The 144,179-nt window shown below is 34.2% G+C and overlaps 11 protein-coding genes and 5 pseudogenes across 16 annotated transcripts; 11 read left to right on the top strand and 5 right to left on the bottom strand.

The window, feature by feature from the left end:
- Positions 1-6,678: 6,678 nt before the first annotated feature.
- Positions 6,679-8,919, bottom strand: LOC143590117 (uncharacterized). Its single transcript, XM_077070699.1, has 7 exons — positions 8,788-8,919; positions 7,684-7,751; positions 7,516-7,592; positions 7,324-7,423; positions 7,155-7,256; positions 6,952-7,051; positions 6,679-6,855 (listed from the first exon to the last, which is right to left on the bottom strand). Exons 1-7 carry the CDS (start codon positions 8,869-8,871, stop codon positions 6,679-6,681), a joined length of 708 nt encoding a protein of 235 aa, XP_076926814.1. The 5' UTR covers positions 8,872-8,919.
- A 2,088-nt stretch (positions 8,920-11,007) lies between these two features.
- On the top strand, positions 11,008-14,148 carry LOC143590116 (deoxyhypusine hydroxylase-like). 2 transcript variants are annotated; one of them, XM_077070698.1, is made up of 8 exons: positions 11,008-11,285; positions 12,562-12,695; positions 12,778-12,998; positions 13,072-13,117; positions 13,187-13,210; positions 13,301-13,427; positions 13,725-13,843; positions 13,931-14,148. In XM_077070698.1, exons 1-8 carry the CDS (start codon positions 11,126-11,128, stop codon positions 13,970-13,972), a joined length of 873 nt encoding a protein of 290 aa, XP_076926813.1. In that variant the 5' UTR covers positions 11,008-11,125; the 3' UTR covers positions 13,973-14,148. The 2 variants fall into 2 exon arrangements, with proteins under 2 accessions (XP_076926813.1, XP_076926812.1); XM_077070697.1 differs by having other exon boundaries at positions 13,072-13,210.
- A 3,412-nt stretch (positions 14,149-17,560) lies between these two features.
- LOC143590114 (cytochrome b561 domain-containing protein At2g30890-like) lies at positions 17,561-18,879 on the bottom strand. Its single transcript, XM_077070696.1, has 3 exons — positions 18,838-18,879; positions 18,445-18,593; positions 17,561-17,937 (listed from the first exon to the last, which is right to left on the bottom strand). Exons 1-3 carry the CDS (start codon positions 18,862-18,864, stop codon positions 17,628-17,630), a joined length of 486 nt encoding a protein of 161 aa, XP_076926811.1. The 5' UTR covers positions 18,865-18,879; the 3' UTR covers positions 17,561-17,627.
- A 1,441-nt stretch (positions 18,880-20,320) lies between these two features.
- Positions 20,321-22,315, top strand: LOC143590113 (poly [ADP-ribose] polymerase 1-like). The gene is made up of 3 exons (XM_077070695.1): positions 20,321-20,483; positions 20,584-20,757; positions 21,661-22,315. Exons 1-3 carry the CDS (start codon positions 20,430-20,432, stop codon positions 21,706-21,708), a joined length of 276 nt encoding a protein of 91 aa, XP_076926810.1. The 5' UTR covers positions 20,321-20,429; the 3' UTR covers positions 21,709-22,315.
- Positions 22,316-45,452: 23,137 nt separating this feature from the next.
- On the top strand, positions 45,453-46,877 carry LOC143590120 (LOB domain-containing protein 16 pseudogene; annotated as a pseudogene). The gene is made up of 2 exons (XR_013145409.1): positions 45,453-45,764; positions 46,472-46,877. The product of XR_013145409.1 is annotated as an LOB domain-containing protein 16 pseudogene (transcript).
- Positions 46,878-54,459: 7,582 nt separating this feature from the next.
- Positions 54,460-56,187, bottom strand: LOC143590112 (LOB domain-containing protein CRL1-like). The gene is made up of 2 exons (XM_077070694.1): positions 55,549-56,187; positions 54,460-55,434 (listed from the first exon to the last, which is right to left on the bottom strand). Exons 1-2 carry the CDS (start codon positions 55,825-55,827, stop codon positions 55,051-55,053), a joined length of 663 nt encoding a protein of 220 aa, XP_076926809.1. The 5' UTR covers positions 55,828-56,187; the 3' UTR covers positions 54,460-55,050.
- Positions 56,188-91,216: 35,029 nt separating this feature from the next.
- LOC143590111 (uncharacterized) lies at positions 91,217-93,144 on the top strand. Its single transcript, XM_077070693.1, has 2 exons — positions 91,217-91,341; positions 92,813-93,144. The coding sequence occupies exon 2, from the start codon at positions 92,821-92,823 to the stop codon at positions 92,995-92,997; it is 177 nt and encodes a 58-aa protein (XP_076926808.1). The 5' UTR covers positions 91,217-91,341; positions 92,813-92,820; the 3' UTR covers positions 92,998-93,144.
- Positions 93,145-93,862: 718 nt separating this feature from the next.
- On the top strand, positions 93,863-96,513 carry LOC143590103 (1-aminocyclopropane-1-carboxylate oxidase homolog 12-like). The gene is made up of 3 exons (XM_077070689.1): positions 93,863-94,484; positions 94,910-95,231; positions 96,120-96,513. The coding sequence occupies exons 1-3, from the start codon at positions 93,985-93,987 to the stop codon at positions 96,372-96,374; spliced, it is 1,077 nt and encodes a 358-aa protein (XP_076926804.1). The 5' UTR covers positions 93,863-93,984; the 3' UTR covers positions 96,375-96,513.
- A 1,498-nt stretch (positions 96,514-98,011) lies between these two features.
- LOC143590119 (CDT1-like protein a, chloroplastic) lies at positions 98,012-105,449 on the bottom strand. The gene is made up of 7 exons (XM_077070702.1): positions 105,130-105,449; positions 101,207-101,326; positions 100,770-100,995; positions 99,118-99,648; positions 98,454-98,655; positions 98,272-98,362; positions 98,012-98,186 (listed from the first exon to the last, which is right to left on the bottom strand). The coding sequence occupies exons 1-7, from the start codon at positions 105,447-105,449 to the stop codon at positions 98,129-98,131; spliced, it is 1,548 nt and encodes a 515-aa protein (XP_076926817.1). The 3' UTR covers positions 98,012-98,128.
- Positions 105,450-106,563: 1,114 nt separating this feature from the next.
- Positions 106,564-112,444, top strand: LOC143590101 (autophagy-related protein 9-like). The gene is made up of 10 exons (XM_077070687.1): positions 106,564-106,823; positions 107,639-108,285; positions 109,034-109,354; positions 109,849-110,071; positions 110,155-110,334; positions 110,426-110,632; positions 110,722-110,799; positions 111,011-111,081; positions 111,210-111,320; positions 111,475-112,444. Exons 2-10 carry the CDS (start codon positions 107,714-107,716, stop codon positions 112,262-112,264), a joined length of 2,553 nt encoding a protein of 850 aa, XP_076926802.1. The 5' UTR covers positions 106,564-106,823; positions 107,639-107,713; the 3' UTR covers positions 112,265-112,444.
- A 1,036-nt stretch (positions 112,445-113,480) lies between these two features.
- On the top strand, positions 113,481-116,908 carry LOC143590102 (protein KINESIN LIGHT CHAIN-RELATED 2-like). The gene is made up of 2 exons (XM_077070688.1): positions 113,481-115,241; positions 116,500-116,908. Exons 1-2 carry the CDS (start codon positions 113,587-113,589, stop codon positions 116,702-116,704), a joined length of 1,860 nt encoding a protein of 619 aa, XP_076926803.1. The 5' UTR covers positions 113,481-113,586; the 3' UTR covers positions 116,705-116,908.
- A 1,459-nt stretch (positions 116,909-118,367) lies between these two features.
- On the bottom strand, positions 118,368-119,606 carry LOC143590105 (RING-H2 finger protein ATL16 pseudogene; annotated as a pseudogene).
- A 5,033-nt stretch (positions 119,607-124,639) lies between these two features.
- On the top strand, positions 124,640-126,287 carry LOC143590106 (hyoscyamine 6-dioxygenase-like; annotated as a pseudogene). The gene is made up of 4 exons (XR_013145406.1): positions 124,640-124,977; positions 125,044-125,304; positions 125,512-125,830; positions 125,920-126,287. The product of XR_013145406.1 is annotated as a hyoscyamine 6-dioxygenase-like (transcript).
- A 1,632-nt stretch (positions 126,288-127,919) lies between these two features.
- Positions 127,920-129,864, top strand: LOC143590107 (hyoscyamine 6-dioxygenase-like; annotated as a pseudogene). Its single transcript, XR_013145407.1, has 4 exons — positions 127,920-128,303; positions 128,392-128,643; positions 128,837-129,155; positions 129,241-129,864. The product of XR_013145407.1 is annotated as a hyoscyamine 6-dioxygenase-like (transcript).
- Positions 129,865-130,573: 709 nt separating this feature from the next.
- LOC143590109 (hyoscyamine 6-dioxygenase-like) lies at positions 130,574-132,448 on the top strand. Its single transcript, XM_077070692.1, has 4 exons — positions 130,574-131,056; positions 131,144-131,394; positions 131,791-132,109; positions 132,197-132,448. The coding sequence occupies exons 1-4, from the start codon at positions 130,862-130,864 to the stop codon at positions 132,446-132,448; spliced, it is 1,017 nt and encodes a 338-aa protein (XP_076926807.1). The 5' UTR covers positions 130,574-130,861.
- An 8,751-nt stretch (positions 132,449-141,199) lies between these two features.
- On the top strand, positions 141,200-142,850 carry LOC143590110 (hyoscyamine 6-dioxygenase-like; annotated as a pseudogene). Its single transcript, XR_013145408.1, has 4 exons — positions 141,200-141,496; positions 141,582-141,834; positions 142,090-142,415; positions 142,498-142,850. The product of XR_013145408.1 is annotated as a hyoscyamine 6-dioxygenase-like (transcript).
- The last annotated feature ends 1,329 nt before the right edge of the window (positions 142,851-144,179 follow it).

The raw sequence follows: 144,179 nt of genomic DNA, 5'->3' as shown, positions 1-144,179 counted from the left end.
AACTGATAAACTCGGCTACAATCTTAAGCAGTTCTTGTTGGTCTGTTGATGAAGATGACGATACTGACTTCTTCCTTTTTTGTTGAGGCGTTGGCGGCTCTAGCTCTGGCTCTGGCTCTGGCTCTTCGTCGTGGACGCCTTCATCCTCATCGTCGAGCTTGATGGGGAAATCGGCTTCTGAAGATTTCGTGAATGTGTTGGAATCCGATGTCTTAGTTCTTTTTACTGGCTGGTGAGTAACCTGGGTAGGCGTAACGGGAACGCTTGAAACGGCAATCCATGTCGGGCTATTTTTAACAATGTCCCACGTCGTCTCGTGAAAAAAGCCTTTGGGTGCGTGAAGCCTCTTATAATCTATATTCGTCGCATTCAATATATCTGACTTTTTATTGACCCGTTTGCCGGTTCGTCACCTTGTCGTTGTAGATATCGTTGAACCTGGTGATCTTCAAGTTCATCTCCTTCCATTTTGAATTAAGCTGATGGACATTCCGTTCAGTACTCCCCGATTGTGCTTCGAAATGTGCAAGAACCCGTTTCCAAAATGAGTTAGCAGGTTCCGAGTCCTTTGTAATGTCGATCCAAGCCGTGGCTAACGCCTCTTCTTCTTTGGTGGTCCATATTTTTGGCTTCATCCTTGTTTTAAACTAAAAAGATCAAGTTTCCAACAGATCATTATGAGTTGGGTTATAACAGGTCAAATAGTTAAACCTATAGAGCTTGGCTAAAATGAACACTAAGGTCAAATGAGTCGAAATTTGCCTAAAGTGTATTTCAAACGTATAATCGTATATAACCTCATATGATATGATATTTAACACAGCAATTGTGATATGACAAAAGTGTTTGTGGGTCAAGTAACCCACTAAACCCGTTTGACCCGTTATTTTGACAGCACTAGTGCTAAGTTCTATAGTGAGAGTCTAGGGGTGCAAACAAGCTGAGCCGCTTGTGAGTTACTCGAGCTCGGATCGATAAAAAGCTCGAGACAAGGCGATCTTTTCCAAGCTCGAGCCTAGCCCGAGCATCAAATAAAGTTTGTTTAGTTATCAAGCCCGAGCATCAGATAAAGCTTGTTTAGTTATCAAGCCCGAGCATCAGATAAAGCTTGTTTAGTTATCAAGCCCGAGCATCAAATAAAGCTCGTTTGATTATGAAGCCCGAGCATCAAATAAAGCTCGTTTAGTTATGAAGCCCAAGCATCAAATAAAGCTCGTTTAGTTATCATGCCCGAACTCGAGCCTTGTCGGAAAACTCGTTTAGGTTCGTTAAGCCTTAACGAGCCTTGTGTATTTTCAAGTTTTACCTCTTTAAGACTTCTAATTGTTATTTACACACTGCAATGTCGAGTTTGAGCCGAGGTTTGGCTCGTTTAAGGTACTACACTAGCTCGAGCCAAGCTTAGGCTCGTTTAAGGTTTTTCTCAAAATATTTACAAATAATTTAAAACATATATAAATTAACTAACAAATAATAAATGAGCTGAGCCCAAGCTTGGAAAAAACAACTCACGAGAAGAACTCGAGCTCTCATAAGTCAGAAAAAGTCAAGCCTTGGCTCATTTAAGGTACTACGCTACCTCGAGCCAAGCTTAGGACCATAAGGTTTTTCTCAAAATATATATGAATAACTTAAAACATATAAAAGTTAACTAATAAGTAACAGATAGTAAACAAGCCAGACCCGAGCTTAAGAAAACAACTCTCGAGCCGAGCTTTAAAACATATGCAATACGCTTACTCTCTTAATTTTATCGGGAGTTCCAGAAACAAGACCTCCTGATGAATCCATATCATCATTCCCCTACCAAAAAACAATAATTGAAAAACTCAAAACAAAATCATACAATGCAATGCAATACAAGTGCGTGCAGGATAACGCGTACCGTTCGTTCCAACGTACGGTTACACCTTCCACTTCTTCTTTGATATCATCAGTCAACTCCTGCAAATGAAACCATAATTTTGGGGATTTTATATAAAATAAATAAATAATTAATAATAATGAGATAATAAAATTAATGAAAGTTGTTAACTGTTGTTTTGAGGATATGAAGTCTATCTTGCAGCAGGCCATCATGAGAGGAACAAGGCTTCAGAATAACAGGCTCAAACCCTAACAATTCAATCAACATAATAATAATAATAATAATAATAATAACCTAAATTAAGTACAATAGAATACAATAGAGTGGAATTGAACAAATGAATTGAATTGAATTGAAAAGAAATGAATGCTTACGTGGATCCATGGAAGATCAATCAATCAATCAGACGGATTCAATTGAATTGAATTTAGGGTTTCAAGACGGAACCGATTTTGAAGTCGAAAGTAATAAGTTGTGTGTCTGTCTCATGCTTACGTGGCATGTGATTGGAAGCTTAGAAAAGGTAATCAACTTATCCATTTTGATGGTTATAAGTTAATAGAAAAAATAGCCTATGAGAGTTTACGGGTTCGAGTCTTGTTTGTAACAAAATGTCATGCGTGAGTTAGGGTTTTATCATAGTGGAGCGGACCGGGTTACTAGCATTGTATGTATTTGTGGACGTGGATGTACCAGGGTGGTCGAGCTTTGTTGGTCGTTCGAAAAAAACAAATTAGGACGCGATATATTTATTTGGCGCAATAGATTATATCACTTTGGTACAATGAATTAGATCTCATTGGTGCAACATATCCAAAAAGTTGTTTTCTTTATGCGGGAGGTTTTGGTTTACTGGAATGCAGAAGCTGACAGCAGGGTGTTAACACTTGACAAAATGTTTGTTATTGATTGACATTATTGGAAGTTAAATAGCTATTTTTGTGATTTCAAAAGGTCGAGTATACTTTCGTTGACCATGTGTGTCAAAATGGATATTGTGGTGATTTTTATGTATATTAATTTAGGGTTAGTGATTTGCACAATAAATGTTTTACCATAAAGGTTTACATGACTTTGCTTTAGTCTAAGGTTGTTAATTATTTTAGATCGGATTAATTACATGTCAAACTTGATGAATCGAACTATATATTTATTCGTATAAAAATATTAATCATACCTAGATACGATCTCTGGCCCCATATGGGCACTATTACCTCGGTAATTCTCTCCCTTTCTCTGTATTCTCTCTTCCATTCCCTCACATATCTTTTTCGTTCACGTCTCGAATGTAGAGATGTTCAACGAAACCGGCTCCTGGAACCGAACCGGTGGACCCGAACCGGTTCCTACCCGTTTTTTGTAGGAACCGGACCCTATCTGATTCAACCCGATGATCCGTGACCGGTTCTTGCATTTCTGAGTGGGGGCGGGTAGGAACCGGAACCGAACCGGAACCGGTTCTGGAACCGAACCATCCGGAACCGGTTCCTAACCGGTTCTAGCCGTTGGATCGAATATAGCCGTTGGAAATCGTTTTTTTGGCCGTTTTTTGACCGTTGGGGTCAAAAATAGCCGTTTTTTGGCTCCCCCAAGCACCCTACTACTAGTATAAATAGGTATTTGGTGTCATGGGTTCATCACAACACTCAAAACGCAAACCCGAACGCAAAAAAATACAAAAAAAACGCTATTACAACGTTTTGAGTTCTCTAATCTCTTGTTTTCTCTTCTTCTATATTCATATTTGTTGTTATGGCTGCCTCACAATCATCGGTTGGTCAAGGTTCCAACGCCGAACCAAGTTTCGTTCGTATTGTACCTCATAATCGTAATCAAGAGATTTGGTGCAATTGGGATTTGGTTGAATTGAGTGACCATTCATTGAAGGCTCGGTGCAAGTTTTGTGGAATTTATTTAAACCCACTTTCGAACTCAAATTTGAAGAAACACATCGAAAAACCGTATTGCAAGGCGTTGAAAAAGAACGTCGATTCGCAACAAACGCAAATGGATAGTGAAGGCGGAATATTTACATACCAAATTGATCGAGTTCAAGATCGTATGGCGAAGTTTGTGATTCAAGAAGTTTTGCCGTTTAGCCACTTCGACAACCCTCGCTTAACCGCCATGATTCGAGATACGCTTCAACCACAATACACTCACGTAAGTCGTCATACTCTTAAACGTTATTGTTTAAAATTGTGGAAGAAGGCCAAAGAGGTACTAATTGCATATTTTGAAAATATAAATACGGGAATAAACTTAACTAGTGATGTTTGGTCGGCTCCACATGATCTACCCGAATCTTATCTTTGTGTCACCGCTCATTGGGTAGACCCGTCATCGTGGGAAATGATGAAACGCACCATTGCTTTCGAACTCTTTGAGTATCCACATACGGGAGATAATTTGTTTGAAATTTTAGATTATGTTATAAAAACTTATAAACTAGAAAATAAAATATTTTCAATGGCATTTGATAACGCGTCGAATAATACATCGGCGGTTGATAAATTAAAATTAAAATATACGCCGATTTGCAATGGTGTATTTTTTCACTCAAGGTGTGTTGCACATATCATTAATTTAATCGTGCAAGACGGACTTGCTTCGGATGAGGTTACATCGGTTATAAACGATTTTAGACTAATGATACATGAAGTTTTTAAGAAAAGTAAAAAAAAGACAAATGGAATATAGAAAATTTTGTAAAGATACGGGAAGAAAAGCTTTGGGAGCTAATTGGGATGTACCTCATCGATGGAATTCCACTTGCATAATGTTTCAAAGTGCCTTGAAACAAAGAGAAACTTTACAAATGTTTCATTCTAGTCTTGCCGAGAATGATTTGGCAATCCCCTTTTCAAATGAGAAATGGGAAATTATCAATGACTTATCGACTTTTCTTTAAGTTTTTAAAACATCAACTACGAAACTATCGGGAAAGTATTATCCGACAAGTCCCTTGGTTCTTTCGGAGTTATTTTTAATCGTTAACAATCTTAAAGAATTTGAAAATAAAAGTCCAATGTTTTCAAACATCATATTACCAATGAAGTTTAAATTAAAAAAATACTTTCTTGAATTGCCACCGGTTTTTACTTGCGCCGCCGCTTTAAACCCAATGTTAAATGTTACGGGGGTTGAATGTGTGATAGACGAAATTTTTTCAGCCTTAGATATGCATGAAGTTGACCCAAACTTTTCAACAGAGGCAAAAAATGATTTTAACTTGAATTTTAAATTTATGTATGACTTTTATTTAAATAAATATGGGTCAAACATACACATGCCTATGCCGGGGGGGCTTCATCAAGTTCAAGTGCTGCTAGAGTACGAGATCCCATGATTAGCCTTATGAACACCGTTCGCAACGTAACGGCTAAAAAACAAAGGGGTAACACCCCTTCAGGCGAACTAGGAAGGTATAGTGCAAATGATTACTCTACCGGTTTATCCGAAGAGGAATATGACACTTTTGATGTTTTGGCTTGGTGGAAGGTAAAGGAAACCGAGTTTCCGATTCTTGCCACCATGGCCCGTGATTTACTAACTGTCCAAGCTTCTACGGTAGCTTCGGAATCCGCTTTTTCTCTTAGTGGCAGGGTAATATCGGTGAGAAGAACAGGACTATATTCGGAGTCGGTGGAGATGTGCATTTGCTTAAAGGATCACTTGGACTCAATCGATCGTATTCAACACGTAACCACTATCGAAGATGAAACACCACTTGATGTTCGAGTGCACGACGAACAAGAAGACATTTCTACAAGTAATTCCGAGGAAGAAGTCGCAACTGATGAATGTTCCCACTGATGAGTATTCCTCATCAGTGGCAACCTTCAGTAGTTGTTATCAGTGGCAGCTTTCCCACTGATTCAACTGATGACTGTTCCCACTGATGAGTATTCCTCATCAGTGGCAGCTTTCCCACTGATGAGTATTCCTCATCAGTGGCAGTCTTCAGTAGTTGTGATCAGTGGCAATCTTCAGTAGTTGTCATCAGTGGCAACCTTCAGTAGTTATCATCAGTGGCAACCTTCAGTAGTTGTCAACTTGTCATCAGTGGCAACCTTCAGTAGTTGTCTTCAGTGGCAACCTTCAGTAGTTGTTTTCAGTGGCAAACATCTTCAGTAGTTGTCTTTTCTTCATCAGTTAATTGTTTATTTTTATGTTAATTGTTTTTTTTATTTTTCATGTTATACAAATACGAATCGTAGTTTAGAATCCAAATCGCAAACGAAAAACGAAAAAAAAAAAATATTTTTACACTGTAACCGGTTGGAACCGGTTACGGTACAGGAACCGGGTTAGGAACCGGTAAGAACCGGTTAGATAGGTTAGGGGTCCGAGGGTGGGAGAACCGGTTCGGTTCCCTAACCGGTTCGAGCCTGGAACCGGTTTAAAAGGGGGTTTTGAATATAGGAACCGGTTAGGAACCGGTTCCGGTTCCTAGTCCCAAACCGTTTTGAACATGCCTACTCGAATGCATTCTCTCTTCCATTCCATCACATTACTTCCACTCACGTCATGAATTTTAACAACCCCCCCCCCCCCCCCCCCACCCACAGACTATCTTCCCTCTCACCTCCACATAGATGCCACTTGGGATTCAAATTAGAAAAAAAAAACTCCGTGTAAGATTAAACATCATCCGTTTATTAAACATGTTAGACAGAAGAGGACTATTTTATTATTTTTATAACAAGATTAAACATCACTCAAACATGAGGACATTCAATAACTTATCTACTATTACAAGGAGCTTAGATCCAAAACTGGTTATATATATAACAAGATATGTACATGCTTCAAGTGGCTTTAATTAGAAGAACCACCATGACAAAGATGCATAACATTACAAACATCACAAGCCATGTGAAGCATGAGGTTTTGAAACTAGCTGAATACATAGTCGTAGCTTGCGTATTGGCTCGCCCTGTGCTTGCTAAACTATGCTCAACTGCTTTTTCAGTTGAATCAAGAATCTGCACTCGAATTGCACATGAGTTTTAATGCCAAAATTTGGAAATTTATATAAACAAAAGATTTGAAACTCGACTATGACTTATATAAAGACTCACTCTTTCGGTGTTTTGTATTGATTTGTTCATCTTTAAACTGTTTTCTTTCAGTTGTCGGGCCAAAATCACCATTTCATCCGTCAAATCTTCTTGAAGTTTCCTGTTTCAACATGTTTGACCCATTAAAGATTAAATAAAACTAATTGACCTGTTCTTATGTCAATGGGTCGAATCTAACACCTACTTTTGGGCCTTTTGAGTACCTGTGCTTTGTTATAAGTGTTTGTGCTGCAGCATCCAATTTAACAGGAGACGTTGAATCAGATGATTCAGAAGAATCTTGGCCTCTAAACGATGACGAGGGTCTGTAAAACGAATACGAACAAAGATAAGATCAAATTTAAAACCTAAAATCAGTATAGTTATACTTACACAAGTCTTCTTCTTAAACCAGGGGAAGTTATACTTTCTTCTTCTTTTTTATTATTAATATTTTCATTGGCAGACGTATAAACTCTGAGCTCACGGAATGCTAAAACCTCCGGCTGCTAAAAATGTATAGATAAATATGATTTTGTAGCATGTGAATTCTATTTAAATACTATATATGTATCATAAACAAACGTACCTCAGGGGTAGCTAGTATTGCTGCAATTGCTTCAATTTTCAGCGAGTAATCATTCACCAAAGCTTTTGAAACTCTGTGGACACAATAAGAAGATTATAATAGCAATGCACTGGCACATATAATAAGCATGCACATGGAAGAGGGGAAAAGTAAAGAAATCGAGCCTCGGTAATCCATCTGGAGTTCGCTCTAACTCGATTTGTTCCAGCTGTTCTCTTAAGGTAGCAACATACTGCAAATCAACGTATGTATTAGCTCCATATATCACAATGTTTGATGCCATTAATGGTGTCAACTAGGGTGAGCAATAACCAAACTGTTAACCGACACCAAAATAACCAAAAATCGGTTACCTGTTTTCTTTATGTGCCAATCGACTTTAACCGAACCGAGCCATTCATATTTTCATATATTTCTAGCTTTTAATCTTTTATACCTCCATTTCATGTATTTATACCTGCTCCATTATTTATATTTATACCTCCGTTTCATGTATTTCTAAGCAAAAATTTTAGCCCAAATTTGGTTTTGGTTAGTAACCTAAATTAACTGAACACTAACCGAATAAACCAAACCAATTGACCGAAAACCGGCTAGTTAATGAAAAATAGATTAACTGGTGACTTTGGTTTCAGTTTAGGCTAACAACCGAACGGAACCTAGCACACCCCTAGCGGTAGGGGTGTGCAAGAAACCGAAAAAAACCGAAACAAAAACCGACGGTTTGGTTTTATGTTTTTGTAAAAACCAAACTAATGGTTTGGTTTTGGTTTTGCATGTAATAAAAACCGAACCAAACCGAATTCCTAAATTTTTGTTTTTATATATTTTATATTAAATAATTAAGATTTAATAAATAAGTAACTCAAATATTTTTGGTAAAATGTACAATAGTCTATTATTTTACAATAAACAAACCATATTTATACCTAAATTCATTATTTTTTGCCAACTTTATTTTCCACCTAAATTTTTCAAGATCAAATGTCAAAAACCAAAACGAAAACCGGAAAACCGAAATCGAATGGTTTCAAATACTACAAAAACCGAAGTTTTGGTTTTCGGTTCGGTTTTAACCAAAAAACGCACCGAACCGCACCACGCACACCCTACCTAGCGGTAACAGGATTAGCTAATTAGCAATTGTGTTTCAAAGTCGAAAACTTTAACCTTGGTTACTGAAACATTTTATCAAACAGTTGGTGGGCACAATTCTGAGCAAACTTTTTTTTAATAGATTCAAATAAGCAATGAATTTGAAAACATACATGCAAAAGTTTGTGTTTATTTTGTTGGTGTGGTGCAGCTGCCAGCAATCTTTTGAAATTGATTTCGGTTTTAGTCAATCCCATCTTCAAAGAAAGCCTACAAGATTCATTGAATGATTACAAATTATGCATGGAATGATAAAAAGCAAATTGTTTATGATTAATATATGAGTTATTGAATAAAGGGTGTAATAAAAAATGGATCTTGATTGATGTACCTTTAGGGTTTGGATGATCGTGTGTAGTGTTGTTTGATTGTTGGTCCAACGGTTACTACTCGTATTGCCATCGGTTTCGGATTTGCTCCGATGACTTAACTAACCGGAGTACGCATATTTTATTATTACGAGCAACGTTATGTTAAGAGGCAATATTTGTATCATAGTTTGAAATATTATTTGTACTTTTTTATATGAGGAGAAGGGGTTTTCTCGTAATCGCTATTCAGCGTGAGAATCGGTATGTGTATATGGATATAAGTAATTATATTACCCTTCGCGAGAGGTTAGAGAGTATTCTTTTTCTCCGGGTTGGAATCATTTACCGTTTGGAGGTAATAAGGTATTTATAGTCGGAGGGGAGGAGAAAGAATGTATGGCCGTCTGCCATGTCGGGCAATCCACTAATCAGAACGCTTGTACGTGCGTTAGGGAAGTTGGTGGGTAATATGGCCGACCGATGTTGACGTTTTATACTATGTAGTACTATTGATTGTGTGTTGTCAATTCCACATTGGCTGGATATCCTTTACCATGATGATACCTCCATTTTGCACCATGCTTATGAAAATCTTTGGTGCGCTCTTTCCCGAGATGTCAGGGAATGTTTAACGTCTGGTTATATAGTATCTAGTGCCATGGTATCTAACATTGGCTGTTTGGCTGGCGAAGGCATTAGACTTCGTAATCATATGCTGGTCATTACCCTACAGTTTTAAAAGAAGTGTTTTGCATTGTGAAAACTTCCTTTTACTTTGCATAAATGCATATAAGAATATATACATAAGAACTAACGCCCAGTTTTTGAGTTTTTTTAAATGAGGGAAAGGAAAGGAAAACTAATGATAGTTAAAAAATGGGTGTTCTTGAGTTTTTTTTATGATATAAAGGAAAGGCATAGGAGGAGTTAGGAGAGATTTAATTAATGTATTTTCCCAATAAGTTATCCTCCCAAAAATGGGATGATTACTAAGGATAACTATTTTTTAACATAGTTATCCTTTACTTTTCTCTAATTTCCTTCAAACTCAAGAACACACATAATTAAAAAAAAATTCATTCCCTTCTCTTCCATTTCTTATTATTCCCTCTCATTTTCTTTTCTTTCCTTGGTTAAAAAGCTCAAGAACAAGACGTAAGTGAGCTCGACGCTTGGCCCTGATGTGGCTGACTCGTGCATTGACTTTGCCTTTTTTGTAATCGATTGGTTTGATTATAAAATAGGTGGTTAATTTGGTTTTTGAAAAATATGGTTTGATTAGGTTAACACTCTATTTTATATTTTGAGTGTTTAAATCTTGGATCGAATAATAAATATATTAATTGACATTTAACTTATAAAGGAGGATACGATATAAAACATGTCACTTATAGAATTTAACTAATATTTTTTGACATAAATATATTATTTATAAAAAAACCATTTATAAATGTCGGTTTTAATGTTTTAGTTTAGGATGAACAGTTTCTGTCAGGTACCAAAGCCGTATCAAACAAATACATACCAATATTCGTTTTTCATGTTTTGGGTTCTGGTTCCATTTGAATTTCGGTATGTTCAGCAACACCCAACCGACAAAATCGATACAATATTAGTATAGCTTCACTCACTTTTGGTATATTTTTCAGTACTTCATAGCATCAATCTCATCTCTAGTTTAAGCTACTTATACACGTATAAACATAATCCAACCGAAAATTACGTAGTAAAAATTTGAAGTTAAAAAAACGTTTACTTTTTTACATTCATGACTTTAAAATTTTGAAGTTGTCCTTTTGAATGTGGTGTAGACCGTGTAGCTGTACCGAGCATGAGTTCTTCAATGGTGACTCAGGTTCGCTCCCATAGAAAAACTTTGGGAGGGCATCAGTGGCTTAATGAAGGAATGTCGGAATTTTTGTGATCTTCGGTTCGATCCCGAGGGCGTCTGATTTTACTACTAGTGTGCCTTCGAGCGGGTAAGTCTCTACGAAAGTAAAAGGACCAAATATGCAAATACTCAATAGCTGCAATTGTAAGCTAAACAGATATTATCCATCGTTAGGGTTTTGGTACTCCGATCGGACCACTTGAACCTCCATTTCCGAATCAAATCATACCTTTTAACGTGTTATCAACAATGGCGATTGACGGAAACTCGTTCGAAGTAACTCCAGAGACCGAGCAGTTTCTATGCGAGCGGTTACTGGATCAATCGCAGCCGATTTCGGAGCGGTTTAGAGTATTATTCTCTCTCCGTAATCTCCGAGGTCCTGCGCCTCGCAATGCTCTCATTCACGGTTTGTTGTTTTCTATCTCTATGTAATTGTTTATGTGGTTCTGTTGTTGTTATATACTTATATGATAAATGGTTGATTTGTAGATGATTGTGAAGTGTGAGTGGTTATGATTTATGAACTGAATTAGTTTTATGCTAATTTAAATTAATAATTTGTTGAATTGGACTTATATTAAGTAGAAATAAGTAGTATTAATGTGTTTTTAAGTGTTGTGAAAATCGGTCTAGGTGACCGAGTGCTCGATAGGATGCCGAGGCGAGTTTGTTTAGTTTGGCCGACATTACTTGGAATCGGTCAAACTTAGAACTAGTCGGTCACTGATTTTCGTTGTTTTTTTGCGGCGATACCTTGGAAGCAGTGTTGTAAAAATCGCGATTAGGCGCTGATTGTTTGGAAATCGGAGGGCTACCGATTCGAATTCACCTAATCGGCCCCTAAAATTGGTGAAATTTTGGTCAAAATCTTTGAAGTAAGAAAATTGTACTTATTTTGAAAAACTATGTACAAAACTGTTGTGTGTATGTGTGTGTGTGTGTGTATAATTTGAGAGTTCCAATCTGATTAATTGCTAGTTGGTACCCCACCACCAGACTAGCGCCTAGCAAGTTCTACAACACTGTTTGGAAGAATGAATATCAATTTTTGAAATGCTTTAGTATTTGAACATGTATCCTTTTGATTTATATTGATATTCACGTATTTTGTTATAAATTTATTAAAGTTATGATATTTGACATATATATAATTTTCTGAAAATTACTTTCTTTATAACTTATCATGCTTGAGTACACCCCGAGTACTTCACGCCTAGGCAAAGTACTCGCAACTCCCCAGTTGATGAATACTTGAATATCTCTTACACAACTCATTTTTTGAAGTTTTTTTTATCAGCAATTAGGGCATATTTTGCTTGTAGGAAGATGACTGCTTGAATATCTCACACAACTGATTTTGCCTACTATGTTTAACGGAAGGCAATCAAATTTTGTAACAAATTAGTTTTAGCATGATAGCATCACAAAGCCTTGCAATGTTGCATTCCTGTTGAAATTTCACTACTGTTGTTGCAAAAGCCTAGATATGGAAGCAAGTTGCCTCTTTTTTGTTAGTCAGCTCATTTTGTATGTCATTTACCGTTTTGTTGACCTGGGACTGTACATTGATGATGTTAAATGTGATGCTATGAGTCTGAATGTGATTGTATGTTCATCTGTAGTAGTGTGTTTCTTTCATGGTATACTCGGTTTTATGAGATGTGTAATTTTAATTCTTGCAGCAACAAAAGATCCTTCAAATCTGTTGGCACATGAGGCTGCTTTTGCTTTAGGTCAAATGCAAGACGCTGATGCTATTCCTGCTTTGAAACTTGTTCTTAATGATCTTTCTTTGCATCCTATCGTGCGTCACGAGGTTGGCTTCTTTTCTATATTTTCTGCATGTTCTTTCATGTTTCAAAATTCATGTTTTGCTTGTATTGCATACGCATGTTCAGGCTGCAGAAGCACTTGGTGCCATTGGTTTAGAGAGTAATATTCTTCTTCTGAAGGACAGTTTGGATTCAGATCCAGCACAAGAGGTTCGGGAGACATGTGAGTTGGCACTTTCTAGAATCCAGGAGCTGAAAAATAATCAGTCATCCACAATAAAAGCATCACCATTTTTGTCAGTTGATCCAGCTGCACCTGCTTCTTGCTCTTCTGTAAATGAACTAAGGTTCGTCATCTTTTTGTTTCCAAATACCTTAAATATCTTTCACCAAGTGTTAAATCGGTTTAATTTAATACAGGGAAATCATTTTAAATGAAGAAAAAGGCATGTATGAGAGATACGCAGCTCTATTTGGACTCAGAAATCATGGGGGTGACGAAGCAGTTGCTGCCATTATAGAATCATTAACCGCAAAAAGTGCTTTATTACGACACGAGGTCTGCAGCATTGTTGTTGTTTTTGTTTACTTTTGTAACCTTGTATTCGTGCTTGCATATCTAACTTTTTTTTTGTTTTATGTATTTAAGGTTGCATATGTTTTGGGGCAGTTGCAAAACAAATCAGCTTCTGATGCACTTTCTAGAGTGCTTAAAGATGTAAACGAGCATCCGATGGTTAGACATGAAGCTGCAGAGGCTTTGGGTTCCATTGCAGGTTGTTGCTATTATTATTATTATTAATTTGTCATTTATGCTATATTTTAGTTTTTTAAAATAACTTGTAATATTTAATGCTTGATATAAATTTAAATTTACAAACCTGTCTGGTTTATTTTTGTTTACATGTACATAATTTTTGTAGAAAACCAAGTTGTATCTAACTGTAACTCAGTAAGCATTTTTTTTACACTACGAGTTCAGTATATACTTTATTTGCATACAACTTAGTTTTAAATTATGCAGATAACAAAACTGTATATACGTAGTAATACTTGAAAAATCATTTTTGTAGATGAGCACTGTATATCTCTACTTGAGGAATTTTCCATAGATCCCGAACCGATTGTTTCACAGAGCTGTGAAGTTGCTCTAAGCATGCTGGATTTTGAACGATCCGGCAAGTCATTTGAGGTAATTTGAAGATTAAATTTTGCTCATTTTATGCGAAAATCGTATCGTTTCAAGAGTGGTCGGTTTAACCTGTGTTGTTTTCTGCAGTACCTTTTCATGCAGGCGCCTCAATTACAGGAGGCCGCATGACGGTTTCACTTTTTGTGTTTTTCTGCCCTTGGATACTAGATGGCATACATTTTCATGGAATTTTGAAGGATGTATTTGACAGTTAACTTGTGACAGATGTATCATGTTATGAATGTGTTAGTTTACAGTTATAAAACACAATTTGAATTATATTATGATGACTTAGTCTATTACTTTTCTATATGTTCCCACTTCTATATAAATGATAAATTTTATATTAAACTTTATTCATACAAATGAAAGGTTTTAACTTTTTATACAACAAAAATTATTATTTTTGTATAAGATATGTAACTTTTGTATACATATGATTAAATTTTTTAAAAATTAAATAAATTTAAAGACAAGAAATTAATAACTATTTATTATTGACAGTTGCCACATTGTAATAAGAAATAACATATTAAAGAGAGATTTGTATTGGGCATGACTAAAAGGAAAACAAAAGGATACTAGTGAAAGAGATTAGTTATGATAGAAATTTGACTGAACATAAATTTTGACGGTTCAGTCAGTTTCTAAATTTATGTAAATAAAGTCAATTGGGTAAGGAGCTCCCTTCACCCTGGTCCGGAAAGATACATGATTCATGCTACATTAGCATGCACACTAACCATAGTTGCACATTACTATAAAATAATTATAAATTTGTAATGAGTATAGTTTTCTAAATGTTTAATGCTTAATTCTGAAAACTTACACATACCTCAATTCACTTGGAAAAATATTTCCTAAAACAATCTTAAGTGTGCTAAATATTTACCCAAGACTAGCAACTTCATCCATGATTGTTTCTGCAACGTACGTTATCAGGCTAAACATAATTTGCATCCACGTGTCGAAAGCCCGTAGCAATCAAAAGAACAACTTAACATACAAGACTCCGGCTTTTAGGGGCAGGAATGATATAAAACATAGCGCAAACAACACATGGATGATTCATTGATTCGTGACGTTGAAAAATTAAACACGTTATCGAATTTATGGGTTTGGATTTAAGATTAGGTTCCATTTGTAAGATGCTTCATATTGAGATATGGAAGTTATGAACAATTATCAAAGAGGCAACACGAAATCACAAAGTTATATGAAATGATATGGTTTTAGATGCCTTTTGTTGAATTAGATGCTTTTATTCTTCATCCAATTGGAGTTGACTCTATCCTTATGTGTTATCTAGGAGCCACTAGGTAGTTTAAGGATCTTTGGTACTGACTTGTATCGATTAAGGTCCCACCTGTCTGATTTCCGCGTATATAAATAAGGGTTAGATTTTCGTTGAATTAAAACAATCTTGAGTTACACAAGATAAGGCCAACATGTACTTGAAGAAGTCATTAAGATCGTTTTTTGCCTTCTCTTCCTCAAAGACTTCCGACTTTTGAATGATAAAAGTAAGACGTCTTTGAGAAGGGAAGACAGATAACCGTCTTGATCTATGTGTTTGAAGCTAACAGTAGTCAAGATGAATCACAAATCTGTGCGTATTTTCTTTACGTTTTAACTATATCTATTTTGTGTGTATATATATAAAGGATAGGATTACAAATTTGTACCCATATACCGCACACCACCTGGCTCAACTCCTTCCTTTAGGTTAATTGCCGTTTTTTATTAAGAGTAATAAGAGTAAACTGCGATTTACGTCCCTATGGTTTGTCTAAATCTGTGGCTTAGTCCAGTAGTTTCAAATTTGTGATTTTCATTCATGTGGTTTCATTTCACTCGTAATTAAACTGACCCCGCTAATCCCGTTAAGTTTGGTCGTTTAAACCCATCAGCGTGCTCCTCGCGCGAGGGGCAGTTGTGTTCCTTTTCTTCCCATACAAACCTCAGCCCTAATTTGCAAGCCCTCTCACGTGAGGGGCCTAGGTGTATTAGAGAAACAAAAAAGGACAAAATTGCCCCTTACATGAAGGGCACGCTAATGGGTTTAACGCCCAAACTTAATGGGGTTAGTGAGGTTGGGTTTAATTGCAAGTAAAATGAAACACAGAGATGAAAATCGCAAATTTGAAACTATTGGACTAAAACCGCATATTTGGACTAACCACAAGGACGAAAACCGCAGTTCACTTTTTTATTCAACTACGAGTAACTGTCTCTTTGAGCCCCTGTGTTTTGGTCAAATCAACTAGTTGAATCCAAACCCGCAATCTTTAATCCTCAAAGAATCTTATATTTGACTATTGTTAGAAACATAGTAGACCATACTTTTCACTAACTTTGTCGATAACAATTATATGCATTCATGAAAAATACAATTAATGGTTTATTAGTTTGTGTTTCCATTGATGAGAGCTTCACAACTAGCTAATACGCGTCCAAAATGGAGCCAAAGTGAATGCGATATCAGTGGGCGTTTAAAATTGACTTTGAAACAAGAAAACAAACCGAGTGAAAAGTTATCCCAGTATAGGCGGTATCATATGTATCTTATACAGTTTTAATTTTCTTTTAAACAAACGTAGGGGTGGCAAATGTAACCCATTGGGTTGAATGAGTTGCATTAAAATGTATATAATGGGTCAGAATGGGTCAAACTAAAAAAAGAATATGACTGAAACGGGTCAAAACGTGTTGACATTTCTTGGAAGGGTGTTTTTTTTAATTGAACAAGAATATTGAGGAAACTTTTTAGTATTTTTACTTTTTTAGTTTTTGATTTATATTTCGAGTTATGATTTTTTAATTGTTTTTTTAATGGGTTTTTGAAATGGGTCAAAATGGGTTGAGATTTCAAAAACCCCTCATTAAAAAATTCAAAAAAAAATAATTAAAAAATTATAACTTGAAATATAAATCAAAAACTAAAAAAGTAAAATACGAAAAAGTTTCCTCCTTTTTTCTCGTTTCATATAAAAAAACTCGAGAAATGTCAACCCGTTTTGACCCGTTTCAATCAAATTCTTTTTTTAGTTTGACCCATTATATACATTTTAATACAACACATTCAACCCATGTGTCACATTTGCCACCCCTATACAAACAGTATCGTATTCTTTTCAACAACATAGATATGATATTGTAAGGTTAATTATATTGGATTTTGGTAGTCAAAAAAACACATTTTGGCATTTTTTTTGGTATTAAGATGTTGGGTCATCATAAATTATTAAACCATGGATACTTGAGATGTTGAGTACTTGGCTTAAAATTAATAATCTCTAAACTGCATGAGGCAACATGATGGTTTCACTTCATTCTACTTTTCTGCCACTGCATACTTAATGGCTTATGCTAGCTGTTGTGGGCTTAGCCTGATCATTGCATATGTTTTCAGTTTTTTAAACCGCATATATCCGACTGCCTATGCTGCCCGCGTTGCATCATGAACATATAACTTTATAAAAGTCGGTTTCTCGTGAATATGATAACTTGTTAGCCTGTAAGACCCTACTAGATTTCTTCAACTTTTGTTAATTTTTAATCAGATCTTTTGTAACAAATATTTAAATGAAAAAGCAGGGCCGGCCCGTGGGCCAGAGAAATAAAGATAGGGCTTTAGGCCCACACTTAGTTAAGGCCTTCAAATTAAAAATTAAGAAAAAAAAACATTATATAAAACAGTTTTGTAACATGCCATATATGAATGATTCCACATGAATACTAAGCACATTGTATTTTCTATTAAATCACTAACCGAAGATTTTAATTAACACGAGTCTTTATTTTGTTTGGCTAAAACATTTCGAGTATCCGTCGGTTGTATTGTAGTTGTAGGTGGATCACTACCGCGAATCATACCTTGCTTTTGTATATACTCCCACTTATCTTGAAATAGATATAGAAATCCAATGCACACGATTTCCGCTGTGAAAAAAATAACCCAAGGTGTAATATTTTTTGATGATCTCTTTTGGTATGCGTGTAACCCGGTGTACACGTTGATGATCCCGAGTAGAGAAACCGTTGTTCCTAGCAGCCAGTGTGTGAAAAACCATGTGCTTCGAGTCTTAACGCCTCTGTAACAAGTAGAGGCGTTAGTTTTGGCCCGTTTACTTACGTATGGGTCATTTTAAGTTATGTTTTATCTTTAGCATGTCAAACGGGTCAGAAGGGTCGAAAACCATTTAATGTGTGTTCAAATGCACAACGCCAGCCCGTTTTGTTTTTGATAGTAATATATTTTTGTTGATGCTCTATTTTGGTTATTATAACCTTTTTTGATCCGTTATGGCAGCCTGACCAAGCCCAGTTTGACCCATACTAAAAAGTACACATTTTGACCAAAACGCGTTTGGCCCGGTACTCAGCACATTTGACCCATTACCTAACTCAACCTGTTGGCCCATTACCCAACCTAGCCCATTTGGCCCGTTACCCAACCCAGCCCATTTGGCCCGTTACCCAACCCAGCCCATTTGGCCCGTTACCCAACCCAACTCATTTGGCCCGTTACCCAACTCAAGCAATTTGACCCACCTTTTTCGGCATTTCAAGAAATATTTATACGCGTAAACACGTATTACCTGGATGGTCGTAAAAGCCCGCTAAGCGCCTGCAACAATACAAGCCCATAAAGGGCTACTCCTAATCTCCTATGCATATTATTAAAAGTATTGCTGAAATTCTTTACAGAAAGTACTGCTCCTGCTGTTACAAGAATCACCGACATAATCTGCAATAAATATAAAAAATAAATAATATGAATTAAAAATTTTTTATTTTTTATTTCTCATTATTTTATGTATTACCTTAAAATACAAGAAATTTAGAGCCAAAAACATATTAAAAAACCAATATTAAACAATCATTACAAGCAACACTAATTGCTCAATAAACAAAGTAACAAACTTTATTTATTACTAAAGTAAAAAAAAGTAGGATTATCATGTAATTAGTTAAATGATTAAAAAATGAACCTGAGTAACAGCATGTATAAAGAACATGATTCTAAGCCTTCTTCCTTGCACTAAAAAGTTTTCTCCGTTTTTCTCGTTCCATAAAAATAAATAAATAAATAAAAATTAAAAAATCGAGAAATGTCAACCCGTTTTGACCCGTTTCAATCATTTTCTTTTTTTAGTTTGACCCATTCTGACCCATTATATACATTTTAATACAACTCATGAGTCACATTTGCCACCAGTGATTACAACCCAAGTGAGTAGAATCACTTTGCTGGAAGGGTTCCACGACATTGAAAAGAGACCGGGTGTAAAAAGCGAGTCAAAGGTGATTTAGTGCCTTAGCAATATACATCCAAACTCTGTTGGTAGCAATGCTTCTCGCATTTGCTCCTTGACGCCCGTGCGTTTGCATTGGCGAAGAACTAGTGGGAAAAACGTGCCATGTTATTTTGGAATGAAGAAGGGGTGATTTGATAATGTTAATGAATGGGAAATAACTTATTAAGCATGATTATAGATGATATGTTGGAATGATGATCCGGTCTTTCTGAATAAAGTAATTTACGAGGTTGTGAATACTTAAAAAACATATTTAGGACAGTTTTAAACCGTTTGACGCGTATTCTTTTTAGCTACAATTTTTTAAATTTCACCTCTGTGTAACACATTTTCTGATAGGTTCTCGGTTGACAAACTTTGTTGGTATCTTAAGCCAAGGACTGCGAATAGCCCCTCCTGAAGCTCCTGCAACAGGATATATGGCTCTCTCTCTCTCTCTCTCAATACACACACGCGCGCGCACGCGCGTGCACACACACACATTAGGATTATGTGAGAACCATTTTTTAAATGAGAACTTTGAAAACCACTTTAGACCACAAAAAAAACTCTTTTTTAAAAAAATAAAAAAAAAATTATGAAACAAAAAAATACGCGAAAATAAAAAAAGTAAAAAAACCAAATTTTTTTCATCCCGGTTTCATAAAAAAACAATTTAAAATAAAAAGATCGGTTTAGCAAAATTATACACATATGTATAATACTTATTTTTTTTAATTTTATACATGGTATTCTTTATACATATATGTACAATTAAGATAAATGATAATGTACATGTGTACATTATGTAAATCGAGATTAAATACAAATATACATATGTGTATAATTAAGTTTTATTTTTTTTATTTTTTTATTTTTATAAAACCGGAATGAAAAATAAAAAATTTTGGTTTTTTTTACTTTTTTAAAATTTTCGTTTTTTTTTCGTTTTATAAATTTTTTTAAGAGGTTTTTTTGTGCCTTAAATGGTTCTTAAAGTTTTCAATTTCAAAAGATTCTCTTAGGATCCTCACCGTATATATACAGTAGATTTATATATCTAAAAGTGTAGAAGCCACCAGGACGCCACATGTCGAAGGAAATTATGGGAGAAATAAAAACGTGTTGACACATAAACTTTTAAACGGATGGTTATAATAATAATAATAATAATAGTAACAATAATTGTTTTTGATGTGTAGTTTGGCAAAGGAATTTATTTCGCTGACTTAGTGAGTAAAAGTGGTCAATATTGCTTTACCGACAAGAAAAACCCGGTGGGTTTAATGTTACTAAGCGAAGTCGCGTTAGGGGATATGTACGAACTAAAGAAAGCCAAGGTAATTTTTACAGTCTTTCTTCTATAAAAACTGTTATTCTTACATGCAATATTTTTTCACGGTCATGACATTTTCTTTCTTTATTATTATTATTATTTAGTATATCGACAAACCTCCAAAAGGAAAGCACTCGACTAAAGGCCTTGGCAAGAACATACCTAACGCCTCCGAACACCTTAACTGGAAAGATGATGTCATCGTGCAACCCGTGCCCTCGAATGTTAAGACGACTGAGTTGATGTATAATGAATACATCGTCTACAACACCGATCAAGTAAGTTCTTAAATATAAAACATACCAATATATTTTCTGCCATATCTAGGGGTGGCAAATGTGACCCATGGGTTGTATTAAAATGTATATAATGGGTCAGAGTGGGTCAAACTAAAAAAGAAAATGATTGAAACGGGTCAAAACGGGTTGACATTTCTTTAGTTTTTTTTTATGGAGCGAGAAAACGGAGAACTTTTTAGTACTTTTACTTTTTCAGTTTTTGATTTATATTTCAAGTTATAATTTTTTAATTAGTTTTTTTGAATTTTTTAATGAGGGTTGTATTAAAATGTATATAATGGGTCAGAGTGGGTCAAACTAAAAAAGAAAATGATTGAAACGGGTCAAAACGGGTTGACATTTCTTTAGGGTTTTTTTTATGGAGCGAGAAAACGGAGAACTTTTTAGTACTTTTACTTTTTTAGTTTTTGATTTATATATTAAGTTATAATTTTTTGATTAGTTTTTTTGAATTTTTTAATGAGGGTTTTTGAAATCTCAAGCCATTTTGACCCATTTCAAAAACCCCTCATTAAAAAACTCAAAAAAATAATTAAAAAATCATAACTCGAAATCATCATCATCATCATCATCATCGTACTCAGTATATCCCACCAATAGCAAAGCTATGGTAGGGTCTGAGGAGGGTAAGATGTAGACAGCCTTACCTCTACCCTATAAGGATAGAGAGGCTGCTTATAAATCAAAAACTAAAAAGGTAAAAATACTAAAAAGTTTCCTCCTTTTTCTCGTTCCATTAAAAAAAAACCTTCTAAGAAATGTCAACCCATTTTGACCTATTATATACATTTTAATACAACCCATTCAACCCAATGGGTCACATTTGTCAGCCCATATGTAATAATATTTATTTAAAAATTATAATAATATTTTTGTTAACAGGTGAAGCTGCAGTTCTTGTTGAAGGTGAGGTTTCATCACAAGAGGTAAAATACATAAGAAGTGTGTACAAATATGGTTAATGTTTTTTTTTTTTTTGGAATTTAATTGCTTAATGATCTCTTTTTGGGGTTTGTTTGGAGATCTAAAAGCAAAACTTTTTAGTATTGTAGCTGCAAATACTTTTGAAAACCGGTGACTCGTAAGGGGCATATTTCTATGTTTAAATTTTAAGAAAACGGGCCAGTTTTGCGGGCTGGGCTGGGAAACGGGCTGGGGTTGAAACGGGCCATTTAACATAAAAACATATATTATATCGACCCATCTATGTTTGTCGAGTTTGTTTCGTGAGTTTTAGTATTGTTTAAAGTATTGTTATCGCGGTATGGATGAGTGTCGGTTTTGAATGGCGGTTTCAAGGTGACGAATACTAGACAAAATCCGCGCGGTTTCGGTGTAAATGAATCCATGTTTTCTTAAAATAATTATGTTGGTCTTTCTGCATGATAGTCAACAGTATAGGTTGGAAAATCATGGGGATTTTAACATGACATCATGGTATATGTATTGTTGGGTGTAAATCTTGGTATATGTTTTCTTATTTGGAAAGAAATCATTTAAACTAATTTTTTAACGAAATTTTGTTTTATTGAAGTTTTGGTGCATTTTAAAAAATAAAGTTGGTTGCGAATTATATTAAAATAACATAGTATAACTAGTCAGTGGTTAAGTTATCGTCTCCTAAATCTTTGAAGGGTCAAGACCTCAAGACATGATAGATCGTAAAGAATAACACAACGTTGTGTAAATATAACACAATGCTGATTGATATAACACGATGTAAAAAAAAAGACAATGACGAAAATAGCCCAAAAAGAAAAACACATTAATAAATAAAAAGACATAATGATCTAAACAAAATTCTAAAATCTACAAGTTAGAAATCAAAAACGAAAACTTAAAATCCAACATCGTAGAGTTTTACGAGATGGTTATAATGCCCACTAGTTTGAGTTAGAGGTGCACGAAATACCCGGTTCCGGACCCGACCCGGAACCGGTTCCTACTCGTACCCGACCCGAGGGTAGGACCAAGTATAGGATTTCTTCCCGAAGCCGTATCTAGAACCAGAACCGACCTGGAAGCGGTGGAACTAGAACCGGATAAACCTGGTCAAAATCCGACCCGACCCTACCCTCGAGAAAAACCCAGTGAAACCGGTCAAAACCCGGTCAAATACCTGGAAACGGTTCCTACCCGGACCCGGTATTAACTTTTGTTGACCATACCTGGAACCGGTTCCTAAAATACCCGGTTTATGCACCTATAGTTTGAGTTCAATCAAAGTCCATCTCGTCTGATGCCTTTCTCGCGACTTTCTTATTTTAGAAGACTATGTCTTTGAACCAAACTATGACAATTTTTTTATAGAAGTATAGAACGGCGACTCTCTTGTATTTAAGCTACTACACTCTCAACATTTGAAGAGCCCCGATGCCCCGCTTCAGAGTTTGTCTCCGGCATTCCCCCGAGAAATTATACCGCCAGCTACTACTTGACAGTCGTTGTGCTGCCACAACAGCAATCAGCAGAACTCTCCGGCTACTACTATGAAATCCGGTGGGCTTCAAATCCGAACTAACAACCTTGTATAAGACCTAGCTCAAATCATTCATTGTCATATTCACCCAAAAGGACACAGGTGAGGATCGAACTGGATCTCCACCGAAAAAACCATGTCTTCCTACCACTAGACAATAAGTGGGGGATAAACTAAACTATGACAAATCCATATCTTAAATATGTAACATAATTTTTTTTACTAAAATATAGAAAGTTAATAGCGGTGAAAATAATAACATATAAGAACGTGATAAAAGCTTGCTGGACGGTGACATGGATATATATATTTTATTTCATATTGCTGTTTAACGTCAAGCTTTACAAAAGCAAATTTTTTTCCCTCTTACTTGAGTTGGTGACTTTCATAGTGGTTGAATAATCAGCCACAGCTCTCGGAGAGAGCCACAACCGCCCCACTAGGGCCAAGACTGTGATGTCTTAACCGGGCCCACGCTTGGCATCTGAGTTTGGCTAGGCGTTCCACGAGAAAATTTCGAGCCCCCTGCCGCTTGACAGGAGTTGTCCGCCCACAAGAGCAAGCTCTCTGGAAAGGGACACTCTAATAGAAAACTCATGTCGCCATCAAGATTCGAACTTGAGAGGCCAACCGACATCAAGCTCTTACCCATCATTTGACTAGCCACTTGAGCTAGCCCAAGTGGTTTTCCCTTTTTAGCTAAAATCATATTTAAGAATCTTATAAACACTAAAACACATACTTATTTGTTCAAGTATTAACAATAACATCTATAACTATATAAACTTAGTTACAATAGTTATATAAAAACTTCCATTCTATACGTATACAATAAACCGAAATCAAACTAAATTTGTTTGCTCATTGGACCTGAAACCAAATATTAATTTAATTGATTGGTTGGTTGTTGACTTGAAGGTTTTAAACGGCGGAAAATATAGCAAGTCAACAACCAACTAAGTATAATTTTGTATGAATACTTCAGATCAAAACCGAACTAAATTTATGATTTCGTTTATCATATGCAAACCGTACGATGAACCAAGGTCATATATATTGGTAATTTTGGATTAAATGAATGAACGTGAAGAGAACTTTATCGGTTAAGATGAATGAACATGAGCAAACGCTTGTTTCCACATAGATAAATAGTTAAGTAAGTGTAATTAGTAATCCTTTAGGCCTTCTAAATTCATATTTCACTGACATGCTTACGTTTATAATATACATCTAGCCGTTAATATTAACTCGTGTTCATTTGTATTTGTTTCTAGGAACACCATTTATTAAACAAACATCATAAAACAATAAAAAATTCTTGATTAATCTCTATATGTATATTTTTCGTATATCTGTTAGATTTAATTAAAATCAATTAACAAGTATAATAACTTAAAAATACGTGTCTGTATCAGGTGTTGCAAAAATCCTGATTATGCATCAATTAATTTCCGATTAATCGTCAGTCCCTACTTCACTGATTAATTTTGGGCTAGTCGGCCAATTAATCGGTCAATGATCAAATCTGGCCAAAATCATGATTAATCTGACTCAATCGGCTTTTTCTGATGAGCATCTGGCCAAAATTGGCGGTTTCCGGCGAGATTTCGGCCAAAATCAGCGGTTTTCGACGAGATTCCAGCAAAGATCAAGCGGCTTCTAGCGAGATTCTAGTCAATTCCCGACCAAAATGTGCGTGAGTATATATAAAACTGAAAATTACATATAAAAATGTGTGCATGTATATATAAACTGAAAATTATACATTAAAGTCCGATCTGATTAATCCTGATTGTTGCTAGTCTCCACCTCACCGTCCGACTAGCGACTAGCGATTTTTACAGCACTGGACTATATCTGTAATTTTTATAAGTCAGAAAACATAAATTTGTTGTTACAATAACTTGTAATCATATAACTCTTTTACAACAAAACAGAAGACAAAAGTGTAACAAGCTCCATCGACAATCCATTTTGGATTTCTTTAGTAAAAACATATAAACTGTGAACTCAAAAATAGTACATATACAAATTCTTTTGTTTTGTGAAAGTTAATAAAAGTTTTCAAAGTCAAAACAAATGACTTGACCATAATACATGTGTTGTTGATGAAGTGATCCTTAATATAGGGAAATACCAAACCAAATCTAAAAATGAGTCAAATTTGTAAGTTAGTATTAATTATTAATTAATAATGTCATAATCACCTGATAATCTAAGGACACGTCAGCAAATGACAAGAAGACAAGTGACAGCAGTTCCCAGGTGCGGCGGCGTTCGGCGGAAAAGTATTTCTTTAAAACCCCTTTCAAATTAATATATTTACACATGGACCCTATACTTTTTGCCTTGCTAATCGCTCATATAAGTTGACTTTAATAGTATTATTACTAAACTAATAATAAACTAATTATTTAACTCAATTATTAAATACTAATATGCTTTATGATATCTTAATGTGTATTATTATTATTTTATTATTTAACGAGTGATTGGTTGTAAGATGGTTTTCGAACGAACTACACTACTCCTAAATTACATTATTTTTCAAAACTAATTTATTAAGACTCGATTAAAGATAACATTCAAAAAAACCAAGAAAGTGTGGAATTCATTGTGTAGCTTTGTTGTTTTGGTTTTCGGAATTGACTCGGATTCATTAAAGATAAAACGTCACACAATGTAAAAAAAAACAAGAGACAAGAAAGTGTGGAATTTTTAGGGTAGTTTTTCGACTTATAACTAAATGTCTTATTCAACTTGTAACCTCACCCATTTTGTCTTTTGATTCCTTCATATTTTGTACATTTTTTTAAGAAGAGAAGATCAAGATTAAAGAGATTGAAATATAAGAGTTGTTTTATAGCTAGAAAACTTATCTTTTCTTGTGTTGTATTTATGAGTTTTTTGTTAGTGTGTTCTAGTGACTTATTTGTGAGGGGTTCACCACTTGTGGAAGTGGATGTGATTTGAGAGAAAGATGATAACTACCTCTTGAAGTTGGTGAAACGGAGAATATGATCACTACCTTATATTAGAAAACCTTTGTACAAGGTGATCATTATCTTTGAACTAGTGAAGCACTTGGTTTATTGAGGATCTCTTCCATTTAGGAGAAACTTTAGTGGAGCAACTCCCGAATGGAGAATCACAGGAATGTTGTATACACTATGTCAGATCTGGGCTATAGTCACATTTTTTCAAAAACCGTCTTGTCACACTTTTGAAAAAATCTGTGGCTAATCTTAGTTTCAGCCACACATTTGAGCATTCGTGTGACGAAACAGCCCAGTTACGAGGCCTTTGGTCACACTTTCTTAATGAACGTGACCATAAACACATCTTTTAGACACACACTTCAATTTCGTGTGACAATAAAAGCCCGTTACGATACCTTTGGTCATGTTTTCAAAAAGAACGTGACCATAAACTCACATTTTAGCCACACTTCAATAAAATAACGTGACAGTTGCTAGCCACACTGAACAAAAGAGTGACCAAATATTACCAACTGCCATGGTATTGATTGATTTTTTATTCATGTGACCAAAAACATAGGTAACATATCCACACTGGATGTGTGTGGCCAGTTGTTACCAACCGTCATTGTAGTTTTTTTATTTTTGTGACTGAATGGTTTTGGATTTGGTCACTTACATGAGTTACTAGGTGTGACCATATAGTAGTTTATTATGGTCATGGTTAAACTTCTTTTGTGTGACTAATGACCTCTAAAAATTTGGGCGGTGGTTTTTCCCTCCGTCGATCACTCTGTCCCTCCTAAAAACCTCAGATATTTTCCTTTTGCCTACCAAAACTCCCTGACCATTACAAACCCTAGTTCTACCATCTCATCCTCACACCATTCAACCCTCCGATTAACCACTGCAACCTCCAAATAGCCACCACCAGTAAACATAGCCCCCACCACCATTGTCTTATACCTCGCCACCACAGCCAAACACCACCGTCGAGCACCACTTTCTTCACTCCAAACCACAACCATCTCCGGTGCCGCTTAATTCCGACGACCACCGCTTACCACCATTGCTTCTGTCACCATATTTCTTGTAAGTCGGGATTTTAGGTAATACTTGTTAGTTTTTGTGATTTAGGCATAATACATGTAATTTAGGAGATTTTAGGTATAATACATGTTAATTTAGGAGATTTTAGGTATAATCATACTAATTTGGGGATTTTAGGTATAATATATGTTAATGTTGGGGATTTTAGGTATATTATATGTTGATTTTGAGGATTTTAGGTATAATATATGTTAATTTTGGGGATTTTAGGTATAATTCATGTTAATTTTGTGTTTGTTTATGTGTGCATATGCACTTTCTGGCGAGACTTGTTGCAATTGACCAGATTTGACATTGATGCTGCTGACCCGTGGGTTCGACATCAGTGGTATGCCAGTTCTTTCTAGTTTATTTATTTTATTTCATGTATTCAGATTTAGGGTTTTATGATGATTTAAGATATATGTTAATTGTGTTTAATTTTATATAGTGTAATTAAGTTTGTAGATACTTAAGTTGTTATTTTAGTTTTCAGTTTAATATCTTAACTGTAATAACCACGTACAGTCTTGTAAACTTAACGTGTTCAGAAACTTAAAAGTTATTGACCAGCTCTCATATATGGAAATGAGGCAAAAGACTGCAGAGTGTTGGATCTGATTCATATGGGGTCAAACAGGTTACAAACTTATCTTTTATGTGTTTGTTTTATTTTTAACAAACAGTTATCTTTAGCTAGTTACAAAGTGTCTATATTGTTACTGATTTAGTGTCTTCAGTTAATTAAATTTAAATGTTTGAAGAGTTAACCAGGAACGAGTTTGAGCCATGGGCAAGGGAGAAGAAAATCCAAAAGAAGCTGCATACATATTTCCCAGTTGACCTGGTAAGTTGCAAATTGTAGTCTTTATATTTAACCTAAGTATTTATAAAAAAAACGTTTGAGACTGAAAGTTGGAGAAATTGTAAGATATACATTCCTCTTGTTTTGCTCTTTGTCATTGACCTATCAAGTTTTTAATTTTGTGGATGTAGAGAGCTATGAAGTAACTATGAAGACTATCTTTCAAATGGAAGTAAGTACAGACCCTTCATAGGATGAAATCAATAAGCAACCAAGTAAGTACAAACCCTTATCCATATTCCATACACCAACTCTCTTCTCAGTTACCGTAACGGCGTAACCTTCACACCACCTTCATACATCACCACACCTCCGTCATCTCGTGCCTCCATCCCACATAATTTGTTATGTTTGTTTGGCGCCACATAATCTGTTTTTATGCTTTTTGGATTTAATATTTGTTTTTTGTATGAAGTTACGTTTCCATTTGGTGTTAAACTGGTGGTTGTGGATTCGGTTAAGTTTCTTTTGATTCTCTTGTAATTTCATATTACTTGCCACTCAAGTTCGAGGCCCATTTAATTTATGGGCAATTTTTTTGTTTATTTATTTTGCCACTGTTTGCTGTAATTTTTTTGTTTATTTATTTTGCCACCTTTTGTTATGTTAGTTTTACATTTAAGTTAGTTACAGTAGGATAAGTGTAGTTGTGCAAATTTTAATGAAGGGTTTGTAAGTTGCTAATGTACATACAGTTACGCCAAGCTGTTTCGGTAGCTCTTAACGAGGCAGCCTGCATTCGTGAACGGTGTTTTGGCTTCGGATGCAACCGGGCTATGTGGTTCTTGTACGTGTTACACTTGTAAACAGGTACACAATTTGAGAGTATCCGTCAATTCGTATCTATGCTACATGTTATCTGCTAGGAACATAACAAATTGTTGGGATTCAAATCATCCCAAATACCCAGTTGCTACTCAGCGTATATTGCACTGTTGTGTTGACTTTTTTCTGGTCAACTGCTTGCCATTTTTATATTGAAATTGAATGTTAGTCAAACGGGCCAAAGTATTGACTTTGACTTTATATATGATGCTAATTAATATATATATATATATGCCATTAATTTTTTTAGAATATGTACAAGTGTAAGCTGTATCATCTGGGCATGAGGGATATTGTGGCAATGGGTACAGTCCACATTCATCAGGATCAAACAAAAGTCATAAAAGTTCATGGAATACCAATTCAAAAAGATGACCTGAAAGTTTCTGTTGATACAGCTGAAAAACCTTGTAAATTTTTACCAATTCCAACAGACGAAGCTACAACAGTTGAACATGCATTAGGTGGCTTTGTTGCCTGGCCAAAAAGACTAATCAAATGTCCCGAGTTACAGGTTTGATTTCCTCTTTGCTCTCAGTTCTTTGGTTTCCATATATTTGAATAAGTAACTTAATGAGCTTAATTAATTTATTTTCTATTTCGGTATTGATATATTCCGCATCCATTTGGCTGTGAATTCATTTGATGATGTGGGCAGTGAACATCCAGTTTATTTGTTTCCATTTGGCTGGGAATTATTATGCAGTAAATTATATTTACATTGATCATATATGCAGTAAGTTCGATCCACTTTGGTTTTAATCTGTTTCATATATATTAACCTTTTTCCATGTTTTGTTCCTCCAGCTACCACCAGAGTCACCACCACCAAAGAAGAAGAGAAAAAAGCAAAACCTGGTTTAAGGGACGAAGATCTGCATGATGATCCTGACACAAGGATGATCGATCAACAAAGACGGCGTACAGATCGATAATATATATTGTACTTCAATGTTTACTGTGATGAACAATCTTATGTATGGATATATAATATTATTAATATATGATATGATTTGGATTTCCATTAGCCAGGGGTTCCATGTTAATTTAATGATTTTTTAATTAGAATTACAATATATTAATTGAATTTGGTTTTTAGTCACATTTATAGTTAAAAGTGGGCAAAAACGTTATGTGTCACAAAAGATAGACAATAGCCACACTTAAAGTTGAAACTTGGACAGATACAATATGTGTCACCAAAGATAGACAATAGTCACACTTAAAGTGACTACTTAAAACATTTTGTCACTGTAATTTTAGTTCACTGTGACAATAACAAGCTTTCACGTCACTATATATAAGAAACAACCACACTTATAAGAACATCATGTTAAACTTGCTACATTTTGTCTCTGTTGTATTAAATTGTTGTCGCTAAAACATAAATGTTTGTGACTATACAGTAGAAACGGTCACATTGAAAATAGATTCATGTGACCGCTGCTACCTTTAGTCACACTTAATAGGCGAAAGCTTGATTCCAGCAAAAATATTGAAACCTTTTAGTCACGCTTTTTAAGACCTACAGTCACAAAACGTCAAGGTCACCGTATGGTATCTATGGTGGCGGCGGTTTTAGTGTCACTTGGACTGAAAGGGATATGTGTGACGAAATGGATACAGTGACACTTATTCTGTGTCACCGTATCTAAATTTTCACGCAGTGATAATGGATTAGTTAACATCCACTTGAACCTCTAGAAATTATTTTTGTCATCTATTGTAACGATTCCGGCAACTCCAGGTATACCCTAGCCGGAATATACTATTTACGTGTTATCTAATATTGATTATATGAGTTATAGCACATTGATACGAATATATATGGTTCACAGTATGAATCATACTCAATTATATAGTGAATCGTATTAGAATTACAATTAATCATTGATTGGTTATTGAAACCCGAACGAATCGGGAATTACATTATAGACGAAGTATATAATGTTTAGTGGTATTTACGAGGTATTAATGCTTCGGGATAAGAAAATTATAGCACAGAAAAAGGTTTTCGATTTAATGGTACGTCGGTACGTTAAACGAAACCTTTATCACCAAACCAAGCAAGAGACGATCAATCAAGCCGAAAAAGATGCGTAATTATTAATAATATGATGTCTTAATGTCATGGGTTAAGTTTTTAAGGTTTTTAAATCAGTTTTATATAAACTTTATGTCAACCCGAAAAACGACCATTTTATGCTCGTTTTAAGCCGACATACGAGTTTAAACGAGAAACGAACTGAACCAGATTATCCAAAACATTATCCGGATTACGGGAATCCGAGTGTGTGGTTAATATTGAAGTGTGGGGGCCCACCCCAACCTCTCACTTGGCCGATCGGCCAAGTTGATAATATCACACCATTTTTCTTTTTTTTTCATTACAATCCATTCACTCAAGAACAACTCTCCCATTTTCTCTCAAATCCCTCTCATATCTTTCAAGTTGCATCCAATTTCATCATATTAACCAAGATATTGGAAGGTATAAGCATGTTATATTGCATAATCTTTGATATTATTTACTTAGTTTGAGTTATTTTTGTAAGAACAAAAGGGTTCCAAGTGACATATGGGTGAAAACCCGAGATGGAACCGGTTCTTGTGTGATCAAAGGATGTATACAAGTTATACAAAGGATCTTGATCCAAGTAATTAGTTAAAAGTGTTTAGAATAGATTTTTACGGTTAGAATCTTTGTTTTTACATAAAAACCGACATTTTGAAAGAGATGGCTTGATTGTTGGTATAGTTTGCTTGGTGTGGTGTTGTTGTGCTTGTAAGTGTTGTATCTAGCGGCTAGCAAAGGCTAGAAACCGAGATCCTTGTGATCTAAAGCTAGAAAACACAAAAGAGTTCGGTTTTCGTGTGTATGAGAAATTTGGACAGATTTTCGTGTGCTTAGAGTCGGGTCACGAAATTTCACAGAGATGATCTACACATGAAAATATGAGATCTGTGAATTTTTGGTAATTTTTGGATAAAAGATGAATATTTGGTGAATTTAATGCTCGGTTTTGGCCAAAAATAGTGAAAAATAGCAAAACATGATGAAAAATTCCGAAAAATTTAAGATAAGCTTTTTATAACATATAAAAGTCACCCACAAAATTTGAGCTCAGTTGGAAAAGTCTAAGTAGGCTTTTCGGTGATACGAGTTCTAGGGCTTTCTAGCTCGGTTTTGGGTGAAAATGGCTTGAAAAATAAGTTTTAAATTCTGGGAAAATTCCAGAAAGTTATGAGGATGATAAAGATCATCCCAGAAAAACTTGGGATTTTTCTAAAGTGTTTTGGTATTTTTGATATATTTAGTGTTTTAACAAGATTTAAAAATAGATAAATAAATGTAAATGTAGGAAAATAAATCTGGGAAAATTCCAGAAAGTTATGAGGATGATAAAGATCATCCCAGAAAAACTTGGGATTTTTCTAAAGTGTTTTGGTATTTTTGATATATTTAGTGTTTTAACAAGATTTAAAAATAGATAAATAAATGTAAATGTAGGAAAATAAATCTGGGAAAATTCCAGAAAGTTATGAGGATGATAAAGATCATCCCAGAAAAACTTGGGATTTTTCTAAAGTGTTTTGGTATTTTTGATATATTTAGTGTTTTAATAAGATTTGAAAATAGATAAATATATGTAAATTTACGAAAATAAATCTGGAAAAATTCCAGAGAGTTATGAGAATGACAAGGAACATCCCAGAAAAATTTGGGATTTTCCTAAAGTATTTTGGTATTTTTTATATTTTTAGTGTTTTAATGAGATTTAAAAATAAGTAAATAAATGCAAATATAGGAAAATAAATCTGGAAAATTTTATAAAATGTTCTTTCTGTCAAAATAAGTTTTGAGCAAAATTTCAAGACCCGAGACTAAACGGGTAATTATTTGTGCTAAAATGAACATAAAAACAATTAGTTAAAGCTTAAAACGTGTAAACCGGCAAAGTTCGCATAAGCGAGCTGACTGGTACACGAAAAACTCTAAAAATAGACTATTTCATAAATCTAAGTAAATTAAGTAAAAATAAATCATCCGAAAATAATCCGGATGATTTGGGTAATTTTACCCGATTGTACCGTTTCCGGCACCGAAATACCGGAAACGGGCCCCACGGCCAAACGGGGTGTCAAACCGAGCTATAATTTCATCACCTTAACTAAATTGACTGTCAAGCTCTAAGCAATGTCAATCTGAGTCCTTAGAAGTGTCACGGGGTTAACATTGTCCCCGAATCGAGTACAGTACTGGGTTAACAATGTTCCCAGATGTACCGATTGATATGTATTTAAGTTATGGGAATTATATAGTAACGACTAGATATTATATTACAGATCCAGGCACGTAGCTGTTCCTTATATTACTCACCAACTCACGACAAGGTGAGTTTTCACGAGCCCCTTTTAATGAATTGTTTTAATTATATTTTCCCGGGGCGGAAAACATGTCTTATTTAAAGTATTTAAGTACATACCGATCGTATGGAAATACTTGTACATTTATATATATATGGGCTGATGCATAGAATATATAAAATGTTTATAATGTGTTATTGTTCTGGGGTAACATAGTTCCCAGGGGTTATATTGTTCTGGGGTAACATAGTTCCCAGGGGTTATTATTGTTCTGGGGTAACATAGTTCCCAGGGGTTGTTATTATTCTGGGGTAACATAGTTCCCAGGGGTTATTATTGTTCTGGGGTAACATAGTTCCCAGGGGTTGTTATTATTCTGGGGTAACATAGTTCCCAGGGGTTATTATTATTCTGGGGTAACATAGTTCCCAGGGGTTGTTATTGTTCTGGGGTAACATAGTTCCCAGAAAGTTATTGGAAATGTTCTGGGGTAACATAGTTCCCAGCATGATTATATTGTTAATAAATGATTATTAAAATGATTTGTCAGTGTTTATTCAAATTAGTGAAACTCACCAACTATTCGTAGTTGACCCGTTTTCTTTACATGTTTTCTAGGTATGCCCAAGTTGGATTGATTGATGTGTGCTTAACTATCTGTGCTACCTGTTGGAAGCTTGCTGCTCCTTGTTTTGTAATGAATTTATTAATGTCTTATCGGTAAAATATGTGTGTAACACCTAGACAGTAATGAAACTCGCAACAATGTAATAGGTTATAAATTAATGTAGTGGTATTTTCTTTATAAGCAATGCTGTTGATATCAGATGTGTCTGTTGCATCCCGTGTACGTTTCCGCTGCGGTTACGGGGTGTTACAGAACTTGGTATCAGAGCCATTGGTTATAAAGAATTAGGATGTCTGAAAAAGATACCTAAAATATAACCAGTAGCTCAAGTATTATAGGATCTGAATATCAACTAATAATATATTGTGACGAGATCGGGATGAACTTGGATGGACAAGTGGGTTATTATGGTCCGGAACATAATAACAGACTTGTCTGCACGAGTGAATTCAGGGGAAGTCACGGGGGACTTAAATAGGTAAAACTGGCAACATATGTGTAAATGTATAATAATATTATTATGTGGCTAAATTGTATAAGTAGTGCATGATTTATTTAATTATGAATTACACTATGGAAAAGACTATATGTTTGTTAACTTGTGTGCAGGTAATAATGGAAAGAAACCCTAGTGTGTCGACGGAAGAGGACCCGGAAGAGGTCAGTTCCGGGGCCTCTGGAAGCCCAAGTGAAGTACCCAGCTCCGAGCCTTCAGAGGCTAGTCTTAGTGCCTCTAGGCAGACCACCCCAGCTAGGAGTGCTAGTATACCCTCCCCTGTTAGGGTTACCAGGTCTCCTACCCCGCCCGCACCACAGACTGGCCCGATTCCCCTTAGGCGCGGTCCTCGCCTCACGGCGCGGATCAGTGCCCCATATATTCCGCCCACTGTTACCCCACCCCGATCCACTTACCATGTGGGCGAGTCTTCCCGCCCTCAGCCCGAGCCTGCAACCCTACCTGTGTGGGGTCTCCCAAGGCAGGAACGGGACTTGACGGGGTGGCTACGTGTTCTCACCGAGCAGGTGAACGAGCACTCTGCTGCCCTGGTCGTGGGGGTTCAGCGGCGGGCGTACCTAGGGGACAACATACTGGACCACCAGTATGCTATCAACCAGTTAAAGAGGGAGTGCTCATACTCCCACTGGTTGATCGAGCGGATGGAAACCCGAATGCGGGTTATGGTGGCGGTGTTGGTGGCGCTGGTGGCGGTGATGGTGGGGTTGGTTTACCACCATGTGTAGATGTGTTGATAGTAGAATCTTGAACCGCTTTTTGATACTCCATGTGAGCAGTTAGTGGTGATGCTAACATGGAGTGAATCTTGTTTAGTATGATACAACCACTGGCCCATAGGGGGTCTCTTGTAGGGCACATCATTATCGATACTTTTGGGTATCATTCAAGCACTGACCCATTGCGGGTTATGTCGAGGATGATACCAACATAGGCCCTTTGTATTAAAACCTAGTTATGTAATGTTGACTGAAAGTATGTAAATTGGTGTTGTGTAATATGTATCAATGTTTACTAATGAATGAAATATGTATTGTGTTTTATATTTTGAGATGGTATTGATTATATGTATTTCTTTGATGATTGTGTAGAATGGCACCGAAACGATCAACGAAAGTATCGGAAGTAGATGTGAGCCGTTTGATTGCTCAACAGTTGGAGGCGGCGATACCGGATATAGTATCGCGCATCGCCGCCAGTATTAATAACTCGACCAATCCAACCCCTCCGAGCAATCAAACGCCCATAAATAATGATGGGGAACATAACGCTAATCCTCCAAGGAATGACAACACTATGCCGAGTACTGACGCACCGCCTACGGTGGTCGCTACCGACAGTAATGGCCCAATCCCTGCTGTAGAGACCAACCGCACTGGACCATCCAGGGGTTGTTCAATCAAGGATTTTATGTTATGCAAGCCTTTAGAATTTAACGGGTCGGAAGGACCGAATGGGTTAGTGAAATGGTTAGAGAAAATAGAATCAGTGGTAAATATCAGCAACTGTCCTGAGGATTGTGTCGTTAAGTACGCCACCTGTACGTTCACAGACCATGCCTTGACATGGTGGAACACCATAGTACAGACTCGAGGTCAGGCGGCGACAAACCGCATGACCTGGGCAGAGCTTAAGGATCTTGTTTTGAAACATTTCTGCCCAAAGAATGAATTGCAGAAACTGGAACATGAGTTGTGGAACCTAGAGATGCATGGGGCGGACCACTTGGGATATACCAACCGGTTTAATGAACTGTCACGATTAGTGCCGTGGTTGGTCACCCCAGAGTCAAAAAGGGTGGAACGTTATATTTGGGGACTTACTCCAGTAGTGAGGAGCATAGTTAACGCGGGAGGGCACCAGACGTATGAGGGTGCAGTGACACAGGCTGGTATTGTCACATATGATTTCTTAAGGAGCGGATCGATAAAGGCGACGGGAGAGTCGGCTGGGGGAAAGCGAGGTACGTATGACAATAGGATCCGAGAGAAGCAGCAAAACAAACGAGCTAGGCCCGCTGCCCAGAGCTATGCCATGACTAGTTCGGGCGGAAGGCAAGAACCGCAGAGGGGAACGTTTCCTAAATGCGGGAAATGTGGTTACCACCATAGTGGCGTGTGCAAGGAGGTGGTGTGCCACCGGTGTGGCAGGGTTGGACACTACGCACCAAATTGTAAGACAAATCTGAACAACCTGAACCGTCAACCACAACCTATTCGGGCGCAACCATTTAGAACTCAACCAGCCCGACAGCAGAACCCGCAAGGAAACCAGATGGTGACCACTAGCCGTGCTTGCTACGAATGCGGCAGCACGGATCACTTCAAAAGGAACTGCCCGAAACTGAATCAGGGAGGAAACGGGAGACAACTCGCGGGTCAGCCATCGACTTCCAATCCGGCGCGAGGCCGAGCATTTGTGATGGGAGCGAACGAGGCGCGCCAGGACCCCAGCGTAGTGACAGGTACCTTCCTCGTCTCTGATCATTACGCTTCTGTATTATTTGATACAGGCGCCGATAGAAGTTTTGTCTCCGTTAGGTTCCTTTCGATAGCAAACCTTCCTATTGGTGAAACCATAGAACCCTACACCGTAGAGGTCGCTAACGGTAAAACCATGATAGTTAATCGGATTGTTCGGAATTGCCCTTTTATTCTGAGCGAACAATCCTTCCGGATTGACTTGTTACCGGTAGAATTGGGTAGTTTTGACGTGATAGTGGGAATGGATTGGTTGGCTCGTAATAGGGTAGAAATAAACTGTGAAAAGAAAACCGTCAAGATCCGGGTGTCGGATGACGAGGAGGTATTAGTGCAGGGAGAAAAATCCGGCACCATGATACCATTTATATCCCACCTCAAGGTGTTGAAATATATACGTCAGGGATGTGTGGCGTATCTAGCGAGCCTGACGGCCGCTGATTCTGAGGAAAAACGGGTGGACGATATTCCCGTGGTGCGCGAATTTCCACAAGTCTTTCCAGAGGAACTTCCTGGATTACCGCCAACCCGACAAGTCGAATTCAGAATCGACTTATTACCTCAAGCCGGCCCTGTTGCTAAGGCCCCTTACAGACTTGCACCGTCCGAGATGCAAGAATTATCCAACCAGTTGCAGGAATTGTTGGATAAGGGATTTATACGTCCCAGCTATTCCCCGTGGGGTGCACCTGTGCTATTTGTGAAAAAGAAGGACGGAAGCCTTCGAATGTGCATTGACTACAGGGAATTGAACAAGTTAACCATCAAAAATAGGTATCCTCTTCCCCGAATCGATGATTTGTTCGACCAACTACAAGGTGCGAGCTATTTCTCAAAGATTGATCTTAGATCGGGATACCACCAAGTTAAAATTCAGGAGGAGGATATCCCAAAAACCGCGTTTCGGACTCGCTACGGCCACTATGAATTTCTAGTTATGCCTTTTGGGCTAACAAATGCGCCAGCGGTGTTCATGGATCTCATGAACCGAGTCTGTAAACCCTATCTCGACAAGTTCGTCATTGTATTTATTGACGATATTTTGATATACTCGAAGAGTAAAGAGGAGCACGAGCAACACTTAAAGTTAGTTTTAGAGCTCCTGGATCAGGAGAAGTTATATGCAAAATTCTCCAAGTGTAACTTCTGGTTACAAGAGGTGCAATTCCTCGGTCATGTTATAAACCACCAAGGAATACACGTTGATCCGAGTAAGGTTGAAGCTATTAAGAATTGGCAAGCGCCTAAATCTCCGAAAGAAATCCGCCAATTCTTAGGCTTAGCTGGATACTATCGTCGATTTATAGAGAACTTTTCCAGCATCGCCCAACCTTTAACCCTCCTGACTCAAAAGGATCGGAAATATGAATGGGGTGAAGAGCAGGAAACGGCGTTTCAAACGCTAAAACAAAGATTGTGCCAAGCGCCAATCTTAAGTCTCCCCGACGGAGACGATGGATTTGTTGTATATTGTGACGCATCCCGTAAAGGGTTAGGATGCGTATTAATGCAAAATAAAAAGGTCATAGCCTATGCGTCTCGACAGTTGAAAGTTCACGAGAAAAACTACACTACTCATGACTTGGAACTGGGAGCAGTCATCTTTGCACTTAAAATCTGGAGACACTATCTCTACGGTACAAAGTGCACCATATTCACTGATCATAAAAGTTTGCAACACATATTCGATCAGAAAGAACTGAATATGAGGCAACGAAGATGGGTCGAGTTGCTGAGTGACTATGACTGTGACATACGATATCACCCCGGCAAGGCTAACGTCGTAGCCGATGCCTTGAGCAGAAAGGATCGAGTCAAGCCACTACGTGTGCGAGCGTTGGGGATGATAGTCCAGTCGAACCTTTCAGATTTGATTCGAGTCGCTCAACGCGAGGCGTTGAAAGAGGGCCAATTGGATAAAGAAGGACTTTACGGGAATGAGAAGAATTTCGAACAGCGTGTGGACGAAATTCTTTATTTCAAAAATCGGATTTGGATCCCGACCCTCCATGACCTTCGTGATTTGATCATGGATGAAGCACATAAATCGAAATATTCCATACATCCGGGATCAGATAAAATGTACAAAGATGTGAAAGAATCTTACTGGTGGCCAGGTATGAAAAAGGATATAGCCACATACGTCGGCAAGTGTACGACGTGTGCGAGAGTTAAGGCGGAACACCAGAAACCCTCGGGAATGCTACAACAGCCGGAAATTCCCGAATGGAAGTGGGAGCAGATCACAATGGATTTTGTGACACACCTCCCCAAGACACCCCGAGGTCATGATGCGATTTGGGTAATCGTGGATCGATTAACCAAATCGGCACATTTTATTCCAATTAGGAATACTTTTAACACTGAGAGACTTGCGCAAATTTATATAAATGAAATAGTGTCTCGTCATGGCATCCCCATCTCGATCATCTCCGATAGGGATAGCCATTTCACCTCCAAACTTTGGCAAGCTGTCCAAGAAGCATTGGGAACACGTATTGACCTAAGCACAGCTTACCACCCTCAGACCGATGGTCAGTCTGAGAGGACCATTCAAACTTTGGAGGATTTGCTTCGTGCCTGCGTACTGGACTTTAAGGGAAATTGGGATCAACATCTCCCACTCGTTGAATTTTCCTATAATAACAGTTACCATAGCAGTATAAAGGCAGCACCCTATGAAGCATTGTATGGGCGGAAGTGCCGATCACCACTTTGCTGGTCTGAAGTGGGTGACCCGCAGGTCATTAGATCGGATCTGGTCCAGGAGACGACCAGCAAGATTCTTGAAATTAAGAACAACCTAAAAGCCGCGCGGGACCGGCAGAAGAGTTATGCCGATACCCGTCGAAAACCGTTGTCATTTGAGAAGGGTGAAAAAGTATATTTGAAAGTATCACCCTGGAAAGGAGTGGTCAGGTTTGGAAAGGCGGGGAAGTTGGCCCCTAGATATATTGGACCATTCATTATTACTGCAAGGATCGGTCCGGTAGCTTACCGACTAGAACTGCCTGAGGAACTAAGTGCAGTTCATAACGTGTTTCATGTGTCGAATTTGAAAAGATGTCTGTCGGATGAGACATCGGTGTTACCCTTAGAGGGTGTGCAAATAAGTGATAGGCTCAACTTCGTAGAGGAGCCCATCGAAATAGTAGACGGTAAGATCAAGCAACTTAGACACAATAAGATCTCGTTGGTCAAAGTTAGATGGAATTCGCAACGAGGCCCAGAATTTACTTGGGAACGAAAGGATGAATTTCGGAAGAAATACCCCCACCTATTTCCTCAAAAGGAAGTAGTTGACGCATAAAATTTCGAGGACGAAATTTTTATAACGGGGGGAGAATGTAACGATTCCGGCAACTCCAGGTATACCCTAGCCGGAATATACTATTTACGTGTTATCTAATATTGATTATATGAGTTATAGCACATTGATACGAATATATATGGTTCACAGTATGAATCATACTCAATTATATAGTGAATCGTATTAGAATTACAATTAATCATTGATTGGTTATTGAAACCCGAACGAATCGGGAATTACATTATAGACGAAGTATATAATGTTTAGTGGTATTTACGAGGTATTAATGCTTCGGGATAAGAAAATTATAGCACAGAAAAAGGTTTTCGATTTAATGGTACGTCGGTACGCTAAACGAAACCTTTATCACCAAACCAAGCAAGAGACGATCAATCAAGCCGAAAAAGATGCGTAATTATTAATAATATGATGTCTTAATGTCATGGGTTAAGTTTTTAAGGTTTTTAAATCAGTTTTATATAAACTTTATGTCAACCCGAAAAACGACCATTTTATGCTCGTTTTAAGCCGACATACGAGTTTAAACGAGAAACGAACTGAACCAGATTATCCAAAACATTATCCGGATTACGGGAATCCGAGTGTGTGGTTAATATTGAAGTGTGGGGGCCCACCCCAACCTCTCACTTGGCCGATCGGCCAAGTTGATAATATCACACCATTTTTCTTTTTTTTTCATTACAATCCATTCACTCAAGAACAACTCTCCCATTTTCTCTCAAATCCCTCTCATATCTTTCAAGTTGCATCCAATTTCATCATATTAACCAAGATATTGGAAGGTATAAGCATGTTATATTGCATAATCTTTGATATTATTTACTTAGTTTGAGTTATTTTTGTAAGAACAAAAGGGTTCCAAGTGACATATGGGTGAAAACCCGAGATGGAACCGGTTCTTGTGTGATCAAAGGATGTATACAAGTTATACAAAGGATCTTGATCCAAGTAATTAGTTAAAAGTGTTTAGAATAGATTTTTACGGTTAGAATCTTTGTTTTTACATAAAAACCGACATTTTGAAAGAGATGGCTTGATTGTTGGTATAGTTTGCTTGGTGTGGTGTTGTTGTGCTTGTAAGTGTTGTATCTAGCGGCTAGCAAAGGCTAGAAACCGAGATCCTTGTGATCTAAAGCTAGAAAACACAAAAGAGTTCGGTTTTCGTGTGTATGAGAAATTTGGACAGATTTTCGTGTGCTTAGAGTCGGGTCACGAAATTTCACAGAGATGATCTACACATGAAAATATGAGATCTGTGAATTTTTGGTAATTTTTGGATAAAAGATGAATATTTGGTGAATTTAATGCTCGGTTTTGGCCAAAAATAGTGAAAAATAGCAAAACATGATGAAAAATTCCGAAAAATTTAAGATAAGCTTTTTATAACATATAAAAGTCACCCACAAAATTTGAGCTCAGTTGGAAAAGTCTAAGTAGGCTTTTCGGTGATACGAGTTCTAGGGCTTTCTAGCTCGGTTTTGGGTGAAAATGGCTTGAAAAATAAGTTTTAAATTCTGGGAAAATTCCAGAAAGTTATGAGGATGATAAAGATCATCCCAGAAAAACTTGGGATTTTTCTAAAGTGTTTTGGTATTTTTGATATATTTAGTGTTTTAACAAGATTTAAAAATAGATAAATAAATGTAAATGTAGGAAAATAAATCTGGGAAAATTCCAGAAAGTTATGAGGATGATAAAGATCATCCCAGAAAAACTTGGGATTTTTCTAAAGTGTTTTGGTATTTTTGATATATTTAGTGTTTTAACAAGATTTAAAAATAGATAAATAAATGTAAATGTAGGAAAATAAATCTGGGAAAATTCCAGAAAGTTATGAGGATGATAAAGATCATCCCAGAAAAACTTGGGATTTTTCTAAAGTGTTTTGGTATTTTTGATATATTTAGTGTTTTAATAAGATTTGAAAATAGATAAATATATGTAAATTTACGAAAATAAATCTGGAAAAATTCCAGAGAGTTATGAGAATGACAAGGAACATCCCAGAAAAATTTGGGATTTTCCTAAAGTATTTTGGTATTTTTTATATTTTTAGTGTTTTAATGAGATTTAAAAATAAGTAAATAAATGCAAATATAGGAAAATAAATCTGGAAAATTTTATAAAATGTTCTTTCTGTCAAAATAAGTTTTGAGCAAAATTTCAAGACCCGAGACTAAACGGGTAATTATTTGTGCTAAAATGAACATAAAAACAATTAGTTAAAGCTTAAAACGTGTAAACCGGCAAAGTTCGCATAAGCGAGCTGACTGGTACACGAAAAACTCTAAAAATAGACTATTTCATAAATCTAAGTAAATTAAGTAAAAATAAATCATCCGAAAATAATCCGGATGATTTGGGTAATTTTACCCGATTGTACCGTTTCCGGCACCGAAATACCGGAAACGGGCCCCACGGCCAAACGGGGTGTCAAACCGAGCTATAATTTCATCACCTTAACTAAATTGACTGTCAAGCTCTAAGCAATGTCAATCTGAGTCCTTAGAAGTGTCACGGGGTTAACATTGTCCCCGAATCGAGTACAGTACTGGGTTAACAATGTTCCCAGATGTACCGATTGATATGTATTTAAGTTATGGGAATTATATAGTAACGACTAGATATTATATTACAGATCCAGGCACGTAGCTGTTCCTTATATTACTCACCAACTCACGACAAGGTGAGTTTTCACGAGCCCCTTTTAATGAATTGTTTTAATTATATTTTCCCGGGGCGGAAAACATGTCTTATTTAAAGTATTTAAGTACATACCGATCGTATGGAAATACTTGTACATTTATATATATATGGGCTGATGCATAGAATATATAAAATGTTTATAATGTGTTATTGTTCTGGGGTAACATAGTTCCCAGGGGTTATATTGTTCTGGGGTAACATAGTTCCCAGGGGTTATTATTGTTCTGGGGTAACATAGTTCCCAGGGGTTGTTATTATTCTGGGGTAACATAGTTCCCAGGGGTTATTATTGTTCTGGGGTAACATAGTTCCCAGGGGTTGTTATTATTCTGGGGTAACATAGTTCCCAGGGGTTATTATTATTCTGGGGTAACATAGTTCCCAGGGGTTGTTATTGTTCTGGGGTAACATAGTTCCCAGAAAGTTATTGGAAATGTTCTGGGGTAACATAGTTCCCAGCATGATTATATTGTTAATAAATGATTATTAAAATGATTTGTCAGTGTTTATTCAAATTAGTGAAACTCACCAACTATTCGTAGTTGACCCGTTTTCTTTACATGTTTTCTAGGTATGCCCAAGTTGGATTGATTGATGTGTGCTTAACTATCTGTGCTACCTGTTGGAAGCTTGCTGCTCCTTGTTTTGTAATGAATTTATTAATGTCTTATCGGTAAAATATGTGTGTAACACCTAGACAGTAATGAAACTCGCAACAATGTAATAGGTTATAAATTAATGTAGTGGTATTTTCTTTATAAGCAATGCTGTTGATATCAGATGTGTCTGTTGCATCCCGTGTACGTTTCCGCTGCGGTTACGGGGTGTTACATCTATATCCCTTAAAACTCTTTACTTAATTATTGCATATCTTACATACTAAGTTGTAAAAAGAATTTAACAAACCAAATTAGTTTCTTAATTAAGTAAAAAGATTTTAGAAACATAATCACTCCTTCTAATGTTCTACAACGTACACAGTCGTCATAAATCCTTGGGTTTACTCTCTCGCAAGGTGGAATGGCTGATGTAGTTGAGTCGTGCCACCAAGATGGGAACGCCCCACCATAGGCTACTACGTTGCAAATGGTGAGATTATGCATGTGTGAGGCGTCGAACAAGGTGATGTGAGAAGTATCATGATGGTTAAATGACCAAACTTATTTTTTAAATATGAATTGTTTAACTAAATCACTTACCACTATAAATACCACTTTAACCCTTCAACTTTATACGATTTCAATCAGTTAAAATGACATACAAAAATGGATTGAGGCAATGTCACACCCCGAACCCGAGGTGTCATAGATGTTGGGTGTACACAACGCAGTTCTTAAACTTCAATTTTTGAATAAATGACAATGAAAATAATTGTCAATACAAAATATGTTGAAACATTGGACTAGAGATCCTTATTTATACATAAGTTGTCTATGACAAAAACATGGGTAGATGCCAAATCTTGAGTAGGTAGTCCGCTCCAACACCACCTAGCTCAAACGTCCTCCAGAAAGACCTATACTTACCTGAAATCCAAACTAAAAATTCAGGGTTGTTAAGTAAGTTCTAGCTTTATGTCAAGCAAGATAAATAGAGATTCGAACATACCTTGTTTTGGGACCGGGTTATAAATAAAATTTACATACAACTTGGTCGTGAACCATTTGTACCCATCATCAAGAAAACTCAAAGTGGAGGGTTTTAAAACGGGAAGATGTTAAAGTTTGAACAACTTTCTATAATTTGTATTAAACTTTCATATTTTGTATTAACTTTTGTAATTTGTATTAAATTATGCTTCATTTTTACATTGAAATACGTTGACTAGCGGATTTACCGAAGGACATGCCATCGTTGTTTTAAGTAATTCGTCGGTGAACCTTCGATAATCCTATTACTTTGCGGAGAGAAGAGATGCCAGTCACCAGACTTGAATTAGTAATATATCGCTAATGTGTCCGTCAGTAATCTCTCAAAGACATCCATCGGTGATGCATTGGCAATAACACCTCGGTGATGATTTTCACCGATATATCGACATGCCTTCAACAAAAGTAACGTCAGTGATACTTATTTGTTTAGCCGTGAATATAAGAAGTTAGTTTGTGATTTCTTAACTTCCTAAGGTTTAATATATTACAAAGTTATATATCATAAAAAAAATCCTATGACAAAATCTATATTTAGGAAGTCAATAGTAGTTATGGTCTAAGCCCATTAAAGAACAGAAAACTGCATACGCCACAAGCAAGTGTCACTTTACAACCCTACAAACACACCTCCTTTGTCCCCTCTTGCCCCTTAAAACCCCTCAACACTCTCTCATTATTCACCATTTCCTAGTCTCCCCGTGTGCCTTGTTCTTGATCAATCTCAACCCCTTAAACCACTCTTAACACTTTCACTTCACCATGGCAACTACCGCGGGCTCAGGCTCAGGCTCAAGCTCAGGCTCAGGCTCTCCTTGTGGTGCATGCAAGTTTCTTAGGAGAAAATGTGCTGCGGATTGCATCTTTGCACCCTATTTCTGCTCGGAACAAGGACCGGCTCGGTTTGCTGCCATTCATAAAGTGTTTGGTGCAAGCAATGTGTCGAAACTATTGCTTCATGTGCCTGCGGCTGACTGGTGTGAGGCCGTTGTTACTATTGCGTATGAGGCTCAAGCTAGGATCAAAGATCCTGTTTATGGTTGTGTTGCACATATCTTTGCCTTGCAACAACAGGTATATATCATATATTATACATGTAAATATTATAAGTTTATAATCACCATTATAATTCACTAGATGATCAGAAGCTATACATAAATTAATATATGTATGGTGAAAATTTTGTAATTATTACAAAAGTTAATGGTGTAATCAAGGGACTATAGTGGTGAATGGTTGTGATCTTATGTATCTATAAGTGTAGAGATGTGCTAAGTATTTTAAGTCATTTTTTTTTCAAAATTGTTATACAAATAGGAAGTTCGCTACACACCTATGAACGAACTCAAAAAAAATCTGACAACACGTTTTTTTGAGTTCGCTTGTGTGGCAAGCGAACTTGACTTGAGTTTGCTAGTCAGACGAGCGAATTACTCTGTCCTCACATCTTTTCAATGCAAAGATTTTATGAAGAGTAACGAGAGTTACCGTTGGCTTGAGTTTGCTAGTCAAACGATGTAATTGACTCTAATTTTGGTCTTTATCCGAGTTTGCTTGCTATCGAAGTGAACTTAATAAAAAAAATACAGATTTCCTTTGAGTTCGCTCATAAGTGTAGCGTCGTAGCGAGCCTATTTGTACAAAAACATTATAAAAAAATGTCTAGAATTACTTACAAGTTACAACATCTTTAAATCTACAAGACCAACATATTCAATCTATTAGTTAAGTTCAAGGTTCTTTACTAATTGTAATAATATGACAAAATTGCATGATCATAGGTTGCATGCTTACAAACACAGCTAATGCAAATGAAAGCTCAAATGGCACAAGGATTCTACAATTCAAGAAACATAGAGACTCAATGGCCAGAATCTGAAGTGTACCAAACATATCCACCTTTTACCGATCTTATAAACGGAAACATATCGCCTCAAAGCTCGCTTGAGTCCATCGATCACAACAATGAAGGAATAGGGGTTCAAGAGAAACTAAATAGAGATGATGATGATCATTATCATGACATCTCTTTCCAACAAGTTTGCAAGAAGAGACCTTTTCCAAGTGATCAATTGAGTGAGCTTCAAGAACTTGCTGTTAGAATGATGAGGAACTGATTCACTTTCTATATTTAGTAACCCTTGAGAGCCAGTTTGCTTCTTATGATCATTATGTTTTTTCTTTTTTCATATTAGATCAAATCATATAGTTTGCAGTTTGCCTTTTAAACAATATATGTATATAGGGTTTTGAGTTAGAGCTTAAGTTAGTGATCTTCAAGAATTTCCAAGAACCTAGTTACCCATGCTATAAACCTTAGTTATGCATCTTTTTTTTTTCGTGACCTTGTTAACATATATTATTGGTTGTGAATTCACTACAACAAACTCGACCTATTTTGGCGACATTTTTTGTCGCTATAGCCCCTATTAATTTGTCGTCGAAATAGTTGACAAACGTGGGATGGTTCAGAGAAAAGGGGGGGGGGGTGCAGACCCTGACTCAATCACCTAGTAGGCTTGTGTTATTAAAAAGTTATTATATATGCGTGTATGTATTTAGTGTTTAATCCCAATTACCCAACTCTACGTTCATTTTTATAGAAAATAAATTTGCGTAAATCATGTGTCAATAAATCAATTTAAACTTTAATTATTTAAATTTGATAAAAAAAAATTATTTTACTTAAAGCCCAATTTTTACCTGTCTTTGATCGAAAGACTTTTAATAATTCTTGACGATGATCCTGATTGGACTAAATAGCTAGAAGAATTCGCCACCATGCATATCTAGAGGCTAGATAGAGTTAGAACATTTGATAATAAGGACAATAATATTGGACACATATATATCTCATCTTTGACATTTTAGAAGGGAACCCCTCGATTTTTGGGTCATTTTGAAAAATTATCATCAACCAAGCTAGATCGTACGTCAGGAAGAATTGAATAATATACGTACATGGTTTTTTGTATTTATCTAAGATAAATGTATGGATAATTGGAGTTTGAACCCACTAGTGTCTTTCCACAGGATTTTTAATTACTCATTCCCTATGCATACTATAGCTCAATAACTATAGTCTGAAACGTTACTATGATATTATATAATTAAAATCATCATTCTAACTGGGTTGTTATCCATCCTATACCGTCGACCGTTGTGATCAATAAAAACATTAGTGAAGAATTATATGATTTATTTTTCTTGGAAAGATATATGTCACAATGACAGCGGAAACTTTCTCAAAGGGTCATAAAACATGTCATGTCCAATATTCAAGTTCGAATCCACTTACAATGGTGTTGTCTACATTCCAAAGCGTAAACTCTTGACCACCCCATCAAAATGGTGATAGCAGAATGTATGATCAAAATTTGTTGGATTTTCTTATGAAATATAAGGGTTTTTTTTTTTAAATCACTACTAGAAAAAAAGATGTTTTTCTACAACTGAATTTGTAGGAAATTTGTTGAAAAATCCAGTTTCTAACAGTTTTCTAACAAAAAGTTACGTTTGAAAAACACATGCTTGAAAAAACCGTTTTTCAACAACTTTTCTAATAACATTGCTGCAAAACCATGTGGTTGTAAACTTCCTACAAAAACTATTTTGACTTAACATAATGTTTATTTGATAATATTGTAGCAAAGTTGGAGCATATTTTTTTTGTTGGAACTACTTGTCATAAAAAATTGTAGGAAATTTTTGTGAGAAAATGACTTCTTTCTGGTAGTGAATAAAAGGATTAGTTTGACATGTGCTAGCCAATTATTGTCGAAAAAGAAGAAAGCTATGATTAAACCTTAACTATAAGAAGTCACGGTCCCACCACTTAATTATTATAATTGGTGCCCCGAATGCATCAACTTGCAGTGAAAACATGTACATATATACTTTAACCAGGTGGTTGTGGGTTTAAATTTCACAGAGCAGTGTAATAATTTTAGAAGTAGAGTAGACGTAGAATATATAACGTGTATTTGTTGCTTAAAATTTTTAAAAAGACTTTTATATATATATATATATATATATGGACCTACTTTCTAGTATAAAGGATTATAAGGCGCTAATAAGATGGTTAACCTAATATGAGCTATGTAACTAATAACATTTTTAATACGATTATTAACACGACCTTGTACACCTATACACAGACAAAGTGTTCCCTTCATTAATTATATGACGACTTTAGTAGCTTTCATAAGTTTAATTAATCTAATAATTATTTAGATTTGTTTGGAAACCTTAGGTTAATCAATTCATATTTAAATCATCGTAAAAGAACAAGATCTATAATTGTTATATAAGTAGTATTTTTTTCTAAATTATTCAAGGAACTGATCTTAGAAAAATATGATACACGTACCCCATTAAACTAGTATAATACGAGTGGCCGATTAATTATTCAATGTTCATTATTAAATAAAAACATGGTTTAATCTAACTTTTCCTTAATAATTAGCATTATTATTTCAAAATTATAAATTAGATGTTTAGTATATGGCTCACATGTTCAATGGATACATATCTTAGGGTAAACGGAGGTTCATCGTGGTGGGCTCGGCCTCGTTGGACGGGTGGCTAACCCCGACCGGGGTGGCAACCCGGATTCTCCCAAAGGTATGAACATTGGTTGCATTAACATTCAACGATAATATTGTAATTAAAAAATATAATTTAAATCTATAAATAAATACCCATTTTAACACTAAAACGTTTCAACTCCTCTTCTCTAAATGTTTAAAATTTTAGTGAAATTTTCACGCATTATTATTCTGCTTTAGAACACCCACAATACAAGGTATGTGTGGGTGCTAGTCCGTTTGATGTGGTAGCCCATAAATGAGCAGCGGAAAACGAGTAGCGTTGTGGTTGTTCGTCCGTCTAGTGGGTTTGTGCCTACAAACGAGAAGGCTAACGGGAAATGGAGCCACTCCTCTCTCTCTCTGACACACACATATATATATATATATATTAATATTCAATTTTAATAAATTTTAATGGAGCTTGTGAATGTTAATTTGGTATCGTGGAAGAAAGTTGGGAGTTTTTGAAAACAAAAAAAAATAGAATATGATGTGATGGTTTGTGAACATTTCAACGTTATACTGTTTTTGTATTATAAATCTTTAATAACTAAACCACAATATAAACCTTACTATAATTTCATTTGATGTGCTTTTGAAAAGCTTAATGAATAAATATTTGTTTCTTGAACGTAATTAAAAACTTTGAAATAAAAATCTTGACCTTGACCCAATAATTACACTTTATACATTTTAATTATTATCAACTTGAGGGCATACAGTGCATTTAATTAATTAGTCCAAAAAGATAATGAAAAATAACTAGAAAACAAATCATATCAAAGTAGTAAAGGGATTCAAACTTCAAAACCCCATAAACTAATAAATCTTTATGTACTTCGAGCCCATGACCCCAAACATTATTTAGTCAAAAGGTTGTCAGAAATTAAAGCATATATTAACGTTCGAAGAGCCCATCTTTAAGTTATTGAAAATTTACACAACAAAAAAGATAACAATTATGTTATGATATAAATAGTTTTTATATTAAAAAGTAGCATTTTAAGAAGAATAATGTGCCACATGTGACAAACGGTGCATTTAACCAATGTACACAATAAGTTATCTAAATTTATAAACACTTTTGAAACTTAGTTACTGTTCTATGAGATATTTTCTTAGATAATACGAGCGTGCTTCGATGCATATTTGTAATGGGTTTTATTATGCATTACAACGTGCCTATTTCAGTTAGACGGTGCGGGTGTGCGCGTAGAACCTACGCATATAAATGTACACCAATTCGTATCTCCTGTAAAATCGATGCATATAAGCATTTCATCTTCTCGTAGCATTCTATGCTTATTCGTATAAAACTTTGTATGGGACCCACCTAACAAACAAACATGTCATTTAAAAATTTCACTCATAAATTAAGGTATGAGATTGTGATAAAAATACGTATGAAGTTTAAAAACCTATGCAGTTTAAATATTAAAACCCAATAATTTACAACTTTTATTTTAGCCCATGTAAACCCATTTGCCATTTAACCCAATATAAAAAATATCATTTGAACATAACTAAATAGTACATTTGAGGGAAAAAGAAATTAGAATGCATAGGGTGATGGTCTCTTGACTTTGTTTGATTATTCGAGTCAGGGGCGTCTCTAATAAGGGGTCGAGAAGGCGACCAGCGACAGTCCCCGACTCGATCACCTAGGTATGCCCAACAATTTGCAAGAAAAAATTATATATGCACACATATATTTTAAAAAACTGCAATTTTAATAAAAGAAACAACAGCGACACATTTTTAATAAATGAAATCACAATTAACATTATATTATTTACTTTTTTTATATACCAGTTTTTGAATTTATATTTTACTTAAGGTCCAAATTTTTATTAATTTTTAACGATTCTCGGGGACGGCCTGCTCGAGTGTTGAACTCGGAACAACTAATTACAATCGACATTTAGGGTTTCATGAATCGTTCAAGTAATCAAGTCTATTGTCTATTCTCTATTGATTATTGTATATAATCTATTGATTAAAAATAAGTAAGCATTCAATAAGATTTAGGTTTGTCCAAATCAAGCAAGTCCAAACCAATAAAAAGGTCCCATCAAGAATCGTTTTAGTCTCATCAAATCAATAGGTTTGTTCAATTGGTCATGGCCTAATTATATGATTAGATTGATATTTAGACTATATGCTTGATTATTGAATACTTATTATTGTCTTTCACCCTAATTATATGAATAGATTCATATATAGACTACTAGTTTGAGGCCCGTGTATTACACGGGTAATTGATGAAAATTTCGTACTTTAACCATTAAGTGAAGTATAGTTAATAAAATGATCATATATTTTATACAGTTACAATTTACATTAAAATTACAGAAATTACATAACTAAGATTACACAAATATGTTACAAATAAGTAAAACAGTACTTGTACACTACATTTGTGATTGTATTGGTTGGTATACATTTTTTTATCACAAATCAAATCTTTAGTCTATGTCTGCTTATAACTCTTGATAAGGTAACATATATGTATGTTTATAACTCTTGATATAACCACGTATAATTGTCCGTGTGATAACTAAGATTCTTCAAGTACATACCAACTCTTGATAAATGATAATATATTTACGAAACTAACAAAAAAAATATTCTTACACGTAAAGTATCATGCCTGCTAATCAATTAATATATATAATGTCATTTGAGATCATGTGCTTATGTTTATCCCAAAACATGATTATCCAAAAAACCAGATTACATGAACTTTGATGATATAGTCATCCTTCTAATTTTTAAAATTTGAAATTGATTGATCATGATAAATTTGGTTTCATTAATATTATGTGTATGACAAATATTTCCTTAATTTTATTTTTTACAATTAACAATTATATAATCAAGCAACATATAAAACCAGAAATTAAAATATAACAAAATGATGTTTTTCATTTCATATTAATGGAAAATGATAAAGACATACTAACCAGAAAAACAAAATGATGTTTTTCATTTCATATAACAAAATGATGTTTTTCATTTTCATTTCAATTGAAAAATGATGTTCGAATAAAAGTGATTATTCTGAGTTAGTAGAATAATAGAAGATTTAAAGTTACATGAAGTGAAGGTAATGATTCTTATTTATAATAGTTGAAAGTATTAGATAAGAAATGTTTAAATTTTGATTACTAATCCACTGTTATTTGTTAATATTATGGGAGTTGTTAGAATATTTAATTAATCGATAAATATAAATTAAAAACTTATAGAAAAAAATGCAAAGATTTCGGATTCGTTGGAAGCATGGTAAATAACTTTTAAACGGATTAACTGTTTTTTTAAATTAATGTGAAAATATATGTTCTGAAGCATTTTGGTCTAAATTATAAAAAAAATATTGAAAAACTAAATCTTGATTTCTTATTGTTAAAACTCTTTATAGTACACAAAAAAATCATATAATAAATGACATATACTTCATATAGTAAATTGGTATACATATAGATTATAAATATATAATTCAACTTCAATAATTTAATGCTAAACACCAAGATATATAATAGGTATTCTCTATGTTTGTAATATTTATACAAAACGTTTGGAGAAAATTAAGAAAATACACATTTTCCCGAGTTTAAATAAATATGAGAAGATTTAAATCTAAATTTGAAACCAATCTTATATAGAAAATTATGCACTTTTGCTCGAATCCCAGTTTAAAAAACAATTTGTAGTTTACCATAAAAATCCAAATTCTTCGACAATAACGCACCTTTATTTGCTTTAATTTGCAATTACCTGTGACTTTAAAATTATTTTCTAACAAACCTGTAACGTCAATTTTAATATTTCCTTATTTTCTTATTTCACCATTAATGCTAGTGAATGAATCGATTATGATTTACGTATAATAAAAACAAACTTGAATTCATATATTGACATGACTTAAAAGATAAAGACCATATATTGAAAAAAAATGAAAAAAATGTAAGGAGGGCTATGAGGATGACAAGTGGCAAAAATATGTAAACTTTTATTAGAATACATAGATATGATTTAGGATTTATCTAAGTAATTTAGGTGTGATTGAAAGTTTCTGGTTGACAAGCGAACTCTAATAGAATTTTTCATCAAAATTAACCCGTCGCTTACAGGTTTTCATCAAAGTTATGGAGCCATTTGCCACCGTCAAACAAACTTCACGAGTTCACTTATAGGGGTACGGAGCGAATAACTTTCAGAAAACGCCTCAAAATACTTAGTTAAATTCTAAACCAACTATTCATCTAAATTTGTAATTAATGCCAAGGACTCCTTGCTGCACATGCATTTAGCTTACTGGTATTAGATTCATCTACATTGAACATCTTTAAGGTTTATATTCCTGAATTGCCAATTTTAAAAGAGAGTTAACAAGATATCTAGCTATATATACATGTGTATATCCTGGCAGCTTTGGTATCTAACATTTGTAGGCTAAATTTACCGGGTTTTAGTCACGTGTGATGGTACGATTTTTGTGACTGTGTATTGTATGTGGACTAGCCAATATTGGAGACAGACATACATGCATCATCTTCAACTAATTAACAATTGGCAAGACCCTTGACACTTACAAACATAAAACAAATAAAGTTCATATATATTACTAGAAGATACATCCATGTTTTATGGAGTGTGTTTAATCTCCTTTTCTGCAAGTGTATGTCATGGATCGAAAAGCGAATGTTAGCACTAGTACTTCAGACTCACAAATTAAACTAGACCACCTCGGGCACTTTTAACCAAGACTTGAATCAGCATACACTCACCTGGAGACCAAAGCTGGTAATCATAATCTAGTTGAGGATCTAAAACATCCAAAAAGAGAAAAAAAAACAATAGAAGTCTTGAAGTAGAAGTATATATAAGGAGTCCTATGATAATACTTAGGGTGATGGGAGTGGTTTTACCACCCCGATCATCTTGCTTCGGCCCCAACTGAGTCCGGGTGGTGTTCCCACTCCTGCCACCCCAAATTTCATCATCCATCCCAAAAGTCCACCCATACCCACTCCATTTTTTCGTAATTTTGATCTTCACAGATATCGGGGTGGCTAGCTATCCCGAGCGGGATGCTTTTGGGTTAGTACCAAAGGCCGCCAGGGTGGTGTTCCCCGGTGGTCCAGATGGTATCTTTCACCCTTATAATTTTCTTTAGTGAACTGCATGGAGTTCGCTTAGAAGGGGTGCATAGCACACTATCTAGCTGAATCCTAAACCACCTACTAACTCAAAATATTCTATCAGCTTTCCTTAATTAGCATGTATTATACACACACACACACATGTACATAGGCAGACTAAAATATTGTTATTTAAAAGATAGAGCAGTTAGACACAGCCCTGCACGTACTAATTCATACCTATGCTAGCAAGATCCACCTTTCATAGGAGAACTTCATAAGATCTGAAAGTTATTCTATAAAAACAAAGATTCAGGTGTCGATTATAAAGAAGGTAATAAGTGATTATTATAAGCTATATATAAGCTAAACCAATAGCTAGGTCATTAAAACATAGCTCACAATTTGTGATCCAAACTTTATAAACTAATATATTAAAGGGATCATATCCAAAGATACACAAAATTTAGGGTTTCCAAACTTATGAACATATTCTAGGGTTTACTAACTATTAATCTTATTTTATAATAGGACACAAAATGGTAAAGCAAATACCTAATTTGATAGAGTAACATAAACTATATATATCAAGCTGATCCCAAGCTGATCTTGATTATTATTTGGAAACTAATGGTGCATATAGCCAAAAGCAACCGAATGAAGATCTTCGGAATTCTCCGAAGCCCATTGGTTGTTGTGACTTATTTTCATGTCCAACGAATCAATGGAGTAATTTGATCCTTCTTGGAAGCTGGAAAACGATCCTTCTTCTTCCTTGAGAAATGAATTCTCGTAGTTTTCGCCCATGGAGTTGAAATTCATGATGTTGTTCATATTGTTGCTACTCGATTTTCGATCAAATTGGGGCATATTTATGCTTGAATTTTCTAAATGTTGAAACCAAGTGTGCATATCTTGTGGAGGTGGAGGATAAGTTGAACTCGAACCATTGAGTACACTTTGAGCCGCTTGAGCTTTTAAAGAAGCTAGTTGGGATTGTAAGCTAACCACCTGTTAATTAGAACTAATTGGATTAATATATATAGCTAGCTAGCTAGGTAGCTATATAATCAAGATTAGGGTTTCATTTTGATATATGTAGAAGAAGAGTTTATAATTAATTACCTGTTGTTGAAGTGCGAAAATATGTGAAACGCAGCCATAAATGGGATCTTGAAGCCTTGCTTGAGCTTCATAAGCGATGGTAATGGCTGCTTCATAGCGACCGCTTACGGGTAAGTGAGCAAGAAGTTTAGAGACATTGCTTGCACCAAATACCCTATGAATGGCTGCAAAATGGGCAGGGCCTTGTTCATGGCAGAAATAAGGGGCAAAAACACAACCCCTTACACATTTTCTTCTCAAGAACTTGCAAGCACCACAAGGAGAACCTGATCCAGTCATCCTTAATGTTTAATTTTCAAGAAAATTTGATTATTGAAATGTTTGATGATTAATTAGGAAATTGTGTTTAATTATTATGATCTTTGATGCAAACACTATCATCATGTATATAAATACAAGAGGGTGAGGGGTGGATCATATTGTTATGAATATTTAACCACAAATGGTTCCCTTAATGGCATACATTTGGTATTATTTAATTTCTATGAGAAAAAAAACAAAAATCTTTTTGCTATTTCAGCCCACACCCAACCCAACCTCTTTTCTTAATTTGTTTACTTAATTTGTAATTCCCCTATAAGATTCCATTTCAAAATCCTTATAACGAACAAAAGAGTCACTACCCTGCAGTCATACATCCCATCCATACATACATACATACATACATTCGTGTATGCATGCATATAACATACATACATTATACATATATACACATACTTGCATGCATGCATACTTACATACATTTGTGCATACACATCTTTTTATTATCTTTACAAGTTCAAAAGTAGGTCATGTGTTCATACTTCATACATATTAACTTGTTTGATGAGTCATATATACAACACAACTATTTATCACATGTGTATCTTCATTAAGACAAAGTAAAATGAGAATATTATGCTTGATTAGGATGGGCGTTGTGGGAGGCACCATCACGGCAGGGCCACCTCAACACACCTTGTTAAACCACAATAACCCTGGCGCCATTTTCTTCCCCTCATCTCCAACGCCATGGGGTTAACGTCCAAGAGGCTCAAAAGTTGGGGTCCACCCCAATAATTAACAACCAATCGCAATTTTTGTATTTTTGTTTTTTTTAAATATATAGTTAAATCTTGTTAACTTACAGCACGCTTGTTAAAATGTTGGCTAGTTAAAACACACTATTTACATGGTAGTGACATGCATAGCGTTGATGTGACGTTTTAACTAGTCTTTGCTAGTTAAACCGCAACACACAACCTTATAAAGAATAACAACTATACAATGCACATTACTATACTGAAATTAATACACCTACAATTCTAATTAAGATAAAAATAGAAGAAATTGATGAAGAATTGAAGACTCGACAAATTACGATGCACATTATTAAAAACTATTGGTTGAGGAATACGTACAAAAATGAAAGTATGTTAGGCTGTTTTTATAGAATATATTAATATAAAATTAAAATATAAACAATTCAAATGTCTTACAAAAATTTGACCAAGACAACCTGTAACATGTTTTAAGTTAAGTGTTATAATAAGTTAGAGAAATTTGATTTATAAAAATATTTAACAGTTTATTATAAGGAATATGGAAGTTTGTAAGTATTAACTATTAAGCATTTTACAAGCCGGCCTTCCACTGTTTAGACAACATGACCCATTATCTAGACATTCTATTTCTATGACTTACATGCAAGTCGTACAAGTCTATTCAACTCATACAACTGTGAGATAGTGTTTGGACAAAACTATGAGCCGTATATAAACATATACGACTCGTATATAAGTCAAAAGGAGTGATACAGATCTATATATATGACTTAATCAGCCTATACAATCTGTATATAGTCATATGTACTCGTATAAGTTATTGCATCATGAGTACTATCAGTCTATATGCCTCATTATTATATACTTTTTTTATTTATTAAAATTGTAACTTTTGATAGCTATACATCCATACGAGTTATTCATTTAAATGAACGACTTTGTTTGTTGTTGATACCTTATATATATATATATAATTATAATTATATTTTTTAATATAAGATAAACAATCAATGTAAGTATTAAAACAAACACTAAACAAATAAGTTAAAACAAAACTTTCAAAATAAGTACATATAAGTTTGACCCATAAAGGCCACTAAACACTAGTTTTCATGATCATGGTTGTGCCTGATCTAGATATTGTTGTGGCGCTGAAGGTATCGGAACATCACAACTAACGAGTGAGATGCTCGAGCGCCTCACCAACTCGATGGGGGGAGACTCTTGCAACACTAGCAAGATGTTGTTGATGTTGAGACGGCTCAGGCTGATAATGTTGCTGAGGCGGCAATTCTCTAGCTGTTCTTGAGGAGACATACTGCCATATCACTCCATGCTCCATAGAGAATCGAAGACTGCCTAGAAAATCTGTAGATCATTGTCGATAAACCATCATCTCACGATAAACTTGTGTCCAAAGATGTCAATTCAGAAATATATTTACTCTGAAGATGTCAATTCACATGGTTGCCGTTCGAAACTTCCCATTACCAATTTCGGCCCAAAAGGCTACCAATGTAAGCTCCTCCATGTTTACTCTGCCATTAAGAAATATATCAATTCTAGTCTTTCTTGATATGTATCAACCAGATAATTGAATATTTAGCTAATAGTTAAAAATTGTCAGTTAGTTTTTCTCATGTCATGACATCTAACTGCTACCAATAACGTAGTGGTCTAGTGTAAAAACCGAGGGAATCTTACATCGTGTCAAATAATCGATCATATGACTGTTTATCATGTAAAATAATCGACATGTTTAACAAAGCAAACCTTCAAAGGCATGCACGGCTATGTGCTCATACAACTCGTATAAAAAAAGAATCATACAGCCACCGATCTACGTTTGGTTTGACACCTTTGAAGACTTGCCATGTATGAAAATATTATAGAAATTGTATAAACCTATATGACTCATACACATCACAACAAGTTTTTTATAGGTTAAGAGGATGTGCCTTTTTTAAAAATCCCCTCTACAATTGCACATAACAATAAATTTAAATTATGTAATAGTTTCTATTTGGTTAGAATAAAAAACTAACAAAGTTTAATAGAAAGTTAACCTGATTTGGCATTAGGTTATTTATAAGATAAAAAAAAGATAGATGTATAGGTAATAGGTGGTACCATTATCCAAAGTGCACGATAGGGTTTGCACCATACTATTTAAAATGCAACATGCATGTGATTTAAAGTTTAATACTATATTTACTCTTTCGGGTACGGTGTAGTAATGTAATAGAATATATGTAATTAATCTTTATCACCATTACATCCTGTGGTGTCTGGTGACAGTTGGAAAAAAAAAATCTATGTGTGGGATATGTTTCGGTGCTTGGATTTATTTTCAACCGGTGATGTGTGGGTGAAAAAACGTGCTTTAAGTGTTTGATATTGCGTGTTTTAATAGTTTGTGTGCATCGAACACGAGTACTTTTAGTAGTTCTATGATTATGACATGTGTTAGGAGCTTAAAGGAACTAATTTGAAGTACTTATGAAGACAAGATATCAAGTTATGGATGGTGATGAACCAAGTAACAATAAAAAGGAAGCAATCGGGGGAGTTCGTAAGTGATCCGTGCGTGTTTAAAGTAATATGGTTATGAGTTACGGGACTCATAATATATGGATTTTGGGTTTCTCGACGAGGCGAGTGTGAATGGAATAAAAAGGACCGTAAGACAGAAGCTCCCAGCCGTAGCCTATGGGTTTGTCGTAAGCTACGGGTTCTAGACCTTAGCTTATAGCCTGGTCTGATGGGAATTCGAGTTTTGAAGACTTTTGTTCCATATTTAACCCCGGTTAAACCCTAATTCGATTATTCTTCATACCCTATCATATTGGGTCGATTTTGGAATCTTTTTCCACCATCCTAACACCTGCCAATCATCAAAATCATCCATGTTATCATTCGTTCAATAATCATTAAAGCTATCCAAGATCAAGATGCAAGGCTAAATCTTATGTTACCATCTCTGGGAGTAGGGTTGTATTTGTAGCTATAATTTTGGTATTCTAAACCTCGCTATTGGATTTGGATTTGATTAATCATTCGGTAAGTTAACTTTTGATGTTTGTTTGTTCATTTAAACAGTTTTTCGAATTGAATGCTTTGAAGTTTTATCAGTTAATTAATTTGTGGTCATCAACTTTTAGGATTGGTTCTTAGAGTCATTGACCCATTTATCTTTAACCATTAAGTCGATTGAATTTATCAAACCCTAAAACTGGTAATCAAATAGGTTATTATTCATCCAAACCAATTATTCGGATTAAGTTATATCAATCAGTAAGGTCAAATATTTAGTATTTTGACTATAGGTATAAACAAACGAGTTTTACAAATATGTTTAATCAATTGGTCTAGTCTGCTTCACAACCTGAAACCTGGAGTTGGTTATTTTCTCATAATTGTTTATGACTAAAAGTAAAAGTGTTTTCATTTAACAAATCATTCAAATTGCTTGACATCGTCTGTCCACTTAGTTTAATAATTAATAAATTATGAGTTTAATTAGCACTTCCCACTAATTTCCTGTGGATTCGATACCTTACTTGCTCTTGCTAGTAAATGTATTTTATAAATGTTTTTGATTGACTTTTCGATATCGATTATTTTGCTTATACCGACACTACTACCACCACGATGATAACTTTACCATTGACACCACTATCATTGTAACACCGTGAAAATTTCGAGTTCAAAGTATCAACTTTCCAAAGTCTAGAGACTAAAATTTCCAAATTCCAAAATTGAGGGTTAAAAATGAAAATTCTGTTTTCCTGACCCATCGCGCTACACGATGAGTCAGAAGAGACTCCCATCGCGTACCGCGATGGGGTGTCTGACAACGTGTGACACGTGGCACACGGTGGCACCATGTGCTGCCAAGTGTCACCACGTGGCAACACTGCCGCCACGTGTCGCCACGTGGAGCGGCGCCTGCCACGTGTCAACACGTGGCAGGTCTACGATCTGCATCATCAGACCTATATCGCGGTACGCGATAGGTCTGCTGAAGCACCCATCGCGTACCGCGTTGGGACCCAATTTTGAAGTTTATAAATAGCGGCCATGGAATCTCACTCCAGGCATCCAAAACACAGCTCTCACTTCTCTCTAACCTCTCTCTAGAAACGATAAAGGATTTGCTTCGATAAGCGTACCACGATCCTTCGTTTGTGTATAACGTTTCCTCGAAGTACTTGCCAACCCTCTACCCACACTCAATCATGAAGGTGTTGTTATAATGGCGAGGAATCTCGAGAGTCGTGTCCTCGAGTGTTGAAGATTTGGCGTTCCTCGATTAGCGTGTCGAGCAAAGTAAGGCGGCATCAGAGTGCTGCTCGAGTCCCTAGCATTTCTAAACGCCAACGAGGTTAGGCGTAATAATGAATTCAATATAATTGAATATTATATTCAAGGCTTAAGCCTTAAGTCGAGGTTATACTCGATACCTTGATAAAAGAAAAGAAAACATAACAAAGAAATGAATAAAAATATGATTATTGAATATTGTGAATTCATGTTTATGTGTGTAAGTATATATGATTATATTCTTTGTTATGAAATTATTATTTAATGAATAAAGAGTATTCTTAAATAATAAAAGAAAAGATTACGTTTCTTGGAGAAGAAGAAACGTCGGGTTTTCATATAAACTAAAGGTTTATAATTTACTTTTAAACAAGAGGTTTTCAAGTAAATAAGAATTGAACTATAGGTTCAATCGAGGATTGAGATATAAGACTAAAGCTCTTAAGCCGGATCGTGTATCCGATTAACAAATATTTATACTCGTACTATAGGTGCGAGATAAAGAAAGGAAAAGACCCTTGGACGGTGAGTGAAGCCGATCCTAAAGAGATAAGGTGAATACGCCCCCAAACTTTTAAACTTGTTTTCAAAAGAGTCAACTTGTTATATGAAATTGTTTACAATGAACTACGTGTTCCTAAAACCGTTATAACTATGGTATAAACCTAGCCCTCAGGCTGTGGTATACATATGTCTGGATCCTTACATAGGTGGTACTATGCGATGTATGGGCATGATCGCACCACCCTTGGTCGTCGGACGCTCTCCTGCAGGGAGTACGACCGTATGTGTATATTTACGGGTACTTAATGAAGTCGAACGCTGCGGTGTTTGTGACGTGACCTAGTGTAGAGGCTCTAGTTTATAATGTGTTATTTGACTTTGTTATTCCTAAGCCACGTTGGGCCGAGACATGCGTAGTCTCGAGGGGTAAAAAGTTAAAGAGTTATTTTTGCGTCAGCATGTTCACCAGCATTCGTTGCTGACGTATTTTATTACATTTTGCAGGTGAACAAGATTAGCACTTGGAATGTCGATGTGCTATTGATATATCCGATGGCTCGGATTTCTTTTGTAACTTAATATATAAACATGGTGGTTTGTAAATATTAAACACATAAATATTTTGTAACTTAAGCGGGTGTTATCATCCCGTCTTTTGAATATATGAATATTACATTTTCGATCCTTAAAGTTTACAAGTCTTCCGCAAATTAAATGCAACTCTGATTTATTTACAATCACGATACCAACTATTGGGTCACGCTCCTAGGCCTTAGACGGGGTGTGACAATCATACCCCTCGCCAACAACCAATTTGAAGGATAAACGAATTTTACAACTGATGAGGTGCTCTGTTCCACGGTAGTGATGTTTCCCTTCCACAATCCATGCGAACAACAATTATGGCAAAACTCTATGATTGTATGTCTATATTAAAGGTGAACAAACAATATATCCATGAGTACCGGTTATCATTACTTCTTTCGTTCACTATTCACTAACATTTTAATATCTAACTACGGTTTCTTACTAAAAACAATATCAAGATTATCTACGTAGTTAAGCATCATAAAGAAAGAATATAACTCAAATAAAAAAATCAAGATCAAATATATCCTTATTGGGACATATGGGTTTGAATAGTTTCAAGTATGGTTGTAAGTGGGCCGACCGAACAAGATGAAACTTTGTCCGTGGTCGTCCATTAAGCTTTTATCGGACTGACAACGGTTCACAAACACTCTACTGAACAAAAATTTGTGTTTGTGTCCATTTATTAAGGAATTGAGTTTGTCCGTGACCGTTGTGCCCTAACATTAGTATTGTAAACGATGCTAATGAACAACCGAACACTAATAGACAAACAAACACCAATGAACACTAATCCATGTTAGTAAACAAACAAACATAAACATATCAAAATACTTAACATAAACACTAATGAACATTACACCACATGATATCTAAAAATACTTAACACTTAGCATAGTAACCAAACACATAATCATATCAAAAAAATATTTTGGAGTTCAAAATCCACAAACTTCTAGTGCTTCACGAGAAACAAAAATTCTTTATTCTCCAAGGAATTTCAACATACACAACACTATTAATCGGATGTTACGAACGTAGTCGGATGGACGTTACTGGACGTTCACGAAGAGCATTGAACGAGTGTGACTTTTGCCCGTGTTTATTCGTAAAGCTTACCAAACAATTTTTTTTTGTCCTTGTTCAGTTCGCTTATTAAACGGACGAACATAAACAAACTTCCAACAGAATGAACAGTCGAACGTCCGGTTCGCTTACAGCCCTAGTTTTAAGATTATGCTACAACAATGGGAATTTTTTAACATTGTTTTACTATAAGTTATGTTGGTAATTTTAGTGTTATCAATATCATTTTAGTAAAGGTGGATTTACTTAAGAGTTAAGACCAAATAAGAAATTTGAACAAATATTGATATAATTCATACGAGCTAGGGAGTAAACATTTTTCAAAATAATTCACTTGTATAGCATATGAAAACGCTACACTGATAATTGTCTATTTCACGAGTATATGCTACGCTTCAGAAGAATTGTTGTAATGGTTCACTCTGATATATAGAAAATATGTTGGTTTATTTAAGGCAAGAATTCTCAATTTCATTTTTCACAAAATATACATTCTCATTTTTGCATAACAAACTTTATGTCTTATCCGATTTTAAATTTTGTATACTTGAAATGTTTTAATTTGAAAGTGAGACAACATGACTCAAAAAGTTATCCTGAACATGTTTTTGAAATACAATATTTTTAAGTTATTTGGATTTTCAAGATTTACGATGGAATGAGGTGCTAGAACAACTATGAAGGTTGGATTTGGGCAATGGTCATAGCAAGGACTACAATGGACTGAGGTAGGGCGATGTCAACTATAGTGAGTTAGGATTTTCTTTTTCATTTTTTTTTATATTTACTTAAAAGAGTATAATAGTTAATTCAAAAGAACTTAAAAGATTTTGAGAATCATGTAAGTGAAGAAGATTAAAGGTTTTACTTGTGAGTGAATAGTGAGGGCCATATATATAAATTCTAAACATCAAATAACCAAAACCGCATGAGTGACAATCGGGCCGTAGGAATTGAGGACATGGTCAAGACTATGGGTTCAAGCAATGCTTAGATTTTGAGGTTAATGGATTAAGATGAGTAAATTCTTGTAAACTTATATAGTTATATGCCCTTGTTTTATTACATGCACATTTTGGATGGGGTACAAAGTCATTGTGTTTTCTAAATGTTAATACGCACCCAAAAGAGCGTGTTAGATATGTGTTAGTCTAAATATGTATTCATACATAGAGCCATAGAGGAAATGATTTGGGATTAAAGGTGTGGCTATCGGTACAAAAAGAATCTAATTTGGGTTTAAGTTCTTTGGCAATTATCTCCTTTGTAGACCATTAAGTTTATCTTGATTGTGTTGGGTGATTATTAGCCTAATTGGGCTTCTTTAGTTAGATTAAATAGTTGGAGGCTTAATTTCTTTTACTGTTCTTAGTTTATAAATAATATGTATATTGCGTTGCTAATTTTTTGTAAAAGAAAAAATTGTCGCTCTCATTGGGTAGGGTTTTCATGAAGTAAGTTTTGGTTCTATTGAGATTGTTGGGGTTGAAAATTAATAACCAAATTCAAAAACCAAACCGGATTTGTAACTGGATTTTTTAATCGTGAGTTCGGTTAAATTAATTTAATTTACAAATTTTTAACTAGTTCGGTTTATTTTGTGAACGGTTTAATATATTTCTAATCTTTTAAATGCCTAAAGATATATATTTATCTCGTAATATAATATTATTTTAATTGATGTCAGTATGTTCTATACTCTACACATACTATTCTTAAAATCAACACACTCACACTTTGTAGGACTTGAACTCAGAAATCCACAATTTGATTTATATTATTCGAATTTGAATGCAGTCTGATTTTATTTATCTCGAGTTGAATTTAATTTTAAACACTCATACCATTTGCAATGCATTTCATGGAAGTTTTTATTTAAAACGTGCATAACCACCAACATAACAACATCTACATTCTTCCTATAAGATTTTCTACAATCTTAAAATTTACACTTTCAAAATTATAATATTTTACATTTATTTTTATTACCTATTTATCTATTATAAAATTACTTAGGTTTTTCATATCATGCATATATCACATGATAATTAGAACATGAAATATACCACATGATAATTAAAACATAAAATATATTCTAATATTTACAAAGTTTATAAGTTTTACAATTTCTTAAAAAAATAAAAATTCTTAAATTCTTATAAATGTGATCTTTTTCAAGTTTATGAATTAAACATCCCTTAAATTCTATTAAAAAAGGAAAGACAAGAAGAAAATTAAAAATAAAAATAAGTTTGTATTAAAAATTATCTTCCATCAATCTAACAACCTTCATTCACTCAAAAACACTCACAAATATAGTTGCACAGTGCGGTTTCTGTTCTATAGGCGCATGCCCATCCATCGATGTGTCGTGACATTTTAGCCATTCGGTTGTGTGCCTATTGCGGCTTGCGGGTACCTTAAGTGTACTACTATTATTGTTTAGAAACAATGTATGCTATAAATATTTCCCTAAACAGAAATGGTCATGTAATTAAATGCTAGGGTGAAAAATATTTGAGGGCCCTAGCACCATTAAAAATTAAAAATTGTACACTTTGCGGACTAAATTGGGCCATGGCAATATTAAAAATTAGAAACTTTACATTTTGTCGATCAAATTGAGTAGTAACGTGTGTACTTTGTGCTACTATACATGCTTTCTAAATGCAAAAATGAACACAATAAGAATTAAAGATAAGAAAAAGAAATTGCCTGAAAAGGTGTTAAGGAATATAAGCCTATTATATATATAAATAAAATCGATTAATTAAGATAAACAAGTTGAGATTGTCTTCTTAAAGAACAGCTTAACAACAATGTTTTCGTTAAAAGTGGTAATCATGTTCTTCAACCACATTTGTCATGGCTCGGGTTTGTTGGTCCGTCAATAGACAATTAATTTTTCAGATATAAAAAATATATGATCATACAAAGATCCTAGAGGTAAATTTCAAGGCCATTTTTTTTCTTTATCTCAATTATGTAAATGGATAAAATTTAATACTTTCATGTGGATTTAAAGATATGGAAAACGACGAAGAAAGAAAAATATAGCATACTCTTAACTGATGTTTTACAGGGGCAGTTTAAGATAGAACCGGTAGAGTCTGTTCTAACATTAGCAATTTAAGTTCGTGGAATTCCAAGATGAAGGACGACAATTAGGTCATTTTGCATATGTGGTATAATGTTGCGGTTTTTTGGTTTTGTTCTTGGGAGTTTGTTCTCGAATTTCTTCTTTTGGTCTGTAATTTTGGTTTGTTTCGTGTGTGTTTTTTTCATATGTTTCTTGCTTCTAGTCTTGTTTTGTGTTTGAGGGTGTTTTCTTGGATCAATTTGTAATTATGTTTCGTTTTGTCTAGTTTCTTACAAGATCGATTTTTTTAATAAAAGTGTTATTGTTAGAAAAAACAATAATCAATCAGAACGTATGTGGAAGCGTTTTTAAGTTCGACGGGTACAATCAGAATCTTAAAGCACTACTAAAGGCATCTACGATAGGATATGATGCTTACGAACGACGCAACAATAGAGTTGTCATCTTTCTCTCCTCCTCCATTATAACGGTCTCTAATGTAGGAGTTGTGTACCCAATGATTTCTTCTTACCTATTACCTTCACATCGGTTGTCCCATCGACAACGGACACTTATGGATAAAATCATTGGAGACACACTTAACAAGTTGGAAGTTAAAAATAATAAGGATTAGAAATGATATTTTCAAAAATGCTCACATTATTATGTAAAGGTGATATTATTATAATAATCCTAAATCTTAATTTTTCCTTCTTTTTGTCCCCAAGATTACTCGTCCTTTCCTGGTGAAGTGGCCAACAAGTATACGTATGGAAATAGTGTGACAAATTAAGAAAGAGATAATGGTTTCCAGGAGGGAATATTTGCATGAGATAATTAACCCCGTAATTAATAGTTGTTTTAACGTCCAAATTAATTAACCTTCTAGTAAACTAGATTAGACTTGTCATTACCCTAGCTACGTAGCCTAATTAACAATTATCCCAATCTAAAGTTTTAACATGTAAGTATAAGGGAATAGTAGCTAGTGGGTACGACCAATGAGCTTTAACTTAACTGGTATTGGAGGGGAAGTGAAGATATGAGATGTATACCATAAGGTTTGACGTTCGAATCTGTTTCCAACCGAGTTTTACACTGCAGTAGGCATTTGGATGGCGGGTTTTTCCCCGGAAGATGAGTTGGGTTGGCTTGGGCTACCCAAGGTTGTATACATTCAATGGCCTATAAGATTGCCTTTTATCATTGGTTATCTCGAGGCCAGGTTTTATTTGTTGATCGTTAAGAAAAAATTGTGGCTAGTGGGTACGATCTGGAAGCCTGCTTGTGCCACATGTATTAGGGACGTTGTAGTTAAATTTTTCAAAAGTATATATGGTTAAAATAGGTACTATTTTGATCAATCCCATTAAAAAAATCAATTTTGATAAAACTTTTTTTTAAATAATATATAAAACTCTTATTTGAGTACTTAAAAAAGATGAAATATAACCTCTTTTCTTCGTAATAATCGGGGTAATATTAAAACGGATAGTTTTTCGGGTCCTTCGTCACAAAAAATATATTAAGACCAAAAATACATGAGGTGTAAATTTTTATTAGTTTAGTAAATTATTTGTTGTTAGAACTCAAACTCAATGGGCAACAGCTCCAAAGAACCGTCACAGCGTCACACTCAGCGTGCATGTGTCCCTTAATGTCCCTATAATCCGTCACATAACGGTGGTTAGTGTCCTAGCTGCCTGGTGTTGTAGCAAGGGGCGTCACTTCATTACTTCAATACACTTAGTCTAACTAGTCTAATTTGTGACACAATTTAAGTGTGATTTTAATATTTTAGGTTTTCATAAGCACCTGACAATAAACCAAATTGTGCAAGATTAAATAAACATTTAAAGTAGACATCCACCAAATATACTTTTTGCATTATTAAATCAGTTTTGTATATTAATATAATTAGCACCCCGACCAAGTTGAAATTGGTACAGTAACTTAAAAGGTGTTATGATGCCATTATCTCAAAAGAAATGAATTAGCTTTAGGGCAGTACATATTGTCCGTCGATCCCTATATGTTAGTTAGGTTTAATGTTTTTTTAAGTATTTTTAAATAGGTTAATTTCTTATTATATAATTCATAGGTTTTACCTACCTTCATTTAAGACAATCATGGATTTTTTTTTTGAAGTGAAACTAATATATATATATATATATATATATATATATATTAACAATTATCATGGATAAACAATTATCTTAAATTTTTGACATTTTTATCGTACTAATTTTATATAACTTCATTGATTTTTTACAATGAAAATTAGATGATAGTGCAAGTAAACCCTGATCATTTTTTTGCAACTCGACCAAACAACTTAATAGTAGAAACAAATTACGGTACACAAATATGATCGAATCCGTGTATAACAATTAAAGGTTAAAGAATAGAGCCAAACGATGTAACTTAGATTGGGTTACTTTGTCATGTTCATGTAATTCTTTAGAGTAAATTGTTGGTTTTTTTTCATCTATTATTTATGTCTCGTAGCTCTTTGTATAAAAAGAAACTTTCGGACGAATGAACCTTTGACGTTTATTTGATTACAATTAATGTGTTTCTCTCTAGTTAGAGCATCTACAACGGGTCTCACGTGGATTTGTCAGTTTATCAAGAACTACACCCCACACAAACTTCCCCACTATGGCACTAGTTTGCCTTGTTCGTCCACCTTATCCATCCGAGTTTGCAAACCCCCACAAACCAACCATGTGGGTCACTCCTCTCTCTCTCTCACATACACAGATATTATAATTTTAATAACTTATTAATGGGATTTTAATGGCCGGTTTGGTGTCGTAGAAAAAAGCGGTGCTTTTTAACGGAGTTTGGAATCCCATGTGAAGTTGATGTAGTGATTTGTGAATGTTTTAACGTTTTAGACGCTCTTATATATTTTTTTGTTCTGGAGTGTTTCTAGTTCTTTGTTAGGACCCTTTGTTTTATTGTATACAACTATTTTAAAAATAAAAATTCTAGCAATCAAATATGTTAATCATTAAGGGACATTAAAACCTTTAAACACTTGATCTTGAAAAAAGGAAGTCTTGAGTTCAAGTCATATAGATGACTAACGGAGATTAAAAGAAGTTCGACGTTTAAAGAAAACAATTGAGGGACAAAACCGAAAGTTATTTATACTAAAAGGGGTGTTAATATAAATTGTTGTCCCAACACACGTGACACAGATATTCGCTGATCTAAATTCCCGCACGAGTGGCGCCTCACATAAATTCTTCTGCCTATAATGCGCACGTGTGATACTTTATTAATACTAGATTTATTTGTATTTTTTAAAGGCTTTTATAAATTATAATACAAGAAAGTAGATACTCTCCCCTTGCCAACTCAACAACTACAACCCATTTTTCATGAGACTGTTACAAAGCACCATAGTTGTGAAATTAAAATAAAACTACGGAGATTTAACCCGCACGTTGCAGTGAGGACGCGCCTAAAATTTGTTAGGTATCAGTTTTACAAATTACGAAGGATACAAAAGTTAGAATATGACTAAAATAACAAATTACTGTTGTGAAACTAGCCTAATAGCAAAAACATGTGAAATAGAGATATAGGTAGAAAGAGAGAGATTTCATTAATTATGTGTCTGTAATACAATGAGATACAAGAATGTTATCTAGGGATGGGAAAACTTGGAGAATAAGCCAAATCTATTTTAGGTGTTGATAACCATAATAATTATAATTCATAATACTCCCCCTTGGTTATCAACTTCATACGCTTCATGATGCTGCCTCATTAAAAACCTTGCTAGGAAAACCCATTGGGACAGAACCATAGCCAAGGGAAAAAGAGTGCAGCGCGTATTGTCTCCCCCTGATTTGTATATCCTTTAAAATTGTAACCATTGATCTTCTATGTATGTCACCTAAAAATTTTGTAGTCAATCATTTGCGTCTTCGTTCTTTACATTTGAATCCCTAAGTTGAATAATGTTGTATTATATTCACGTGAAAACTTCTATTGCTTCATCTGGTAAACACTATGATCTTGTTGTGTTTCTCTGCATCAACAAGACTAACCAAACTTGTTTTGATGGGTTAGTAAAATATAAACACATATCTTTCATACTTGAAATGTATGTTTTCAACACATTCTGATATCACCTAGCATGACACATGTCGTTAAATATAAATAAAGAAAATAATAATCGTATATAGCTAACAATACGACATAATGCACATATGCATTTAATTACAGTATTTTCAAACAAATAAAATTCATATTCAGATTGACAATGATATAGAGTCATTGTTAGACATCCTTTAACATACTAAAAGAATTAAATTTGTCAATGATAAAACGTCTCACCATTTTCTAGATGAACTTTGATGGATTTATAAACATATAGTTACGCATATACTCGAACTATAAGTCGAATAATAATCACACTGTGTTAATGTCTTTCAAAAAGAAATTTCTCTTTAAAAGCTCATAAGTTTCTCTCAGTGATATGTACATCATTGTAAACTGTGATTATAATGGCCTTTTAAGAGTAAAATTTTGATAAAAGTATGACTAATTATATCCAACTTATCTCCCCCTTTATCAGAATATCTCTTCAGTTGTGTCAAGCTCAATCCAAATAATTTAGTCCATATGTAATAAGCGTAAATCCATGCATTTACCAATCCATCATGGATTTCTTTCAACTTGACAAATGATGCATATGCATTAACTTTTCCAGGATTTTTGTTGCATAAAATTACTCATTAACACATCATTTTGTATCACATATCAAAAATCCATATTGTACGATTTATTTGTTTATTGAGATATTGTACTCATCACGTACATTATCTTCTATGTGTATGCTTGTTGATGCACATAATCAATTAATTTTTTAAGTATCCAATTACCTTAGGAAATTCTTCATAAGTTTCATTTATGTTCAACATATTCAATAATCGTAAAGTATTGAAATATGACTATATACACAACAATCATTGTGTTCTCGAGAACTTACTTTACATGATTTTATAATTCAAATCCTTCATAGATTTTTCTGTAAACTCTCAGTATCAACTGAATAACAATATTTATTGGACGCATGTCAATTCTCTCTTTATATTACCAGACTGTTTAGTTATCAGAAAATCATTGCTTCCACCATTGGAGAATGTGTCTCCTCATATTTAATCATGGGTTTTTGCAAAATCCTTGTGCGATCAGCTTTGCGTTATATCACTTGATGAATTTTCATAACTCATATACAAGACCCGTTTGTATCTAACACATTTTACAACTTTAGTTGTACGGACTGCTGGTCCAACAAACTTTCCATTTTTTAGATAATTCAACTATGCCCTGCTTGTGTCTTTCCACTTTGGCCAATCATTTTTCATAGGCAGATATAAATATTGATCCTCATCATCATTTCAAGCGCTAATTATATATATAAATGAAAGTATAACGACGTCGACTTTATTTCGATTCAATATATCCTTATAGATATGATACATTTATTGAGAGCTCTTTGTTTTCAGGTACCTAAGGTTCTTTAAGAACCATCATGTCTAATCTCATTCAAGAGACATTTTACTGCACCTCGACTTGACCATCTTTATTTCTTGCTCCAATTTTCGAGGAAATTTTACCTTTGGAATCGATCAATCTACCACTCTACAAGCGTGCATTAGAATTATTATCAATATGAGTTTGTCCTTCCGGGACATTTATTAATTGGAGCATTAGCAGTTCGTATAGGTGTCTTAGCTAGACACTCTCTTTTGGTCAGTGAATCGTCCGGTAATTCATTCGTTAATCTTTGTACATGAGTTTTTTTTAGTTCATATAATTTAGTTTGAGGATCAATGATAACTCATTCCAACTGCTTTATATCTCCCCCTAATGTTGGGAATGTTGATTCGCTAAAGTGAAAACTAATGAGCCATAAGCAAATATCTCATTAGTGGCTTTAAATATATAATCATAAATAATATTTAATACCAACACAAATTCCCAACTTCCTTTGTGACCTCATCTTTGTGTTTTATGGTGGATTAATTTCAGTATATAACACACACGAAATATTAGATGAGAATTGCTTGGTTACTGACCAAAAACCAATTATAATGGGGAGGAAGTATCATAACTTGTTGACTTGATGTGAATTAGTTTCTAAGACAGGTAAAATCATATGTACTCAAATTCAAATATGAACCTTTGTTCTTGTGATATTGCATTTGCAACAAATTATAGACGTTGAGTAATCGTCTTTAACAAAACAATTTATGTAAGAACATAATATGTTATGAAGTTCAACACTTATTCTAATGATCATTATTAACTTGGGAATCAAATTCATTATTATAACTGAATGTAAATATACCAATATGGAATAAGATGTTTGTTATCTTATTATCTAAGCCATAGATCATGCAAACATGAAGTTGCAATCTTGATAACCATTTAGACGATGCATCGATTTTCAAAACACTAAATGGTATCATGTTAGGATATGTGTATCATTTTCTCAATTCCATAACTCGGTTCCTCAATAAATTTCACACCATTGACTCGGTGTGGTCTAACCGGTCACGCCATAAGATACTCGTGATCCATAAACTTTAGGTTTATGATCGTATATGTATCAATGCTTCTTTAGTACAAGATTGTAAGTATGATTGAACATTGTATTATTGTTTCAAACGATCATGTGATTTTACTTTTGTATTTCCAGATTTCGTTCTCATATATGTTCAATCTCTTTGCCACTTGTGGTGGTCAATCTCATTATTAACATGACCAAGATAACAAATTCCTATGGATGATCTCATTTTTAATATGACCATCATTAGAGAGACTTTCTCAATCGTGTTCATGATCATAATATATAAGATGATCAATAGATAATCACATTCACTTTAGATAATGGAGTAGAACCACACAATTGTCATAGTTGTACAGGTATAAAATCAGTGGATCTTTCTAACTCTTTATTAATATTGCCACTTTAGGAGCGGAGTGACAAGAAAATATTCCATATAAATAATTTTCCTGTTGTATAATAAAGATTAGGAAACCGTTACATGACCTAGTCATGTAATATTTATTTGTCTAATACTGCACGACCTTAAGGAGTATGACAATTCATATATTATATCTATGTATGTTCAGGCTATTACATGAGATATAATAAACCACCACAACTTGTTAAATATCAATATATGAATAAATAGCAAACAAATAGAATACATGGTATACGTAAAGTCAAATATACCATACATGATGTCATAACATCTCTTCAGTCTTCATATAAAATAGGCTATAATAAAACTTTAGAAATAAGTTATTTTTTCCATCACTTATAGCAAGTACATATAACTTTTTGTATTAATCTAACGAAAAAAAATACCTTTTCTTATGTATGACTATAAAATCAATAAGACTACAAGTATGAGCATGAGAAATTCAATCAATACACAAAAAGATTCAAAATAAATATTACCAATATAGATTAGATTACACTTCCGACTTCAAAATATATTATCAATATTACTTATTATTAATTTTCTTTGTTTGGAATCACCCTCTTAACGAAGCAACCTTTTTTTTTTAATTCCTTTAGAAAAATATATGCAAATAAGAAAATATATAAAAACATACCACTAACCATATTGCACACACAACCAATAATAATAAAAAGGAAAACACGAACTTGGTCGCCTTACCAAAGAGATGTGATCAATGACGGTAACCAAATAAACTATATCTATTACCTGTTTTAGAACACTATCTAAAAGTAATGCCAAAATATATCATACAAAATTAATATTAAATTTAAATACACACAAAATTGCAAATAACTGCCTTTTTGATTTGGTATGATATCCATACAATTATTATTTTAATAAAGTGGTAATTGTTATATAAAGTAAAGTGTAATCATTAAAATACAAATGTGTTTCGTATCTGAATTTGGGCTTTGAGGAGACTTAAACCGAATTGGCATAATGTTTTTATAGGAATCAAGAACTAATTGGCATAACATTGAAATAAATTTTCCAATCCAAAGCAATGTCATCAATAACACATACCGGTAAAAACTTTCATATTAAAAGGTTTTAAAAATAAAATAATCAATTAAGTATAGTAATGCATGTTGGCTAAAGTAAGAATCAAACCCCAGATAAGGAAGCGTAGAACACCAAAATTTTCAATCAAATCAAAATCAAAATCAAAATCAAACTGTTTGTCAAATTCTGGTTTGACCATATATTTCTCTATATGGTTTCGAAAGTCCTATTTGTCAAATTCTGAGATAAGTTCATAACAAAAGATAAAACAAGGAAAAAAAACCAACTGTTTGAAATTCTAATAAAATATAAATTCAAAGTAATCTGATGACAACAAGATTTGTTCCATATACCATTGCATATTTTATCATAAAAAAATATCGTTTAACAAAATAATAAAATTTTGTAGATTTCAAGGTTTGTTTTCGATCAAAAAGTTTTATTGTAAGATATTGTAAACTTCTTTTCAAAACCATTAATCATGATATATACAATGATTTTTATGGGATGATATATATAAAAAACTTAACTAGTAATCAAAGATAACAAACAATACGAATCAGTATTCCAAGATGAATAAATAAGATCGAAGAATTATAATAAACTTACTTGTTTGTAGCCTTGTAGGGTAATATGAATGATTGAAAGAAGATACGTACAAACTAACATGAAATAATAGGTTTGTGAACTCTATCAGAATGGAGAAAGAAAATCAAACTACGGATCCGTAAAATATGCGATCTAAACTCCAAAAGCAACTCGTGCTGATAACGTGTTGTGAAACTAGCCTAATAGCAAAAACATGTGAAATAGAGATGTAGGTAGAAAGGGAGAGATTTCATTAATTATGTGTCTGTAATACAATGAGATACAAGAATGTTATATAGGGATGAGAAATCTTGAAGAAGAGGCCAAATCTATTTTAGGTGTTGATAACCATAATAATTATAATTCATAATAATTACAACAACCAAGTGGATTAAAAGAAGCTAAGTTAAAACAACCAAGTGGATAAGAGTACGACATCTCTCAGTTTATACTGATCTGAGTGTAAGCATGCAGCTTGCATTCCTCCAAGATCTTCTCCACTAGCCACTTTACTCATTTGAATGTTGATTGATTTCTTGCTTTCCATAGTAATCAACAAAGGGTATGAACACGTTGATCAACTTCATGTCAGGTAATAAATTTACTTTTTCGGTAACAATAATTTGTTGATGCGCTTCAATGGTGTCAACAATATAGTCAACAATTTCCTAATGGTCATAATGTGTAGGAGTGTGCCAATCGAAAGGGTGGCATTGGTTAAATTTTGAGATGGGGGACGAGGACGAAGGTCGATATAGAATAGGAGGACGACGACTAGAAGAGGAGATGAATAATATTATGCTAATGCTATGTAGAATTAATAAAAAAAATCCATCTCAATTAAAATTAATTGAAGATGTACTAAAGTGATACATTACAACCTAGCATAGGATAAATATGAGCAACATCTCAATTAATTCTCTCTTATCCTTTATTCCCTCGAGTATATCTCTAACAAAGAGAGAAGCTATTTTAATTCCTTGCATATGAGATCATCTATTACAAGTTACAACACATGGATTTAACCCTACAACAAAGTAAAGTGCTTTAGAAAGTTGATTTTTTAAGCACCTTAAGGTTGTCTTTAGTGTTTTCTTAAATGCATGTATGTATGTTATAAGGACTTTAAAAAGCTTTTAAAGTGTTGTTATCCTTTTGATGCTTTCATAAATCCTTTTGACAGAAATAAAAAGTAACACAATCAATAGATGAATAGAAGCATGGGGTTTAGAACTTTGACTTAGTCCCTACCAATCCTAAAGGGAAAAATAATTAATAAAAATAATTATTTTGACTAATAAGTTAAATACATGGCCATTATTTTGTATTTTACAAAAATAAAATATATCATTTTATTTTTCTTATCATTAGTTAATAAGAAAATGTTTCAACCAAACATAAACTTCCACATAGAACACCCTACTACGTCGATACAACATATTCTGACTTGGCGCAACAGATGTTCATTTGGCACAAGAGAATGGATTTGTTGCTCCAAGATTGAAAATATTTCACGCCAAGACTAAAATATTATTGAAATTCAGACCCAAAATCACGAATACGGAACAACTCTTTCTGCTTATTATAACTCTTAACACACTAACTACATGCCCCTAACCATCTATTTATACTAATTAACTTCCTAAACATACTCTAACTTAAACTCCAACTTTCTAAACTTTCAAACAAATAAAATAAGCATGCAAATAAAATACTAACAGATAACGCTAAACATTCAAATTATTACTTAAACTCTTTCTTTTAGTCCCTCAACTTTCTCGATAACCCCTTTCAAGATTAACTTTCGTCAAGCAAAACACTTGCACTTGTAAACTACCAATTGATTTGCAATTTTTTAAAAGTCAATGCTATTTTGTCAATTTTAATACTCAAACTAACCAATTTTAATGGTTTTGCCGTTTTAAATAGCCATTGATAGCAAGTGTGTATAAATGTATTATATAAGTTTTTGCAAGTTATTAACTTATTATATGTCATCACTTGTGAGTTGTGTCGCATTGAAGTAGGGGTGGCAACCTTGACCCAAACCATTCCAAATAGGTCAATTTGGGTTGTTTTAAAATTCAAATGGGTTGATTTGGGTCATAGGTTTTAATTAAATGGGTCACTTACGCCCTGTTTGGTTGGATGGAATTCAAGGGATTTCAATGGAATTGGAATTTAAATTCCATTCCTTAGTGTGTTTGGTTGGATAAAAAAATATTTGGAATTGGAATTAATTCAAACCAAATCACCCACTTGATGGAATTCAGATTCCTCCACTCAATGGAAGGATTTCAAGGGAATGTGTGTGAATACCAAAAATAACCCCCCAGCCTCTACCAACTGACCCAAACCGTCACCACCACTAACACACACTTTGCTCGTCACCCGCCACCAACCAACTCAGTAGCTAGGTCACCCGCCACCACCCATTGCAGCAGCAATTCTCGCCACCCAGTGACCGTCGCCATCAAATCTGCTGGCAAACGCCCATTGCAGACGTCACCGACAATTTCTCCGGCATCACCACCACCACCAATGAAATTGCAGCCATCTCCACCAACGAAATTCCGGTGATGGATCTGTCACATGATTTCAAATCTATCACGTTTTTCGGAAATATATTCACGTGACAATCAATTATGAAAAGAGAGAAGAGAAAGAGATAGGTTGAAGTGAGAGAGGGGTAGGTGCGGGTGGCTGTGGGCGACAGTGGCAGCGGTTGTTGCCGGAGAAGAAGGCTGGCAACTTGAGAGATGAAGAGTGTATTGTGTAAGGTTGGTTAGTGTTAAGAATATAACATTCGTTATTTCTATTAATTTAAGGGCAAATGTGTCTTTTTTAGTTATTTTCCCATTCCAATTCCATTAACAAAGTTATAACAAAACACTTTAAAGGATTTGCAAAGGGATTCTCTAAATTCCAATTCAAATTCCAAATCCTATCAAATTCCAATTCCAATTCCAATTCCAAGACAATCCGTGAACCAAACGCCCCCTTAAAATTCCACATTCTTATTTTTGGGTCAAAATGAGTTGACAAATTTAACTACATGGGTCGATGTGGGTTAGTGTCTTAAGGAAAAGTGACATGTATGGGTTGAAACGGGTTTTAGATTGGAACGATATCGGTTTAGGTTTCGGCTCGGATCAGCTTTCGTGCCGACACGAGTTTAAGCACCGGACGGGTTGGGTTTCGGTTTCTTTCGAGTTTTCGCACTAGAAGGGTCGATTAAGGTTTTTGATTCGTTTTCGTCGACATTTCGGTTTCGGTTAATTTGTCGGGTTTTTTTTTTGATGAACGAGGATAACGGCGAAAATATTTTAGTTTTTTTACTTTTTTCGTTATTCGTTTATATTTTGAGTTATGATTTTTTATTTGTTTTTTTTGAATTTTTTTTTTGAGGGATTTTGATCTTAATAGAAACCATCAAAAAATATTCAAAAAAATTAATAAAAAAATCATAATTCAAAAAATAAAACAAAAAATGTAAAAAAACTAAAGCGTTTCGTCCGTTGTCCTCGTTCAAAAAAAATCGACAAATTAACCGAAACTGAAAATTCGACAACAACGAAACAAAAAACAGCTTAAACGAGCTGTTACGCGATGAAACGAACTGAAAAATCGCTTAAACGAGCTGTTACGCGCTGAAACGAACTGAAAAATCGCTTAAACGAGCTGTTACGCGATGAAACGAACTGAAATATCGCTTAAACGAGCTGTTACGCGCTGAAACGAACTGAAAAATCGCTTAAACGAGCTGTTACGCGCTGAAACGAACTGAAAAATCGCTTAAACGAGCTGTTACACGCTGAAACGAACTGAAAAATCGCTTAAACGAGCTGTTACGTGCTGAAACGAAATTAAAAATCACTTAAACGCGTTTTTATATAAACCCGTTTTGAACTGTTCCAACCTTGACCCGTTCTAACCCGAACCTGTTGACCCTAACCCGTTCCGACCCGAACCACAACAACCCTTTTTTAAGTGACCCGTTTCGATCCTAACCCGTTTTGACCCTAACCCGTTACAACCCATGACCTGTTTCGATACAACCCAACCCATTTACCACCTCTACACGGAAGTATGTTGAGTAAGGAGAAAATAATTAGGTGACGTGTGTGTGTGTTTTGATGCCAAAGGACTGATCAAACACAGTTGCACGTGGGCCCGGTGCACGTGTATTGGATGATTGCTTATGTATCTAACCACCTTTCATTAAATGTGTCTTTATTTATATACTTAATAAAATAATTACTCCATTATAGTATATTCGTTCTCTCATAATCGCCAAGAGACATTATTAAAATATTTCCTTTTTCTATACAATTTACGGTAATTAAAATTATATAGATTAGTTAAAGAGTCCATTTTCTGAATTAACGTTTCTTCATTGTAATGTAAAAAACCCCAAACACACGTTATAGTCTCTTATAAAACGTAATATATAATTATATACTCTCGTGGTGTCTTGGAGAAGAACAAGATAAATTAACTGAATCGAGCAAACAAGCACCAAATTTGTTAATTTTAGACATGACTATTTTGTTATATTTTAAAGAACGAAAACCACATAAATATAGCAACTCTACACATTTATTTACCCGAACATTTACTTGTTTCCTATTGACTCTTATCCTTAATAATACACAAACATATAACAAAATAAACTTTATATTTTATCTAACTCTACAATAAAATTAATCAATTAATTTAACGCTAAAGTTTATCATCTTTATCTTCAATCTCTTTATATGATTCACCCTTGTATTTATCGGTTGTTCATACTTAACCCTCGTCCGTATGTGAAATCAAGATCATTTTATTCACCTACTTGCTACGGAAACATTTTAGATGTATATGTATTACAGCTACTACGTAATATATACAGATAATATATACAAAACTATATATGTATTTTAAAAGGATACCGATATTACAAGCTTTTGTGGGAAGTAATTTGTCATTTGATTTAGTGGTATTAAGATATTAAATAAGGTTTTATCCTTCCAAATGAGATCAAAATTCATTAATGACCAAACAATAAGTTGTTAAAAAAGGTAATTTATCTTCTAGTAAATCAAAATACCAACCAAACGTTACCAGTTCAAAGTTGCACATAGCTTAACTTGAAGCCTTAGACTATTAGACTTGATGTGAAATATGAAATGAAACACAAATCTATTGATGAGGGTGTTTTGTTGTTATTGTAATAACTAATAAACATGCTTTATTGCGAATGTTGCAAAGTGGTGTCTAAATAACCTATGTTGTTACAACTCTCTTGACTTTAAAATTAAAAATAAAGAAAAAGGCATTCTTTTTATATAATCCGTATAAGGGCATTGTAGGGACATAGCTGTTTCCACACTAATTTAGTAAAGCCCTTTGTGACTTAATTGAACGGCATTAAGGGGCATTAACTATTACACGTGTTTTTGACTAAGAAAAAGTGATGATGATATAAAGAAAAGTATCCCTTAACATGCATTAGCCATTACCCATGACCGGTATGTTTTCACGGTGCATATTAATAAGCCTTTTAGTGTAATATGCTTTACAATAAAACTCGCTTTTTCTCCCAACACAGCATATGGTTTGACACAAAGATCGATGTTTTAGCCATCATTAAATTATCATGTCTTTTCACAACCTAAAGTAAACAATATTTTTGCAAGAATGGTGGATTGGTGGCTTTTGGAAGTGTAGTTGCAAATTGTTTTTTTTTTGTTTTTGTTTTCTTTTTATGATTGCAAAGAAAATAATCCAATAGGTGTGGAGGGGGAGTAAAGAGGTCGAATATTAAAAGAAAAGAAACCTACGCGTGTGATGATCAAATCCAAAACCTCATGTTCACATGTTTGAAATGCTTCAAATTATAATTTACATACAACAAACCCGTATTACGTGAACTTAAACTTGATTCGTGAAAGATTTCTAATGTCTTTGTCGGTTACTGAAAACCCAAAGGATCAAAACTTTGTTTCTATAGTTGCTTTGGTTCTGACGTGTTGCGATGGAGACAGGGGCAGAACTAGTCGGTATCAGTTCCGTTTTTTATGTGTTATCATCAGAAAAATTATTTTCCGACAAAAGTTTAAAATCTTTGTGGGTGAAGTATAAAAGTTGAAGGTTTTAATGTTGGTTTTTATAAGTTTGGTAACTGAAGTATCAAAAGCAAATTTTAGATATATAATAATTACCAAACTTGAAGGGCCAACATGTAAGAGCATTCTCGGGAACTTTTCTATCTCTATCTCTATAATTACACTAAGAACATTACATTATATCTCTCATATACAATTAAATAATACTTTTATTACAACTTTATCTTTATTTTTTATGTTTTCCTTTATTAACAACCATTTTCAAATATATTAATATAAATAGAAGATGAACAATGTTCATTCAAATGTATTCAAAATTTACTCCTCTCTTAAAAATTGTATCTCTCATCCGCTCACAACCACTTACAATCCTCTAAAATGTTTTAAAGATTTTTCTCACAATTTTTTTAAAGGAGCTGCTGAGAATGCTCTAATGTATGAAATTTTAATGGCAAAGTTCAATGAACAAAATTATAGTTATCAAACTTAAGGGGCCAACATATAAGTATATGAAACTTTGATGGCCAAATTTAAAGAAACAAAAGCAACACACACACACATATATATAGAGTGGAGTTAAAATAAAAGGTGGAGTGTGTCTAAGAAGTAATCTTGTGCGTTAGATATGTTTATTTGATGGTGGATATGGAAAATGTGTTTTGTGTGCGGTGTGTTTAATTAGATCTAATGGTGAAAACACATTTTCTACACTTTTTAGGAAAATTCTACTTCTTATTATAACATTGCTCTCTCTATATATATATACACACACACACAACTAGCTTTTATTACACGGGATTTGTTAATAACAAAAGTAAAATTTCCTTTATTTGAAATAAATGAACAAAATTAAACGTATAAAACGAAATATATAGTACAAAAAATAAGAAGTCTAGTATTTCAAATTTATAATTTTGAGAAGAACCTTTTGTATACAACATTTGTTGTTTAATTATCACATGTATTCTAATCGTTATCCAATATTAATAATTTAGACCACGTCTGCTAATTACCTTGAATAATGCAACATATAGTGTCGATGGAAAGAAACTAGACATCGAAGAAACAATCAAACTCTACCAAAAATTGTTCTTGGCTACTTTCTATTTGTTTAGCTTTCATATTTTATTTTTTTGATCTTCAATCAATATTTTACTATTAATTTCCTAACTACTTTATAACCCAATTACCAAAATGGTTTTAACCCATGACTTATAAATAACTAAGATGGATGAGATGAGAGATTAGAAGATTTTGAGGTAAAATTGGCTATTTTTAGTATATTTCTATTTTATACGAATTTCATATCATTTTTTTGGTAAGATTAATTTACAATTTAATGAGATATCATAACCTGTTTATGAGTTATTTGGGTTTAGTGAGATCCATACCTGTGAATTCGTGTCAAATGCATGAAAATCATTCATTTACAAATAAAACAAGTTGGTGACTTGAAAGGATATGAGACTAATCAAAGAGTTTTTAATGATTTCGTTTTTATATATTTTTAGAGCATCTAGGTAGTGTGTAGTTGTGATCCAGTTGTGCGATTATAGTAATTAAGCGCAAAAAACGACGTAACACTGAGGCCCTCGAAGCATTCAAAGCTGAAGAATAATTAACGCTCTTGATATAAGCGACAAAAGGAATTAACTTGCTACACATCATATGGGTTCACATAAAGAGTAATCATTGAGTTATAACGTCTTTTCATATCGTAAAATGAACGTTTTTTGTTTGTTTGCAAGAATGGTGGCTTTTGGAAGCCCAGTTCATGGGGCCTTTTAACGTGGATTGTAAAAATGGTTTAACGAGGTTCATTGATCCTGGATTCAAATGACTTAACTCAAACTTGATAGGGGTGGTAGAGAAGTGGAAGACAACACTCTTGACTTTTGGGGTGGGAGGCTCTCGTCCATTAACCCACTACAACCCGCATTAATTTCATCAGCCATCTGATAAGAATTAAAAAAAAAGACTAACGTGACTTTTAGAAGCATATTCAACATACTTAATATTTCTGGATATTCCTCAATGTCCCGGCTATTCACGGAACGTGAGAAGCACCGGAAGAAATCGAAGAATTTATTGGGAATCCTACAAGATCCGTTCGTTCTTTTTTCTCTGACAGATGGTCAGAACTTCATATGGGTTCGAATCCTACTGAGAGGTCCACTAGAGATCAGAAATTGTTGAAGAAACAACAAGATATTTCTTTTCTCAGGTGATCGGAAAATAAAGAAATGGTTAATCTATTCAAGATAATTACGTATTTACAAAATACCGTCTCAATTCATCCTATTTCATTAGATTCGGGATGTGATATGGTTCCGAAGGATGAACCGGATATGGACAGTTCCAACAAGATTTCATTCTTGAACAAAAATCCATTTTTTTATTTATTTCATCTATTCCATGACCGGAACAGGGGAGGCTACACGTTACACCACGATGACATTAAGCTACGTGATATGAAAGGGTGGTTTGGGGCATGGATCCAACCCATGTTGGCCGCGGAACACCACCACATAGGGGCACGAAGGAGTGTGATTGCCAAGGTTGAAGAGCATCGCGAGCATGGGTGGGTGGTGGAGAATATGACCGTTGATATATATGGACACATGCCAAAACAAATATATATTGGAATAGTAAATAAAAAAGTTTAAATTTTAAAAGAATTGAAAACATTAATTATTTTTAACCGTTAAAGGGAAAAAAACACCAAAATTTTGGAAATACATTGACAAAATTTTCATAATATAGCGGGCCAAGAAGAATACCATTCCGATGATATGATATCAGAAAAATGAAGGAAGATCCGTCGAAGGGTTGGAAAGTTTGGTAACATCTACAAAATAACAAGGGAGATGTCAAACTCGTCGAGTTGAAAAAAGAGAGGCTAAGGAACTAGGATATGAAAATGCTTAGTACGTACTAATAATAATAACTATCATATGTCTTCTATTGATCATGAAATGTTCTAAATAACGAAATGATATGTTCAAAATAACGAAAGAAGTTATTCGTAGAAATACCGAACGTATTATTTTAGGAATTTGTTTAGTGCATTATTTTTAATATTTGTTACTTATTATATTAGTATTGAACTTTTCTTGTCACATTTTTATATTATCATTAATATAATATTTAACTACAAATTTATAATATTAAGCACAAGAAACGACATAGGAATGAAGCTCTCGAAGCAGATTAGCATTTCTTGATACAAGAGACAAACTTAGAAACTCTCATTTTCAACATCAGCTGCTACTTAGAACACTTATTAAATTTATCAAATAAATAACTAATACAAAGTAATAATATATGTTTATGAAGCCAAAAATCTACTAGGAATATTTATATTTGAAGGTTGTTGTTTGAATAGGAGGCCATTGTTCAAAGTCCAAACCATAAAATAGGGATGTAGTTTATTCATATTGTTAATAATTTATGTTACCATTCTATATATTATAATCATGATATACAAGTTTCCAAATCATATAACTATGTTACCAAACAATCTATATGAAAGCAACCCATAAATTATAGTTATGACATACAACTTCCATTTCTTACTAACGTGACGGTGTGTTATTAAAACATATTGCTAGCAAATTGGATTTATAATTCAAACTATGTCCATAGGTCAATAGTAATCCATAGCGGCAATTTGGTCAATATGACTTTAAACTTTTAAATCTTTGTTTAAAGCAATCACACTCTAACAGAAAAGTAACTTTGTATATCTTCGGACTTTCATTTTGTATCATTTTAGAACAATTTGTACTATTTTGATTAAGATAAAAATTACATCGTTAGTTGCTCAATATGGACAAACTTGTTACTTCTGATCCATTAGACTGAGATTGTCCTTGACAATAACTTTTTTCTTTTTGGTTTTTGAAAGTTCCTCTAACCTAATTTCTAAGGACGAAGCCACACAATGGGGGAATCCTTGGTAATCCGAGTTATTGACAACTATATATGCCTCATTGGCTTTTCAAGGACTCCATTGTGAACTAGCCCTAGCAACATCTTATGGTGATTGAGTATTACTAAACTATACGACTCAAGGTTCATGTAAGATCAGATTATGTTACATCGACAGTGTTAACTTCTTTGTTCGTCGGTGATTTTAAACATGACAATGACGCTAGCACAAGATCAAAATATTAAAAGTGGTTTTCAAATCTCAATCATTCACCGGTGTAATCCACATGATGAGATAAAATATACCCTATAACTTCTGGTCTAAGAAAGATATATTGTTGAGTCTTGACATTCACAAGTTGTAACTCTATCTAGAGGAATGTTTGACCGGTCTCAATACCTTGCATTATGGAAGCATTGAATTCGAAATTTGAACTTTTCTATGCTAGATTGCTAGCTGTCGACCTCTTAATTCATAGAAAAAGAATTAATATAATGATTGATTAATTTATAGAAAGTTAAAAGTTAGGAGTTTGGGTTCATACTTGTTTGTTTATGCATCCTTAAGTTTTAAAAAATAAGGAAAAGTTTATTCATTGAAATGTGGTATCTAAATATACATAAAAAGAGTTAAAGAAATATATGTAACTTCATTAACTAAAGTAAATTATAGAAAGCTATGAACTTTTTGAAATTTTTGCTTTAAAACCTTACGAATCTTTTTAAACAAACAGCTATAAGCCGTTGCCGTTAGAGCATCCATAACAGACACCATTTCTCGAGGTTTGGATGAGGTGGCACTGCAACAGACAACAACATCACAAACTCTATCAATGTGAAGCCAAGTTTGCCTTAAGAAGTTTGTTGCTTCAAACTTGCAACAAACAGATGACGTGGCAACCTCCCTCCACACACACACACATACACACACACACACACGTTTAATACTATTTAATGGAGTCTGTGGATGTTTGTTGTTGTGGAAGAAAGTTGGGTTTTTTAAAAAAAAAAATTGGACTGTGATGTGGCTATGATATGGTAGTTTGTGTTAGTTTGTTGTTGTAGATGCTCTTACCGGCATCATATGGAATGCATACGACAAGAAAATGATATGATTCAACAGTTAGGATACTGGAGGCACGATATGGTCTTGATGAATTAATAGTAAATGTGACGATTATGGGTTTGAAATGCATGTATATCTCGCTTACTCACGAACACGTTCGTGCATGTATTTGTAGCATACATGTGTGTCCATTGTTTGTGCAAGTAATTATGTAGGGAGATTTAGGTATTTATGTTTCAAAGTTGGGACAAAAAGATGTTATCAGAAAATGTTGTACCAATGCACTTCATACAATAACACTAACACTAACACTAACACACATATATGATATATGTATGTATGTATGTATGTTGTATATCTTCCATCATACACACATATAAATATGCATGCAAGCATGCATCCATCATCCATCATATACACACATGTTGTAAGAACATAGTGGAGTCTAATAATGCTTGGAATATAATTATAAACCACAAGGAGAGAGTTCTTGAGATTGTACTAAAAAGAGAGTACATAAATACAAAGATGAGGTTGTACCACGGATAGAAGGCTTCGTGGCTGATTTTGGGGTACAATTTCATTAAAAAGGTCCAACACATTGTTTAGATGTCTCATGGATGTATTTGTTTAATGGTATGATGGATGAGTCAATGTACATTGTTGGACATATGGGGTCACATGTACATATATAGTATAATACAAAATAAATTATTGGAATATATATTATGGTGGCCACCACTCATTATGCAATGAAATCTTAAGTTTGTGGTTTGCAATGGTTGGGCTTGTTTTTTTATTGGACATGATATCATTACATGTAATGGCCATTAGTGGTGTTATGAGCCCGTTTTAATTGGAATTTATTATGGAATTTGCACAAAATTTGTTTTTTACAAGTGAATCGATAAAAGGGTTTTTGTATAGATTTTTAGAATATATTCGAATCACGCCGACGTTTAGCATCATCTCCTGCATTGAACTCTGAGAAAGAATTTACATGTGTTGGTTATTAATGTCGATCATTGAATATCTAAATAGATGTTTCAACTTTCAATTAATGGTTAGCGTTTTTAAAAATATTTGCTTCTTACATACAAATCTTATGTCCTAAGAAGTGCTTTAGCCAATTATCAGAGAGAGTGGGCTTAGATGGGTTAAACGCGCCATGTTTAGACATGCATGATCTCTATGACCCTATAACCATATGAGAGCTGTCTGGAAGGATAATTGGTAATTGTTATTTACTAAAAGGTTATTGATTCGACATCGAAAATACTTTTTTTTTTGTTATTTATAGATGTCTCATTATTCAAACCCGAAATCTTATGGATATAATATAAAACTTGATGATGCAGAAATTGTTAAAACATTGGGCCCAAGAATCCAAGATGACCATGTTCAAGATATACTTCCAAGTTTTCAGAATCAAGCTGGGACATTCATGTGGGGAAGATTAGGATATTTTCCCAGCTGTCAAATGTTTCTATCCAAATGCAAAACTGTTGCGGGAAGCAAATAAGGCGACACCTAGTTATGATATGTCGTCAAGGGACATGGCGTGGTTTGTTTAAAACGAACATGAACACTTAATCGGACAGATATTTGTGGTCATGTTCGTTCGTTTTAAAAAATTAACGTACATGTTTGTGTCCGTTCATTTTAAATATAAACGAACAATTCACAAACAAAATTGAACAAAGATAAACTACCGGACATGCACAAACATAGACAAGCACATACATAAATGAACACCCTTAAGCAGACACAAGCGAAATATAAAACATTAATTGCATGATTCATTAAAAAATGAAAATAAATAAACGAACGTAAATGAATGATCATGAATATAAACAAGCAAACAAACATGTGTTTGTGTTCTTGCAGTAAAAACATTTTATTCATATTCGTTCGTTTATTAAATGAACGAACATAAACGAACTTTCCATCAAACAATTCATGAATTGTATACTGAACGTTTGGTTCGTTTACAAACCTATTCATAGACCAAACCTTTTTTATTGCATCAAATTGAGTCATTTTATAAGCTTTTGTTTTAAATAAATTTGCGTGTGCGTTTATCAATCACCCCCCCCCCCCCTTCTCAAACCAGAAGAGTGGGCCCTATGTGGTTACCCATCCTGCACATGGGCCGGGTTGGCTCTTAAAAGTTAAAACGGACAACAGCAACAAAAATAATGTGCAATGACATATCAAGAATTTCACGTAATGGGATGAATTCTAAGATACCATGATTCAAGTACATTACGTAATAGTCTAGAGGTTAATGTAAATTTGGTACTGTTATTCATACAAGTACATGTTGGACGGTGTGAAATAGCTTGAAATATCGTGTAGTATTAAGTTAGAATTAGTAAATTAGGGGTGCACATCAAATAAGTCATTTTTTGAGTTTTTTTTATAACTTACGTCTTGTATTTATCACGATGTTGTGCAAAGTGGGCATAACGTGATAAATATTGTTATTGATAACTACAATAATGTATATTCGATGTTTTCTATCATCATTATAACAATAATATTTTTATAATTATAACCATTATATTTGTTATATATTAAAGCAAAGAAAAATGTGTGTGTGAATTGTGACCCGGTTGTTAAAATATTATATATTTAAAATGTTTTTTTAGGTTATAACGACATTAGCCTCTATATTAGCAACATAAATTATCGCCTGTAATAATCACTCCCCGTAACAGTTTTTAAATATAATTAAATCATCTATTGTGTAGGCGCCATCTATATCACATGGGCATAGCTGTGGCACCAGCTACACCGCCTGCCCCAAATCAAATGGAGCGCCATCAGCCTAAGCGCCATGGCATTGACACCATTGCCAGTTGTATTAAGGTGGCCCCCACCAAATTGACGCTGTATAATGGCTATACGCACACCATACACTATAACCAAATATACCAAAAAGTATTTTCTACATAACAACTTTTAAATTTTTGGGCTTTCACCGTACAAGTAAACAATAACCAGGATTATAACATGTGGGATCCAATGCAATTGTATTACAGAAACCATCCACCGATTGATCCAAATAACCACTATTTTTACAACCAATACACAAATAACGTGCCGTATTGGCTAATATTACCAATCTCATAAGCCCCACCGAGTTGATGTTGCAATGGTGTCAGCCCATAACAACAGTGGTGTTAGTAACATATTCTATATTATCTATGTAAGGTTTTTCGAATATTTAAGAATGGAAAAACAATGTGACAACATCTAATTCATTTCTGATTCCCTACCTAGGATAGTTTTGTCTAGAATAATTCTTGATCTCTATTGTAATGTATTTACCTACCACATGTTGTACCTCTCCTTTCCAAAAATTGTTAGTGTGGTCCTTAATTTGTAGGTATGTGGTGGTCCTCATATGGATTATTTGCTCTTATAGATTTTGTTTTTGATATTATGTGCATTACCTTTTTAATCTTTGTTTTTTCAGTTTCCACCGTTGATTTTAAAATGTTTTAATCGGAATGTTGATTTAAGTTGTTACTTTCAAGAATCATGGTCCAAATTTCTTTTGCTTAAATTATACATCTTTTGGTGGGTGGGTGGCTGGGTTTTGGGAGGAGGGGGGTTCGGTGGTGATATTTTGAAGACATGTAAAGAACAGTTGAGCTAATAATATATAATTCTACTTGAAAATCTACTCACGATTTGAGCTATAGTACTCGTAATTTAAACAACTTTCATACCTACTTAGGCCATCCGTAATGAGGCGATGAAAAGGGTGACAAAGGGGGAGCACACCGCCCCTGGGTGATTTCCGGACGAAATGGGGCGGGGGCAAGGAGAAGAAGTCGCCTGCTTCACTCTTACTTTTATTATTATTATAATTTAATGTGTGTGGGATATATATATATATGTGTGTGTGTGTGTGTGTATTGTGTTACAATACCATTACACCCCAAAAACAAATTCCCACCCCTTGCTGACTGAGTGTCACGTGTTGTAATTCGCCCCCATTTGTAGCCCCTTCACTACGCATAGCCTTATGACAATGAATTTTTCAAAATGAGTGTAATGGTTTTAGTAAAACAATTGTAACATGTGTGTTGTATACTCGCTAGTATGTATAAGTCTAACTACAATACAAGATCTTTTAGGTATTTACAAGAGTTTCAAAGACACTTAAATCTAGTAGAAGTATCCGGCATAAATAAAGTGCATGACTCGAGTTGATTGCTCTAGTTTACCCTTTCAAGACGAACGGGGCACGATAACGTGAAGCTTGTGTCGGAGAATTTCAAACCAAGTAGATGATAACCATTTGGTCAAATTATCAGGCAATTGAGTAGTTAAACACACATAGCGAACTCTAAGATACCAAGGTAAAACCATAACTTCGATAACTTTGTACATGAACAATCAACAATATGTCGTTATACCATGGAGTAGATGAAAATGAAAAAGTAATGCGTGGCTCATGTAAATTGCAGTGTGAGCCAATGCACGGTACTCAAACCTTTGTACAGGAACAATCAACAATATGTCGTTTCTTGTTTCCTTGAGGTCACTGCCCGCCCGGTATGAGGCATTCTCAAGTACGTTTCTTAACGTTTTAAATTTTTACATAGTTTCGTTGCCCAAGGAATTAGAAATATAAAAACTGTAAACCAATGAATTAGTAGATTAGTCTATCATCGAACATCGAAGAAACACGTGTTTCGGTAACCGGGCCTGGGTGAGTAGGGCTGGCATATTATGTATACCTGTACACGATAAGATACGGACACAAAACATGTATACCTGTGCACGACAAGAAAACTTACCGTGTATTCGTATCCCAAACCCGAACACAAACTTATTAATACCAAGTATACACGATAAACACGAACATGCCGGAGAATAAAAGAAGGGTTCGGCCGTTTGGTGGTCGGCGGCGCCGCAACTGTAAAGAGGCCGAGTTGCCAGAGATGTGGAGAGGTAGACCGGAGGATCGAAGGGCATGTGGAAGGAAACAAAGTCAGACCAGATGATCGAAGGGTTGCTTGATGTTGAATTGGAATGATGTGAGCCGGGTTCAATAATTTGGTATAGATATTTAAGGTTAACTATTTAGGGTATCCATTATCCAACATATTATATTATTATATATTTTTATTTATAAAAAATATAATAAGGTAAACGAGTATTTTACCTGTTTAGATACGAAAAGTAACATGTTGAGTGGTGTCTACATGTTTAGCACATGAAACATGTTACCGCTATACTTGATACATATTAAAGTCGTGTAGGCCTGTGTCGTGTGTTCGTGAAAGTTAGCATATAGCTTAGGGACTATTGATATAATAGCATACATGTGTTGTCTAGGGCTTGCAAAACACAGTCAAGACGGAAGCTTGAGCACTGAAATTGAAGATCGCCGCCGGTAAATTTCTATTTCTATATGATATTATGATATTCATTCGATTCAAATTCATCCATCAATTGTAATTATATCTAATTTTCTTTATATATGCATTGATTTTTGTATGTTCTTTATATATGCATCATTTGTTTAGTATCTGTTTTGATCGAATCGAAGGTTAAAGGCCTCGGCTCGGCTCGGCTCGGTGAGCCGTGTCAAGCTCTTTTAACTCATGAGAGCATGTTCGTGTTTGTTCGTTAACTTAAACGAATACGAACACTTAATTGAACAAATATTTATGGTCATGTTCGTTTATTTAATAAATGAACATTTGTGTTTGTTTATGTTCGTTTGTGTAAAATTCTAAACGAACTTAACTGAACAAAGATAAACAAACATAAATGAAAACACTTAAATGAACACAAATTAACAAATGTAAAACCTTTAAGTAGATGACTCATTAGATGACTCATCCAGATAATATTTAATTATTTTCTATTAGTACATAAACGGACATAAATAAACAGACATAGACGAACATAAATAAACGAAGTTCATGACCATCAATGAACAAACAAAACATGTGTTCATGTTCGTTTGTTTAATTAAACAAACTACGGTTCATGAACAGTTCACCGAACGTTCGGTTCGTTTACGGGCCTATCGTTTAGGTTCACAAGCCAGTTGGAGTTTGATAAGTGAAACTCGGGCTCGAGCTTGTTTAAGCTTGGCTCGAATCAATGTTACATTTAAGCTCCAGCTGATCTCGAGTAGGTCACGAGTGGCCGGGGATATTTGGTATATTTATACAACAGTTATATATTTACCTAATCTTGTTGGTTTGCATGGTATTGACTGATGTGATTTACCTGATCCTTTTGGTTAGCAGGGCTCGGCTCATTTCGAGCTGTATTTCTAAAGCTCGAGCTCAGCTCGTTTTTTTATTAATTAGTTTATATACATTTAGGCTCGTTTAGGCTCACAAGCCAGTTAGAGCTTGACAAGTGAAACTCGGGCTAAGGCTTTTTTTAGTCTCGAGCTTGTTTAAGCTTGGCTCGAATCAAGCTTATATTTAAGCTTCAGCTGATCTCGAGTAGGTCACAAGCGGCGGGGTGTATTTGGTATATTTATACAACAGTTATTATGAAAATTTATTTAATATATTAAATAAAAATTATATAAATAATAGGCTTGTTTTGGCTCTCGAGTGAGCTCGAGCTTGATGAGTGAAGCTCGGTCTCGGCCCTTGGGCTTGTTTATTGTACAAGGTTTTTTTAGGCTCGAGTAGGTCACAAGCAGCCTGGCTTGTTTTCACCCCCTAATGTCTGTCCGGCACAAGCTTTGATTTAGATTTACATGATTCTGTTGGTTAGCAGGGTATTGACGGGTGTGAGATTTTTCCGATAACGAGTTTTTATGGTTACCAAAAAGAAAAAAAAATAGCATATTATTGTTCAGATGTTTGATTGTCCTCATTGTTTGTATTCTGTAGATTGAAAAATGGGAGAGAAGAAGAAAAGTGCAACAATTCTTATAAGACTGGTTTCTGCAGCAGGGACTGGTTTCTTCTATGTGAAGAAGAAGAATCCAAGAAAGATACAAACCAAGCTTGAATTCCGAAAGTATGATCCACGTGTCAATCGTCATGTTCTGTTCACCGAAGCCAAGATGAAATAGTTTGATCCATTTTAGCTGTTTAAACTTAAAAAGCATGAATCTTTATTACTTATCATAATCATGTACTCTGTTTTGGTCATTGTCTTTTTATAACATGTAAGCCACTATGTTAAAGATTTAATCTTTTTGGTTAGCTTTGTCTTTCTATATCATGTAAGCCACTGAGTTGAAGATTTAATCTTTTTATCTTTGAACTATGTTTAAATTGATTGTTGGATTAATTATGTATCTTTTTGGTTGGAATTTGGTGGCTGTATTTTTATAGCATGTAAGCCACTGAGTTAAAGATTTAATCTTTTTTATCTTTTTGACTATGTTTTAGTTGATTGTTGGATTGGATATAAATCTTTTTGGTTAGAATTTGGTAGCTTGAAGCTATTTCGCAGGAACACATTGGAAGATTATTGTGGACACCGATTTCCCAATAAAGAGTAGTTCTTTCGTATCAGACACAAGAATAACTGATTTGCGATTTAACTCGGTAAGTTGTTTCATCCATTAATCTCAAGTTAGGTAAAATGTTGATTCTTGATGAAGAAAAAAGTTTAAAAATTTGTTAAAAAGGGAAAAAGTGACATTAAATGTATTTGGTGTGATTCTTTCAAAATCTTTTAATATCTAAATCTTGATTATCTTTGTAATCTTCAAGAAAAGACAAGAACACATTTTTAGGTTGGCCCGACTTGTTTTGACTCAAACTTGTTTTGACTTGTTACTTAATCTGTCTGTTTATGTGTAAATGATGAATAATTTGTGTATGTATATGCAGACAAATTAAGAGTTTTGGACACAAAAACATATTTACAATCCAGCCAAAATAAAGATTGTGCTTGCACGCATGGAGAGTCCAAATTCAGCCTTGTAAAGCCAAGAGAGCGGGACCTACGTATCTACCAGTTTTCAGATTATATATGCAGATAATTACGTGTGTCATCTTGGCACAACATACATCTTTTTGCTAATAATAAGTTAATAGCCATTGCAAGCATGAGCCAAGATTTTGAAAGAGCAAAAGCCGATTTTGACCAAACGAAATCCGGAGTCAAAGGAATCCTAGATTCCGGGGTGTCGAAGATTCCGAGTATATTTATCCACTCACCGGAGAGTTTACGAAAATACCCGTCTCATGGAACAAGCAGTCTTGATCTGCAAGTCCCGGTGATTGATCTTAATGACTTGGAAGGTGGAAAAGAAGTCAAAGTTGGTCAAATCCGGGAAGCATCGGAACAATGGGGGATTTTTCAGTTGGGGAACCATGGGATTCCGGTTAGTGTTTTGAATGAAATGTTGGAAGGTGGCGTGCGAGGGTTTCACGAGCAACCGAGTGAGGTGAAGATGAAGTGGTACTCGCGTGAGTACGAGCAGCAAGTGAGGTTTTACTCTAATGGTGTTCTTTATGAGGCGCACCCGATTAGTTGGAGGGACTCGATTTCTTGTCACTATGCTGATGGTGAACTTGATCCTAATGCATTACCACCGGTTTCCAGGTATTACTCAGTTACGAGAAAATTGTTTGAAAAGGTAATCATAAGTTTATTCAAGATAACAAATTTTTTTTTTTTTTTTGCTTGCATACCCTTTGTTTTAAATGTAATCAAGTAATCAACTTTGGTTAAGTGTATTCAAGATAACAGGTAAAGTAATCAACTTTGTTTAAGTTTATTCAAACGGGCTATTTTGCATACCCTTTGAAAATGTAACCAAGTAATTAACGTTGATTAAGTTTATTCAAGATAACGAGTTTTTTTGCATACCTTTGAAAAAATGTAATCAAGTATACAACTTTAGTTAAGCTTATTAAAGTTTAACGGGCTTTTTTGCATACCCTTTGAAAATGTAATTAAGTAAACCAACTTTGTTTAAGTTTATTCAAGATAACGGATTTTTTACATACCCTTTTACTGGTTTGCAGGCGAGCGATACAAAACTACATGGAAAAGATATTAAATCTAAAAGTTACACTAGCAGGATTACTATCTGAGGCTTTAGGGCTCGACCCGAACTACCTAGAAAGCATTGACTGCATGAAAACCGCAACACTCGTGTGCCAGTATTATCCACCCTGCCCCGAGCCAGACTTGACTCTAGGAGTCCCAAGGCACTCAGACCCGTCTTTTATAACCATTCTTCTACAAGATAGTCTCGGTGGTCTTCAGGTTCTCAAAGGAAGTCAATGGGTGGATGTCAAACCGATCAAAGGAGCAATCATAGTAAATATTGGCGATCATTTGCAGGTAATTGTAATATTTGATTATTTTCGACTGGTCATGTTAGCCCGAAAAAACTTTTTTGATTTTCACAAAGTAACCTGTGTCAAGTACTCAAATAGGGCTGCAAAACGGGTCGTATTCATGGGTTGGCGTGTTAAACCCGACACAAACCCAAAAATTTTCACACTTATGAACCCGAATACGTGTTTAACCCGAAAAAAAATATTTATATTTTTTCGTTTTGTATACTAGTACTTTAAAGTTTCAAAGTTATCTATTATTTTTTTGAGCAATCACTTATTCACTACACATTTTTTTTAGAAAAATAAAAGTAAACAAATGGGTTAAACGGGCCAACTCACGAACCTGTTAGGTTGATACAAACACGACCGGAAAGTCGGAAACTGACACGATCCTGTTTAGACTAAATCCAAAATCATGAATTTCGTGTTAGGTTCATGCCGTGTCTGATTTGACTCGTTTCAGTTTTAGCTTATTTATTTTATTTTTTATTTTACCTTTTTGACTGACCCGTTCATAAAAAAATACGTTGAAATTGTCACCTATAGTTTTCGACCATTCACTTAAGCTCTTTTGTTTAAATGTGTGTAAACATGGTTTTGCTAAAGGTGGCAAAACAGGCCTGGCCAAAAAGGTTGTGTAACAGGTCAAACGGGCCTAGTTGACCCAACACACTTTTTATCAAAAAGTTTTGAACTTTTATAAATAATTAGTGTGTCACATATGATTACAATTTACAAACATTATATCTATTTTAATAATAATATAATTTCATGAGTAGAATGGTTTTAGGTGGTCTACGTTTCAAAAAACCTTTCTCTACGTGTTTGACCTGTTTGAGATAAAACATAATCCGAATCAGTCCGTTTATGGTTCTTTCAATGTATGTAGCTCATGAGCAATGACAAGTTTAAGAGTGTGGAACATAGAGTGCTGGCTGCACCAGTCGGGCCGAGACTATCAGCTGCATGCTTCTTTTACCCGAGGACCGCTAATTACTCTAAGCCCTACGGGCCCATAAAGGAACTGGTGTCAGAAGAGGTTGGGCCCGTATACAGGGAAGTGGCCCATAATGAATATATGTCTTGCTACAGGTTTAAAGGAGGAGCTAATGGTAACTCAGCACTTCCTTACTTTAAGCTGTAGATATGAAGTTTGTGAAGCAATTGTTGGTTGGTAGTGTTATTGCTTATTTTTAATAAAATGGATTATTAGCAAGTAAACTCTATATATAAATATATTTATAAACTGATCATTTCAGTTTTATTAGTAAGAACATTGTTACATACTCATTGTTGTATTGTTGGCCCGTTTCCCATGGCAGCGCGTTTTCTAACCTAGGCTGTTTAGTAGCTGGTAGACACCGCGCTCCTATGTACACATGGCATGCGAAAAGTACATGTTTAGTAGCTGGTAGACACCGCGCTCCTAAGTCAGACTGCTAAACTGTCAAACCGTCAATACTACATGAACTTTACAAAAAACCATAAATATTTCAACTCAAACTAGAAAAAAAGAAGAAAAAAAAAACTTACAAGAAAACAATTAGCAAGAACACTATTACATACATATATACATACCTGACCGAATACGGTTTACTCGTGTTCATGGTCAAACTTGAATCACCAACCTTGAGGCCATCTCCCTTTCGGGTCAAGCTTCGGCAACCATCTTCTTATCTTCGGTTTATCACCCGGCGCTTTGTTTTCCTACCAGGCCATATCAACTTTGACAAGAACCCCTTTCGAAACGCTTTAAAGCTTTGACCTTGACCTTGACTTTGACTTTGAGTATGAAAGATGTGATCATGTGAACTTCTAATGGTGGTGAAGTTTATATAGCTTTGTTCTAGGGACTCTTTGGGTATTTCCCTAGCTAACAAAGGAGATGAACCACCCCAATTATTATTATTATTGGTGCTTAAATATGAAGATGGATGCTGTGGTGATCTAAATTCCAATAATTCTCTTTGCCTTATATCTTCAAGAATATTGTCAAATGTCAATTCTTTACTTTTGAGGTTTTTATAGTAATCAAAGTGTTGGAAAGTTGACCTTTGAAGATAAAGGGTTGCCTGAGTCAATGGTTTCTAAATGGGCTGAAATTATCTTGTGCAGTGAGTTTGGACATGTAGTGTTTTATTATTCATAAGATTGTATAAGATGAAAAATTTTATATTTTATTTATAAATTTTTATAAAAATAAATAAATATTGTATTTATAAATCTATTTAATCACTTTTTTGATATTGCTAAGCTTAAATAAATATTTATTTATGATTTGTGTTTTATTTATAAATTTTTGTAAAATAAAAAATAAATGATTTATTTAATGATGATATTGTTTGTCTTGAATAATTTTTTTTAACATTAAACATTTATATTTAATATGTCTTGAATAATTTTTTTTCTAAATATCTTTTTTTTTAAATATCTTTTTATGTTGTTAAAAACTACTAGTGTAATAGATGAGTTTATGTATTAAATAGAAAGCCAATAGTTGTTTTATATTTGTAGTTGATTAAAACAATTTTGATGTAATTGTTTGATTCAATGTGAAAATACATGATTTATTTTAAAGGTTGAGAACAACTCCGTTTTTTTTATAAATTAAAGATAGTTGCATTAGAAAAACATTTCGGTCTCAAAACATTCGCTAAATTTCTTCAAGAACGTAAACATGACATTCGGTCTTAAAACATGTTGGTTTGACGAGTCAAACAGTACAACACAAACACAAACACAAACTAATATATGTATTATATAACTCATAATTGAATAGATATGATTTCAGTAGAGTTAAAAACTGTATTCACATCACAAAAACCAGATTGTACATAGAAGCCTATATATCGAAAAACCAAAAACCTAAACCTTGCTACCGACCTTTAATTAGTTAACTTAGTTAGCATTCGATAGTCTTGTGCGTATTGATTCCGAGCTTGATATTTTGTTAACACTGCAGAAGAAAAAGATTATGTCAACAAAAAAACATCAACTTTTTAAAAAAAAATTAATATTATTTTATAAAAATGTAAACTTACCAGCACAAAATATCACCACTAGATGCCACTTTCTCATAAATCCATTCAGGAGCTATCTCCTGCAACAATCTAAGCTGTTCTTCAGCTTCTTCTGCAAAATTATTAAAAACAAGATTACAGTTTTGTAAGGTTATGATAATTTCTAACAATATTAACTAACTTTAAGACATAAAGATTCTTACTTTTATCAATAATTTCCACTTGGCTTGAAGTTAACATGTTCATAAGCTCATCTTTCTTTACAATCGTTCGTTTAACCGACTGAAAGTAAAACCAAAGCGTGTCGAATAGTTTAGGTAATCCCGCAACCATCTTTTTCCTCCATTTCGCCTGCGAGATTTCCGGATCGTTTTCCTCTAATACTTTCAATTCATTTTCTTTGATCTGATACATAAACACACTTTAGCAACACACACACACACACACACACACACACATATATATATATCATTTAGAAACTCTAAAAAAGTTAAGAACTCTTAGGAACTCATAACAACCAAACATTTTTTTATTTTTTTTTATATAATAACATTATTTAAATGTATTTTTATCATCTTTTATATTAATCACAAGTTTACATGTATAAATTTTAACAAATTTACATATGTGTTAAAAAAACATAAATACTTATAAAAACTAATTTTCAAAATTGTAATCGTAAATATAGATATAAAAATGATAAAACTACACACAAATAACATTGATATACAAATTTGTTTTATAAAAAACATTAGTTTTCAAGGGTTCCTTCAAGTTCTTAAATAATTTAAAAGTTCGGTAATGATACTCATCCTATATATATAAAATATGAATATATATGATTTGCAATTAGGATAACGAACGTACCGATGCTAGAAGATCATCCGAGAGAATATCAGAAAGATAATCATCATCTTCATCAAGTGGCATTTTATTCTTCACAGGAGTATCAAACGTTATCGATCTCTTGCCACTCGCGCGTCTGGTTAGCTTGCTAGGATGCATGACCGAATCTTGATCTGGTGTCGTAAAACGTCTAACCGGTGGTCTTGCTGACTGTGCAGGTGTGGCACTAAATGGAGTTGAGACCATCTTAACTGGAGTTGCATCAATGGATGACAAATCAAACTTCTTAACAGGTGTTTCGGGTAGTTTATGGTCAACCCGAGTTTCAGAAGTCAAAACTGTGGATTCTTGGTTAACTGGTTCAGCGTTTGGAGCTAAGGCTTGTTTCGAGAACCGTCGTTTGAATGATTGAGAGATAAGAGACGCTGCAACGGGCTGATGTTCGGAAACAGAAGGTGTTGTATGTTGAACCGAATCAAGATTCGGTTTTTTAATTGAAAATGTAGGTTTACTAAAAGGTTCAGGTAACCTCTCTTCTGGAACTTCATCACCCTGATGATAAAAACTTGAATAAGTTAAGAAAAATATTATTCAATAATCAAAAAAACAATGCAAAAACAATAGCTAATCCGAAATAATACAGCAGAGAGATATTTGTAAATGAGTCAAGCCAGGCCAGACATGAGCTTGGCTCGTTTAACTCATAGAGAGCTCGAGCTCTACTTCTAAAGCTCGAGCTCAGCTTGTTTCGAGCTCTATTTTTAAAGCTTGAGTTCTACTGATGAGTCACTTTTCACGCTCGAACTCAACTTGTTGTTGACTCGTTTATAACATATTAATTAATTTGTATACAATTATAGTTATTTTTTTGCATATGCTTTTCAATTATAATTTTACAAAGAACATAACTATTAAAAAAACAAAGAACATAATATATATTATAAAAACAAAGAACATAATATATATTATTTAGTTATTTAATTTCAATTTTATATATAACATTAATTATTAAATCAACATATCATCATCATCATCATCGTACTCAGTATATCCCACCAATAGCAATGCTATGGTAGGGTCTGAGGAGGGTAAGATGTAGACAGTCTTACCTCTATCCCATAGGGATAGAGAGGCTGCTTCCGGTGAGACCCCCGGCTCGATAGTAGTTTTGCATCAAGCCTTGGACATAAGGCACATAGCACTCAATCATCAGGGACACCGGCTGATTGGTGCATGTGCCCTTGTCTAATATAAATCAACATATAGATTAAATAAAAAACATAAATTTTACAAATTAATTAATTTTAAGTTGTATACATATTAATTAATTTGTATACATTTATAGTTATTTTTTACATATGCTTTTTAATTAAAATTTTACAAAGAACATAATTATTTAAAAAAAAACAAAGAACATTACATATATATATATATATATATTATTTAGTTATTTAATCACAATTTTATATATAACAATATAAGAATAATTAATAAATCAAAATATATTAAACAAAAAGCATATAAATAAAACGCTCACTTAGACTCGCAAGCCAGCTCAAGCTCAATAAGTCAAGCTCGTTTACTAGACAAATTTATTTTTAGGCTCGAGTTCGTTTAAGCTCGGCTTGATTCAAGCTTTTTGCTGGCTTGCTTACACTGATATAAATTATTACCTCATTGGATTTACAGAAACTCAAAAGCCTGGACCGAAACAGTTTGCTCAGCAACGCATAATCAGAAGCTTGCTTCTCATCCTTCTGAACAACACTAAAATTCAAAGTGATGTGAAGATCCGGTTTCATACAACTCGTCCGTTCATCGAGTACAAGAATCTTCTTAGTCTCGATCGACTCGGGTAATATAAACTTGAGCTGAGCTAAATGACTATAACCAAATTTCCTAAACAAATAGATAAACAAACAAATCAGTGGTATGCTCTTTTACTAAAGCTCGAGCTTAGCTCGTAAGTCATTATCAAGCTCAGAGGCTCAGGCTCGTTTATCATTTATTAACTAGTCTATATACTCTTTACACGTGTTTAATTAATTTTAATACATAAGGCTTTTTAAGCTCAGGCTTGATAACTAAACGAGCTTTATTTGAATAATACCTGTCGGTTAAGCTCTCAACAATTTTGCTAACGTTCGTAAACGTCGAAGTAGACCGTTTCAATCCGAACAGTCGAATAGCGGATAACAATCGATCGAAGAACGAGTTCAGCATTTCATACCTAAACACAAGATTTATATAAGTCATCAACATTAATGCAAGACAAGTGAACCCGAGCATAGCCGGTTTATTTGCAGGTTGACCCGAACATGACCAGTTTGACCTGAATGCAACCTGTTTGACCCGAAAGTTTTTACATTTTTTATTGTTCACATTTTAATACTTTAAATTCACATTTTCACAACATATAATACAAACTTATATATAATAATTACAAATTAATTAAAAGAAATAAATTATGACAACTTCTTTTTTAATTTTAAATTTTATTATAAAATAATCAACCAATTTAAATTATTACCTAAAATCATTTTAAAAAAATATAATAAAAAACCCCCACAAACCCCCTGGTTGACCCGAAACCAACCCGCTTACCTAAATGGGTTCAGGGTTCAACCCGAAACTGACCTGAACCCTTTTGTACCAAACCCAAACACACAAAAATTCATTCTGTAGTAGTAGTAGTAATAATAATAATAATAATAATAATAATTTTCACATTTTAATACTTTAAGGAATAGCGGAGTTGTCGACCTGGACCCAGACTACGTGCAGGCCCTGGAACGCCTAAATGGCGCTCTCCCAGACTTTGACATTGGCGGTTTCTCTAATATGGACACCACCCCACCAAAGCCTCAAAAAACTTTGGCGAATGCCCTTTTTGGAAAAATCGCTCAGAGCCTGGGAGAAGTTTTTGGATTGTCCCCCCGACAGAAGGCGATTTTTGAATGCTTACAAGGTCCTCATGCCCAAGATTTTCTGACCGTTATCCCGATTGATGGCTTGGGCCAAAGCATGTCTGCGGTCGAGTATAGGGCCATTCTTAAGTACCGTTTGATGGTCCCAATGTACCCAGAAGACGAAACATGTCCGATCTGCCGTAAGGCCTGCCTGGATAAATTCGGAGAGCATGCGGTTCATTGCAAGGAGATGCCTGGGTTCAAATACCGACATGATTGGGTGCGAGACGTTCTTTGGGACATCTTAAGGCGAGCTGGGATATCAGCTAAAAAGGAAGCCCCCGTAAACTTCCTTACAGACCCCACGGAAGGGAGATCCACTCTACGACCGGCAGATTTGCTCGTCTTTGGTTAGGCCGGGGGAAAACACGCTTGTGTTGACCTCACATGGGTATCTCCCTTAGCTGGTTTGAGGGATAATGGGTTTGTAGCTGGGCAAGCAATGAAAAGGGCTGAAACGAAGAAGGTGGAGAAACATGCTAAAGCCTGCGAAGAGAACCAACATGTTTTTGTCCCTCTGGCTTTTGATACATTTGGCTCCTTGGCACCGGAAGCTATCCGTTTTCTAACCAGGGTCCAACAGGTTGTGCATAGCAATGTGTCGACTCCAGAGGGGCTGGGATATGTCTTTAGCAGGTTAGGGTTTTGCAATTCAGAAAGGGGTGGCGGTTTGCAATTCAGAAAGGGGTGGCGGCTTGTTGCCCGCCTACCTGCTATATTGATGTAATATCTATGTTTCTACTAGGGGTGGCAACCTTGACCCAAACCATTCCAAATGGGTCAATTTGGGTTGTTTTAAAATTCAAATGGGTTGAATTGGGTCATAGGTTTTAATTAAATGGGTCAAAATGGGTCACTTGAAATTCCACATTCTTATTTTTGGGTCAAAATGGGTTGACAAATTTAACTACATGGGTCGATGTGGGTTAGTGTATTAAGGAAAAGTGACATGTTTGGGTTGAAATGGGTTTTAGATTGGAACGATATCGGTTTAGGTTTCGGCTCGGATCAGCTTTCGTGCCGACACGAGTTTTAGCACTGGACGGGTTGGGTTTCGGTTTCTTTCGAGTTTTCGCACTAGACGGGTCGATTAAGGTTTTTGATTCGTTTTCGTCGACATTTCGGTTTCGGTTAATTTGTCGGGTTTTTTTTTTTTTTTTTTGATGAACGAGGTTAACGGTGAAAATATTTTGGTTTTTTTACTTTTTTCGTTATTTGTTTATATTTTAAGTTATGATTTTTTATTTGTTTTTTTTGAATTTTTTTTGAGGGATTTTGATCTTAATAGAAATCATCAAAAAATATTCAAAAAAATTAATAAAAAAATCATAACTCAAAAAATAAAACAAAAACAAAAAATGTAAAAAAACTAAAACGTTTCGTCCGTTGTCCTCGTTCAAAAAAAAATCGACAAATTAACCGAAACTGAAATATCGACAACAACGAAACAAAAACATGCTGAAACAAGCTGTTATGTGATGAAAGGAACTGAAAAATCGCTAAAGCAAGCTGTTAAGTGCTGAAACGACCTGAAAAATCGCTTAAACGAGCTATTTGATGCTAAAACGAACTGAAAAATCGCTTAAACGAGCTATTTGATGCTAAAACGAACTGAAAAATCGCTTAAACGAGCTGTTACGTGCTGAAATGAACTGAAAAATCGCTAAATCGCTTAAACAAGCTGTTACGTGCTGAAACGAACTGAAAAATCGCTTAAACGAGCTGTTACGTGCTAAAACGAACTGAAAAATCGCATGCGCTGAAACGAACTGAAAAATCGCTTAAACGAGCTGTTACGCGCTGAAAAGAACTGAAAAATCACTTAAACGAGCTGTTACGCTCTGAAACGAACTGAAAAATCGCTTAAACGAGCTGTTACGCGCTGAAACGAACTAAAAAATCGCTAAAACAAGCTGTTACGCGCTGAAACGAACTGAAAAATCGCTTAAACGAGCTGTTAAGCGATGAAACAAACTGAAAAATCGCTTAAACGAGCTGTTAAGCGCTGAAAAGAACTGAAAAATCGCTTAAACGAGCTGTGACGCGATGAAACGAACTGAAAAATCGCTTAAACGAGCTGTTACCCGCTGAAACGAACTTTAAAATCGCTTAAACGAGCTGTTACCCGCTGAAACGAACTTTAAAATCGCTTAAACGAGCTGTTACGCGATGAAACGAACTGAAAAATCGCTTAAACGAGCTGTTACGCGCTGAAACGAACTGAAAAATCGCTTAAACGAGCTGTTACGCGCTGAAACGAACTGAAAAATCGCTTAAACGAGCTGTTACGTGCTGAAACGAACTGAAAAATCACTTAAACGAGCTCTTACACGCTGAAACGAACTGAAAAATCGCTTAAACGAGCTGTTACGTGCTGAAACGAACTAAAAAATCGCTTAAGCGAGCTGTTATGTGCTGAAACGAACTGAAAAATCGCTTAAACGAGCTGTTACGCGCTGAAACGAACTGAAAAATCGCTTAAACGAGTTTTGACCCAAACCCGTTTTGACCCGTTCTAACCTTGACCCGTTATAACCCGAACCTGTTGACCCTAACCCGTTCCGACCCGAACCAAAAGAACCCTTTTTTTAAGTGACCCGTTTTGACCCTAACCCGTTTCGACCCTAACCCGTTTCAACCCTAACCCGTTCCGACCCATGACCCATTTTGACCCAACCCAACCCATTTGCCACCTCTAGTTTCTACGTATTGAAATAAAAAAACAAATAACAAGAAAATATATTCTAAGAATTTGTTGAGTCAAAAAAAATAAATAAATAAATAATACAAACTTATATAAAATGATTACAAATTAATTAAAAAAATATATAATGTAAATTTCCTTTTTAGTTTTAAATTTTATCATAAAATACTCAACCAAAATAAATTATTACCTAAAATCATTTTTAAAAAAATAAATAAAAACCCCACAAACCCGGGTTGACCCGAACCCAACCCATTTACCAAAACGGGCTCAAGGTCCAACCGGTGGTTTGTGCCAAACCCAAATAATAATAATAATAATAATAATAATAATAATATCAGAGAGAGAAATGAAACTTACTTTTCGGGAAGTGATCCCGAGGCGCCCGGTTTTAAAACCGGGGCTTCCGTTGGCTCGGTTTCCGGATCTGACGAAACCGACGGTTTCGGGGGTTTCGGATCCGAAACATGTAGCTTCTTCGCAGCTTCTCGGACTTGTTTTACCGACCGGAGCGATTGACGGCACGTGAGGGGTCTTTGGGCCGGGTTGGTTGGCTTTTCGGGTGTTTTGGAGCTCCAGGGGCTCTGATCCGGTAAATGTGGCTTGGAGATTGATGACTGTAGGATCTTTTTGGATTTGAATGAATCGAACGGTGATGATGAAGCTCCGGTTGAATCCATTTGATTGATTATGATGATGAATTGAAGTTTTTGGTGTGAATTGGAGTGATGAGTGAATGGGTTAAATAATTAGGGTTTTTTTTTTTTTGGCGCGAATGGGTACGTGGAGGGGTGACAGGTCAGCGTTGGCGGGAAGGTTACGTAGACGCGGGAGGGGTGGGTTTTGTAACTTTATTGTGTGTTTTTGTTTAAGAGACCCTTAAGTTTTAAGTTTTTTATGATTTGACACCAATAGTTTTGAGATTTAAATATTATTATTATTATTATATTATTATTGTTGTTATTAATTTTTTTATGGGCTCAAGAATTTTGACCGTTTGTAACAAATTGGAATTTGTTTATATTATGCTAACATTTTATATGCTATCACTTTTAGACTTTTGAAATTTGAAATTAAAATTTATAATTAATACTGAAAAAAATTTGAAAAAATAGTTTTGAGTATAGAAAACTATATGACACGATATTTAGGTATTTGTATAAGGATATATACGAAAAATATACTAGTATATACACAAATACCTTGATAAAAGGGAGTATACCGAAGTATTTAGATACAGTAAAACTTCGATGTTGAAGATTGTGAAAAATTGAATCGATTAATAAAAGCAAAATACCTGATTATATCCTTTGATGTAATTCTAGCACCGGTGTTGAGTTCTTTGACTATTCAAGTTTTCTCTATCCGAAACTCCGAATTCAACTTTTCTTACACGTGACGAGAGAATGTACACTGATTGTTATCAATAGAAACGTTTTCAAATGCTTGAAGCCCTTCTTTCTCTATGTATTTATGATGATTATAAAAAGATGACCGTTAGCATTTATGAGTTATATCAAACCAACTAATCTTATTTGGTATAATCTTTAATTAGTTACCCGTTATTTAACCCCTAATCAATACTCAAATCTCATCCCAGCCCACTTATAATGGGCCACTTGTAGCCCATTGGGCCTAATTTATTAATTTCATACATTAAATCATTAATAATAATAATAACAACTTCTTGCGGCTGCCTAATTCTAATACAACACTAATTAAAATTTTTTAATTATAATTAATAATAATAATCATCATCATCATCATCATCATCATCATCAAGTCTTCGTCTTGTTTGTTAAATCAAACTTTAGAGAGAGAAAAAAAACAAACAACCAAAAGCTTCTTGGACTAAAAGAAAACTGCAGGCAAAATAATTAAAAAAAAACACATAAATAAATTCCTTCTTTTTCTGCACGCAATCACATATTATTATTATCTTTCCAATCGATTACTTCTGGGTTTGTATCAGTGTTTCATCGATTACATAATCTCGGTTCTTACAGTTCAACTTTCTTGAATAAAGGGTTGTTAACCCCTTCGATTTCTGACAGGTAAACTGCTTAAAGTTTTGATTTTTATGGTTTCCAAGAATCTTTTTGCTGATTTTATTGATACCCAAGTGGAATTTGGTTGTTTTTGATGTGGGTTTGATTTGGGTGCAGCTGGTTTTGCCCTAAATTGGTTAAAAATTGTATCTTGTTTGAATTGGGTAGTGGTGTTATGTGTTATATGTTAGTCTCTTTTTTCCCCAAATTTGAATGTTAGGATATTGTTGAAGAACTTATGACTGCCTTTTTGGTTCTTGTTTTTGTTAGAATGTGGTATAAACTTTAAAGATTATATCATATGGAAGTATTTTGCACCATTACTATATAATAACATAAAGGAAAACACATGATAATAAGACTGGTTGACAATATATAGATTTTTTTATATACTGCTTGCCTTTTAGGATCGAAATAACAAAATTTGTAGAGCGTGTTATGCGTTCTTACAGGTAAACTGCTTTCAAGTTTTGATTTTTATGATTTCCAAGAATCTTTTTACTGATTTTATTGATGCCCAAGTGGAATTTGTTTGATTTTTGATGTGGGTACGGCGGATGTTGCCCTAAATTGGTTAAAAATAATAACTTGATTGAATTAGTTTGTTGAAGAACGTATGGCTGCCCTTATGGTTAGAATGCGGTATAAACTTTAAAGATAGTATTTATATGGATGTTGCCCTAAGTTGGTTAAAAATAATAACTTGATTGAATTTGTTTGATTATAGTATATTTAGAAGACCGGGGGGGGGGGGGGGGGGATACACCGCAATAGGGATGTTTTATAATTATAATTAACATGTTATTTTCTGCCTTTTTCAGAATCTTGGTATGAATAATTAACTTCTTCGGGGGATGGACGACTTGCTCGTGCATATATATAGTTTTATGTAAACAATGTTTGGTGGGAAAAAAGGCGTCACACCTCTCCACCATTTAAAACAAAAACTACTTGGCGAATCATCTTTCACAGCATCAATTGATAATATTACCCCTGAAATCGAGTTATCGGATTACCAACGGGCCCCAAGTCCAGGCAGCGAAAGCCCGTCCGGGCTTCTTAACGGTGAAAGCTTGAAAGTTGAACCGATTGCTGACTTGGATTTGTTCTTTGAAAGACTTTATAGCTACTATTGTGAAAAGGGTCTATGGTGCATTGTTATTAAGTGGATTGTCGAGCTTCTGAGTTTGGCTTTCACGATATGTTTTTCGGGGTTCTTTTTGTTATTTGTCGATTGGAATGGTCTTCGAAGGGCAAAGTGTGGGATGGATGCGGTTGAATCGGGGATAAAACCGTGTGATCTTGCAAAAGAAGCGTTACATGAACATCCTTTGACACCTTTAACAACTTTTAAAGTTGTTATTCTTGGATATTTGGGAATCACTTTCATTTATTGGATATTTTGCTTTCTACGGTTCTTTGTACAGTTGAAGGATACACTAGACATACGCCAATTCTACAGCGACAGGTATTAGTTAACATGATCACTTTCAAATTTCACTGCAAACAATTTTTAAGATGAAAATATTGAGGTTGGTTTCATAGTTATCAAAATCGACCGCTTAAGCGCTTAAGCGCATTTATTGGGCGAGGCGCCTTAAATGCGCTTTTAATGCATCGATATTAAAAGCGCTGACATGTTCCTGTTCTCAAGTGGCATGCGTATTATTTATTAAATGGCTTTTAACCCACCTCTTTCTATTCTCAAGTAAAAACTAAAACTCCCACTAATTAAGGGCTCAGCTAGTTTATTATTTATTATTTAATATTTAATTTATATACGTTTTAATGCTTTTTTCCTATATTTATTATCTATTTTTCTTTTATAAATATAACACAATATATGTTGTTTAGTATTTAGTCATGTTTATCATAATTTGATATATAAAATAATAATAATTATATAAGTATATATTAAATTTTAATATATACTTATATAACTATTATCATTATATATATCAAATTATGATAAACATGACTAAATACTATGAACTGTTTCAAGAATGAATCTTTGTTTTCTTAATAAGATGTTCTACTTTAGTTAAAATTTTGTATTTTAATGTGCGCTTTTTTTTTAAAAAAAAATCGGACGCTTTTTTTGCGCTTTTATTTTGGGCGCTAGGTGAAGCCTCAACGCTTCCGAGCGCTTATCGCTTTTGATTACTATGGTTGGTTTTCTTGATCTAAAATTAAAGTTTTTATTTTTTTGTTGCAAGTCTTGGTGTGACCGACAATGAGATGCAAACGATGCCATGGGCATCGATTCTTGAAAAAGTGGTTAGAATTCAAGAATCACAACAATTATGTGTGGTGAAGGATCTTTCGGCTCATGATATAGTGATGAGGCTGATGAGGAAAGAGAATTACTTGATTGGAATGCTGAACAAAGGGGTGCTAGCTTACCCGACATCTTCATGGGTCCCGGGCGCGGTACCTACCGTCAAGAAAGACGCAAATGGTACACAATATTGCCTTACGCTACCCAAGACCCTTGAATGGACTTTAAATTGGTGCATATTGCATAGTATGTTTGATAGGTCCGTATTCTCTCTCTCTCTCTTTCTCTCTCTCTCACACACGCACGTGTACACACAACACACTCGTATATATATATATATAGGGTAGGGTTAACGTAAAAAACAATTATTTTGTGAGAAGCATAAGAAGAGATCTAGACCCTTGGATCTAAGATCTGGTGGTTGAGATTAGTAGTTTCTAAAAACCGTATAGTTTCCTATTTACATGGTATAGTTTCCTATTTAGGTGGTTTTGTTTTATTTTAAAGCATTCTCACACTTCTTACAAAACAATTGTTTTTTATTTGAACCCTCTTCTATATATATATATACACCATATTTAGGACTCTAGAAAGTTAAAGAACCGTAATAACTCCTAACAACCAATCATTTTATTTATTTATTTTGTATATTTTATATACAAGTTGTTACTAGTTAATATGAATCATTTAACCTGTGAAGGTAAAACATTATTTGTTTTTGTATGTACTAAAATTATATGAAATCTTGTGCAGAAACTTTTGTATTAGAAAGGACTTTGTTAGCGACCGCGATACGTTAAAGAAAAGGCTAATGGTTGTTGGGATTGCAATGCTTCTTTTATCTCCATTTCTAGTTATTTTTATGCTCGTCTATCTGTTTCTTAGACACGCAGAACAGTTTTATAAACATCCTAGTACTGCTTCTTCTAGAAGATGGTCAAATCTTTCTAAGTGGATATTCAGGGAATTCAACGAGGTGATCATTTTTCTTATTTTTTGTTAGTTTATTTCAACCCGCAGCCCGTTTGTTATACATCTAAAATTTTACATTTTTTTCAGGTGGATCATTTATTCAAGCACCGTATCAACAGCAGCGTTACACACGCCTCGGATTATTTGAAGCAATTCCCGTCTCCAGTTCTTTCAATCATTGCAAAGTTTGTATCTTTTGTTTTTGGTGGATTTGCTGCAATCTTGATCATCATCGCGTTTCTTGAAGAATCTTTACTTGAAGGCCATGTAATGTTTTTATACACACGTTAATGTAATAATAATTTAAAAAAGTCAAACCGCCCCGTTTTGACTAAAGTCTTGATCTTTTTTGTTGCAGATTTTTGGTCGTAATTTGTTATGGTATACTGCTGTGTTTGGCGCAATAACTGCCATGAGTCGAGCCCTTGTTTCAGATGAGCTTTTAGTTCTTGATCCACACGGGACTATGTCTTTGACCATTCATAATACTCATTATATGCCCAAAAAATGGCGTGGGAAAGAAAGCACTGAATTTGTTCGAGTAGAATTTGAAACCCTTTTTCAGGTTAAATTTTGGCCCTTATTTTGATTATATCTTTTTATATTTTATTATCTGGTGTGGTGCTGATGTGGCAATGCATGTTTGTAATGTAGTACACTGGGAAGATGTTGCTGGAGGAGATGGCGTCAATCTTTCTAACTCCATTCTTGCTTATCTTTGTAGTACCCGAGGTATCGTTAATATATCTTTGCGATTAACATTAGTGGCATAATTTGTTAAATGTCTAAAATGCCCCTTCAATTGAGAAAAATATAAAATTTTTTCGACCCAACGCGAGCTGTTTTTTTATTAGTTTTTGTTATTATATAAAAGTGATTATTTTATCTACCTTATTTTTGTTATTATTTTATAATAAAATATTAAAGTTTGTCAATGATGCAGCGAGTTGATGATATACTGCAGTTCATTGCGGACTTCACTGTTGATGTTGAAGGCGTTGGTCATGTTTGCAGGTTCATATGCACCACATTATTATTTTCATTGCTCATTATTTTTTTTTAATAAAATCCTCATGCAGTTTATTTTCTATATCTCTATTAACATATAATAAATAACTTGACCAATTAACATATATCTGCAGTTTTAGCTTGTTCGACTTCCAAAAGCACGGTAACAGCAAGTATGCATCTCCACATAACTCGTCAAAAACCGACAGAAGTTCACAAGGGAAAATGGAGAAATCATTCCTAAGGTATGAAAAATGTTCGACTGTTTGTGAAATGTCTAAAATACCCTTGTCTTGTGAACAAATTTAATAACTTTTCAAAAATGGAAATATGTTTCATTAATTTATTATTATTATTATTATTATTATTATTATTATTATTATTATTATTATTTTGCAGCTTTCAAAGTAGTTATCCTTCATGGGAACCAGATGCAGACGGAAAGCGATTTCTTTCAACGCTCAAAGCGTTTAAGGAACAAAAGTTTAAAGAACAGGGTATAAGCCCGGGCTACATGAACCCAAACCAACTACCACAGTGGGCCCAAACCTACCCGGCCCATGGCGACCCAAACAGCTACTTTTCTCGTGAAACGGGCCCAAACGTTTCAAAAAGCTTTTACCAACAAGATTGCATGTGGCTCATCAATCCCGTTCACAAGAACCATCCGTACATCCTTGACTGGTACTACACATCTCCTCACCATCACTCGCATGGCCACCAAGACATCGAGTCAGGCCCGATTGACGACATGTCCCGGGACCGGGCCCGGTATGACGAGAATTGGGGAAGCTTTTTTGATAACCGTGTCGAGAGTAATCTAGAAGCTTCTACGTCGGCTCCTTTATCTCGTCAAAGTGTTCTACAACATCATGATTTTGGCCAGACAGGCAGGAGCCACTGGTGGGACCGGGGTGGTGGCCCACGAGGGGTGGGCCCAGGCCCGGGACCTCAAACGAGCTTTGTCGAACCGCCAAATTTCAATCGTGACGATTATAATGACTACTATCATGATAATGTGTCGGACCGGAGCTTTGAAGAGCATGGTCAACCGTTTGACTGGGGACCTTCAAAGTCAAACGAGTTGTCGAAGACTTTTTATATGGATGATATTGGAGGGAAATTTGATCTACCGTTTGATGATATCTATGAAGAACAATCTGAAAGCCCGACAAGAAGCCGTGTGTAGTTGCTATATGTGTGTTTCGGGTTTTAATCGGTGTATGGAAAACAGTTGAACATTCTTTCATTGTGTATATATAACTTGATTAGCGAAATTAAAGTCGAAAACGTGTAAGAAAAGACTTTAGTTTTGGCTTAACATGTTTCTGTCTTTGTTATTAGTTTTATAGTTACATGTTTTAGAAAATTGTTAGTTGGATTTTCAAAAAAAAAAAAAAAACTTTACTATGTTAGAAAACAATTATACTCTAATTAATATCTTATCAGTGGTAACATATAGAATAGAGAAAAAATACACTTTTTTAACATGATACAAAATTTTTACTAACACTTCAATAATCATTAATCACTTTCTAATACTGAATTTTTTAAGTAAAATGTCTGTTATCCTATAAATTTATTATGATTTTATAAACTATTACATTTTACATTGTTAAAAAAAACATATTAAATTACCAACTTGGGTTCTCCTGTAGATACCCAAGTTTGATCCTCATTTGTGTCACTTCTGATGGATTATAATAATGAAGCATTTGACTATTTGAGCCAGGTCTTGTAAGGTTGTCAGTTCAAATCCCGAGTCCACCCATGTTTTTCCCCACCATGTGTTACGCCAGAGAGTTATGCTCTTATGATGACATAACGACTGTCAAGTGGCAACGACAGTATGGTTTCCCTAGGAATGCTTAAGCTAAACTATGAAGCCATCGTTGGCCTAGTTAAGACAAAATAGTTTGGCCAGAATGAGGGCTCTCCAAACTAGAAGAGTGCGATGGCCTAACAAAAAAAATCGTCATTCCGAAAAAAAACCAGTAACCTCTTATGATCTCACAAACAGTGTTGCAAAAATCCTGACTAGGCGCCGATTAATCCCCGATAAATTTTGGGCTAGTTGGCCAATTAATCGGTCAATGGTCATATCCGGCTAAAATCAGGATTAATCGAACATAATCGGCCTTTTCTCACGAGTGTGGCCGAAATCGACAGTTTCCGACAAGATTCCGACCAAAATTTGCGGTTTCCGATGAGATTACAGCAAAAATCAGCGATTTTCAGCGAGATTCCAACCAATTTCCAACCAAAATATGTTTTTTATATGTATAAAACTAAAAATTACGTATAAAATAAAAATTTGTGTGTATATAAAAATAAAAATTATCCATTAAAATTCGATCAAATTAATCCTGATTATCGTTACTACCAACTCCACACTCAATTACCTTTTTACATCCTGCTCACAAATCACAATCCAACGTCATCTCTTCTCTAGGGTTTTAACAAGGGTTTCTCCCAAATCTCAAAACACCCAATTCTTGAAACCCATTCACCATGAAAAAAGCTTCATCAAGACTCCTTCTTCTTCACTCCCAATTCCAAAACCTCATCACCAAAACCCCAATTCCTCTTTATTCCACACAACCCATCACTCAATTCTCATCAAGCACCAATCTTGATCACCAAAACCACCAATTCAACCCCAAATCACCAATCTTTTCAAGAAACCTCAACACCCATGTCAACCCACAACAACCCACTTCCCAGTTACCATCCAGACACCAAAAGATTCAAGAAAGATCCAATCTTGTTGACCAATTCGAGTCCGCGAAAACATCCGGTGACATGATCAAGGCATTTGAGCAAATGGGGTCTGATAATTTTGATGAAAATGAGTTGGGTTTGGTTTTCTTGAAAATTGGACTTAAACTTGATGAAGAAGGTGAGTACCCTGATAAAGTTTTCGACTTTGCTATTAAAGGTTTAAAAATCTTGGATCAAACCGATGATCAAGATTTGTCGTTACCTCTTGCGATGAATTTGCAGCTTTTAGGTTCAGCTTGTTATAGTTTAAATAAATTTCAAGAAAGTTTAGGGTATTTGAATAGAGCCAATAGGATTTTGAGTAAGTTAGAGGAAACGGTTAGCGATGGGTTTGAGATCAAGCATGTGTTGCACGCGGTTCATCTTAATTTAGCGAATACCAAGAATGCGATGGGTAGGAGAGAGGATGCGATCGGGAATTTGAAAAAATGTTTGGAGATTAAAGAAACGTCGTTGGAAGATAATAGTTTAGAGCTCGGGAACGCGTACCGAGACATGGCGGAAGCGTACGTTGCTATTTTGAATTTTAAGGAAGCATTACCGTATTGTGTGAAAGCTATCGACATGCATAAAGTGGAGTTAGGGAATAATTCGGTTGAAGTGGCGCATGATAGACGGTTGTTAGGTGTGATTTATACGGGATTGGAAGAGCATATGAAGGCGTTGGAACAGAATCAATTGTCGCAAAAGGTTTTGAAAAATTGGGGGAAAAGTGCGGACTTACTTCGAGCCGAAATCGATGCAGCGAATATGCAGATTGCGTTAGGGAAATTTGATGAAGCGATTAATACTTTGAAGTCGGTTGTTCTTCAAACGGATAAAGAAAGTGAAGACCGCGCGATGATATTCGTATCGATGGCGAAAGCGTTATGTAATCAAGAAAAGTTTACCGAAGCGAAACGGTGTTTAAAAATGTCGTGTGGGATTTTGGAAAAGAAGGAAAAGGTGACACCTTTAGAGGTGTCGGAAGCGTATATGGAGATATCGATGCAGTATGAGACAATGAGTGAGTTCGAAACCGCGATTTGTTTATTAAAGAAAGCGCAGAGTATGCTTGAGAAGATACCGAATGAGCAGCATTCGGTTGGGAGTGCTTCGGCTAGAATCGGGTGGTTACTTTTATTAACGGGCAAGGTGCAAGAATCGATACCGTATTTGGAAGATGCGATTGAGAGGTTGAAAGAGAATTTTGGTTCTAAACATTTTGGAGTTGGATATGTTTATAATAATTTAGGGGCGGCGTATCTTGAGCTAGATCGACCTCAATCGGCTGCACAAGTTTTTGCATTGGCTAAGGATATTATGGACACTTCACTCGGTCCTAATCATGCTGATTCGATTGAGGCGTGTCAGAATCTTTCAAAAGCGTATAGTGCAATGCGAAGGTATGGAGCTCGTTTTTTTCTATGTTAATATTGCTTGGATGCGTGTTATGACAGTGATAATTTTGATGTTGAAATGTTGAGTAATTTGAATTAGATAATTACCTATTCAGCTATAATATTATGAGACATGTGTGAACAGGTGATAATATCTGGACACATTTTTTTATTGTATAAAGTTATAACTAATTTTCGACAGTTAACAGTATACTAAATGGGTTGATTTGGGTTATATTTTATCTTTAACGGGTCAAACAGGTAAACACAAGTACAACTGATTTAGCTAAAAAGGAAACGGGTCAAATGAGTTGAACGGGTAGGTGTCTGAATACATATTATTTGCTCTGCATCAAAATAATGTATTTTTGTAATCATATTTGATATTAATTAGTAATTACTTATATAAAACTTAGCGAAAGTGGACAAAATGTTTCATACAACCCGACCTGATCTGTACAAACCATTTTGACTCGTGCAGAAGTTACCATTTTGACCCGTTCAAAAGTTACCATTTTGACCCGTACAAAAGTTACCATTTTGACTCCTAGAAAAGTTACCATTTTGACTCCTAGAAAAGTTACCATTTTAACCCTTTACCCAACCTGCATGTAGGGGTGTGAAAGAAACCGAAAAATCCGATCCGAAACCATAAAAACTGAAAAATTTAAACCGAAACAAAAAACAACGGTTTTTTTTAAACCGCACTAACTGTTCGTTTTTGCATCTAAAAAAACGAACTGAACCGAATTTCTAAATTTTTGTTTTTTTATATTTTATATTAAGTAATTTATAAGAATTTAATACATATGTAACTCGAATATTTTTGATCAAATGTATAACAGTCTATCATTTTACAATTAACAAAATATTTTATACCTAAATTCATTATTTTTTGCCAACTTTTTTTTGGCCTTAAATTTTCAAGCTCAAATGGCAAAAACCGAAACCGAACCGAAACCAAGACAAAAACCAAAAAACCGAAACCGAACGGCTTCAAAAATCGAAGTTTTGGTTTTAGCCAAAAACCGCACCACGCACCCCTACCTGCATGAGTGCATGTTATTTAAATTTCGAATTTTTGAAACTCAATACATAAAATGACCAAAAAGAATATTCATGTGATTAAAAAGATACTAAAGTCATAGATAATCAAATAACTAATACCGAAATCTACTTAGTACCCCCCCCCCCCCCCCTTTCCCAAATATGTATTTTTATCAATTTATAACTCAGCTGCAATTCATTTTATCCTGTTGTGTAGCTATGCACTTGCAATAAACTTTCAAGAAAAGGCTATCGATGGTTGGAGAGGGCATGGGCCGAGTGCAAGCGAGGAACTCAAAGAAGCCATTAGGGTTCTTGACGAACTAAAGGTGAAAGCTTTGGGTGAGTTCCATGATAAAACCGCGTTGCCTGCAACTCATCCTAGGAGAAGAAGCTCACGGTCTAGCAGTTCAGTTGACTAAAGGTTATCAAATAAAAACTAGATATTATTAAAGGTTTTTAGCCTTTGATGAGAAGCTAGTCTTTGTTGCTAGAAAACTTTTTTGCTTTGTGGGATGTATTAAAGATTATTTGATGTATGCATTTTAATTGAAAACGCGTAAAGGTTATTAGATATCTTGACTCGTAGAGAATGAAAGATTGGCGGATCGATGATGTGAGTAATGGGTCAAGTCAGGTTGTGTTGACATACAAACACTTTTTTTCTCTATTTTTTTTTCAGTAAAAGACTTAAGCGTATTATTATTATTATTATTATTATTATTATTATTATTTATTGTTGTATAAATCGTATTAGCATATCTAAAACTTTGAATAAAATGATTTAGGAGGTTGTATGCATTTAAATATTTTGTACAACTTTTAAACTCCTTTTTGGCTCCTATGACATATTTGCATTCTAGCTATTTTTTGTTTTATTTGAGATAAAAAAAATGTTTCTTTGAATGTGAAATTGAAAACTCAACTGTTGTATTATGTGGTTGATTTATGCATGTCTTTTTCTATGTTATGGGTATATATCAATGGTTGGTGTTATGGGTATAACAATTTGGTTTACTTGATCAAAGTCTTGGTCAAACAGGTGCACACAAGAAAGTAACCATCTTTGCTTGGAAGTTTAATAAATCATATTATTAAATCAATTTAGGCATACTAAGACAATGCGTAGTGGATGGCGAAAATGGAGAGTTTTGAGCGACTTTGGGCTACCCACCGGGCGATGGGGGGGGGGGGGGGGGCATAGATTTGCCTCCGGTTGGGTTAAAAAAATATATTGTTTTACTAAATGGACCAATGGCAATCGTTTGGGGGGGGGAGCGATTTTTGACGTGGAAAACAACTATACCCCTAAAATGAAAATAACCCATTTATGACGTGACGTCACATGTCGAAAACCCCCCTAATTTGTAGTCCTCCGCTACACATAGCCTAACAACTTTCTATCTGCTTGATACATCCTTGTTTTAGGAATTGCAAAATTTCCAAAACCCGAAGGGAAAACCTGAAATCTTTATTGTATTAGGTTGGGCATGTGAATTGTATTTAAAAAAATTGTTGGTTCAAGATATGTCGCCCGATTACCTGCATCAAAACCGAATGTATTAGTATGTTATATTGTTATATATTAAACAATATGTTAAGGTTTTTAGAAATTTGAAATCATTTAAACTAAAGAATTGTTAGAAGTTGAGTATTTGATATTTCAAGTCTGAGTTTTAGGTATTTTTTTACTACATAAAACCATAAACGGTGACTGATGGTATTCACTAGGTAATGAGTAACAGATACCCAACGGGTATAAGACATAGGTAATGAAACCGAATCCAATAGTCCCAAATCGTTAGTAACTGGTTGGTTTGGTTCATAATTCGACTTAAAAACCATTAAAATCGAACCGTAAACTCCATAGGATGATTGACAACTCCAAGATAGATGGCTAATTTTTTAAAAATTGTAATTCTACCTGAGATGTGGCATGGATCTAGAGGAGTTGACTGTCTTTATAAGCAAAAGAATCTTGAAAGACCAGCAACCAGCCAACCATGATTAAATCACTTGGTGATTACTCAAAGTAGACCAACACTTCAGCAGACATGTCATATCTTAAAAACAACTAGCTTTACTGACTTATACATCATGCAATAAAACTTGTTCCTCCCAACCCATCATGGGTCCATCACTCAAGCACATTGTAGATAGAATAAAATGATTTCCATTCATTAAAGTTTCTCCTAACCAAAAGTGATATGTGACAATCATTCTTACACCCCCATGCTACCATTTTAACATAACCAAATTGTGTCTCAATTTTGTGTGACTATAATCTTTTACATCATGTTATCTTTTTCTAATACAAACCCGAAAAAAGCGAAAAAAATAATAAAAGAAAACGAAAGAAAACACTAAAACTAGATGGGTAGAATCGCGTTTCTTGATCTTGATTCTCGACCATTCCCAAACGAGAAAAAATGTCGTCTTGATCTCCCACTCCCACTCGTACTCCCCTCTTCGTTGCTCCTATGTTCTTAGAGATTCATGTTACTTTGCAAGATTTCTTGAACCGATAAATAAACATGTCGGTCGATAACTGAATCCATCGAGAAAGATCTTCGTATCGGTTGGATTGTAAAGCTTTCATCTTTTCCTCTAATATCAATGCTTTCATCTCCCATAATGGAAACATGATGAGTCTTTCTTGTTTTAGTTCTTTTCCCACTAATCTTTCTTGGAGAATGGCTTCTTGATTGACCCGATCTTGACCCGTTTTGGTCATGTCCCAACTCAATCACCAGGAAATCTTGATCCCCAATCGGGCTCGATAGGGGATCTTGAGGTGAAGAAGTTGGGGCAATTATGTGGTCTTTCGGGTACCTTGCAGTACCCGAAATACTCAACCTACAAAGAGGACAATTCGCATTGTTTTGAAGCCAGATATCAATACAATCCAAATGAAACGCGTGGTTGCAACTTGGTAACACCCTTAAAGTATCCATTTCTTGAAAATCATTTAAACAAACCACACATTCATACCAACTCCTCTTTTCGCCTTCGGGTTTAGTGTATTGACAAATGGGAATCTCGCGGATTAGTAACTCATCAAGCCCTCTAACTTGCCAAGGAGGGGTTGAGTAGGCCGAGGATAACGGGTCGGTCCTGGCCCGTTCTCGGCCCATAGAAAAACGTCTTAACGGGTTAACTTGTTGCCAATTGAAACACCCTCGGGTGACGAAAAAGTAGCAGGAAACGAGTAGGAACGCGGTTGCAACGATGCATAATGCCGCAATGGCTAGTATTGGGACATTTGAACTCGTTGGATCGGATTCGAAAGATGACTTATGATGATCCATTGGTGACTTATAGGAATGGTGTTATAATGATCAATAAGAGATGTGGAGATTGAATAGAAGGTTGTTATGAAGTGAAAAAAAAAGTCAAGATGGATGGATTAATAATAAAAGGAATTGAAGTACAAAAAGCAATAAATGAGTGGGAAAGAAACACATGGTTGCTTCAATGAAGATCTTGAAAGATGGAGGGCTTTGACTTGAGCAATGTGCTCCATGAGGTTGACAAATGCAGCTACAAATTAAATAATATTGGCTCTTTGTTCACACCCACACCACCTCCATACATAGATTATTATTATTATTATTATTATTATTATTATACTATATATAAAGCCAAACCTAAAGCTACAGTAAAGCTCATATAAATCCAATCAGTGGCTGCCATGTGACAGCCACTAAGTTTAACTTTTTTTAATATTTCAACATCTTTTTTGGTATTTTAATATTTGAAACTACTTGGGTTACCAAAATCCATGCTGGTGCGATGGCTTGACTGTGTAGCTGTAGGCTACAGCTCCCGAGTTCGAGCCTCCATAGGGCGCCCTTTTGTTTTTTTTTAGTATTTTTTCATTTAAAAGTAACAAAAAGGTAAGTTGTTGTGGTGATGGTGTTGTATTGTTGCAACTTGCAAGTCCCAAGTTCGAGCCTTCTTGAAGCAAGTTTTCTTGTTTTTTTTGTGTTTTCTTGGTTTTTTTTGTGTGGTTTTTTATATAAACAATAGATTTTTGTATTTATAGATTTCATACTAAATCAACCAATGAAAAAGTAAGGTATGTAGTGTTTAGATTTTAATTTATTTTAAATACGTTAGTTTGAGGTATTATTTTTTTGGTTTAGTTTTGATACCGTATATAACGTAGCCGATACCAACTGAATTCCCGTCAACTTACGAAAACGACGCCCGGATGTAACCAACACATAACTGCCCGATGAGCCCCGACGCAACGCGCCGGGTAACAACCTAGTTAGATCAAATGAAAAGCTTATTTTAATAAGAATATAAGAATAATAAAATCATTTCACATCATAGTTTTTGGAATATTATTTATCTGATCATGCAATAATTAAGGGAGGATTTCATCAGCTTATTGTTTATTTTGAGGTTTGTCTAGTATGTCTTGAATGGTATATAAACATGTTTATTTGTTAAATTAAATATAAACATATTCAGACTAACGGTTGGGGGGGTTGCTCAAGGGCCAAAAACGTTTCTCTGGCGACCTGTAACTAACGGTGTTAGGATTCTGTTAGTCACGGATCGTTAGGAACAAATATGTTAAAAGATGGGACCGTCAGCAGCCAATTCATTAGTTGGTATCGACATCGACCAAAAAATGATAGTTATGATTAATAAAAACCAATACACCTAAAATAAAATACATTTTACATTTTTACTTTACTCTAAATCTAAATCTACTTCTAAAGTTATATCAGAATATGATTATAATAAACTAAATATAATACAGAAAGAAAGCTAAAAATTAAAAGGCATATATCAACGTTTTTAAAACCGGGTAAACCGCATGCAGGCAAGTGACTGGTACGTTTTAGTCCAGTAAATTAGGCGAACGGTCTGTAATTTGAAATGTTAGTATTACCGGCAATACCGGTTTATATAATCATAACGGTTTAAGCCAAAGTAAATTTTATTGTTTAGACTTTAGATCAAAGATTTTTAGCGCCATGTAATATTCACCTACAATTAAAAGTTTTAAGTTTTAACCATTTCTGAGTCTTACCCTATTAAGGTTAAATATCTTGTATTTAAAACATTGGTATTTATAAGATATTTTCTATTTATAGGCTAAATAAGATCACTATAAATAACACAAGTGGGCTCCAGAGTCATGACCGATTGTCAAAAATAGCTATAAAAGTCAACAAACTATAACAGAAAAGTCAACACAAAGTAAATGCGCTAAGCCCGAGTGCTGAACACGTGCTTTGGCCTATGTAACACTAGGTTAGGAACCCGTGTAATGACAATGAAAACAGTATAATTAATAAATCTTTAAATATGTTATATGATTAAAATTACGTATTATATATACTATTGAAAAATGAAAAGTTCATAAATCTCTAAATTACAAATAGGTTGCAAGTTTTATATATACAAATAAATTGCTAAAGTTTAACCGGAAATTAACAAAACATATTTTATATAGCAACAAAGCATATAAAAATTTTATTTTTTTTTATTTTTATTATTTTATTATTTTTTATTATTTTTATTATTTATTATTTTTTTTATTTAAACTAATTGATAGTTTCTCTAACCATTGATGAGGTCATCTGATGTCTAATAATTGTTTATACTATTATCTGCAATTCACAATAAAAGTTAACCAAACTAACCATGATTTAATACCCAACACTTGTCTCCTTCATTCAGTTCGATTTGTACATTCATAATCAGTCCAATAGATCGAAAGAGAGAAAAAAAGGAAAGAAAGATTGGCTAAATTCATTTAAGCTCGATTTCAAAATAATAAGGATTTTGTATTCATATGTGACACCCATATTGCTAATCAAAATACTGGACAATGATTGTTCCGATTCCAACCGGTCCATACGAAATTAATCACTTTGACCTTCTACCCAACCCGTTTATGTTTTTGATCTTGTAAATAAGGTTTTTTTGGTCAAAATAACCTAGAATAATTTGATCAATTGATTTCTATCCAACTCGCTAATGTTTCTGATCATGTTTTTATCATGGTAACATCCAAATTTGTCATTGACAAAAGGGATCTATTTCACACAACCTGGAACATAATATAAACCAAGAGTCAATATATTTCAAGTTTGTGAGAATAGTAAATAAGTCATTTGGACAATCATAATCAATAAAATGGGTGATGCAATGAACATAACTTTATAATATGAATCAAACTCCATTAGTTGTAATCCACAAATGCTAGATTATGAATGGATGGGATAATGATAAGGCTAGATAAGGAATGTTTTAAATCTTAATTAAATTTTAGTTTTAAATTAATAAATTTAATTAGAAATTATAAATTAATACATAAGAGTGCCACTTGACAAACTATTAGACCAACTAAGAGGTTTGTGGTTCAACCAATATTTTTGTTTATTATAATAGTAGATTTGGAAAAACATGTTTTGAATCTGCAATTGGTTCTCAGGTAAACTCCAAATGAATCTGGCAAACAATTATATTTTAAGAGGTGAAATTGAGTATGATTTCATGTTTGTTTTTGCAAAAACTCGCTCAAAGTATCATTCTTTAATGGCTGGTCAAAGTTCTAATATTTTTAACTGTTACTTGAATTATTGACGGACTATTAACCTATCCAATCATCTACTATAAAACTCTTTTTTTTCTTTTTTTTTTGTCATAGGAGTTCTAATGCTATTTGAAATTAGATATTAATATTTTGTTAAATAAAAGTTATGTTTATGTTGTTTTCAAAGTGATATACTAATAAAAAAAATCTAGCATTCACACTTAAAACAAATTCTGTTATTCTTTATTTTATTATTATTCAAAAGATCAAATAAATTTATATTTTTCTTTATATAACTATTTAAAAGATATAAACAAGATCAACTTACTAAAGTAGACCGGTGAAAGAAAATAATACTGATTTTGTTTCATTCATTTACAAGTTTAGTCGAGACTTGTTTGTGCGAAATTCACCGGTGACTTTTCACCTTAGTTTAACTTTGCATGTTGTTTCATCATAGTATAAATTTTGCCCAAAGATCTCAAACAGCAACATAGGTACTTACTTTTGATTTATTTTGCACTTTATGGTTTATTTGGTCAGTGTTCATATGTGAAAATCTAAAGAACATCTATTTTGCAAAGCTTGAAGAGTCCAATGTCTATTATGATTAAGCTATCAGTAAATAAACTTTAAAATTAAGTGTTGCATCCACTTGTGGCCATTATGTGTAATTGTACAGTTTGTCATTTTGTCTTTCCTTAATGTGGTCCTTTCTTTGCCGGATTGTTGATCGGGGTGTTACCTATACAAGTCTCCCTAGTCGGTTGGTATAGGTCAAGATATGTAAAGTTAACCAATCTTGATCAAAGTAAAAGTTAAAATACAAAGAGTTTCAAAAACCCTTAAAAATTATTAAAAAAATAATACTCAAAATATAAATAAAAACGCAAAATGTAAAATAACTAAAATGTTTCCTCCGTAATCCTCATTCATTAAAAAAAACCCTTAAAACAAATTCGCATTTACACTTAAAACAAATTCTGTTTGAAGTCTCTTTATTTTGTTATTATTTAAAAGATCAAATAACTTTTGTATTTTGTTTATATATTTATTTTGGGGTGATTTCCGTCTATATTACGTGGTAGTGACGTGACAAACGTTTTTCATTCTTTTTACAAAACCATCATAGACAAGTCGCTTGTGTTGACCAACACATGTGTATGGGTTGTGGGTTGCCTTTGACCGGATGATTACCGGAGTGACTTGACCTCATCACTCATGAGAACATATTTTGTTAATTTGTTAATTCTCTATCAACTTCAATAACCATGGACCAACAATTGGCCGAAAGGCCCGAAGCATTGAACATTTCATGTCTCTCAAGAGTAGAAGTGGAAAAAAATCTGGAACTCGATTTGTACACGGTAATACCCGAAAACCGAAACCAGATCCGATATGCAATCTAGTTTACCCAAAAACCGGAACCGGGTTTTTCCAACACCCGAAACTGGGTTCTTCAAATACCCTATGATCTATAACTGAAATTATACGAAAAATACCTGAAAAATACCCAAAAAAAACTGCAGCCCCTTGAAAAAACCCAATCTATACCCGAAAATATGGTTTTTTCAATACTCGAATAACTGGGTATTCAAATACTTGGTTTGAGAATACCCGGTCAATACCCGACCCGAACCCAGTACATAGGGTATAGTTTTTAGAGACAATACATGGACCCCGAACCCAGTTCAATACCAGAAACCGGGTATTAGAAAAGCTGATTTGTGCAACTCTACTCATGTGTAAAAATCAAAATGGTATCTAGTGAGCATACAATATTAAGAGGTTGTGGTCATGATTTCATCACATAATTTCCTAAATAAATGGCTAGCCGGCACCCGACAATTCAATTAAACATTCATTTAGAAAGTCAACCTTTAAGCCTTTGTATCATTAACACAACAATAATCACCATACAAATCTTGCATATCAACAACTATGGCAAATCTAGTTTCAACATGGTCCAAAACTACTCAAATCATACCCGAAAACTACATCTTCCCCGTCGATGAACGTCCAGGATCCGTCGATATTCCGTTATGCCAAAACATCCCACTGATTGACCGCTCTACAAGTCATAGTCAAACAGTTCAAGAAATATTACATGCTTGTCAAGAACTCGGATTCTTTCAGGTTTGATAATCATTTAATTTGATCTAGTTTCAATTTTTTAGATGTTAGGTTAAATATTATAATAAGGTGATCAATCATGGAGTTTCAAAAGATCTTATTGATGACACCATGGAAGTATTTAAAGAATTCTTCAACATGCCTAATGAGGAGAAGGAGAAACTATACTCGAACGATAGCTTGCAAACTTTACACGAGCGGTTATAACTATCTTAACGAAGAAATCCATTTCTGGCGAGACAATCTACGACATCCGTGTCATCCAGTAGACGAATGGACTCACTCATGGCCCGAGAAACCTACCAATTACCGATAATTTGACTTTTACCTGTATAACAACCTTGAAATTGAACGGACTGTCTAAACTGAAGCAAGTCGGCTGGTTTGAGTTCAATAGTTTTGAACTTGATAGTTTGCATGTTTAATAGTTTCATTGCCTTGTTAACAAACCGGTCATTTAAATTTTATAATTTATATATAAAAATACATCTAATGTTTGATTTTATGAAGGTTAATGGTTCCTGCTTTGTTTTGAAGAGACATTATTGGAAAATACTCGTTAGAAGTGCGTAAATTGTCGTTGAAAATGTTGGAGCTAATTCGTGAAGGACTAGGACTTGAACCTGGATATTTCGTAGAAGAGCTAACCGGGAACCAATTGTTGTCGATCAATCATTATCCTCGATGCCCAGATCCCGGTTTGACACTAGGGTTACCGAAACACGCTGATCCTAATATTATAACCGTGCTTTTACAAGGAAGCGTTTATGGGCTTCAGGTACTCAAGGACGAGAAGTGGCTCGGTGTTGAGCCATTACCTAATGCTTTTGTGGTTAATATTGGCCACCAATTACATGTATCCGTTTACGTCATTTTTTAATCATAATTTAACTAGTGTTTTTCGACCTAACACGTGTGAATAATAGTCTATGATACTGTTTTCAGATAATTAGCAACGGGAAGCTAAGAAGTGCGGAACATAGAGTGGTGACAAACTCAAGGGAGGCTCGGTCAAAAATTGTGAGTTTCATTAGTCCTTGTATGGACACCGTCGTAGAACCAGCTAAATTGATGATTGGCATTGATGCTCCTCTTTTTCGTCGCTTCAAGTTCAAAGATTTCTTGAAGTTGTACGAAGAGAAGAAGGGAGACATTGAAGCCGTAATGGAGGTGTATAAGATTAAATCTTAACAACATATGAGTATGATCATGTTAACTAATGTATCAAGAATAAAACCTTTTGTCAAACTGTTTTAATTTGTATGTAACTGAGTTTGGGGCATGTTATGGTCTAGTCTGGTTCATGACATATCTTTTCTTGGGATTTAATACCAATATAAACATATGACAAGTCAATATTTTCAAATCATAATTAAATCATGTACGATTAGTGTGAAAATGTCGGCCATGCGTAGATCTTTGTATGAAAACACATGTAATCTTTATACATAAAGACGGTTGTATCATTATACATAATGATTTGCAACCTTCCGAGGGTTTAACTAGCCTCTAAAAATTGTTAATCTCGTGTGGAATCAGCGGCTGTGCATGCCGCGTCTGCAAATTTAATCTACTGTTTGAAATATTTGTGATTTAAGTTTTACCATAATCAGAAATGCAGCAGTAGTTGGATTTTTATCAGACGCGTTTATTGCAGTGTGGTTTACGGTTTAGCAAAACAACTAATCAAAGCACTATTTAATAGCAAAAGTAACATAACATCATAATAGATCAAACTATATAACAGTACTGAATATATAATTACTTGTTTTAAATAACTAAACTCAGTTTTGATAAGCCTATAAATCATAACCTCGACGTTGGTAATGCGCATCCAATCGTCAATAATAAGCCTGACATTCAAGATCTTATGCTCGTGTCTAGACTCATCGAACCCATATAAGTAATAGTTATGCGCACCGTTAGTGTAAGAATCAGGGAGTTTAAATATCTTACGCGTGCTCAGGTTAATAACGAATGCATCATGAGTGTTACTGTAATATTGCTTCAGGTTCCATCTAAGGCAACTAAAAAATACTAAGCTGTTCGAATGTTCGGCTTGAGAGGCATGATCAGCCTCATCAAGTGTCATGAGATGAGTGACGGGTCCACCTTCATGAGCGGCAATGAGAAGGTGTGTTTTGCCTGTTGAAGCGTCGTAAGCGGTGATGAATAAGGCGGTGTTGTGGGCGCGAGTGAGGTGGAGTTTGGTGAATGATGGATCGGAGGTGTGAGAGAGTCTCTTCTATGATTTCATGTGGAGCTAAAATCTCTGCATCATTTAATTGTTCTTCTAAGCTTTTCATTTTCTGAAGAAACCAAAAAGACTTAAATAAGATATGTTTAATTTTGGGAGATGACAAAATCGATAGCCTCGTTTACTAGTAACATGTGTTGGGAAAAAACAACGACCTAGCCAAAAACGGTATACAAATAATGCAGAATTAATCTTTGTTTGACTAAACTTTTTCCCGGCCACGAATCTAAGAGGATGCAAACAAATAGGGAATTTTAAATGCAAAATGAACACAGGAATTTTAGGGCGGGAAACCTCTTAAAACCGAGAGTAAAAAGCACGGGACTGTTAGAGTGCTTCAAATCCAATATCACAAATAATAGCAATGCAAAGTTTTCTCTAGGAAAACTGGAGGTATACACAAATCATCATATACGTGGAACAAATAATCTACAAGTATATGAAATAAAAACAAATGAGTAAAAAGTAATACCAACTAAAGGTTCCTGAGTCTTCTCAAAAGAAAAAAAAAAAAAGAATGGGGCACTAAAACTTCTCTTAGAAAAATAAGCTCCCAAAAGATAAAAACCCTATATTCTTTTCTTTTGTTTAAAACTCTCGATGACTCACAAAGCCCACACAAAAGACTTACTACAAAAAAACAATAATAGGAATAATAATATAGTTTTAAAATAACCCTTGTGGACACCCTTGTTAAATCACCAATTATAGGGTGCAATAATAATCACAAGTCGTCCCAAAAATAAATGGATCGCCCACAGCTGGTGACTTTTGAAATATAGACTGGCATTCATTTCAAAACACAAATTATTGAAGCCTTCAAATTGTAAATCTACAACAACAATGATCACCACACAAATCTTACAAAAATACAACTATGGCAAATCTAGTTTCAACCTGGTCCAAAACTACTCAAATCTTACCCGAAAACTACATCTTCCCGGTCGATGAACGTCCAGGATCCGTCGATATTCCGTTATGCCAAAACATCCCATTGATTGACCTCTCTACAAGTCATAGTCAAATAGTTCAAGAAATACTACAGGCTTGTCAAGAATTCGGATTCTTTCAGGTTAATTCTACATTTCATAATTCATTTGATCCCATTTCAATTCTTTTGAGTTTAAGTTTTGTAATTTGATATTTTAAGTTTTAACTAGGTGATAAATCATGGAGTTTCTGAAGATCTAATAGATGAAACCATGAAAGTATTTAAAGAATTCTTCAACATGCCCGATGAGGAGAAGGAGAAACTATACACGAATGATCCGACAAAAAGTTATAAACTTTTTCACAAGTAGTTATCATTATGCTGAAGAAAAAATTCATTTTTGGCGCGACAATCTACAACATCCATGTCATCCTATTGATGAATGGGTTCACTCATGGCCCGAAAAACCTAACAGTTATCGGTAAAAAGATCCGATTCACAACCTTGACTTTTATGATTTTTAAGTATGGTTACGTGCCTAAACTAGTTCGGGTTAAAATTGACCGTTTTTTAAATGTATCAATTTGATTCCTGTTTGATGACCCAAATTTACTCTTTGTATGATTTTTAATGTATGATTTTATAAAGATTAATGTTTCTTGTTTTGTTTGAAGAGATGTTGTTGGAAAATACTCATTAGAAGTGCGGAAAATGTCATTGAGAATATTGGAGCTAATTTGTGAAGGACTAGGACTCGAACATGGATATTTTGGAGAAGAGCTAACCGGAGCTCAGTTGTTGTCGATTAACCACTACCCTCGATGCCCGGATCCTAGTCTTACGTTAGGGCTTCCAAAACACGCTGATCATAGTCTCATGACTGTGCTTTTACAAGGAAGCATTCATGGGCTTCAGGTTTTCAAGAATGGGCAGTGGCTCAATGTTGGGCCAGTGCCTCATGCTTTTGTCGTTAACATCGGTCACCAATTAGAGGTGCCCAATTCCACCATGTTTTAATCGTACTTCGGTTGTTTTCGATCTGAAAATGTGAATTAAAATTGGTTGAACTGTGTTTAAGGTAATTAGCAACGGGAAGCTAAGAAGTGCGGAGCATAGAGCAGTGACAAACTCTAGGGAGGCTCGGACATCGATTGTGAGTTTCATCAATCCTTGTCAAGACACCATCGTAAAACCAGCTAAATCGGTGATAGACACAGATGTCCCTCTCTTTCGACCCTACAAATATAAAGATTTCTTCAAGTTATTCCATGAGAAGCAGGGAGACACTCAAGCAGTGATGGAAGTTTATAAAATTAAACCTTAACAACATACGGTTACCTCTTGTTAATGTTTCAAAAATGAAACCTTTTGTCTAATGTTTCAATCTTGTATGGTTTGGTTATGGGGTTCTAAAGCATGTATGGTAAACAATAACCGAAACTATAACTTATTACTTTGAGGGGAGTGATCTGCATTTTTATAGCAATTTCGCCTCCGTCATTCCATAGAACAATGTGCTTTAGTTTGTAGAAAAGTACTTCCAACATACAAAAGGTAGTCTTCCTTATCAATACCTAAGAGGTGGCTTGCTTTGTTTTGAAGAGACATTGTTGGAAAATAACCATTATAGTATCTTGATCTGAAGTTTAAGCTACATATGGAACAAGAACATTTTAATTATAGTTTGGTGTGACGATATTGGTCTAAGAGAAATGTTTTGGGTAGATGAATCAAATTTGGAGATACGGAGTCCTAGTTGATAACATCGCTCCGTATCCCCATATTTGGTTTGACAACAATGGGAAGTTCCGGAATTGGACGAAAAAATGTGACAATGGATGTTTGAGAGAATTCAAAGGACCATGATGATGTTCCATGCATTTTAGCTTCCCGATATTTATTTTGAAAAAAAAACCATTATATCACATAAAACTATCACTACTAGAAAACAAGTCATTTTCCTACAAAAATTTCCTACAAATATCCTGCGGCAAGTAGTTCCAACAGACTTCCAACAAAAAAAATAAGTTTCAATTTTGCTACAATATTATCTAATAAACATTATGTTAAGTCAAAATTGTTTTTGTAGAAAAGTTGTAGGAAGTTTACAACCACATGTTTTGTAGTAATTTTGTAAAAAAAGTTGTTGAAAAACGGATGAAAATGATTTTCAAGCACATGCTTTTCGAACATAACTTTTTGTTGGAAAACTGTTAGAAACTGGATTTTCCAACAAGTTTCCTACGAATCAGTTGTAGAAAAGCATCTCTTTTGTCTAGTAGTGTATTAGAGAATTGAGAAATTCTTGATCATAAATACTAAAGTACAAATATTGTGTTTTAACAACATGATATTTTAACTTATTCTAAAATTATGTATTATTCCTTTGCATGTGTATAAAGTTTGTTTTAACATGCTTTTTTATTAATAAACATATACCAACAATATGACAAAAGGCCTGATAATAAACCATTTGTTTTCTTTCCTTTCATCTTTCAAGTGTAACAATCAAAATAATATCCAGCAACCATCAGATCTTTACAGGTCGTTGTCGTGAATCTGTCACAAAATCTGCTAAAAAATATGGACCGCCCGCAGCAGGTGACTTTTAAAATCTTGACATTCATTTTAAATACACAAAATATTGAAGCCTTTAAACTGTAAAACTAATCACAAACACATATGGTAGATCAACTACTATGGCAAATCTAGTTTCAACTTGGTCCAAAACTACTCAAACTTTACCGGAAAACTACATCTTCCCTGTCAATGAACGTCCAGGATCCGTCGATGTTCCATTATTCCAAAACATCCCACTAATTGACCTCTCCGCAAATCATAGTCAAACTGTTCAAGAAATACTCGATGCATGTCAAGAATTTGGATTCTTTCAGGTTAGTTTCGTAATTTATTATTTCACTTTGTTTGATCAAATTTCAATTCTTTTGAGTTTAAGTTTTGTAATTTGATATTTTAACTAGGTGATCAATCATAAAGTTTCTAAAGATTTAATTGATGATACCATGGAAGTATTTAAAGAATTCTTCGGCATGCCAGTTGAGGAGGAGGAGAAACTATACACGAATGATCCGACAAAAACTTGCAAACTTTACACAAGTGGTTATAATTACGTTAACGAAGAAATCCATTTATGGCGAGACAATCTACGACATCCATGTCATCCTATAGATGAGTGGCTTCACTCATGGCCCCAAAAACCTACCAATTATCGGTAAAATGATTTGAATCACAACCTTGAGTTTTATGAATTTTACTCCATAAAAATGTCAGTTCGATTCGCATCAAAAGGATGGCTCGACATATCTCTTTGTATAATTTTAGCAGGCCCAATTACTAGTTATATAATTCTAGTAAGCCTAAACAAACACATGAACAATTCTTTTTGTCTATCTTTAAAACATTAACAAGTGAACTATGATTTATACAAACAGTATAATCACAATAGTAATACAAAAATGATTTAGGATTTTTAACTTTTAAGCACTAATGTAGAATTTGAATAAATTAAAAACTTTTAGCTAAAGTTATCCAAATATGTTCTTTAATAGTTAAATGTAATTTGTCATCTCTAATGTATGAAGGTTAATGTTTCTTGTTTTGTTTGAAGAGATGTAGTTGGAAAATACTCATTAGAAGTGCGGAAATCGTCGTTGAGAATATTGGAGCTAATTTGTGAAGGGCTAGGACTCGAACATGGATATTTTGGAGAAGAGTTAACCGGAGCTCAATTGTTGTCGATTAACCACTACCCTCGATGCCCGGATCCTGGTTTTACATTAGGTTTACAAAAACACGCTGATCCTAGTCTCATAACGGTGCTTTCACAAGGAAGTGTTAACGGGCTTCAGGTTTTCAAGGACGGGCAGTGGCTCGGTGTTGAGCCAGTGCCTCATGCTTTTGTAGTTAACATCGGTCACCAATTAAAGGTGCCAATTTCCACTGCTTTCTGTTCATGTATATAACTTTTTTATCAACCTAAAAATGTGAACAACAATCAATGGAACTTTTTTCAGATAATTAGTAACGGGAAGCTAAGAAGCGCAGAACATAGAGCAGTGACAAACTCAAGGGAGGCTCGGACATCGATTGTGACTTTCATTAGTCCTTGTCAGGACACTATCGTAGAACCAGCTAAATCAATGGTTGGCACCGATGTCCCTCTTTTTCGACCCATCAAATATAAAGATTTCTTCAAATTGTTTGAAGAGAAGAAAGGAGACACTAAAGCTACTACGGAGGTTTATAAGATATGGACCTCATGTTGATGTATAAAAAATGAAATGTAAGAATAAATATATGGATATGTATATTTATATATGACCATCATTATCATTTATATAATAATTAGATCAAAATATAAAATTATACCTTATAATTATATTAGCTAGATAATTGTTGATGGACCAAATTATCCTTTCTTGCTAATCAAGGGTTTCCCCTTAGGTGTATATAAATATATGAAGGGACTAATTAACATCATACAATATAACCTAAACCTCACATAATAATTTGTGACCCTCTCTTCATATATTATTCGGTTTCTCAAGAACCCTAATCCCCATCATTGATATACATACTAAAGGGGAACTCGACCAAGCTGACTATCATGTCGTCTGAATCTTTCTTATCAGCCGTGTCTTTTCTCTCTGCTGTGACAGGTATGTTTTAGTTATAGGTTTATCATATTATTCATGTTTTCCATTACCAACGTTAAGAACTGATCAACATGTGGTATCAAGAGCGATGTTGATTAATCAGTTCTTCATGTCTTCTATTAACTCAGGATCTAAAACCAAAAGATATGGACTAAAATTTGATAAACCCTATTTTTTTTCCTTTTCAATTCATTATTCTGAAACTTTTTTTTATCACGAAAAAAAAAGTATATAATACTATTTAGATGATAATTATTTGTTTTCAAAACCTTATATTGATGGTTGCTGTTTTACTTATGGCATCGTCATAAGAATTGCATCTTTCTTTGCGTACTTATTAATACGTATATGATTAATTCTTTGTTTCATGAATATTCTTCTTTTGTTTATTATGTTTATCATATATAATTATTTATAAGAACAGAGAATTTATCACAAGAAAGTCAATTATAGATGTATATATGCAGTTTGAATGTCTTGTAAGTAAAACAAAACTATTAGAATTTTTGATGATCTCGTGTTCATCATAATTCTTGAATATTACATATATTTTTGATTCAAATAAAGATTAAAATCTGTTATGATTATTTAGGGGAAATAATTTTTCAAATCTAACTTAAAAGTTTTATTATTTTATTAAAAGATTTGAATCCTCTTAAAATAGTAAACAGATATTTGTTAATCACTAAAATATTTGAACCAAATCATATCACTACTAGACGGGTGTCCGCGCGATGCAGCGGGTGTGTGAACCTGTTAATCACGTAACAAATATAAGTGTTTATGGTTCGGTTAAAACCTTGAAATCGTTTAAACCAGTCATTGTTTTGACTTCTTTTTTCTTTTTCTTTCTTTACTTTCGGTTTGTTGGTCGGTTTCAAAACTTTCAAAATGTAGTGAACGGTTGGTTCACGGTTTATACTGGCAACCAACCATATGAAACCAAACCAGACTGTAAATGTTGAATGCATTTTAATGTTTTTATTATTAATTATTAGATATGTTTTTGTAATATATATTAGATATAGTTAAAATTTAATTGAACATAATCTTTTTATTACAAATAACTTGGCTGTACAACTTCAAATTAACATAATTGAGTATGATTTTCATTTTGTGATCTTTGTTGTTATTATTTCACGTCCTAGATCTTCCATTAATATTTATATTTATGTGGCTAAAATTATCATCTTTTTATTTATGATCCTCTCAAGTTCATATTATGTTGATGTTTAGTTTAAATTGATGGTACTTTTAAATTAATAATTATTTTAAACTAAATTTATTATTAAAGTTTAAACTGTGAAACCAAACTGGAACCATGCCGTTAGTAACGATTTGGTTTCAACTTTCAATGGTTGACTTTGGTTTTGGACTACAAAAAAATCTATATTAACGGTTGGACTCACAAGTTTAACTTAAAAACCATCAAAAACGACACTGAACACCCCTACGTAACATACTAATTTATTTAAAATGAAAAAAAAATTACAACAATATCATATCCAAATTAAAGAGAATAAAATGCTTGTTTTTATGATGCAATTTGTTTATAAAAATATTAACTTATGAAAAGGTTATAGTCGTTTAAAAATCATGGGTGGGAAGTTAGTTTACAAGTTAAATTAAAAACATAATATGGTTAAAGATGAGGGACCAAACTTGTAAGTTAAATGAATTGTGTTTAAAAGACATGTTTACCCTTACTAATGCATGTACCTTATGCTTTAAGTGTTGTAAATTTCTTAAAAATGGGTGTCTTAATTTGCCCTTGTTTGGTGTATTATATATAGTATAGATTAATTTAGTTGGTAAAGATCAGGAGTTAAGGGCTTAAAGCGTTTTATGGGTACTAGGTGTTAATGGGTTTTCAATAATGGTTTGGGGTCATGACCCATATCCCCATAAACCCGAAAACTCCTAAATACCGAAAACCCGCTAAAAACCGAAAACTGACCATTCCCGGGAACCCAAAATTCCTGAGAGTTAATTCCGAGAACTAAGGTTTTACCGGAAACTTAAAAATCCTTACCCCTAGACATTTTTTTTGCTAATAACTAATTAAATGTTTTGTAAACCTTAAATATTATAACTTTTTACAAAACACAAAAAGACTTAACTTGAATGAATTTTTAATGTATCACTTCTGCCCAAAGGTGATGTGTTACATCAATCTATCATTCAAGTCTAACTTAAGCTTTTTTTAGTTTTGCCTAACATGATTTAAATGTATCACTTCTGCCCAAAGGTGATGCGATACATCTATATCAAGCAAAACTAACTCGTGCATGATTAAAATGGTTGTCTCACTTCTGCCCAAAGGTGATGTGTTGCAATTGTTTTGCACATATACTTAAGTAAAATTTAAGTCTGCCCAAAGGTGATTTATCTTTTATTTAAGTAGAATTTTATTAGTTATATAGTCTATTAGTTTGATGTTAATAATAAACATATCACATCTTCAATAAAATATAATGATCCTCACATTAATAATCCTTCATTAATCTAATGATCAAAAATTTTAATATGTATTTTTAGTATCCCATAACATTACTCACTTTTCTTCTATAAATAATTATCTCATTCAAATCATCCACTCCAATCTCAAACCCAAATATGTTTTGCTTCATAAAGAATTTCATTAACTTTTAGCTCTTCTCGTTTTTTGATTATCCTCAAGACATGACCATCTCATTGCTCCTTCTAATAATAGTAATAAAGAAGAAACCTAGAGCATGAAAAATGGGATGAGTCAAACAGAATGTCTCTTATGATAATCAATAAACTCATGCTATCAAACAGAGTTATTCTGGATTTAGTTTTTCCTAAAACTAATCTAATATCTATTAAATAATTAAAATAATTCATAAGATGCGTGCATTCATTCTAAATTCTAACTATAAGGTTAAATGGCATTATTGAATACGTCATAATACACAGTTTCATGACCCAAAAAATTAAGGGCTCACACATGAAAATAAGTACAATTTTCCAGTACATTATATACTAAAATTTTCAATAGTACAAGTTGATGCCTTAAGAATCAACTATAACACCCAAAAGTACCAAAAGAAAATGAGTGCGTTGATCGGCGACATATGTACAAGAAAAGAAATGTATGGTACTAGAAAGTAAGATGTTATTCAACTCACTTCCATTAAATAAAACCTAAAAGAGGATAATACTAAAGTTCATGGACAAAATACAAATATTTTTTAGCTTCAAGTTCTCTAAGGAAAAGTCTCACCACAAATATATACTAGGCATAAGCAACGAGACTATCCATAATTTAAAAGAAATTGCTAAAATATGTAGTCACATACTCATGATATTTAAGTCTGCTAATTCTAATATTCCAACTAACACATGATAGGTTGAGTATAGTTTTATACGTTTCCTTACCAAAATTCAACAAATAACTAACTTGAGAGTTAGTGACAAAATTAAATGCTAAGGCATTAGAATCATAATTAACTGTCATTTAGGTACGCTTTATGATACCTTACAAAATCTGGAGATTATTCAGAACTCAGTATTAATACTTAAGCTACATTATGACGGTTATAAGGTTTGCATAGACAACATAAAGTCACCATTACCTTAAACTCTCATATGATTTGTTATCAATATTTGGATTGAAACATTTATAAAATACAACTAGATGATACTATATACTTTCACAACTTTTGTTATTGTGCAAATAAAATTTAACAAAAGACAAATGAGACATATAAAATTCATCCATTAAAACCAAATTTCATGAGAAATCATGACATGGTTAATGAGGGTGATTTTTCATATAATTTTAAATCATGTGTTAGATTCCCTAAACATTGTTTGGCTTAAGAAATAAGTATGGGTCAACCAGAAGTTATATTTCACTTAAGTTAGTGGAACTTATTCAAACAGAATATTCAAACATAATTATTTATAATTCAAAAGACTATTTACTTGTATCTAATCTGTCTTCTATCATTCATGGTCTTAAAGTGATCCATTCATATATACTTAATATAATTTCTTCTAAATATGTCCCTAAGTTTCTTATGACACATAAAGGAAATCAAAATAAGTCTAATGTATGTATGAAAAAAAAAAATTCCCACATCATGTACATCATTGAAACTTCTCATGTAGTTTTCCTAGAGATATCGAATATTAGTGGGAGCCTTAAGTGTCTCAATCATAAATTACAAGATTCGCAAGAGGTGAGGGAGTGAAAACTTGATATTATATTAATTACACCTCTTGTACAAGACACTGATCCATCACAACACTATTCCATCAAAACTTATCTCTGTAGAATTTACTACTACTCTTACAAAAGTTTCGGTGTTTCTTAAATATGGGCATAATCCGATTTCATACTGAAATAATCCTCACAAGAGAAACTATGACGACTTACATCATTAACTCATTTTTCTATTGGTCTTTAAATATTGACCCTAAGCATGCAAATTTTTCCTAAAGGCTTCTAAGGTCAGTAGGAGCAGTAAAAGTCCTTAAAATGACTTGTAAGAAGTACAAGAGGCGGGGGGAAGAGAGTCATTAAATTTTACTCTATATTTAAACTCCAATTGCACCTCTTGTACACTATACCGCACCTACTCTTATATACTTAGAATTCTAATAATGATAGCAGCCTAACCAAGAGCTAATCCATAAAATGGAGACTTTTAAAATTACCCAATAATCAACTCAGGAGGCCATCTAAGTTTTAAAACCTACTAACACTGATGATTATGTAACCTCCCTAACTAAAGTTGAAATAGATGTTGGAAAGTTTAATGATCCTACCCCTTATAATTAAACCATTAGCGTTAATCATAATTGACTCCATAAGTCAGGCTAACGTTTTGAGATTTGGTTGAATCACCTAAGAGTGTTCATAACTAAACTAAGTCCCAATACAAAACGTTAAGACAATAAGAAGCACGATTGATTGCTAAAGGTTATATTCAAGGATAAACCAATTATCAAAGAAACTTCTTACCTATATTACAAAAGATTTATTTAAGGATCATTATTGTTCTAGTAGCTTATAATAGTTACGAGCTACATTAGATGAACATTAAAACAACTTTCTCTAACAATCAGCTTACATATTTATATGTTCATAAAACAACCTAAAAGTTATAAACTGAAGGTCAAAGAACATTTAGTCTATAAGTCAATAAAATCCATATATGGGTTAATATAAACATCAAAATATGATGAAATCTTTATACAATTATTTTCATAAAAAACAAGTGGATTAATGTACCTACATCAAGATGAGTGGGAGCAACTAAAAACAAAACTTGTCATTATATAGATGACATTCTTCTGACAAGTACATGTTACATGATTCAAAGCATTTTTCACACATACTTTGATATTATAGATCTCAGAGATATTCCATACACATGTAACAAACAATATTGCTCTACTTTAGAGGATAACAGGATCACATAGATTATTTCCTTATGCTTAATCAAGTAGAAGCCTTATATAAGTTCAAGTCTATACTCGTTTAGATATTACTCAAATTGCAACACACTAGATATGTCTAGATTAATGTGAGAAATCAAACCGGTTGATTACTCTAAAACTTTGTTATATTCAAATATAACATAATGTAATTTTCGGGATATATTCTTATGTCAGAAGATAAATCTATCTCATGGAGGAGTCATAATGAACTGATAACAACAATCTAAATTTTAATGGCATAATATGTTGGTTAAATCACAACGCAATTGCCAATAAATTTTGTTGAAAATTTTTATTGGACTCACAAGTTATTAACTCCATATAAATTTTATATTGAAGACTTATTTCGATAAAGTCAGCTACCCTGTTTTCTCAAACAGTAACAGTTCGAGAGGTGCTGCATTAAATTTCGATTTGAAATACATTAATCGTTTATGAACGAATTGAGGAAACTACATTTTCATATCAAATACATTCATGATATGCTTAAGGATCCTATAACCAAAGCTCTGTCACCCATAAGTCTTATGAAAGCGCTTATAATAAAGACGTGACTATTAATGACCATGTAATTGTATATCGTTAAATGAATGACTAATTATTAACTTTCCTCGTCAATTTTGAATTTGTATGTCTCTTAATATGTTCTGCATGCGTAATGACATATAGACAAATTAGTATACAAATCAAATATTTGAAGGGTTTACTTATAAATTTTAATCATAACTACTTAGGTTTTAAATAAGGACTGCAGTATGATTAATGGGGGTCTTGAGCTGATGTTCAATTCAATGACTGTATTTCTCTGCTCCAGTTTAATTTTAAAGCTAAAATGAGTGTTAAAATCTGCAGACTAATCTAATACTCATAATAAATTGTTACTCGGCCAAGTGGGAAAATGTAAGAATAAATATATGGATAAGTATTTTATATATGGCCATCATTATCATTTATATAATAATTAGATCAAAATATAAAATTATACCTTATAATTATATTAGCTAGGTAATTGTTGATTGACCAAATTACCCTTTCTTGCTAATTAAGGGTTTCCCCTTGGGTGTATTTAAATATATGGAGAGATTAATTAACATCATACAACATAACCTAAACCTCACATAATAATTTGTGACCCTCTCTCTATATATTATTCGGTTTCTCAAGAACCCTAATCCCCATCACTGATATACATCATAAAGGGGAACTCGACCAAGCTGACTATCATGTCGTCTGGATCTTTCTTATCAGCCGTGTCTTCTCTCTCTGCTGTGACAGGTATGTTTTAGTTATAGGTTTATCATATTATTCTTGTTTTCCATTACCAACGTGAAGAACTGATCAACATGAAACCTTTTGTCAAATGTTTTAATCTTGCATGTTTTGGTTATGGGGTTCTAAAATATGTACGGTAAACAATAATCGAAAGTTATTGCTTCCAGGGGAGCGGTTTGCATTTTTATAGCAATTTTGCCTCCATTCCATAGAACAATGTGCTTTAGTTTGTCGAAAATTACTTCTCAAAATACAAAAGGTAGTCTTCCTTATCAATACCTCATAAGTGGCTTGCTTTGTTTTGAAGAGACATTCTTAATTTGGAGTTTAACCTACATATATGGAACAAGAATATATTCATGATAGTTTGGTGTGACGAAATTGGTCATTTTTGGCTCCCTCATTCATCAAATAACATTTAATTTATCTGGATTAATCGTTATCCAGCTTATGCATATTTAAATCTTAAAAAAATGTATTAATAATACATAACTTAATGTACAAAACCAATATTATACAAAGTTTCTAATTGAGAATTTCAGTTTAAAGCTGATAAGGATCCAATGCGGATCCATTGCGAGGACCTGGTTGGCGAGTGTAGGCTTGAGCCAAGTAATTTGCTATGAACTCGTTGTAGCGATATGCTTTGAACATATGGTGATTGCTCAACGTAACAACTCTTTTGCAGGTTCAACAATAATGGGAAGGTACGAATTGGACCCAAAGAAATGGGACAATGGATGTTCGAGAGATCGCTGAATTCAAAAGATCCCAATGAATGCATCAATTTAGCTTCCAGATATTTATATTGAAAATAACTATTGTATTGCATAAGACTACAAGAGAATGGGAAATTCTTGATAATAATTATTGTCTTCTAATTAGTTTGATATGAAGGATCTGGAGGTTGAATTTATCCTAGGTATAATCATAAAAAGAGTAAACGATGGTTGATCTATGACTCGATCTCATTACATTGAGAAAATATTGAAGAATTTCAATTACTTTGACTTTTTTCGATTAGTACTCCTATTGATCCTAATATCAAGCTTATGTCTAATCAAGGTGATTCTATTTCTCAGCTAGAGTTTTCGAAGGTCATTGAATGTTTGATGTATGCCATGATTAACACATAAACTTGCATAGCTTATATTGTGAATAAGTTGAGCAGATATACTAGTAATCTTAGTGCTCAACATTGCCAAGCAGTAAACACAATACTCCTTAAACACTTGAAAGAAACAATAAATTATGCTTTGTGTTATTCAGGTTTTTCTTTAGTTTTGAAAGGATATTCTGATACAAGTTGTATAACTAAGTAGATGTGTATTTTCTCTTGAAAATGATTTCATTTCTTAGGTAATTTGTATCACTTGACAATGAAACGCAAAAATGAAGAACCAAATAAAAAAAAATCAAAAACTAAATGGCTAAATCAGAATATAAACTATAAAATAAAAATTCAGAATAACTTTGTGGCACCGAGATCCTTTTTCAAATTATATTATATCTAATAAAAAAGATGCTATATGGTAATAATTCAAAAAGTTATGTTTTAGTGGTTGATGACTCATTCTTAACTATTTATTTGTATTTTTCTTACATGTCTCATGGGTAACAATAATAATAGTATCCACCAAGCATCAAATCTTTAAAAGATTTGAACCCTTTAAAACTACAACAACAATAATCACCACACACCTCTTACAAATCAAAGACTATGGCGAATCTAGTTTCAACATGGTCCAAAATTACTCAAATCGTACCGAAAACGACATCTTCCCCGTCGATGAACGTCCAGGGTCCGTCGAGGCTTCGTTATGTCAAAACATCCCACTGATTGACCTCTCTACAACTCGAAGTCAAATAGTTCAAGAAATACTTCATGCTTGCCAAGAATTTGGATTCTTTCAGGTTACATCTTCATTTAGTTTTATGTGCTTAATTTCATTTTTTTAGAGTATAAGTTTTCTAATTTGATATTTTTTGTTTTAACTAGGTGATTAATCATGGAGTTTCTATAGATCTAATGAATATGACACCATGGAACTATTTAAAGAAATCTTCGACATGCCCGTCGAGGAGAAGGAGAAACTATACATGAACGATCCAACAAAAAGTTACAAATTTTTCACAAGTAGTTATAATTACATTGATGAAAAAATTCATTTTTGGCGAGACAATCTACAACATTCGTGTCATCCTATAGATGAGTGGGTTCACTTGTGGCCCGAAAAACCTACCAATTATCGGTAAAATGAACCGAATCATAACCTTGAGTTTTATCATTTTAAAGGTCTGGTTACGAGCCTAAACTAGTTCGGGTTAAAACTAACCGTTTTTATATATAAGTATCACCTTATTCTTGTTAAAGTGACAACCCAAATTAATAGTTATGCAATCTTTTTTAGCTAAATATATTCAAATAGGCTCGTTAATAGTTAAACGCCATAATTTGTCATTTCTAATGTATGATTCTCTGTTAATGTTTGTTGTTTTATTTGAAGAGATATTGTTCGAAAATACTCATTAGAAGTGCGGAAATTGTCGTTGAGAATGTTGGAGCTAATTTGTGAAGGACTAGGACTCGAACATGGATATTTCGGAGAAGAGCTAACTGGAACTCAGTTGTTGTCGATTAACCACTACCCTCAATGTCCGGATCCTAGTTTGACGTTAGGAATACCAAAACACGCTGATCATAGTCCTCATAACTGTGCTTTTACAAGAAAGCATTCAAGGGCGCGGGCTTCAAGTTTTCAAGGATGGGCACTGGTTCAATGTTGAGCCAGTGCCTCATGCTTTTGTGGTTAATATTGGTCACCAATTACAGGTACCCATTTCCACCATGTTTTAATGGTACTTTAGTCATTTTTCGATTTAAAAATGTGAATGAAGCGCGGAACTGTATTTAGGTCATTAGCAACGGGAAGTTAAGAAGCGCGGAACATAGCGGAACATAGAGTAGTGACAAACTCGAGGGAGGCTCGAACATCAATTGCGAGTTTCATCTTTCCTTGTCAGGACACCATCATAAAACCAGCTAAATTAATGAGCGACCTTGAAGTCCCACTTTTTCGCCCCTTCAAATTCAAAGATTTCTCCAAGTTATTTGATGAGAAGATGGGAGACACTAAAGCAGTGATGGAAGTTTATAGAATTAAACCTTAGCAACATATGGATATCTCATGTTGATGTATCAAAATGAATCCTTTTGTTCTAATGTTTTAATCTTGTATATTTTGGTTATAGGGTGTTGAGGTGTTCTAAAGCATGTTTGTTTTTAAAGGCCGGTACTATTAGAAGAAAAAAAAGGGGACTACTAGCAATATGAGAAACCAAAACACACAACAAAAGAAAAATAAATATAGAATCACAAATACCAATACCCTCTATAAAAGGAAATTTACGAATTTAAATTTGCACCATTTCCCCCATTCAAGGCTCGATGACCTCTTATTACTACGATATTTCACCCACATAAAGAACGCGACATGGATGCCGTTCACCACTTTGGATATTTCAAAAGGCTCGTTATTAAAGATGAGGTCATTTCTAGATTTCCAAAACTTACTAAACATGTTACCACCGATATAGATTGAACGGCAGACATTCCTCCTTATTCTTCTTGATCTTTTTCTTGGGTAGTCTTCCGTTTCTGGCGAGACAATCTACGACATCCGTGTCATCCTATAGATGAGTGGGTTCACTCATGGCCCCCAAAAACCTACCAATTATTGGTAAACTGATTCGAATCACAACCTTGAGCTTTATGATCTTTAATAAATCCGGACAAACGGATAGGTTTGGTGATGGGCCTATACAGGTTCGGATCAAGACAACCGTTTAATACAAGTATCAATTTGTATCATGTAAAAAGGATTAGATCACTCTTTGTATAATTCTAGCAGTCCCAATTACTAGTTATATAATTCTAGTAGGCCTAAATTGACTTGGGATGAGAGGATTAGGCGTGATTTGATAGACCTAACCTCTCCGAGGACATGGTTGGAGATATGAATTCTTGAAGAAGTAGGATTAAACTTAAAGATTTTTAGGGAGAAATGAGCACCTTAAGGCTACTATTTACGTTATTTTGGTCACACACCTTATAGTATTATTATTATTATTGTATTATTACTATTATTGTTTTTATTATTATTATTATTATTATTATTATTTCATTTACTTTATATTGTCTCATACATATGTATTACAGAGCTGAGGGTCTCTCTGGAAGTCACCTCTTTATCCCGTTGGATAGAGGTACGGCGTGCCTACATCCCACCCTCCTCAGACCCTACTTATAGCTTTAATGTTGATGGGACTTAACTGGATATTATTGATTGATTGATTGATAATTCTAGTAGGCATAAACAAACACATGAACAATTCTTTTTCTCTCTTTAAAACATTAACAATGAATTATGATGTAATACAAAATGATTAGGAGTTTTAAAAGCTAATGTAGAATTTGAATAAAATCCTTTTAGCTAAAGTTATCCATATAAAATCCTTTTGTCACATCTAATGTATGATTTTATGAAGGTTAATGTTTCTTGTTTTGTTTGAAGAGATGTTGGAAAATACTCATTAG

This window comes from Bidens hawaiensis, unplaced genomic scaffold, assembly GCF_021521415.1.
Source record: "Bidens hawaiensis isolate Kalapana, Puna unplaced genomic scaffold, B.hawaiensis_p1.1 tig00038170_1, whole genome shotgun sequence".
Taxonomy (NCBI): Eukaryota; Viridiplantae; Streptophyta; class Magnoliopsida; order Asterales; family Asteraceae; genus Bidens; species Bidens hawaiensis.
The sequence above is the reverse complement of the archived record's forward strand: the minus strand, read 5'-3'. Positions and strand labels throughout refer to the sequence as shown.

What these genes read in the sequence shown, in the direction of transcription:
- LOC143590117 (XM_077070699.1), bottom strand. Translation starts at nt 8,871, where the DNA reads ATGGGATTGACTAAAACCGAAATCAATTTCAAAAGATTGCTGGCAGCT. An exon ending in ATAAACACAAACTTTTGCAT is followed by an intron (nt 7,752 to 8,787) that starts GTATGTTTTCAA and finishes GTTGATTTGCAG; the next exon opens with TATGTTGCTACCTTAAGAGA. An exon ending in CAATACAAAACACCGAAAGA is followed by an intron (nt 6,856 to 6,951) that starts GTGAGTCTTTAT and finishes ATTCGAGTGCAG; the next exon opens with ATTCTTGATTCAACTGAAAA.
- LOC143590116 (XM_077070697.1), top strand. Translation starts at nt 11,126, where the DNA reads ATGGCGATTGACGGAAACTCGTTCGAAGTAACTCCAGAGACCGAGCAG. An exon ending in GTGCTTTATTACGACACGAG is followed by an intron (nt 13,211 to 13,300) that starts GTCTGCAGCATT and finishes TATGTATTTAAG; the next exon opens with GTTGCATATGTTTTGGGGCA. An exon ending in GGCTTTGGGTTCCATTGCAG is followed by an intron (nt 13,428 to 13,724) that starts GTTGTTGCTATT and finishes TCATTTTTGTAG; the next exon opens with ATGAGCACTGTATATCTCTA.
- LOC143590114 (XM_077070696.1), bottom strand. Translation starts at nt 18,864, where the DNA reads ATGTTCTTTATACATGCTGTTACTCAG. An exon ending in TTATACATGCTGTTACTCAG is followed by an intron (nt 18,594 to 18,837) that starts GTTCATTTTTTA and finishes TATTTATTGCAG; the next exon opens with ATTATGTCGGTGATTCTTGT. An exon ending in GGGCTTTTACGACCATCCAG is followed by an intron (nt 17,938 to 18,444) that starts GTAATACGTGTT and finishes TACTTGTTACAG; the next exon opens with AGGCGTTAAGACTCGAAGCA.
- LOC143590113 (XM_077070695.1), top strand. Translation starts at nt 20,430, where the DNA reads ATGTTACTAAGCGAAGTCGCGTTAGGGGATATGTACGAACTAAAGAAA. An exon ending in ACGAACTAAAGAAAGCCAAG is followed by an intron (nt 20,484 to 20,583) that starts GTAATTTTTACA and finishes ATTATTATTTAG; the next exon opens with TATATCGACAAACCTCCAAA. An exon ending in TCGTCTACAACACCGATCAA is followed by an intron (nt 20,758 to 21,660) that starts GTAAGTTCTTAA and finishes TTTTGTTAACAG; the next exon opens with GTGAAGCTGCAGTTCTTGTT.
- LOC143590112 (XM_077070694.1), bottom strand. Translation starts at nt 55,827, where the DNA reads ATGACTGGATCAGGTTCTCCTTGTGGTGCTTGCAAGTTCTTGAGAAGA. An exon ending in TTTTCGCACTTCAACAACAG is followed by an intron (nt 55,435 to 55,548) that starts GTAATTAATTAT and finishes TCTAATTAACAG; the next exon opens with GTGGTTAGCTTACAATCCCA.
- LOC143590111 (XM_077070693.1), top strand. Translation starts at nt 92,821, where the DNA reads ATGGGAGAGAAGAAGAAAAGTGCAACAATTCTTATAAGACTGGTTTCT.
- LOC143590103 (XM_077070689.1), top strand. Translation starts at nt 93,985, where the DNA reads ATGAGCCAAGATTTTGAAAGAGCAAAAGCCGATTTTGACCAAACGAAA. An exon ending in GCATTACCACCGGTTTCCAG is followed by an intron (nt 94,485 to 94,909) that starts GTATTACTCAGT and finishes ACTGGTTTGCAG; the next exon opens with GCGAGCGATACAAAACTACA. An exon ending in ATATTGGCGATCATTTGCAG is followed by an intron (nt 95,232 to 96,119) that starts GTAATTGTAATA and finishes CAATGTATGTAG; the next exon opens with CTCATGAGCAATGACAAGTT.
- LOC143590119 (XM_077070702.1), bottom strand. Translation starts at nt 105,449, where the DNA reads ATGGATTCAACCGGAGCTTCATCATCACCGTTCGATTCATTCAAATCC. An exon ending in CGGATGATCTTCTAGCATCG is followed by an intron (nt 98,656 to 99,117) that starts GTACGTTCGTTA and finishes TTTATGTATCAG; the next exon opens with ATCAAAGAAAATGAATTGAA. An exon ending in AGTGGAAATTATTGATAAAA is followed by an intron (nt 98,363 to 98,453) that starts GTAAGAATCTTT and finishes ATAATTTTGCAG; the next exon opens with AAGAAGCTGAAGAACAGCTT.
- LOC143590101 (XM_077070687.1), top strand. Translation starts at nt 107,714, where the DNA reads ATGTTTGGTGGGAAAAAAGGCGTCACACCTCTCCACCATTTAAAACAA. An exon ending in TATTCAGGGAATTCAACGAG is followed by an intron (nt 110,072 to 110,154) that starts GTGATCATTTTT and finishes CATTTTTTTCAG; the next exon opens with GTGGATCATTTATTCAAGCA. An exon ending in AATTTGAAACCCTTTTTCAG is followed by an intron (nt 110,633 to 110,721) that starts GTTAAATTTTGG and finishes TTTGTAATGTAG; the next exon opens with TACACTGGGAAGATGTTGCT.
- LOC143590102 (XM_077070688.1), top strand. Translation starts at nt 113,587, where the DNA reads ATGAAAAAAGCTTCATCAAGACTCCTTCTTCTTCACTCCCAATTCCAA. An exon ending in GCGTATAGTGCAATGCGAAG is followed by an intron (nt 115,242 to 116,499) that starts GTATGGAGCTCG and finishes CCTGTTGTGTAG; the next exon opens with CTATGCACTTGCAATAAACT.
- LOC143590109 (XM_077070692.1), top strand. Translation starts at nt 130,862, where the DNA reads ATGGCAAATCTAGTTTCAACTTGGTCCAAAACTACTCAAACTTTACCG. An exon ending in CAAAAACCTACCAATTATCG is followed by an intron (nt 131,395 to 131,790) that starts GTAAAATGATTT and finishes TTTTGTTTGAAG; the next exon opens with AGATGTAGTTGGAAAATACT. An exon ending in ACATCGGTCACCAATTAAAG is followed by an intron (nt 132,110 to 132,196) that starts GTGCCAATTTCC and finishes AACTTTTTTCAG; the next exon opens with ATAATTAGTAACGGGAAGCT.